The 121,896-nt window shown below is 43.8% G+C and overlaps 3 protein-coding genes across 5 annotated transcripts in view; 1 reads left to right on the top strand and 2 right to left on the bottom strand.

Annotated features, from left to right (window-relative positions):
• Nucleotides 1–279: 279 nt before the first annotated feature.
• Nucleotides 280–32,994, top strand: ZC3H8 (zinc finger CCCH-type containing 8). The gene is made up of 10 exons (XM_081795232.1): nt 280–456; nt 4,622–4,718; nt 12,975–13,206; nt 15,252–15,385; nt 17,013–17,099; nt 17,740–17,853; nt 19,244–19,351; nt 20,471–20,519; nt 26,561–30,042; nt 30,322–32,994. The coding sequence occupies exons 1-8, from the start codon at nt 380–382 to the stop codon at nt 20,498–20,500; spliced, it is 879 nt and encodes a 292-aa protein (XP_081651358.1). The 5' UTR covers nt 280–379; the 3' UTR covers nt 20,501–20,519; nt 26,561–30,042; nt 30,322–32,994.
• Nucleotides 32,995–44,275: 11,281 nt separating this feature from the next.
• FBLN7 (fibulin 7) lies at nt 44,276–94,293 on the bottom strand. Its single transcript, XM_060654823.3, has 8 exons — nt 93,540–94,293; nt 69,282–69,441; nt 63,959–64,129; nt 51,907–52,032; nt 48,947–49,087; nt 47,835–47,972; nt 46,763–46,901; nt 44,276–45,356 (listed from the first exon to the last, which is right to left on the bottom strand). The coding sequence occupies exons 1-8, from the start codon at nt 94,233–94,235 to the stop codon at nt 44,984–44,986; spliced, it is 1,944 nt and encodes a 647-aa protein (XP_060510806.2). The 5' UTR covers nt 94,236–94,293; the 3' UTR covers nt 44,276–44,983.
• Nucleotides 94,294–103,106: 8,813 nt separating this feature from the next.
• Nucleotides 103,107–121,896, bottom strand: part of TMEM87B (transmembrane protein 87B) — a 50,440-nt gene continuing 31,650 nt past the window's right edge. The window contains exons 12-19 of one of the 3 annotated variants that reach the window (XM_081795230.1): nt 120,415–120,523; nt 120,268–120,326; nt 117,882–117,985; nt 116,450–116,523; nt 112,140–112,213; nt 110,403–110,455; nt 107,528–107,558; nt 103,107–106,371 (exon numbers count right to left, since the gene is read on the bottom strand). In XM_081795230.1, coding sequence (XP_081651356.1) covers nt 106,312–106,371; nt 107,528–107,558; nt 110,403–110,455; nt 112,140–112,213; nt 116,450–116,523; nt 117,882–117,985; nt 120,268–120,326; nt 120,415–120,523 — 564 coding nt within the window. In that variant the 3' untranslated portion in view covers nt 103,107–106,311. Of the gene's footprint in view, nt 106,372–107,527; nt 107,559–110,402; nt 110,456–112,139; nt 112,214–116,449; nt 116,524–117,881; nt 117,986–120,267; nt 120,327–120,414; nt 120,525–121,896 lie in introns of those variants that run through there. The other 2 variants (XM_081795229.1, XM_081795231.1) reach the window with 2 other exon arrangements.

The following is a 121,896-nucleotide window of genomic DNA, read 5'->3' as shown; positions in this document are numbered from 1 at the left end:
TCGCCACTCTTCCCCCGGCGTTGTAGTAAGCAAAACTGAACAATTCTGTTTCCCATATATATGCTCTATTTTCTTGCCTTGACACAATTCTCTCCACCTTGGGATGCCCACTTACCCCCAATGAAAGTGAAAGAAAGAATCCAAGGACTCAGTTTAAAAATTCTAGTAAACATTTTGGATAACAGATCAAAAAGGGAACGGAAAAAGAATACACCTAAACTGGCGCGTGCGCAGAACCGCGAATGAGCAGGAGACAGCGGGCTTGCGCGGGGACGGGGCGGCGCATGCGCGGGGCGACCTGTGGCCAGTGCGCCGCACTGGGTCCCTTTTCCTCACGCGGTGGCTGTTACTTTATAGCTGCCGGGTCCTTGTGAGGGTGATGGATTTTGAGAATCTTTTCTCCAAGCCCCCCAACCCGGCCCTGGGTAAAAATCCGACCACGGACTCTGATGAAAGGTGATTCCTCATCTTTTTCTACTTTGGTCGCAGGGGCTCAGCTGTGTTCCGCCTTTTGGTTCCATTCGGAGGCCGCTGGGGCTGCGCGTGGGCCACGCCGCGGGGTCGCGCGGGGAGTGCGTGAGCGAGCGCGTGGGGTTGGCCTGGCACACGCGAGGGTCGGACGTGGAGAGGTCGTTCCGGAGCCGCGGGGACGGACGCGGGAGGTGGGGATCCGTTCGTAAGCCGCCACGGCTCTGGCCGGGACCCTGCTTGAGGTTGAGGGGACCGGCGGGGTCCAGGCGGTGACCGAGGGGGGTCGAGGGAGGCCCCAGGATGCTCCCCTTTCCTTGCGCTCCTGACCCTGTGAACCAGGTTAGAAACCCAGTGGGTTCCCAAAGTACTACTACTTCCACCGGACCATCAGCTCCTAGGGGACAGATTGTCATTTCTCACTGACACATGCTAACCGCTTTTTTTTTTTTTTTTTTTTCTTGTAGAAAAAACCGAAACCCTAAGTTCATTAAGCAGTGAAGGGTGAATAGTTTGCCTTTAGTGCATTGATTTGCCTCAAAAGACCCTGAAGACCATAATAAATCAGCAAACACCTTTGAGATGTAACATCTCCTTTAGGTTGAGAAAGTCGGGGGCACTGCTGGCCAGACGGTGCTAGTTTATTGATCTCATTCTTAGAGACGTGTATAGTGTAGTTTCTTTACACGCAGATACTAATTTACTTTTTTTTTTTTTTTTTTACTGAGTTTGAAATGCAAAAACCAACTTCTAAGCTTTTAATGTATTTTTTCCAATTTCCCTAAGCTGAAACTGTGACACACAGTCCTTTGTTCCTTTATTTCTCTCGTTGTCAATATATCTCTTATTCTGGTTGATTTTACCTTCTGATATCACTCAAATCTGTTCTCGTCTCTCTCAAATACCTTAATTAAAACTATTACCTTAATTCAGGCTACCATCAAGAGTTTTATTTAGTGCTTTACAGGAAATACGTCATTTGATCTTAACCTTGAAGAAAAGAACTATCCTTGTTTTTGCAGATGAGAAAATTGCAGAGAAAGGATAAATAACTTGTCAAGATTGCACAGTGTAAGTGGCAAAACTAGGATTAAGTTACCCAGTCTTACTTCAGGAGCCATGATTTGATTTCATTGCTGCGTTTCTAAGGCAAAGTGACTAAAATAAGATCTATAAATATTGAAAAGAGACAAAGACACTAGTTAATTGCAGATGGGTGATCATCTACAAAGGAAAACAAGAGGAACCAGTTAGTAGACTATTGAAATACGTAAGAGAATTCGGCAAGGTGAATCATCACAAAAACAATAGCTGCATGTAAGAAAACAATAGGGTCTGTCGGTTTGAAGATGTGTTGGATAAAAGATTCTATTCACAAGAGCTTTACTGAACTACATACTACACTTGATATTAGCCAAAAGGCGGAGAAGCGATTTTACTGAACTACATAAAAGACACTTCTGGATTTCTGCCAAAGTATTAGGTGGAGAATGGTATTGAAGTATGGAGAGCATCTGTGAACTGTTCCTTGTTCATACATATCCTTTGCCTGTTTTTGTTGGTCTTTCTTTTTAAAATTTTAGGATCTCTGGTCTGCAGATAGTTTACTTCCAATTTGTTGTCTTTTGACTTTGCTTATGGCTTTATTTTCATTGCATAAAGGTTTTTGTGTTTGCTTTAAGTAAGGTCAAATGAATTAATCTTTAATGGTTTCTGGGTTTTTTGCTAGTAATTTTATGATGGGATTACTCGTGTATTGAGCACCTGCCACGTGTGAGACATCCTAGGCCCTGGGGCTATAGCAATAAATAAACAAGAGATAAAAATCTCCATATTCATGAGATTTATATGCTTCGTTCACAGTACATAAATAGATAGTGTTTTAGGTGATGATAAATGCCTGGGAGAAAACGAAAATGATAGGAAGTGAGGATGGGATGGTCGGGAGAATGTATATGTTTTAAAGAAGATAGTTAAAGCCTCAGTGATATCATCGATAAGTAATATTTGAGTAGGGACTTGGAGGTGAGGAAGATTGATTTCTAGCAGAGAGAACATAAAAGCGCGTATAAAAGTCCTGAAGTGGAGTGAACATGGTGTGATTGGGTCATTGGAGCAGAGGGGCCAGGAGTAGCAGGAGTTGAAGAGAAGTAATACTCTAGAGGTACGCATGATAGGGTCAGGGAGGCAGATCATGTAGGGACTTGTAGATGCCATAAGAATGACTTTGCCTTTTACCCTGAATGAGATGAAAGGCTATTGGAAGGTTTTCAACAGGGTGACATTTTAGCAGAGTCATTCTGGTTGTGTTGAGAGTAGACTGTAACAAGTCAAGAGAAGCTTGGATCATAGTATTTAGTAGCAAGAAGTGGCCAAATATGGGTATATTTTGAAGATAAACTGGATTTTCTCACAGATTGGATGGGGATAGGAGAGAGGAGTCTATGTTGACTTCAAGGTTTTTGGTCGGTATCATTAGAAGGGTAGAGTTGGTGTTGAAAATAGCAAGAGGAGTAGATCAAGAGTTCAGTTTTGGCTCTATTAAAAATATGTCAGGTAGCAATCCAGGGGGATATGTTGAATAGGTACTTGGCTCTACCTGCCTGGGCTCCAGTCTCAACTCTTCCAGTTAACTAGGTCTGTGGGAAGTTTTATAAACATTCTGTAATTCAGTTTTCTCGTCTGTGAAATGGTCTGTGTGTCTTAAGGTTGTTATGATGTGGGTAATATGCATGGAATAGCTTCTGGCAGAGGGAAAACATAATGCCAAGTGTTAGCTGCTGCTGTTGTTAATGCTATTGTAGTCATTACTGTCGTTATTGCTTTGCCTCAGGGGAGGTTGCCTCCTACTCCATGAAATATTTCATTACTGTAACTGGAGCAATGAAGGCTCACAGTATGTGGCTTATTGGCTCTTGTAATAATGGCTTCTGTAGAAGGCTCAAACTTGGTGTCTTATCTGAAGAAATTTTGAGGCTCTAACTGGGGATAGATCAGTGGTAAACTGTTGAATTGGATTAAGTTGTGAAGCCTGAGCTCCTCCTAAGTTTGAAAGAAGCTCAGAGCCACTCTTCACATTCTTGCGCATTCCATTTGTAACACGTTTTTTTGAGAATGTACACATTGCCTAGTCCTTACCTTTACCTGGCACGTAACTCCTATCTTAAGCTTTTATTCAGTAGTCACTACTTGTCCAGACACAATTACTTTCAGTCTCTTGTATTTATAGTATAAGCCATTATTTAGCTTTACCCATAAATTTCATTGGCATCTTTGTTCACCAGCTTCTTATATTTCCCATCTTCATCTTTCATTTTTAGCTTTGCCAGAATATTCTCAAGTAATTGTCTCAGATGACGTCTCTGCATGTTCAGCTTCTCAGTCCTTGCGAGTCTGGAAACAACTTTTTTATCTTCCCACTTGCTTATAAGTTAGGCTCTCTCCTGACCTTGAAGGACACCCTGCATTTTACCTGAAATACTTTTCTCCCTTACATTCCTCCTTGTTTGCTAACTTTTTAAAAAGTTTACGTGTTTATTTATTTTAAGTAATCTCTACACCCAATGTGGGGCTCAAACTCATGACCCCAAGATCAAGAGTTGCATGCTCTTACAGCTGAGTCAGCCTGGCACCCTTGTTAGCTAATTCTTATATACCTTTGAGGCTTAGAAAACCCTTGGCTCCCAAATGTAAGTTAAGTGTTCTTCATATATGTACCAATGCTTATCAGACTATATTGAAATTGCTTTATTTTTTTTCTCCAAGAATATAGGAAGTTCTCACAAGGCAGGGACAAAGTCTTTTTCATTGTTGTGTTCCAGGATTTAAGGCCTACAGCCTGGTATATGGTGGATACTCAGTATTTGTTGAATGAATGGAATGATGGATGAATGAATGGGTGGTTTCTATAGCTGCTAATACTAGAACATGAAGGTTATGCATTAAATTTCAGGTTTGTACTTTACTTACAAACACATGTTGACATTTACTGCTTCTGTAATTTTGTTCTTGGAGTATTTGGAGTAGAATTTGAATTTGGAATTCCTTTGAGGGCAAGTAGAAGATAAGCCAAAGCAGTGAATTTTAATGGTGTGGTATGAACCATTTCCAGGTTGAAAAACCCTTCTTGTATTATTTGATATTTTTGCTACAGAATCGATGATGAAATAGATGATACAGAAGTTGAAGAAACACAAGAAGAGAAAATAAAATGGGAAGTAAAACTGGAGTGTGAGCAAATACCCAAAAAAGTAAGATTAAGTTGGCATATCAAAAAACCAGACAGGAGTGGGTGTGAGAAATTTATCAGGGGTCCTATTTGTCTCAGTATAGTCAGCATTTGAGATCTAGTTGCTTATATCAAGGAAACCTTGGTTACACGGTCAAAAAACATATTAAAAAACTTTAGTCATTTAACGTGAACTGTTTTAGTGTATTGCTTTTATTTTGGTTGTCTCTATTTCTGAAATGGGTTGTAGTCTATTTCAAAACCTTTTCAAATTAGGTCACAATTTTTAAGGGTTTTGATTTGCTGACTCAACTAACCTTAGTGATTTACAGCTAACTCAACTAACCTTAATGATTTACAGCTAACTCAACTAACCTTAGTAATTTACAGCTTAAAGCTTAGATGAATTTGCTAGGACTGCCCTAAACAAAGTACCACAAAGTGGGTGACTTAAATAACAGAAGGTTATTGTCTTGTGTCTCTGGAGGCTGGAAATCTGAGATCAAGGTGCTGGCAAGGTTGGTTCCTTCTGAGGGCTGTGAGGGGGAGTCTGTTTCATGCCCCTCACATAGTTTCTGGTGGTTTGTTGCCAGTCTTTGGTGTTCCTTGGCATGGCTTCCAGAAGCATCACCTTGATCTTTACCTTCATATTTGAATTGTGTTCTCCCTGTGTGCATATTTCTGTATCTAAAATCCTTTTATTTATTTTTCTATTTTTAATGTTTATTTTTGAGAGAGAGAGAGAGACAGAGCACGAGCGGGGGAGGAGCAGAGAGAGAGGGAGACACAGAATCCGAAACAGGCTCCAGGCTCTGTCAGCACAGAGCCCGACGCAGGGCTCGAACTCACAAACCACGAGATCATGACCTGAGCCGAAGCCAGACGCTCAACTGCTCAACTGACTGAGCCACCCAGGCACCCCAAAATTAATCCTTTTATAAGGACACCAGTCATATTGGATTAGAACCTACCCTAGGAACCTCATCTTAACCAATTATACATGTAATGGCCCTATTTCCAAATAAGCCCACATTCTAAGGTTAGGACTTCATCAAGAGAATGTTGAGGGGGCGGACACAGTCAACCCATAACAGCTAGTATCTATGCCTCTCTTGCCTCTTTCTCTCTTTGAAATTTTTTTTTCTAAATTTTTTTAATGTTTTTTTGTGAGAGAGAGACTGAGAGAGAGCAGGGGAGGGGCAAAGAGAGCAGGAGACACAGAAGCTGAGGCAGGCTCCAGGCTCTGAGCTGTCCACACAGAGTCCCATGAGGGGCTCAAACTCAACTGAAATCATGACCTGAGCTGAAGTCAGACATTTAACCGACTGAGCCACCCAGGCGCCCGTGAAATTTTTTTTAATTGTGAATTTTAACACATTACCAAGAGATGGGTTTGAGTGGGGAGTGAGACTCACAAGACACAAATAGGCTTTAATGTGATACTTTGCAGGCTCTGCATTGCCGGTGCGGAGCTGGATGTGGGCCTGGAGCCCACGAACCACAAGATCATGACGTGAACCAAAATCAAAAGTTGGGCGCTTAGCGTCCTGAGCCACCCAGGCATCATTTAATGTGCTACTTTTATACTTGGCTTTATAAAAGGATACAGACAGATAATGCAGCAGGTACATCATCTTCAGCTTCTCAGCTACCCAAGTATATAACTTCTTTTGCCCTTTGGGGCATGTGTGGCTGCTGTGGACAAGAACCAAGGTCTTGACACTAAGAAACTGTAGCCTGGATTTCCCCCCAATTTTTAATACTCTTTTAGTCATACAGACCCCAGTTCTTCATACCCACTTAAGGTTCCCTAATCCATGTATAATCCTATACATGAATTAGGCAGATAGAACATTCTACAGTTAATCTTTTTTTTCCAAAAAAAAATTTTTTTTTAACGTTTATTTATTTTTGAGACAGAGAGAGACAGAGCATGAACGGGGGAGGGTCAGAGAGAGAGGGAGACACAGAATCTGAAACAGGCTCCAGGCTCTGAGCAGTCAGCACAGAGCCCTACGCGGGGCTCGAACTCACATACCGCGAGATCGTGACCTGAGCCGAAGTCGGACGCTCAACCGACTGAGCCACCCAGGCGCCCCTCTACAGTTAATCTTAAGTAGATTCCAAGAAACAGTACTGTGAGAAGATGGACACCTGCATTATTCCTAAGTAGGCTTGCTACAGCCCGACTCTTTACTCACAAGTGCATGAAACATAAATGTACAATATCACAGCTGATTAAAAATAGAACACCCCAGCCAACAATTTGCAAGTCTAGAAAGAACATTACGCGCAAAGTCTCTGATGCCTCCTTTCTCAGTCATAACCCCTTGTTTCCTCCTAGAGGTAACTAGAGACCTAACTTGCATGCTAATAATCACTTCCTTGCTCTTCTTTACAGGTTTAGTTTTACTGCTGATGCTGTCATCCTTAAAGAACACAGTTTTTTCTTGCCTGTTTTTACATTTTATAGAAATAAGATAGTGATTGTATTTTTTTCTTTTAAAGATGATTTTTAAGTTTATTTATTTAAAGAGAGAGAAAGAGAGAGTGTGTGTGTGTGTGCATGTGGGAGGAGGGGGAGGGACAGAGGGAGAGAGAGAATCCCAAGCAGGTTCCGTGCTGTCAGTGTGGATCCCGGCATGGTGTTCAAACTCAGGAACTGTGAGATCATGGCCTGAGCCAAAATCAAGAGTCAGATGCCTAATGACTGAGCCACTCAGGCACCCCTTATGTGTTCTTTTCTGTCTTCTTTGTCTCAACATTATATTTACAAGATTCATAGATGTTGTGGTGTATACTTGTTTATTTTCTTAGCTGCATGGTATTCCATTATTGAATATACTAGATTTCATTGTTGGTAGAGGTTATAGGTTATAGGAGATTATAGGCAGTGCTGCTACATTCTTTAACTTGTGTCCTGTTGCACGTGTGTTCTGTATTTACCTAGGAGTAGAACTTCTGGGTCTTAGAGTATAAGCATCTATACCTTTACCTTAATGCCAAACTGTATTCCAAAGTGGTTTTACCAATTTTTATTCCCAGAGGTGTATATGAAAGACTGTATTTCTGCTACTCCACATGTGATATTATTATCCATCTTATTTTTTATCACCTGGTGAAGTTTCTCATTGTAATTTAGTTTATATATTTTTTTATTAAAAAAATTTTTTTTAACATTTATTTATTATTGAGAGACAGACAGGGCATGAGCAGGGGAGGGGCAGAGAGAGGAGGAGACACAGACTCTGAAGCAGGCTCCAGGCTCTGAGCTGTCAGCGCAGAGCCCGACACGGGGCTCGAATTCACAAACCGTGAGATCATGACCTGAGCCGAAGTCGGACGCTCAACCAACTGAGCCACCCACGCACCCCATTTATATTTTCTTAATTGCTATTGGGATTGAGCACCTTTTTGTGTTTGTCCATTTGGATTTCCTCTTTTTTTTTTTTTTTTTTTTGGTGCTTGTTCAGGTCTTTTTGTCTTAGTATTACTGGTTTGTCTGTGATTTTTTTTTTTTCCCTTGATTTGTAGTTCTTTATTTTGGATTATAAGGGTTCCCTCCTGCCCTTCATTGAGTATTATCTGTTGCAGATATCTGCTTATTTTGTGGCTTTACAGGATGGCATTTTTTGATTAAAAGTTTATATTTTAATGTATTCAGATTTATTCTTCTTTATAGTTAGTGTTCTATGTGTTTTATCTAAATATCCTGAGATAATAAAAATATTTTTCTGTAGTGTCTTCTAAAAGATTTATTGTTTTGCTTTTCACAAAGGCTTATAGTCACCATAACTAATTTTTGTATCTGTATACTGTGAGGTAGAGGTAATAAATTTTTTTTACCTTTTTTTTTTTTTTCCCCTGTTATCATACCCAGTTGTTCCAGCACCATTCACTGAAGGAAAAGAATGGTCTTTTCCTCCACTGGTCTGCAATGTCACCATTTTCAAAAATCAAATGTTTGTGTTTGAGTGGGTTTGTTTCTTGACTCTATTCTCTTCTGCTGGTTTATCTGTTTAGCCCTCCCCTAAGAGCTCACCATGTTAGTTACTGCAGCTTTATAGTGAGTTTAGATGTCAGATAAGCAAGTCCTCTCACCTCATTTTTCTTCTTTAAGTGTCTTGGCTTTTTCTTAGCCCTATATAAATTTTAAAATTAGTGTTTCCGTGGAAAATTCTGGTGGAATTTTCATTGGGAATACATTTAATCTGTAGATCATTTTGGAAAGAATTGACATCTTTAGAATATTGAATTGTCTAATATTTAGGTCCTCTATAATTTCTCTCAACAGTATATGATACTTTTCTTTGTAGGTATCTTACATACCTTCTGTTAGGTTTATTGCTAGATGTTTGATGAGGCTATTATAAATTACGTCTTTTTTAAGCATCCATTTTCTAACTCTTGGTTTCTCATAATTTTTCAAGAGTTCTTTCTTGTTCTTTGTTTTGATGTTATAGCTTTCTAGCATTTTTTAAATAGATAATGTCTTGAATGTCTCTTTTGCAACTATTTATGGTCTCTTTTGCAACTATTCAACTCTGCTGTTGCTCAGCTCTGCTATTGTAGTGTGAAAGCATCTAGTATAATATGTAAATGAATGAGTGTGGCTGTGTTCCATTAAACTTTATTTATGGGTGTTGAAATTTGAATTTTATATAATTTTCATTGTCATGAGATATTATTTTGATTTTTTTCTTCAAACGTTTAAAAATTCTAAAGACCATTTTTAGCTTGCTGTTACAGAAATAAGTGGCAAGATGGATTTGGCCCGGGAGCATAGTTTAATGACACCTGCTCTAGATTTCTGTCATGTGTTTTGTGCCTTCATTGTCCCTTGATTTAAGATAGGCCTGGAGTTGATGGACGGCCTAAACTGGTGTGTTGCCGGGTCTGTGTCTCTGTAGGCCTTTTGTCCAGATGGGAAGCTTGACTGGACATTCTCTGTACATGAGTGGGCTGTGTGGATAAGTGGGTTTCCTGCAGCCTGCTTTGTGCTATGCATCCCTTTCAGCGGTCTGGTGAAGCCCATGGGTCCCTTCTCAGAATAATGTTTTTAAGTGAATAAAATAGAATATGTTGGATTACAAAGGAAATTTATTTTATTGAAATATAGTAATCAAAATAAAATGGGAAAAGAGTAATATGTTCTTTATTAATGTACTAAATAATAAGGTCCAACAGGTCTAATTATTGTAGCTTTGATATAGTGATGAACATAAAAGATATTTTGAGATTTGCAACAACTATAAGGTGATATATGAAAGTAACTATGATTCTATTAGTGACAGTTGCTGGTACTGCTGATACTACTGCTGTTTGTTGGCCTGTGTTTCACAACAGGAAGATGCTAAATGTCAACTTAAGGGTTGATGATGCAAATAATGTGTGATTTTTATTGCCATTCAAGTTCATTGAATTCTGTCCATAGACCCCAGTGGGCGGATCTCTTCTGGATAGTGGGGTAGAACTCCTGTTGTAGGTTGAGTGGATGGAGTATATTTCTGGTGGGGGTTGCTCTCAAATGCCAGAATGTGGAGGACTTCATCCTGGGGTCTTAGTACCCAGGTAACAAGACTTGGCTTTTATCAGACATTTTATTCAATTTCTTTATTCTCTTTTTTGCCCAGGGTAAATTTTTGTTTGTATGTGTTCTGGTGAGGAGTAGGGTAGAGAGAATTTGTTAACAATAGCTTTGTCTGTTTTTATGTAGAATTTTAATTCATCCTCATTTACAGCCCCGTTTCTCACACACCAACGTAAGCCCAGCCTCCCAGTTATCATTTGCTTTTTGTTTTTCAAATGTTTGCCAATAATTTGTTAAACTTTTCTCAATTACTGATGAATGTACTTCATTTCCCCCCCACCCCCACTAATATGGAACTGTTTTTACATTTCTATACTTTTATTTCTGTGGACTTTCAGGAGGCCACACTAGTTCAATAAATCATCCTAAATTAAAAATCTTTTGCTTAAAAAAATTTTTATTTAGACTCCTTCACTGAAGGGAAAAAAGTTATATGGTGTATTTATATGCTTTCTAAATTACATAGAGAACAACAAATATCAAAGCAAGGAGTTTATAGCTAGCTGCATGAAGAAAAGTATTAAAGCAATCATTTGTATTTTGTGTATATCATTGCTCTCTAAGAGTAATCATATCCATTAGGAGTGCTCATCTCTAATGTATAAAAAACAACATGATGATCTTCCTGGTTTTATTCATGTTGCCAAGTCGTCTCATCTTTTCATTTAATACAAATGAATCAGACATATTATTACCTGTTAAAAGGGGTCTGCTTTGGTACATATTTTGTGTGTGAGGGAGCACTTAATTATTCATTTGGATCATTGTGATATTTTGATTCAGTTACGTTGAATAGAATTTCCTGTGTGTTTGACTAAGCTTCGCGAAGCTGTTGCATAATTGGATGATTCTCCCTGTGCCCATTAAATAAAATTAAAGGCGAAAACCAAGGTAAACATAATTATCACAGAAATTGGCCAACTTTTTATAAAGGACCAGCTAGTGCATCATTTTGACTTTGTGAGCCATATTGTCTCTGTCACAACTAAGCCACAGGTAGCAGAGAAGTGAATGAATGGGTGTGATTGTGTTCCAGCAAAACGTTATTTCCAAAAACAAGAGGCCAGGCTGATACCTGCCAACCCCTGACTAGAAGAAGATACATTTACAAGTTCATTCTATGGCTTTAGTTTTAAAAGGTGCTCTTTCTTGAAAACTTGGAGACCAGGAACTTGGTGGCCTGATGATTGTTGGATTGGTGGTAGTCTTGTCTGGTGTAATGAAGATGAGGTGTACATTAAGGCCACTGTCAGGTTAGGAAACTTTCTCCACTTGTTTGGATTCTTCAGGCAGGGAGCAAAGTCCTTTTGTAAGCCTACGATAAATCCTCTGGTGGTACGACTCCTAGCTTTGAAGTTAACCATCAAAGGTAAACCATTAAATTGGGCCACTTAGTATATTTTATAATAGTCTTCTGGTTTGTTTGAGTCTGCTGCCTTGATCAGTTATAAGAAAGTAGGTAAGAGACCAGGCCCCAAAGCATGCTCTGGAGCAGGATCATTGGCCAATTTAATGGTAGACATGTCATCTCTTCTTGATATCAAAACAGGAGCCCTTTGACACTTGGACTTTTTAAAATAAACCTTAATTAAAATGTATCATATATACTAACTATAATTATACAACTTGATCCACCTGGGTTATCAAGTATAAATACCTATATAACCAATACTAGGGAATTCTGGTACTTTATTTATTTTTTTTTTTTTTTTAATTTTTTTTTTTTTTTCAACGTTTTTTATTTATTTTTGGGACAGAGAGAGACAGAGCATGAACGGGGGAGGGGCAGAGAGAGAGGGAGACACAGAATCGGAAACAGGCTCCAGGCTCCGAGCCATCAGCCCAGAGCCTGACGCGGGGCTCGAACTCACGGACCGCGAGATCGTGACCTGGCTGAAGTCGGACGCTTAACCGACTGCGCCACCCAGGCGCCCCTCTGGTACTTTAATTCAGAGTACTTTAAGTTGTCTGCTGTGATCATCTCAGGCTGACCCAGGGTCAGTTGCCTTACCTGGCTTGCTCTTCCAGTGTGGGTGCCAGTGTTTGCATCTGTCGCCTTGGGGCAGCTGCAACAACAGTGTTAGAAAACTATTTCTGAAAGTAAAATTAACTTGATTATAGAGAACGGGGCAGTTCTTTCTTCCTTGTTTTCAGTGCTGCCACCTTCTCTGCCACCAATGCTGTGAGTTACAGGAAAAATAATGGACTTCGCTAGCTGTGATATATCTTAGTGTAGTATAGATTTTCACTTGGGCCATTACAGTTTACTTGTTCTTTTATGAAATGATGAGTTATTGAATTAAACCATTTAAAGTATGCAAAGGGATGCAAAGGGAGAAATAAAATGTGAATTGTAATACTATAATTCAATCAAATAAAATTATATCAAATAATTAAGATTTGGGGGTTTCGTCTTTAATTCAGTAGAGTACATCTAGTGTACAAATTCAGAATCTTGTGTTAAGTTTTCTTCAAGGACAATATGTTGTGTTTTTTGTTTATGTTTTTTTTTTAATTCTGGAAAATTTTAAGTATGTAAGAGTGGAAAGAAAAGTATATGAACCCCTGTATACCCATCACCCAACTTCAACAATGATCAGTTCATGGCTGGTCTTTATTTCTTCTTTATAACCAGATTGCGTTGAATTATGCTAGGTTTTTAAAATTGAAAATTTAATTTTTACTTAGTTTAGGCACTTGGGGAACTCTACAGCATCACCGAAGAAATTGCTACATAGAAAATCAAGAAGTAAGGACTATGATGTATATAGTGATAATGATACCTGCAGTCAGGAATCAGAAGATACTTTTGCTAAAGAGCTTCAGCAGTATATACAAGCTAAAGAAATGGCAAATGCTGCTCAATCCTTACCATTTCCTGAAGAATTGAAGAAAGAGGGAGTGAAGGACACCCAGAAAGGTAAGGGTGAGACTGTTTTGTCATTTTGTGTTTATCTAGAGAAGCATCACAGTTGTCCATATACAGATTGGGGTTTGGGGAGGGGGGGAGTTTTCTCTTGCATTTTATTTCATAGGAAGATCTGCTTTCCATGGATCTTATTTATTTATTTATTTATTTATTTATTTTTGTTTATTTACTTTGCGAGGGGGAGGGACAGAGAGGGGAGAGAGAATGCCAAGCATGCTCTGTGCTGTGAGCACAGAGCCTGACTTGGGGCTCGATCTCATGAACTGTGAGATCATGACCTGAACCAAAATCAAGAGTTAAATGCTTAACTGACTGAGCTACCCTGGTGCCCCTCCATGGAGCTATACACCAGATGTGAGCTTGCATGGCCGGAGACCCCCCCTGAGACCTGGCCATTTGGTGTACAAATGCTTAGTTTATAGGAGGAAAGTACAGCAGGGTTATCAAAGGCCATGACTGCTTTGAAAGGGAGAATGCTAAATCCTTTGCCTCTGTATATATGAAGGACAAGATGTGCCTGTTTGTATTGCTGTGTTCTAGGGAGGGATTGATTTCATATCTGTTATAGCGGTATGCCAGACCAAACTCAGAAATAATATTCTTTTAGATTAATCAGATAAAGTTTAGTCATAGATATGAGGACAAATGACCATGGTAAACAAAATTAGTCCTCTTATTTTACTGCTTTTTTTCTCTTGAAATGTTTTTTTGTTTAAAATCGGTCTATAGATAAATTTAATCTATATAAAATGTTTTCTTTTTCTTTTTTTTAATCTGTTTTTATTTTTATTTTAAATTAAACACTCTGCCCAGTGTGGGGCTCAAACTCACATCCCCAAGATCTAGAGTTGCATCCTTTACCAACTAAGCCAGCCAGGCACTCATATATAAAATGTTTTCAGTGAAAACTCTGACAGTAGTGTAAGAGGTCATTTTAAACATTTGAAGGTTTTGCTTTTATAGTGCTATGGCAGTTCCTAATTAGCTCCATTATACTCTGAACACTTCAAAAGGATCTGGCTGGTGGCAAGCAAGATTGATTTCATTAATTATCTTGCTTTTCTTTCTTCCTGACTATACCTTATCTATTAAAAAAAATTTTTTTTAAGTTTGTTTATTTATTTTGAGAGAGACAGAGGCAGCATGAGTAGGGGAGAGGCAGAGAGAGAGGGAAAGAGAGAGAGAGAATCCCAAGCAGGCTCCGCACCATCAGCACACAGCCTGATGTGAGGCTTGAACTCATGAAACTGCCAGATCATGATCTGAGCCGAAACTGATAGTTGGACACTTAACCGACTGAGCCACCCAGGCCTCCTTACCTTATCTATTTTCATAAGGAGTGAATTGGGGATCCAGAATATATTAATTCTCCTTTTGGTCTCTTAATCCCAGAGCTTCCAGAAAGGTCAGCATCGTACCACTTTTCACTCAGTGAGCAGTGGAGAACTCCTCCTGGATTATTATAGAATGTACTTTTTTTTTTTAGGTGTTTATTTTATTAATTTTTAAGAGCAAGAGAGAGCACGCAAGCGAGCAGGGGAGGAGGAGAGAGAGAGAGACAGAGGATCTGAAGCAGGCTCTGAGCTGCCAAAGCACAACCCAATGTGAGGCTTGAACTCATGAATCATGAGATCATAATCCATGCTAAAGTCAGATGCTCAACTGACTGAGCCACCCAAGCGCCCCAGAATGCACTTAAGAGTAAACTGCCGGGGTGCCTGGGTAGTTCAGTCAGTTAAGTATCTGACTTTGGGTCAGGTCATGATCTCCTGGTTGATGAGTTTGAGCCCCACGTTGGGCTCTGTGCTGACAGCTCAGAGCCTGGAGTCTGCTTTGGATTCTGTGACTCCCTCTCTCTCTGCCCCTCCCCCACTCACACTCTGTCTCTCTCTCTCCCTCTCAAAAAGAAACAAACGTTAAAAAAATTTTAAAGTAAACTGCCATTGTACTTTTATGTCATCATAAATTAAAATTAAGCATTTTAAGATTTAATTTAATGTTTAAGATTTAAACAGAATTAACTTTTTTGTTTTTAGTTGTTAAACAAAAAAATAAAAACCTTAAAGCTGTACAGAAAAATGGTAAACAGAAGAAAATGAAGCGAAAATGGCCTGGCGCCGGACACAAAGGATCCAACGCTTCACTGAGGAACAGTGGCTCACAGGAACAGGTACAAGAGTATGGGCACGTAGGAGAACGCCTACATGCTGCAGGATATTCATCTTGCACCTACCTCAGTGGCAAGCCATAAAACGAGGGTTCTCTGACGGTGAAAAATCTCCTCTCACCATCAGTTGGCTCTCCACATTCTTCCTTGTCACTATTGCAGCTCCTTCCCTCTCCCTCATGAGCTGCCAGCACCTGTGTTAAGCCTTAACGTTGAACCTGTTTACCTGAATACGTGCACACAAGTCCCTTGATTTTGCAGTGTTGTACTGTCAGAGACTGGAAAAGCAGGAGGAGCAGGGAGAAGGTAAAGTAGCCCAGAGAACACTTCAAAGGTCACAGAGTCTTACAGAGTTGCTATGATTGCGGTTCCTGGTCTATCAGTATTTGTCTCCCCTCTGGAAATTAAAAATGAATATTTCTGAGCATTGGCTTACAAAACACCCCCTATCCGCTTGGTGTTTTGATTTTGCTTTGTAGAAGTTCCTCTTCCTTGGTCTGCAGATGTAATCAGGGTAGAATAGTAAGTGACTCCTCTGGACTCTGCTTTTCTGAGGTGTTTTAAACAAACTTTTTTGTTAGGCTGGGTCCAGAAGACAAGAGTCAGGGGTGGTAAAATATTAGAAATACCAAATATTATGGATTGAAACATATTTATATATGTTTCCATATTTTACAAATGAGGACTCTGAAGCCCTGGGGGTTCAGGTGTCTGCTCAGTCACACAGGGCCAGGCCACAGCCTGTATCTCCTGACCCTGTTGGTATTCCCTTCATTTGGTTTACATGGACTCAAATGATTATTCAGCTAAAGTTGACAGCCCTTCTACATGAGTAGCAAATTGTAAACCTGTGTTAGAATTTAATAACATAGTCAAATAAAACCAAAGATTTAAACTGGCACATATTGGACACATAATTTTGATGGTGTTAAGTAGAAATTTAACGTCATTACAAAGCAGATCACGTAAATGTAGTCAGGTCTCTTCTTTGCACATATTTAATTCCTAAACATGTTCAGAAGTTTGGGATGAAGACATTGTATGTAAATTGTACCACAGGTTAAGGTGCTAAAATGGTTTAGGTTTCTAAAGAGCTAAAATGTATTATGAGATTCCCCTTTTGTTTTTATATAAAGGTCACCTTTTGTTTTTATATCTCTGTTGCCATCTTTGAGGTTATATTTGTTTACTAGATAGAGCTGGTTATTATTCTCCGCTCTCACCCAGTGAGCATCTCATTGAACTTAAAGAGTATACCGCTTTCGGTTTACCTTACAGTCTCCAGTTTTGTCTCCGTCGTTCTCAAGAGCCTTATTCCCGGATTTCATTTTTTATCACAAGTAGCAGCATTTTCATTTTAAAAAATTGCTTATTCAATTTTTAAAAATAAGGGCAAAGTATAGTAAAATAATACAAATTGACCAAACACGTTCAGTGCTGGAATTCTGTTGTAATTGGCAGAACATTTATTTTTCAACTGATGTGCAAAAGTCCAAATCTTACACATGTAGGCCAGTTTAGAAGAGTCACTTTTTAATGTTTTAAAGGTGGTCAAAATAATTTTGTGCAGTGGAATAAAATATTTAAATTTATATTTCTCACATTTACTTCTTTGTTTTTGTTTTCAAAGGATGGTAAACCGAAAGAGAAGCAGCAGCATGTGAGAATGAGTCAGGGATTCATCAACCAACATACAGTGGAACGCAAGGGGAAACAAGTTTGTAAATATTTTCTTGAAAGGAAATGTATTAAGGTATAAAAAACTGCGTAAGCAAAAATATACTAAAATGTAAGGTATAGCAAAAATGTACAAAAGCCAACTACTGTCTCCATTGGATACTCTAAAAGCATACCTGTACATTTTATAACTCTTTCCTTCTGGAAAAGGTTCAGTTAGAAAGCTTTACTGAAGTATTATTTTATGTTTAAAAAAGATACTTTTTAGGGGCACCTGGGTGTCTCAGTCAGTTAAACTGCTGACTCTTGATCTCAGCTCAGCTCATGATCTCACAGTTCGTGGGATTGAGCCCTGGTGGCAGGCTCTGTGCTGGCACTGTGGAGCCTGATTGGGATTCTCTCTCTCCCTCTCTTTCTGCCCCTCCCCTGCTCATGTTCAGGCTCTCTCTATCAAATAAATAAGCATTTTTTAAAAAAAATACTTTGTGTTAAAAAGGTTTAGGATGTAACAAGATTTTAAGCAGATACATGTGGAGTGGTTATACGATAGCTCGTTAAGAATTAGACTGTAGGGCTTCTCAGATTTTTTTCTGGAACCATTTGCTTGTTTTAAGATTAGTAGGAACTGCATGACTTAACTGAGAAATAATGGCTTGTCCTTGTTCTTTCCTTTCGCCCAGGGAGACCAGTGTAAATTTGATCATGATGCAGAGATAGAGAAGAAAAAGGAAATGTGCAAGTTTTATGTACAAGGATATTGTACCAGAGGTGAAAATTGTCTGTATTTGCATAATATCCTTTATCACAAGATATAATTTTACTTTTTATAAATATTTACATGAACATTTTAAGTATGTATAATTTTGAATAAAACCCGTGTTTTAGCTATGGCAAAATTATGTTACCCAAGCCCAAATCCATATCAAAGTGGTTAAATTGTGTGATTTTTTTTTTCCCCAAGAAAGAAAAGATGGATTCTCTAATAATTCTCTCAAATGAAGATCCTTCACTTGGATAGCATAGCAGCAGGTTCATGAGACCTATTCAACCCACAGAAAGACTCAGAATTTCTGCTGTGACATTAACTAATTATATCTATGTTCATAGAGATATAGCTATGTATGTGTATATACATATATACAACTACTTTGTTGTTATTAATGATTTTCTATTTAAGTAATCTGTACCCCCAGCGTGGGACTTGAATTTACAACCCTGAGATTAAGAGTAATATGATCTACCAACTAAGCCAGCTAGGCACCCTCATATGAGTTACTTTGTTTAAAAAAAAAAAAAAAAAAAAAAAAAAGGCGTCATTTGGGAGTACTTGTTTTCTGTATAGTCTGTACTGAATTGTCCTTTAATTTGGAGAATAACCTTAACTCTTTAATGCAAATGGTACAGACAGGTTGTAAAAACATAGAACATAAAAATTTTATGGTAATAGCACCTTTGGGTACCACAAAAGTTGTTTTCCTTCAGTCATGCAGTATAGGGAATCTCAAACTCTAACTTGAGAGTTTTTTTTCTAGAAAACAATGTTGAAGTTGTTTAAGTTCATTCTATTTTAAATAAACCTAATATATAAAGGATCCAGATTTGTAAAACCTATCATCGTCATTGGCTTTATTGCCTCTACCCCAAAAGAATGCCTTAAAAATAATCACATTTCTGGGGTGCCTGGGTGGCTCAGTTGGTTAAGCATCCAACTTCAGCTCAGATCATGATCTCATGGTTTGAGCCCCACATTGGGGCTCTCTGCTGAGCCCACTTCAGATCCTCTGTCCCCTTCTCTCACTGCCCCTCCCCTGCTCATGCTCTCTCTCTTTCTTTCTCAAAATAAATAAATAAACTTAAAAAAATTATAAAAAAATAATAATCACATATCTTAAAGTATTTAAAACACACAAACTTTCCTTACGTCGTTGAAACAGACCTATAATTTATTATAAAAATGAATATGAAGGGAAAGTTTCATGTGATAGCCAATAAACTTGATTTATTATAATTATCCTAAAATTAGATGTTTCATATAGTTCAATTCATAATTTATCATATTTTAAATAGAGAATTTAGTGTTTCTACTAGGAGGAAAGGCCTTTATACAGGGAACATAAAGTTAATAAATTATAAATTATTTTAGTTGGATTAAAATTGTTCTCTTCCTTAACACTTGGGTTACATGAATATCCTTGCAAGTTTTACCATACAGGAACAAAATGTTATCAGGGTGACTATTGCAAGTTTTCACATGCTCCACTGACTCCTGAAACACAAGAATTGTTGGCCAAAGTAAGTAGAATTTTAATTTTTGTTTTTCTTTTTTAAAGAATATGTTTGAACTAAGGGCAAGAATTTGGAAACATACTATTCTTTAAGGAGAATGCCTCATAGGTTACCATTTGGGATATGTTAGGATTGACAATCTTAGAATTTAATTCTGTTTAGAAAATTATTCATTTGTATATATATTTTTTGTAGCTTAAAGGAAAATATATACTTATTGCTGGTAAGAACGTTATACTTATGCAAGCAATAAGTATAAATTGGAATGTTCTTAAAACTTTCAAAGTAGTTAGTAACCTTAGTAGCCAAGCTAACCAAAGGAAAACAAAGCAAATAGGAGAACTAGTACTCCTGTTATACTCTTAGAAGGAAAGCTAAGAATCATTGTGTGATGAATGTTTTAAAGTTATGTCATAGCATCCTTAAATAGTTATTTCAAAGTTTTCTTCAAATGTTCTTCCAGTCAGTGAGGAAAGATAATTGAAAAAATAGTAATTTATATTCTTTCATCTCCCATATGTTAGTTAGAGTCTGTGCCTTTAAAATTAAATTGAAATTTAAGCGAAAATGAAAGATTCTTCTAGAACCAAGCCATATCATCTTGTGGCAGAAGTTCTCTTGAGTGTGTGCAAATATGAGAAAGTCAGAGGTGCTTATTTATGGATATTTTTATGTTGTAAAATATGAAGGCTTACCCTGGAATTAAAAGTCATACCAAGGGGCACCTGGGTGGCTCAGTCAATTAAGTATCCGACTCTTGATTTTGGCTCAGGACATGATCTCACAGTTTCTGAGTTCGAGCCCCATGTCAGGATTGGTGCTGATGGCTCAGAGTCTGCTTGGGATTCTGTCTCTCCCTCTCTCTCTGCCCTGCTCACATGTGCGCGTTCTCTCTCTCTCTCAAAATAAATAAACTTAAAAAAAAAAAAGTCATACCAAGTATTTTGTTATTAGTATGAAATATATATGGAAAAAAGAGATGTAAAAGTTATGTTTCAGTTGTTCTTACGGTATTATAATTACTAGGATAAATAGTATTGGAATCATTAGAAAATTACAAGACCATTATGATATACCTGAATTTGATATTGATGCATAAAAATGTGTGGTTTTTTTTCATATTAGGTTTTGGATACTGAGAAGAAGTCATCATGAAAATAAAGGTATGAAAAAGGTAAAATTAGAATTTAGCACATTTCCTTTTATTTCTCTGAAACACCTCTAGAAATTGGCATGGAAACATAGGGCTTTTCCATTTTCTAAAATAGAAATCTTTTTCTTTCTCCTCCCCTGCTAAAAAATTATAAAATATCTGATACATATACATAGATATATATCTCCCGTCTCCTTGGACCTGCTTCCCTCTGTTTGTCACTATCTTTTGTATTTTTATTCTCCTCTTGTTTCTATGTAGATTCGCCAATGTATGCGATTCACTAAATACTGTATTTAGTTTTGCTTGTGTTTGGATTTTATTTAAACAGTTTGGATTTTTTTTTAAATGTTATTTATTTTGAGAGAGAGAGAGTGAACGAGCGAGCATTGGGGGAGGGGCAAAGAGAGGGGAGAGAGAATCCCAAGCAGGCTCAGCACAGAGCCCAATGGGGCTCAATCTCATGAACTGTGAGATCATGACCTGAGCCGAAATCAAGTCAGATGCTTAACCTGCTGAGCCACCCAGGATCCCCACCAGTTTGGATTTTTTTTTAAACAAGTATTCTGTGTATTTATTGGTGACTTGGTATTTTCACTCAACATTATGTTTCTAAGATTCGTTCATGTAGACCCACAAAGCTCTTATTCATTAATTTATACTTTTACATAGCATTTCATTCTGTAAATATGTTAACATTTACTTAAACATTCTACTAATGATGGACATTTAGGTTATTTTCAATATTTTAAATATAAAGTATTGCTAATAATGTGTAATTAATATATCTAATAACATACATGTCTTTTGACGTAAATGTGTGTAAGTTATCTTGGTTATAAACCAAGGAGTAGAATTGTATCTTAAAATTTTAAAACAATACTAATCTTTTCGAAAGTAGTTAGAATGGTTTGTATTCCCGTCAACTGTGTAAAATAAATCCTTTTACTCTATACTTGCCAATACTTTGTATTGTCAAGTCTTTAATTTTTTTTTCTACCAGTTTATTGGGCATAAAAGTGATGTCACATAGCTTTATTTTCATAAAGCTCAGCGTCTTTTCTTATGCTTGCTAGCTTTTGAGTTTCATCTTTGGTGAAATGTCTGTTAGTGTTTTTTGCTTACATTTCTATTGGGCTGGACTGTCCTTAAATTGATTTTACATATTCCTGATATAATCCTTTGTGAGGTATGTGTGGCAGGTCTCCCCATTTTGTAAACTGTCTTTTCACTTTTTCTGAGGTGCCTCTGGGAGCAGAATTGCTTATTTTGGCAATCTGTTTAAGTTTTGGGGTTTTGCTTTTTACATTTATTTTTTACTCCTTTGAAAAAAGTACCTGGTGGGGTGCCTGGGTGGCTCAGTCGTTTAAGTGGCCCACCTCAGATCATGATCTCGCGGTCCGTGAGTTCGAGCCCCGCGTCGGGCTCTGTGCTGACAGCTCAGAGCCTGGAGCCTGCTTCAGATTCTGTGTCTCCCTCTCTCTGACCCTCCCCTATTCATGCTCTGTCTCTCCCTGTCTCAACAATAAATAAAACTTAAAAAAATTAAAAAAAAAAAAAAAAAAGTACCTGGTAATAGTTGCTAATTTAATGGTGTTAACAACCACAAACTTCTCAGCATGTAAAAATAAACATTTCTTTTTTCTGTGCATCTGCAGATTGGCTGGGAATAGCCTGATCTGGGCTGGCCTTGGCTAGGTTGGCTCTGCTTCTTAAAGCAGGTTGACCAGGATGGTTCTGGCCCACGTTTGTCTCAGTCTCCTCCTGGCATCAGTGGGCTAGCTGGGATGTGTTCTTCTCACAGCATTGGCAGAAGCTCAAGGCTGTTTGTATCATCACATTTACACACAACCCATTGGCCAAAGTAAGATACATAGCCAAGTCCAAAGTCGGAAAGTAGGGAAGTACACTCTTGTAGTTTCCATGTAGGAGGAGCCGCTAAATTACATGAAAAAGAGAGTGGCTGTGGCTAGTGGGAGATGAGAAGAATTAAAACTAACTGATTTCTTTTTTAACACCTTATTTTCCCTCTCTTTCTTTATATGGATAAGCATTCTCTCCATACCATTCAACTGAAAACACTGCCCTTTCCCCACTGATCTGTAATGCCTGGTCCCTCTGGTATAGATAAGTTTCCTTCAGACAAAGATCTATTTCTGGGGTATCTGTTCTGCTTCATTTGTTTTTTTTCTTTAATACTCTGTCTTAATTACTGTAGTTTTACTGGATTTTATATACTTTGATAGTTTTTCTAATGCTGTTCTCCATGAATGGCTTGGCTATTTTGGGCCCTTTTACTTACTTTGATATAGTTTTCACTTGTTTTTAGTGTAAAATTTAATACTTTTTGGTAAATTTAAAAGTTGTGTGACATCACCAAATCCAGTTTTAGAATGTTTTTGACATCCCCCAAAAGATCCCTTAGACCCATTTTAAGTCATTCCCCAGTCCCATATCCAGTTGTAGGTAACCACTGATCTTACTATTTCTAGATTTGCCTTTTCTGGGCATCTCGTATAAACTTTAATATGTGGTCTTTTGCTTCTAATTCTTTTCACATTGTATGATGTTTTTGAGATTCATTCATGCCTTAGCATAGATCACTTTTTGTTTTAAAGAAACTTTGTTATTTTTTTAAAGATTTATATATTTTTTATTTTTAGAGAGAGAGTGTGTATGTGAGTGGGGGAGAGGGGCAGAGAGAGTGAGAGAGAGAGAATCCCAAGCAGGCTCCATGCAGGGCTTGTTCTCACGACTCTGGGATCATGACCCGAGGCAAAATCAAGAAAGAGTTGGATGCTCAACCAACTGAGCCACTCAGGCACCCCGATCTCACGTGTGTGTGTGTGTGTGTGTGTGTGTGTGTGTGTACACATATAAAATTGCCCCCATTATTCCATTGTATGTTTTGGAGATTCTGGGTCTTACAGTAAATGTATTTTTAACTTTTTAAGAACTGCCACATTGTTTTCCAAAGTGGCTGCATCATTTTGCATCCCAGATAGCAATGTAAGAAGATTCTAGTCTCTTCACATGCTCACCCACATTTGTTACTGTCAGTTGTTTTGATTGTGGCTGTTCTAGTGAGGTGGTATCTCATTATGGTTGTAATTTGCATTTTTCTAATGATTACTGGTGTTAAGCATCTTTTCATGTGCCATTGGTCAATTCAGATCTTTACCCATTCTTTAATCGGATCATTTTCATACTGTTGAGTTGTAAGAGTTCTTATATGTTGGATACAAGTCCTTTATCACATATATAATTTGGAAATATTTTGTCCCAATATGTGACTTTGTCTTTTTGTCCAAGTTTGTGCTTATATTTTTAAAATAGTGTCTATTAAAGCATGAACATTTTAATTTTGATGCCCTAAGTGTATTTTTTTTTTTTTTATGGATCATGGTTTTGAGGTTCTATCTAAAAATTCTAACGTAAGATCACAAGATTCACCTATGTTTTCTTCTAAAAATTTTTATAGTTTTAGCTCTTTCATTTATGTCTATAATTCATTTTGAATTCTTGAGAAAAGTGTGGTCTAAGGATCTAAATTTTTCTTTTTGCATATAGATATCCCATTGTCCCAGCCGCATTTCAAAAAAAAAGACTGCCCTTTCCCCAGTGAGTTGCCTTGGCATCTTTGTCAGAAATCAATTGACTATAAATGTAAAAATTTCTTTCTGGACTTTCAGTTGTGTTCTGTTGTTGTATATGTGTATCTTTATATGTTATATGTTAGGCTCTATATGTTTATCTGTTGCTCTGTATGTTTACCCTTATATGTTATCACACTGTCTTGTGATAGTGTCTTGTGATTCTATAGCTTTATACTATGTGTTAAAATAAGGAAATAGAAGCTGTCTGGTTTTGTTCACCTTTTCAAGGATTGTTTTGGCTAATTTAGTGTCTTGTGCTTTTCCATATAAATTTCAAGATCAGCTTGTAAATTTCTGCAAAAAACCTGTGTTGGAATTTTGACAAACATTACGTTGATCTGTGGAAAATTACAGTGTTAATTGAATCTTCTGGTCTGTGAATATGGAATGTATCTCAATTTAGATCCTTAATTTCTCTCAGTTTTGTACTTTTCAGTGTACAAGTGTGTTGTTTACACTTTTGTTAAATTTATTTACATGTATTTTTCCTTTGATGGTGTTGATGAGAGGAATTAAACTTCATTTTTGGGTCATACATTCATGGTAAAGAGAAATAGAATTAATTTTTGTATTTTTTTAAGTTTATTTATTTTTGAGAGAGAAAGCATGAGTAGAGGAGGGGCAGAGAGAGGGAGGGAGGGAGGGAGAATCCCAATCAGGCTCCATACTGTCAGCACAGAGCCTGATGTAGGGCTCAAACCCACAAACTGTGAGATCATGACCTGAGCCAAAGTTGGACACCTAGCCAACTGAGCCACTTGGGAGCCCCTAATTTTTGTATTTTGATCCTGTTTGCTGAGACTTAGCTGAACTCATTTATTAGCTGTAGAGTGTGTGTGTGTGTGTGTGTGTGTGTGTGTGGGTGTGTTCCTTAGGAATTTCAACATATTATATGAGAATAAAGACAGTTTTACTTCTTGCTTTCTAATCTGGTTGCCTTTTATTTCTTTTTCTTGACTGATCTCACTGACTAAAACGTCCTGTGCAATGTTAAATAGAAGGGACAGCAGATAGCATTGCCTTTTTCCTGATATTAGGCAATAAGCATTCAGTCCTTCACCATCATATATGATTTTAGTTGTAGGTTTTTCAGAGATACTCTTCATTGGTTTGAGGAAGTTCCTTTCTATTCCTGTTTTATAGAGAGCTTTTATCACGGATGGGTGTTGGATTTCATCAAGTGTGTTCCCCCCCCCGCTTTTTAAGTTTTTATTTATTTATTTATTTTAAGAGAAAGAGAGCCCGTGTGTGTGAGTGGGGAAGGGGCAGAGAGAGAGGGAGAGACAGAATCCTAAGTCTTCGCGCTGTCAGCACAGAGCCTGAAATGGGCCTCTATTTAACCACTGTGAGATCATGACCTGTGCCACAATCAAGAGTCGGATGCCTAACCAACTAAGCCACCTAGGCACCCCATCAAGTGTGTTTTCTATGTCTACTGAGATATTCTGTTTCCCTCTTTCAGCTCCTCCCCTGCTTCTGCTCTCTCTCTCTCAAAATAATTAAATAAACTTTAAAAAAAAAGAATGTCCTCAATGAAACAGTAAAAATGTTTAATGTTGTTAAACACCAATTCTTGAGTATATGTTATGTCAGTAATCCATAGAGTGGATTGGAAGATGGAAGATGGAAGATGTATAAAGTATGGGTTAAACATCCATCCTACCTACAGTATAGACTAATAGGTTTTAATGTAGAAGTACAAAACGTTCCTTCTAATTGTTTCAGATTTTACATTGCAACTGGAAATTTGGTTACATTTGCTTTTAGTATTTATTTGCCCACCACTTTGTTTTTTAGCTTTTCTGAGTTAAGTTCTAGCCTTTCTTATATAGCATGTATAGTTTGGGTTTTGTTATTTGAGCCAAACCAAAAATCCTTTACTTCTTTTGATAAGTGGATTGAGCCCATTCACATTTATTGAAATGACTGAACGTTTGGGTTAGCTTCTGTCATTTTTTATTATAGTTACTGTGTAAATTGTTATATTTATGTGTTTTCCCTCTCTATGATGAATTTTCTTTTTTTATTCTTTTATAAATTTTGCTTTCTTCATCTCATTTTTATTCTTTGTTCTTTTTCCACTTTTATCCAGTAACCCTTATTGTTTCCATTCAAATCTGTCTTATAATATAGGCTATATTTTTGACATGATCTCTTTTTTGTATCATTTCTGAGATCAGTCAGCTCTTGTTTCATTACTTCTGTTTTTTTGGTTCAGTGTTTGTTTTAGTTTTTGAATTTCGATTCAGATTGTTTTTTCATATTCTTAAACAGGGATATGTAATTCAGTTTGGATTTTTGTGTTACAGTTTGCTGCTGCTGCTGATTTTTGGGGGGAAGGGAGTAGGGGTGTCTAAAATTGGTAATTTTCAGCAGCTGATGTATTTTTGTTATTTTCTTCCATAGTTTTGTATGGATGAAGAGTACTTATGTCTACGCCTGTTCAAGACTGTTGATTTGGAGTGGTTTACAAGAGTCCTCATTTAAAGCGCCCTCTTGTGTCATTATGATGTTGTGCATCTTCTCTAATCGATGGTGGGAGGGGCAGAATCTAGTGTATAAGTGAGGGGATTGGTCTTCACCAAGCTGTTCCAACCAGTGGAACAGGAAAGGAACATATACGGCAGAGATGCTGCTGGCTGGTAGGCAAATGTTGTGGTAGTAAATTGCAGAAGTCTTTTCTGATGGAGTTTTGTCAGTAAAATAGGAAGGAAGATTAGGCTGAATGCAGATGCATGAAGAGATACAGGAGATTGAAGAGAAAACTGTTAGGTTTCTCTAGGAACACATTGGGATAGCAGGTGGATGATGACTATACAGTTAGATCTTTTCATGTCATTAAATACATTTGCAACATATTTTTAATGGTTGCTCACAATTTTGTTTTATGGCTTAAATTACAGTTTTGTGATTTTTTAAAACCACTTTCCTGTTGTTTCCAATTTCTTAGTGTTGTAAATAAAATGGAACAATGTTTCTTGCTATACCATTCCTAAACTTGGAGTTTTTAACTTTTTTGTTAAGCTATAAGAATGGTTATCTTTCTCATTGGTGCATAAACTGTAGTGAGACTGTACATTTGTGTAAAATGTAAATTTTAGAAATGTGATGGCATCTCTAACATAATCGTCAAATAGAAAGTTCTCCAAGCACAGATAATGAAATTCTAAATATGCACTTTTATATAGTGGTACTGATTATTATTAGAACAATACTATGAGCCTGAAACTGTCATTATCATATTGTTATATTGCTGGGAAGAATAATAGCATCTCTAGCTTGCTGGATACATAGAGTACACCAAAGGTAATGACAATTCTTAACAAAGTCCTGTTTGAAAACATGAGTCAGTTATTTTGCTTATAACCTAATCCTGCTAACATAAGAAATGGAGTTGCGCATATTTCAAGCAAAGGTTTATCAGACAAGACCTAGGAAAACAAGAAACCAGGATAGTTCCTGGGCCCTTAGCATAGGCGTCTCTGAGCTAAGAGTGTCATCTCTTCATGGCCCATTGCTATCTGCCAGGTTGATTGGTTTATTCCCTGGATGTGGCTAGGGAGGAGGGCAAGACAATGCACTAGTGGCTGCCAGAGGAAGTCACAGAGGAGAGAGGTTGAGTTGATACTTCAAAAGGATCCTTTGCAAAAGCCTTCGATAATTTAATGAAATTGTGCAAAGAAGTGGTTATATCACCTGTAGAATTGATACTTTGTATCTTTAAACATCATATACAATTCAAAGGATTTCCACATCTGTCATAGCTCACAATTGCAGAAGGTCAATTTCGTGGCAAATTTATATGTTAGTTAACATTGGTGGACAGTAAGCTAACATTTATGCACACTTACCATCCATGTGCTGTATGCTATTTCATTTAATACTGTTTAACGTTCTTATTTAAGCCTTATAACTCTATGAGGTGGATATGGGATCAACTGCATAGAAAAGGGAATAAATAGGAACATTTACCTTCTACTTTCCTATTTCTAAGAACCTTGATAGTACTTAACATTTAATTTTCTATGACAGTTTAACAATTTATTTCCTTATAATGTTAATTCACATACAGTTTATTTCTGATGAGGCACAAATGTTTACATATATGTAAAGTTCATTTTAAGAAAAAAATTTTATACTTCAAGTGGCAGTATCCATCCCACTTGTAAACTTAAAAGACCGAGCAGAGTTTTCAGGGACTGAGAAGTCAGAGAAATTTAAAAAGCTCTTATTTTATAGGCGCCTGGGGGGCTCGGTCAGTTGAGCATCCACCTCTTGATTTCAGCTCAGGTCATTATCTCACGGTTCATGGGTTCAAGCCCCGTGTCGGGATCTGCGCTGACAGCACCGAGCCTGCTTGGGAATCTCTCCCTCTCTCTCTTTCTCTGCCCCTCCCCCATATGTATGTGTATGTGCATGCACTCTCAAATGAACATTTTTTAAGCTCTTATTTAACAGCCATTGTTTTGGAGAGGCAGACGTATTTGTGTCCATGAAATCTCTTCACTTCTGTTAAATCAGGTTGAGGAGAGCCAGTTCTCTCTGATGTGCCCTTTGTACCTAAAGGAGTCATTAGGCTGTGAGTCTCTTCTATCTGAGTTATTATAGCACCTTCCAGCGAAATCTCCTGCCTCCATTTTCTACTACTACTCTCTAGTTACTCTCTTTTCCTCAGTTAGAGCCCATTTCCCAGTGTCCTGCTTCAGCCATCCCTGCCCACGTGTAGTCTGAATCAAGATCCATTCGTCTTCCAGGTCTTCAATGCTTTGTCGTATGGCCATCTCAGCCATACCACGTTTAGTTGCTGCTGCCTTCTCCTCACTGCTCCTCTTGGTTTTCTTCTGTGAAGTAAACGTCAGTGAACCTTGATGCAGCTCCAAGCAGATACATGAATACTAAAACCATAGTTTGGAGTGACTTGACTGGACCAGTCAGTAGAGCATGCAGCTCTTGATGTCAGGATTGTGAGTTCAAGCCCCACATTGGGCATGGAGCCTACTTAAAATAAAAATTAAAAAAAATTTTAAGCCATCATCAGTTAAAAATATGGACCAGAAGAAATGTACATAAGAGAGTTGTAATAGGAAAGTCTGTACATGGATTTCTGTATCATTTGGCCATCATGATTCACATGGCTATATTAAATTTATCTCTGATCTTTTTTGGAGCCAAAACAGAAAAGATAAAGTGGTTACCTGTTTGACCTCTTTTGATCAGAAAGGAGGTGATATGTAAAAACCTCACCTCTTCTAATAATTCATGTAAACAGTTCTTATGTGAGTCCTCATTGTGGAAATCACTAAGTAAAGTGAACAAAATTTTTATTTCTAAGATTCTGTGTAACAGGTTTCATATAACTTTTTTTTTTGTGGTCAGTTACTAAAAGCCACAAGACTGTAAAACTCAATTTTTTTCAGATGGTAAGACACTAGAAGTTGAGTGTGTAGTCTTTTGGTGTTTTGACTTAATACAATTTTAGGATTTAAGGAATTAGGACTCACAGATGTTAAATGACTTGTCCCTGTCTATTAAGAACCTATTAAGGTTTCCTGACTTCTAGCACAAGTGTCTCAGTTCACTGACTGGTTTTGATAAGTGTAACCATTGGGGGAGGGGGGGTTGCATTCAAAGATTTCTTCTGAGCTGTTGCTTGTTGAGGTCAGAATACCATGTGATTTGGTGATCTGGCCTAAGGAATATGGGGCTTATACTGCCAATTAGAAGCACAAATGACACATTTGGAGTTTACGGAGATCAGAATATCTCAGGTTAAACACCTGCTGAATGTTAGGATTATATATATGAAATCCTTTTCAGTACCCATTACAACCCTATAATAGGGATTATTATAGCAATGGTAGCTGAGGAAACCATGTCTGTAAGAAGGCGTTACCTGCCTTGAGTATCCATAGCTTATATACTTAGTTGCATACCATTACATGTGTTTTCTCCCCTTCTTTTTTTTTAAACTTTTTTTTTTTAACGTTTATTTATTTTTGAGACAGAGAGAGACAGAGCATGAACGGGGGAGGGTCAGAGAGAGGGAGACACAGAATCCGAAACAGGCTCCGGGCTCTGAGCTGTCAGCACAGAGCCCGACTCGGGGCTTGAACTCACGGACCGCGAGATCATGACCCGAGCCGAAGTCGGCCGCTTAACCGACTGAGCCACCCAGGCGCCCCTCCCCTTCTTAACAGAATTTTAGTTTTGCTTGGGTGTCGTTCCTTCCTCCATAACATCATCTGTGGTTTGTAGATGGTGGGCTCTGACTTCAACCCTTCGAGTTGTATCAACAAGAATCTGAAGTTGTGGTTCTCAACCTTGGCTTCTCATTGAATTCTTTTTAAAAGGAAAACTTAAAAAACAAAACAAAAAAACAACTAACTGATGCCTGGGGACTACTCCCAGAAATTCTGAATTTTTTTGGCAGGGGATAGGGTTACAGGGAGGCCTGGGGTATGAACGTGAGAATTTCAGTAGCTCCCAGGTGATTCTAAAGTATAGCCAAGGTTGAAAAACACTAATGGAAATGCCATTTTTGCCAGTAGTTGGTTTAGGCTTGAAATATGATAACATGTCCTCTGGTACACTTCTGGGAAAGTTATCATTTGTTGAGGTACACAAGAAGGAGGTTCGACATTGCCATGTCTAAATATGACACCCGGGGGGCGCCTGGGTGGCGCAGTCGGTTAAGCGTCCCGACTTCAGCCAGGTCACGATCTCGCGGTCCGTGAGTTCGAGCCCCGCGTCAGGCTCTGGGCTGATGGCTCGGAGCCTGGAGCCTGCTTCCAATTCTGTGTCTCCCTCTCTCTCTGCCCCTCCCCCGTTCATGCTCTGTCTCTCTCTCTGTCCCAAAAATAAATAAAAAACGTTGAAAAAATAAATAAATAAATAAATATGACACCCGGAACTGATGCTGCCACCTTATGACCTCAAGGGGAGCTAGCTAACCAGCTGAAGGTGACACAGAAGGAAGTTGGGAAGAAGCTGGGTTCTTGATAGCAGCTGAAGCATGGAATCTACCAGCCTTAGGAGATCCCAACCTTCAGATTTTGTGTTATGCCACATGAGTAATTCAACATATGTTCTTTTCCTTTTTTTAAAGTTTGAGAGAGCACGCGAGCAGGAAAGGGGCAGACAGAATCCCAAGCAGGCGGCTCAGCACTGTCAGTGCAGAACCCAGTGTGGGGTTCGAACTCATGAATTGTGAGGCCATGACCTGAACCGTAATCAAGAGTCGGCTGCTTAACCGACTGGGCCACCCGGGCGCCCCTCAACATATTTTCTTTACTCTTTTAAGCCATTTTGATTTGGGTTCTCTGTTACCTACAGTCAAGGGCAAGCTAATAAATGTGAGCCAAGAATCAAACCTCCATTTGTCTGTCCAAAGTTCGTGTTTCTCTCCAATCACCTTCTTCCTTGAAGACTGTGTTTCCTGTCTCTGTTCCTGCAGACAGGAGAGAGTAAGAAATGGGTGTGAGAAAGGAGGAAACAGGACAGTAGGGAGTGCTCTGTTCCCAGCATGGAGCAGAAACTGGGAAGGAAAAGATCTATTTAAAGCAAAGGAGAGAATGTATATGTTGAGTTGGGAAGGGTAAGATTCCCAGCTCAGCTCAAAGTGATACTGATTCCTGTGAAATTTGCAACACTCTTCACATTACTTAAAAATAAAATAAGAAAAAATAGCCATATCTTTAGTTGCTGTGTGTCATTCTGGGATATGCATTTTCATAGTTAACATCTCTGAAATTGGAATGTATTTTACAGCTGGTGGAATATCACATTTTACTCGGCAGGTTATTTTTTCTTACTGGTACATAAAAAATGGTGGATCTTATTAGTGACATTCGTGTATGATTGAATGTAATTTTTTAATTGAACTTATATGTGCGTATAGTCAAAAGTTTATTGTGACATAAGTTGTTAGGAAATTTATTTTGGATTAATAAATTATGAAAACATAAAAAGTTTTTTGTGTGAAAAAGAGTGGTTCCATGTCTCCCAACTTCCCCTGCCCCCTTAGTGGTAGGCAGAATTCAGATGGCTCCCAAGATCCTTTGCCCTTGGTGCACACCACCCGTTTAATCACTTCCCTCTGTGGGCATTACTATACGATGGATTTTACTCCCATGCTTATCTTTTATTATATGTCAAAGATGAAGTGGTTTTATCTTTGGTATAATTGGGGTCTTAAGTCAGTTGGTTTGGAATTTAATCAAGAGGGAGATGATTCCCAAGTAGGCCTAAGGTATAATCAGATGAACCCATAAAAGAGACTGGGGCCTTCCTAAGGCCAAAGATTGGAACGGAACTTCTCTTACTGGCTTTGAAGAAATGAGTTGCCATGTTATGAGAGGGCCATGTATCTAGAACTGAGAACAACCTTCAAATGACATGGAAGAAATGAGAACTTCAGTCTTAAAACCACAAGTTATTGAATTCTGCCAACCACTTGGATGAACTTGGAACAGGTGGTCCAGGCTCATTTTGTATGTTCCCACCTGAGCCCTCACATCAGCCATTTCTCAAAGGGGCCCAGATTCCTTCTAATAGAATAGTATTCATAATCTGAGATGTAGGTGCTGAATGTGCTTACTGCTATTGTGCCTGGTCAGATGAAAACAGGCCCTGAGAATATAGTGTGAACTGTCCTGCAGATCAAAAAGTGACAGTCTGGGGATGCCTGGGTGGCTCAGTTGGTTAAGCATCCGACTTCAGCCTAGGTCATGATCTTGCCATTCCTGAGTTCAAGCCCCGCATCAGGCTCTGTGCTGACATCTCAGAGCCTGGAGTCTGCTTCAGATTCTATATTTCCCTCTCTCTGCCCCTCTCTTTGTCTCTGTCTCTCTCTCAAAAATAAACTCAAAAAAAGTTACAAAAATGTGATAGTCTGGGGGGAATGGGGCTTTTGAGGAGCTCTGAATCTGTCCTCCCCTCTCGGAAGACCACTATGGTTAGGATACCGGTTTTCACAGTTACTATAGTTGTGGGCTGTTGATCTTCAAGGCTACTCTGGAGCTGGGGAGAGGAGAATGAGATTAGGGCAAGTCATTGCCACAAGTCATTTTAACAAGATTCATCTGTCTTTCTTGAGTAAATTCTCTGTCGTAAGCCTTTAATTTCCAGATACCTGAAAAAATTGGTTTTGACTGTCTTTGCCATTTCTCTCATGCCTTTTATGGGGTGGTGGATTTTCAGAGATCCTTGGTCTGCCATTCCGGAAGTAGAAACGCTGGTTCACTTTTAAGTATTGTTTGACATCATAATACATTTTTTCCCCCCTCACATCTGCACTTCAGAAATACTTACTTGTGACTGGTATAAAGACTGAATGTGTGCCAGCTTATAGTCCTTTTATTTCAGAATTCCCCCTTTCCTGCCTCCCTGTCCAGGGACTCGTCTTTCTGGCAGGATGCTCCTTGTTTCTGAGTATTCAGGCCCTTCACTCCAGTTCCAAAAACTTAACTGCCTGTTTTAGGAGTTCCACAGAAGTGGTCTTATTTGCCATTCGCATAAGTCTAAGATAAATACTAGTTCTATATCCCAGCTGTGTCCTATGCAAAAATACTTCAAATTTATTTGCCTGCATGTGTTGCTTGGCAGGTATATTTGTTACATAATAATATAAACTGGGCTTTAATCTTGGACTTCCTGAACAAATTTGTGATTCAGCCCCATATCTGCTGACACACCAGCTCTTTTCAAGCTTTTCTGTATGCCCACGGACTGCAGGCCAATTTAAACTTCCTCGTGTAGCTGAACTCAGTGAGGTGAACCCGGAATCAACAGAAATGCTCCTTATTTCAGCCAAATGCCCATAAAACAGTCATTTCGGTCCACAAAGAAGGAAAACCTGGTCCCAGTGAATTCCTGATTGTCTCGGAGTCTGAATGCCTGTCCTTGTGCCGCTGTGAAGGGTTCTGTGTTCTCCCCGAGCCGGGGGGAGATGATGTGCAAGGCCCCGCAGGAAGCAGAAACCTGGCCAGCCTGCCCTGGCCCCTGCTGCCCCAGCCTGCCAGCAGTTCTGCGGGGCTGTGTTCTTTGGGATGCACCTCCGGCTAAATCCGTACCAGGAGAAAGCAAAAGGAAAAGAATGACCCTGACTTTCTCAATGGGATGTGCAGGCCCCTCTGTCTGGGAGCCGAGAGGCAAGACAGAGAAGAGATTGCCCTGTAACAAATGAGGAGACACCGCTGGTGCCCATGGGGCCTCTGTTTTGTCAAATCTCCACCGGGCTGTAACAAGGCCGTGGTGTGGGAGCTGCATGAAGCATCGTGACAGGCCTCCTGGGCCTGCCCTGGAATCGGCAAGGCTCCTTTGTTCAACGCCCCAGGTCAGAATCCAGGATTGGAAGATGGGGGTTCACCACCTCAGTAGCACCTGCAGGTGTCAGTCGCCTTGTTGGCCTGCTTTCCTCTGAGGCCTCGCCCACATCTCCTCTGTCACCAGGGGACAGCTTTAGTGAACATCAGGCAAGGTGCCCTTCACCCTCCACCCTCTTCTAGGTCTAGCAGCCCTCGAACCCCTTGTCTTAAATTGCCTTCTCTATTCTGGAAGCAACACAAGGGTATTCAATGTCTCTGTCTTGTTCAAGGTGGTATTCCCTGAAGGATCAGGCACACAGAAGACCCTCACTCAGTGTTCGTTAAATTATTAAAATATTCAAACCTTAAAGGGGCACTGCTTTTTGTTCCCCAACTGTATGAAAACAGACCTTTAGGTGAAAGAATAAAAAGGAATTTCTAAATGTCAAGCCTTGAAGTGGTAGAGGTCAAACCATGGAACAACATTGATGGGGTTGGTGTGTCCTTCTCAGGTAATTCAAGAAAGCCCCAGGCAGAGGCAGAAATGGAGGAAGGCAGCTGAGAGAGGACGGGGGGGGGGGGGGGGGGGGGGGGGGGGGGGGGGAGTGCACACATGCCTCCCGGCATAGATGGTCCTGACTTTACAGTGGTTCGACTTCACGTTTTTGCGACTTTATCATGGTGCAGAAGTGGTACTCAGTAGAAACTGTACCTAGAATTTTGGACTTTGATCGTTTCCCAGGCTAACAATATGCAGTATGATCCTCTCTTGGTCCTTTTGGGCAGCGCCGCCAGCCACAGCTCCCAGTCCCAGCCCCGCGATCACCAAGGTGAACAACAAATACACTCATGGCCATGCTGTACCCGTATAGCCCTTCCATTTTTTATGTTCAGTACCGTGTTCAAAGAGGTTTAACACTTGGTTATCAAATAGGCTTTGTGTTAGATGATTTTGCCCAACTGTAGGCTAAAGTGTGCTGAGCTCATATAAGGTAGGCTGGGCTAAGCCATGATGTTCTAGTTAGGTGCATTAGATGCATTTTGATTCACCATATTGTCAACTTACGATGGGCTTACAGGGACATGACCCCATCGTAATGGAAGATCTGTGTGTGACATTCACATGCACGTGTGAGGTGTCTTCGAGCCTTTACACAGTTCCTCCTGAGCAGCCCATCCTCCTCCTCATTTCCAGCCTCTGGGCTCTTCTTAAAACAAAAAAATTTTAATGTTTATTCATTTTTGAGAGGGACAGAGCATGAGCAGGGGAGGAGCAGAGAGAGAGGGAGACACGGAATGCAAAGCAGGCTCCTGGATTCGAGTTGTCAGCACAGAGCCTGATGCGGGACTCGAACTCATGAATCGTTAAGATCATGACCTGAACTGATGTCAGATGCTTAACTGACTGAGCCACCCAGGAGCCCCCCAGACTTGAGACTCTTAATGAGTGCCACCCCCAACCACCTAGTACGCGTTCAACGTTGGGCACCGCACACCAGTAGGTCCAGGGACCACAGGGGAGACCACTGGTTGCTCAAGTTGAGAGCTGATGCCTGTCAGTCAAAGACCACCCGGAACCCACTTAGAGTCAACGATGCCAGGTTTATGATTTGCCACAAGAGAGGGATTGCATTTCAGGGGGCTGGGGGCCACGTCAACAGGAGGGAGTTAGGGAAAGATAATCTGTTCTGGAGACCGGGGTGAGTCATGGGATGGTCTTGGCAAGGGTGGGTCAGATTTTCTCAACTAGAGAGTTGCTTCCAGGGTGTTATCTGTGAGGGAGCGAGTGTTAGGAGTTTACACCGGGACACTCTGTGGCGTGCATGCTCTGGATGGATGCAGTAAAAGGGTTATGTGAGTCGTAGGGCACTGCATTTTGGGAAGTTGTGGTTTCTGTTTCAGTTCCTGGTTCTCCCCCACAGCCTGGCTGGTGGCAGAGCAGTTTTTCACTTTTTTTTTTTTTAATTTTAAAAAAATATTTTATTTTTGAAGGAGAGAGAGACTGAGCATGAGGAGGGAGGGGCAGAGAGAGAGAGAGAGACACACACACACACAGAATCCGAAGCAGGCTCCAGGCTCCGAGCTGTCAGCATAGAGCCCGACGCGGAGCTTGAACTCAATAACCGGTGAGATCATGACCTGAGCGGAAGTCGGACGCTTAACTGACTGAGCCACTCAGGCGCCCCGTCAGTTTTTTACTCTTTATCAAGGAGAGAGCGGGGCAAGAGAGAGAGATGGGGGAATGCTAGGCTGTGTCCCCCGCCAGCCGTGAGAGGGGGAGCTGTGTGTTGTAGTGCCGGTGGAGACTGCCAGGGACGTGTCTCCGATTCAGGGCCTCCTGCCTGGCCTCGGACAAATTTCTGTGGAATTCCCATCTGTGTGTGTTTTGCCTCACTTTTGATCTAGATTAGAAGTCATACTCTTCTGTTTGTATAAGAGGAAAAGGAAATGCAGGCCATGCGTCTGGTTCTTAGGGCACGACTGGCCTGTAATCAAGTCCCCCACTTGCTCTGCAGGGTCACCTGATGTTAACGAAAACAGAGACTGTCACAGGAGTGCTTGAACGCTGGCAGAGCCAGCCGAATTCTGTGGGAATCCTGGGGGGACAGGGGAGGGGGGGGGGGAGGGCAGGGAGGGGCACACCCCGAGGGGAGAGTGGCTTTGATTTTGTTTCCAGTCCTCTAGGCTAATCCAGGGTTAGGATTAAGAGTCCAAATTCCTTCCTTATTCTTGGAGTCAATGACTCTCTTTATGAAATATGCTGATTGAGCCCTTTGTTTCGGCTGGTACTGCGGAAAGAAGTAGAATTATGTCATTACTAGTTAGAACCTTAGCCAATTTCTCTTGCAAAAAAAAAAAAAAAAAAAAAGAAGAAAGAAAAGAAAGGGAAAAAGTTTGAAAATCAATCTCCAGAATGTCTCCAGTGTGACTTTGTACTCCTTGCAAGAGACCTTCTTCTGGGACTCTAAGTTTAGCAATTACAGTAATAAAGTGATGATCTTTATCACTCTTAAGTGAGTCAAGATTATTGACCCAAGAAGAGAATGGCTGGGTCAGGATGTGGTGAAGAGAAGTATATGCTTGCTGGATAGTGGCTGTCCATGTTCTCCAGGCTGGAGATGACCCCTCCCTCAGCAGGTGAGAGGACTGACCCTCGGCAGCTGACAGGGTCTTATGTGTGAGTGAGCGAGTGTTAGGAGTTTACACTGGGGTGTCACTAGTGTAAACTGGAGGGGAGACTGTAGAGTATAAGGTATAGTTGTTTCCTGGGGCTGCTGTGACGGAGCACCACAGACTGGGTGACTTACAACAGCAGAAATGTATCCTTTCACAGTTCTGGAAGCTGGATGCCCGAAAGGTGCGTGCTGAAAAGATGCCCGCTCTCATGGAGCTGGGAGTCAAGCCAGTTAGAGCCAAACAACAAGAACTCCATCTCCACCCCATTTACACCACAACCACATGATCTCATATAACAGGGAGTCCAGATGGGGAGGAAAGGTTCAGACCGATTTCACTGGGACCCCAACTCCATTTCCCTTGGCTCTGCTTGTAGCCAGGAGGCTTTTCCCTTATACTCTCTTCTCTCATTGTCAAAAACATGGCTCCCAGCAGCAACTGTGATGACGTATTTCCTCCCATTCAGTGCAAAAGAGAGACCTTTCCAACCATATCCTAAGAAAGCCCTTCCCTCCACCCTGCCTCAGACAATCCCTGGATATGTAGCCCTCGCCTGGGGAATGCTGTGCATGGCTGGCTCTAGTCTGGGTCTCTGACACTCAAGGACCAAGTATGATTCACTGTGTTGCCTTGGAGCCTGGAGGGTGGGTGGTGGGTGGCCACCTTCCCCTAAGACACAGGCTGGAATAAGAATTGTATTTATTGGCTAGGGCTGCCATAACAGAGTAGCGAAGACCACGTGATGCAACAACAAAACGTTATTTTCTCACAATTCTGGAGGCTAGAGGTCTGAGATCAAGGTGTCAGCAAGGTTGATTTCTTCTCAGGCCTCGTTCCTTGACTTGTAGATGTCTGTCTTCTCCCTCTGTTCTCATATGGTCTTCCCTGTACGTGTGTCTCTTTCCTAATCTCTTTGTATAAAGACACCAGTCATACTGGATTAGAGCCTACCCTCATGGCCTCATTTTAACTTAATTACCTCTTTAAAGACCCGATCTCCAAATACAGTCACATTCGGAGGTACTAGGCATTGGCACTTCAACATAAGAATTTGGGGGGTGGGGGGAGAGGGTAACAGAGTTCAGGCCATAACAACGAGGGAAGGTGGTCTGAACAAAACAGGCTCCTTTTGGAAGGTGGAAAAGGAAAATGGATAGTGGGTGGGCAGCCAACAGGGTCTGCGCTGTGGGAAGAGACAGAAAAAAACGGGTAACAAACAGTGATTTCAGATAGTAGCTTTTCAAGAAAATACAACAGAGTAAGATAATCAAGAGGGACTGCAGGGGGTGAGCAGCACCGGCAGGGGGGGCTGGGACAGCCTCTCTGAGGGGACATTTGAGGCATGCCACACAGAGGACTGAACAAGGAGCACTGCAGGAAGGAAGCAGCAAATCCAAGGCCCCCAGGCAAGAGTGAGCTTGGCAGAGTCAAGGGGCAGAAAGGAGGCCAGGTGCGTTTGGGAGTATCACGAGCAGTGGTCCAGGAGGTCGGCAGGGGCCAGACCACTCAAGACTCTAGGGATTTGGAGTTACATTCTAAGATCCAGCTGCCTTAAGAACACCATGACTGTTATTGAACATGGAGTGTGTTGAATTTCCACATGGCCAAGTAACCGCAGAGATATGTCCTGTGGACAGACTCCAAACCACCTAAAACCAGCACTGGAGTGAGAAAGACCCCCTTAGAGGGCAGTGTTCTCACCTCCAGCATTCAAGACCCAGCCCTCAAGCCAAGTCTGCCACCCCCTACTGGCCAAAGGCGGGAATGAAGGAAATAGTACGGTAACTGATCTTGACCCATAGGACTTGGTAGGGGTGAGGAACAAACTTTCTGTGATAGAACTTGGCAGCTTGGGTATGGAGGACAGATGCATCTGAGATGCAGAGATCTTTGTCTTCAGAAACATGTCTGACGACTCAGCCAGCTAGAAGGGGAAGGAAGGTGGACCATTGTGCAAGTGTCACAGTGTGACTGTTGTGAATCCTCACGTAAGTAAGCAAGTGGACATACCATACAGCCTGTTTTCACCCTAAAAAATATGTCTAATGGATAAAGAAGATGTGGGACATACACACAATGGAATACTACTCGGCGATGAAAAAGAATGAAATCTTGCCATTTCCAACAGCGCGGATGGAACTAGAGGGTATTATGCTAAGTGAAGTAAGTCAGTCAGAGAAAGACCGATATCATATAATTTCACTCATATGTGGAATTTGGGAAACTCAACACATGAACATAGAGCAGGAAGGGAAGGAAAAACAAGATAAAAACAGAGAGAGGCAAATCATAAGAGACTCAAATACAGAGAAGAAACAGGGCTGCTGGAGACGTGTTGGGTTGGGGAATGGGCTAAATGGATGACGGGCATTAAGGAGGACACTTTGGGGGATGATCTAGGTGTTGTATGTAAGAGATGAATCACTGGGTTCTACTTCTGAAGCCAAGACTACACTGTATGTTAACTAACTTGAATTTAAGTTAAAAAAAAAAAAAGTCTAAAGAGCTTCCTGGAGATAACCAGATTGCTAAAAAGTAATCATTTGAAGGTGTTCAGATTCAGAAAATTCCACCAGCCCAAACCCAATTTTCACCAAGTCATATTGTCTCGTTTGTAAGTCAGCAGACATTTCCGTGGCTTTGCCGATGCTGGATTTTGTGGGGGATCCTCCTGGTGACAGTGTATACGGCAGGACGTGGCCTACATTTCCCACTAGAACTCCTCTGCTAAGAACCACTTTAAGTGCTAACTTCACGAACTGGTCCTGACCCTTCCACTGGTCTCTCTCCCCCCACCTCTGACCTTGGCAAGCATGCAGTGCCATGCTCGTTGGACTTCAATGCTGTTTCTACCATTGTCGAAGGTACCCCCTTGTGATATAAGTGAAGATCTTAGTATGAGTTGTGTCTTAGGCTGGGATCACCTGTTTGAAAATGACACCCAAAAGAGGTTGAGCAAAGGAGGACTGAAGGGACACAGGGCGGTCTGATAATACCCACAGACTGGAAGCCAGATCCCGTGAGGCACCAGAATCCTAAACAGGAAACTAGAAATGGCAGTTTTAAAAACATGGCCATGAAATCCTTTAAAACTTCTCAATTTGCCGCAGCTCGACTCAGTGAGGACTCACTGGCCCATGTGCGCTTCCCTTGACCCAATGGCTGCTTGTGACTACTTCAACCAACAGAGTATGGCAGAGGTGACCCTATGTGACTTGTGAGGCTGGGTCATAATGGCCATGCACACTTTGTTTTCTGGAACACTGAAACCAGGAACTCTGAGCCACGATGTCAGAAGTCTGATTATTCTGAGGCCACCGTACTCTGAGGAAGTTGAGCCACACGAAGAGCCCAAGGATGGCTGTTCTGGTCATCATCAGTCTTCGTTTCCCAGCCCGGGCCAGACATGTGAGTGAGTGAATGACCCTTCAGGTAACTGGAGCCCTGGCCCTGGCGGCCTCCTGACTGAGGGAGGTTGCAGACATTGTGGAGCAAATATAAACCGTCCCCCTGTGCTCTGAATTCCTGACCCACAGAATCCATGAGCATAATACCACAATGGGATATTTTATACAACAGTAATAACCAGAACACAGAATTAGGCTCCCCCTGGAGTGCCCATGGTCTTTCGTTTCCTCTCTTTCCATGTCAGCATCATTGTTCTCTCTGTAGATGCCTCTCCTTTGTGCTCATAAGCCAATGTGGTCATCCTACGTCTTGCTTTACATCACTCCTTCATTCAGACACTCAAGATTCTGGGTCATAATTCCAAACACTGAGAAATGGGATCCCCCTGTCGCCACACATGATTACAGTGTTTGCAACATCTAGGCTCTATGGATCACCTGTCTCTGTGGATTTGTGCATACATTTGCTATATACTGACATCCTCTTCTGCTGCTTTTATTTTCAGAGCATGCATCCCTCTTTGAAATGATGTACTTTCCTTGTTTTCATGTGCATTATCTTCTCACTTGCTGAAACGGAAGCTTCATGAAGCCAGGATCTCTGTCAATCTTGTCAACCATTGTATCCTAAGCAACTAAAACAGTGCGTGCAACAGAATAGATGTTCAGGAATATTATGCTGCTTATAAAAACCTGTAGATTTTCATAGGTACGTGGTAAAAGTCATGAAAGTCCACCTTTCCATCCCTGCAGTGTGAGCTTGGTAAAAGCTGAGGCAGTGGCTGGTGGAAAGTGACCCAATCAAGTCTGGCTTCTTCATGGCCCTTCTTGGGGCACATACTTAGATTCCCAGTAAACCCATCAAGTTTATTATGAACTCTGCAGTGATATTTTGTTTTAGGGGCACCTGGGTGGCTCAGTCAGTTAAGTGTCCGACCCTTGGTTTTGGCTCAGGTCATGATCTCACAATTCGTGGGTTTGAGCCCCGCATCAGGATTCTCAATGATGGTGTGGAGCCTGCCTAGGATTTTCTCTCTCCCTCTCTCTCTCTCTGCCCCTCCCCTGCGCGCACGCTCTCTCTTACTCTCAGAATGAATAAACTTAAAAAAAAAATGAAAGTAAGATGACTTTTAAAAGTTATCCAAAAACTTAGCTAACTTTCCATCCCTCCTGAGTCAGTGATCCAGCTGGCTGGTCTTTCATCTCTTGCTGGTGGCTGTTGACTGCTAGAAGTCCAAGACAGGTAGGTGGGCTACTTGTGGCATAGCTCTACATTCAGGCCTCTATCTCCTTCCAAACGAGGGTCTGGTGGGTGTGCAGATGTGAGGACTAGGGGCCTTCTTTGATTCAGGAATAGGAACTCTCATACACTGTTGCAGACAGAAAGCAGTATAATCTCTATGGAGGAAAAATTGGCATCAGAGATACAAAGGGAAAAATACAAAAGACAAATGCATATGGCTGCAATACTTTTAATAGCAAAGGATCGGAAACAACCCAAATCTCAATCAAGGGTGACTAGTTGAATAAACAACGGTATGTATGACTTCATAATGGAGCATTGGATAGGAGAACATTCTATCTGGTTCTATGGAATGATATTCAATATATTGTTAAGGGAGGGGGGAAGCAAGACCAAGGAAAGTGTGAAATAGTGTGCTATCATTTATCATTTGTATGTGTGTATAATTTTTTTTAATGCAAGGGTGAAATGGGAAAAAAACTACTATCCAAGGGAGAAGGAAGAAATAGGTGGAGGGCAATGGGTTGGAATACAGACTTCTCTCACTGTAGCTCATTCTGTGGATTTGGCTTTGGAGCCATATAAATAATTTACATAATTATAAAAAAATTAAAATGAAAATAGCAATCTCTAAAAATTTAAGCAAAACAAAGTGAATACTCATAACCCTGATTCAGGTTTAGGACATAACTACTATTCTAAGTTATTTTAAAATAGTAATTTGAACATGTCTAATGGCATAAACCCTACGGACAAAAAGAATTGCAAAAGAAAATTTTTAACTTTTCCACAATTATTTTTTATAACTTGTCACTGTTATTCTGAAGATTTAAAACAATATGTAATTATTTTGGTGGTTTTGAGAAAGAGGTTTTCAGAATGAGTCAAAGAAGAACAGATGTGAGATCAGGAAGGCTCCAGTAAAAACCCTGTAGTCCTGAGTTGGATTGGAAGTGTCATTATAAACTCGTGTAGTTAAAAAAACAAATGAACCCAAAACTCATAGTAACATATTTCCTAGTTCTGTCCACTAACACCAAGCCACTATCAATGAGCACTCCTAACACCCAGATTTTGGTCTCTAATTATTATTTCCCACTAAGAGGAACCGGGGATCTCTGGGAACCACTGGATGACTTCAGGGCTAAGGCATAAAATACACAAGATGAGCTTGAAATATCTTGTCATATGAGATAACTACGAAACTATCGGAGACACTGGGGTCGTCTTGATATATGGCTGGATCACTAAACTGGCAACACACTTCCTCTGGCTCCATCTCATACCAAGGCAAATACAAAGATATTTAAAATAAATGTCTGATGAAACGTCACCTAGATTAATGTGTATTTGGATACTGAAATCTCCTCACAGTTCAGCTGGCTTTTAAGTTTTAAGTTGAATTGTCTCCTCCACCCCATCCCATGCTCCAGCCAGTGTTTTCTTTCTTCAGTTACCTGGAGGGCACTGCCCCTTGGCTCTTACATCAGAAGTACAAGGCCCTGCGGGGTGCCTGGGTGGCTTAGTTGGTGAAGCGTCCAACTCTTGGTTTCTGCTCAGGTCATGATCTCAAACTTGTGGGATTGAGCCCCACGTCGGGTTCCATGCCGACAGCGCCAAGCCTGCTTGGCATTCTCTCTCCCTCCCTCCCTCTCTCTCTCTCTCTCTCTCTGCCCCTCCCCCACACATACACTCTCTCAAATAATAAATAACTTTTTAAAAATTAAAAAACAAGAAGAAGAAACAGAAGGCCCTGGGATCAAAGTAAATGCAAACATTTTCTTAAACTCACCATGGCCAGATGTTGCCTTACCAGTCTCTCATCTGGCCAAGCAAAATTTCTATTGGTGGAGCAATCCCAAGGTCACCTCCATGTTTTCTTTCTTCTTCATTCATCCCAGTGGGTCTAGCCTAGACAAGAAGAGAGCCAGGTATCCCTTCCTAGAAGGAACTGGGCTAACTCGTGTTCAGGAACAGCCAGGTGGGCACGTAGGAGCAACAGACTTTATTTCTTCTGTTATAATACCAGGTTATGTTCTGAGATACGAGTTCTCAAAAGGGAATTACTTCAGGCAGAACTTATGCTTTAATGTTGGTTCCTTGGTCTAGGAGAATCTGCACAGGGGTTCCAGGCCCTGCCACGGGTTTCTGATGAGAAGCCCGGCAGGCATGTCACAGAAGGGAATGCAGACAAGAACAATACGCCGGGCTGTGGCAGGAGACCCAGTCCCTATGCCCACACGTGCAGGGGCATGATCCGGCCCTCAGCATGCTAGAGGCTTGACTACAACAATGCAGAGGGCTGACAGTCATCTCAGACACATATCATAAGCTTTTCCCTCCCCAGCTGGTTCAAACTCACAAAGCCATTCACCCAGCATTTTGAAAAACCGCCCATTTCCCTGTAAAAAAGACTTGAGAAGGTTAGTGCATAATCTACAGGAAGAGCTTAAAGCAGAAAGAAAACGGTGATGGCAGCAGTCTGGGTCCTGTGGCTGCCCTTCTGTGCCACTCCAGGGAGGAGTGTGCGCGGTGCCCTAGAAACCTGGGGGCACAGGCAGGTGGGCAGGTGGGCAGGGACAGGGCAGGGGCAGGGCAGGGTGGGGAGAGAGGTCTGTCGCAGTCAGGGCCCACAGCTGAATCTCTGAGGAAGAGAGATGAGCCCAGATCTCTGCACCGCAGTGATCCCACAGCTGCCTTAGAAGTCATAAGGGGACACAAAGATGGTGACCTTGGACACATGGTTGGCCTGGAAGGAGCGGTCCAGGTATTCTGACATGTCGACGTCCACCTCTAGCGTCTGAGGCCCCTCCAGGGTCTGGACGAGGATCAGCTCCCCCGTCTGCCGGTCTGAGCGCTGCATCACAAAGTGACCTCGGCTGTTCCCACCCACGATCCCAAACCGCAGGCTGTTGGGTCCGGGTCGGCCGGGGGCTGAGGCCGTAGCCATGCGGAAGAGCGTGATGGGCGTCTTCAGGTTGGAGGGCAGAGAAAGGTAATGGAAGGAGATGGTCTTGGGCAAGTGACGGCACGGTCTGCTCTCCATGGGGCAGGGGTTTCGCTCACACTGGCTGGAACGGAGAGGCAAAGTGGAGGGAGTCAGCCTTGGCGAAACTCAGGAAGGGCTGCCCTGACCTGGCTCGCCTGCCCCACTGCCTTCTGGCGGAGGCCAGCAGAATGACCTTCCCCAGCCACCAGCTCCTCACCACAGGTGCACAGAGCCACAGGCAAAGGAGCATGGGTGGTGTCAGGTGTGGCCAGGGCACAGGTGCTCCCCTGACCCACTTGTGTGTGGATGTGCATGTATATTTATATATGCTGTTACTATAGTTTTCACAGAAAACTAAAGCTGGGGAAGATTAACTAGTGATGGTCCTGGTATTCAAACCAGGTGCCCCTTCTACATGTGCCGAGACCTCTCTCAGTAATGGTGGGACCCCGGCAGGTAGCTGCCAACACTGGAATGTGGCGCTCTATATGGGGCGAACTTTCCAAACACCCAGTGTTTACTCTTAAAGAGGGAACCCTGTCTCTCTTAACAATTTGGAATCAGGATCTTGTGGAAGTGCTTCTGAAATTTCTCTACCTTACCCAACATAAAAGACAGATGCAATTCAGTGACCCATATAATCACAGTTATGCAGGTTGAATACGGTATCTGGCTGTTAAGCAGGGCTGTCCCCGAAGGCTACGACATACAGTCCCTTCACTACGTGACTTCTGAGGAAGATCGTGATGCCTTCGGGCTCAGGAAGTAACTGCCACTCTTTAGTGCCACTGACTTTCTCAATGCTTCTATTCTGTCTGCTACAGTGCAAAAAGCAATTCAGGCATCTGAGCTTGTGAAGTCAATTCACTCTAAAGACAATGCTAAGGCTCTTGTGATCTCCGTTTCAGAAGAAAATACATGCACTCTGTGATAGTTGTAGTTATTCTCCTGAAAGGCCTGTCTCTCACCTTTTGAAAACAAAAACTACTACGTGCTGAGATTCCTGAAAATCAAAGCTCCTAATCTCAGAGGAAGAGCAGATTAATATAATGCAGAGTGACTGGAACCTACCAGTTACCAGTCATGTGAACACGAGAAAACGATCTTCTCCCAAATCTGTGTAATATGTCTCTGCCTCCTGGTAATGTGACCACAGTGGTCTTCCCTCCAGCGGCCCCCACCCCCAAAAGTGCTGCAGCAGGGTGGCTAGAATTCAGTCATCCTCCGTGTCAGCAGGGAGCACTTGGAACTGTATCCCTATCAGGGCAAATTGGGTTCTTGCTGCACAGAGCAGCAAGGCACTAAATGCAACCACCGAAGGGAAACGGAAGCTCAGAGAAGCCAGACTCCCAGCTCCCGCCTTCCATCTTTCCTTGGATATAACTGTACCTTTTCCTAAGAACTGAGGCAGAATCTGGCCCACCCACCCTGGGAGGCCTGGCTGAGGGACGTATGCGCCCGGCCGTGGGTGGCCCTGGCTATACTCACAACGGAGACGTCTTCACGTAGCTCACGTTGCCGCTGCCCTCGGGGCACTCCGGGCTGACGCACTGGAAGCCTCCACCGGTGTTGATGCACATGGTTCCCCGGGGACACACGTGCTGGGGGCTCACACACTCATCAACGTCTGAAATAAGGGACACCCCAGGGAGGGTGAAAATCCCGATGTCCCTTCTGTCACAAGACCACATGAAAAACCTCAACAGGCACTGGAATGTGGTGAGCTTTCTAAATACCTAAAACTTATTTTTCAAATTAGGAAACCGTGTCATCCTTAGCTATTTGAAATCCAGCCCCCGTGGAAGTGCTGGAGAACCCTGCTGGGGAGCTCGCCTCCCCAGGATCCTGTCCTTCCACAGGGTAGACCCGTCACAGACGTGCTAGAAGCACAAGAGCATTACCAGTCACAGGTCACAACACTTCTCTCAGATCTGCCTCCTCCTCAGCCTGAGCGCCCCAGAGTCTCCCCTCGATGGCTATTATCAGGCCCTTTAGGAGCCAAATCTTCCGGAAAGCCTTTCTACTCCGCTCACCTCACCCCAAATGCAGATGTCCTCACTCTCCTTACAGGAAGTCTCTGCTGTTGCCTTCACCCCAGCTGGAAGCTGTTTCTTCCCAATCTGCACAATCCTACCTGGGCCTGCCTTCTTGAGTACTTGTGGGATGGATGGATGGATGGATGGATGGATGGAGGGAAGGAGGGATGGATGAACGGGGGATGGATAGAGGGAGGGAGGGATGGATGAACAGATGGAGGGATAGATGGCTGGAGGGAGGGAGGGATGGATGGTTGGTTGGGGGATGGATGGATGGAGGTGTCTTCTCCTTCCCCAGTCCCAGGTTACTTACTCCTCTGATCCCTGCAGAGCCCCTAGTGGGGCTCCCACCAGGATGTCACTGGAGAGCCACCTCTTCTCTCACATTGCACTTCAGGCCATGGAGACGCCCTCTGCCTTCTCTCCTGCTCCTTCTCCCCCAGTGGCTAAGAGCTGCTGTTCAAGACCAGCCAGGCTCTCTCTTGAGCCCTGCAGCCACCTGCCTCTGTAGCAGCATCACTCACCCTCACAGCTCTTCCCGTCGGCCATGGTCCGGTACCCGCTGGGGCAGGCACAGCGGTAGGAACCCGGGGTGTTCACACAGGTGTGCATGCAGAGCCGGGGGCGTCCCTCCTGCCCGTAGAGCTCGCATTCATTCACATCTGGGGACAGAAGTGCCCAGTATGAGCAGGAGCCATGTGGTGAACACCCACCAACCATGACCCAGGATGGCCGCACCTCAATTCCTGGAGGGGATGGCCACTGTGGCTAAGTGGCTGGGCCTGGTGGGGTAGGGAAAGCCCGTCCCCAGCAGAGCATCCAGAAGAAGAGCAGGTGTGCTCCCCTTCCTCCCCAGCCAAGGGCCCACAGGGCCGAAGGGAGGGGTGAGAGGGACCTACGTGGTAGACCCTAGATGGGTTCCTCTAAGGCTGAAGACTAACAGAAAGGACCCTGCAGAGGCTGGCAGATCGGGCCGGCAGCCCAGACTATTGGCTTGGATCACAGCCCCACCTCAACTGGCCTCATCTTTGGGCATGGAGTAAGAGAGGCTCTCATTTCTGCTGCTGTAAAATGAGGTAGTTGGCACAACCGGCCAATTCTCAGGTTTGGGCCTGCTTAGTTTGAGTGGTTCTTAGAAGGCACTTTGGTATTAGGAGAGGTTAGCTGCAGTGCCTGGGTCTGTAAAGCTAAGTGGAGAGGGGACCAGGGAATTGGGTCCCAGACCCTTGCACAGCTCAGGGGGCCTGTCTCGCCAGCACAAGGACTCAAGCTCCTCTCTGCCACCTGCCCGTGTCACTGCAGCTGGATGGAGGGGACAAGGGGCCTCAAGGCCCTTCTAGAGGAGTGTCCGTGGTTTGGATGGCACCGTGCTCGAGTTCTGGCATGGGAGCAAGTGTGGGCACCCATGGCTGCTTTCTCCAGTCTTGATTCTCACGATGGCCCCTAACGTCTAGTCTCAGCAGCCATCAGGTCGACACTTACCTAAAACGCAAAGCGGGTCGGGCTTTCTGAGACTTTGCCCGTCCCCTGCGCTGGGTCGGGCAGCAGGAGGGCAGGGCGGCGGGTGGGAGCCCCGTCCTCGCTCCCCCACCCCCCCCCCAGTCCCGCCCGCTTCCGGGCCAGAGCTCCCGCCTACCCTGGCAGACGCTGTCGCCCGCGGCGGCGCCGCTCAGGTGGAATCCGGCCTCGCAGCTGCAGTGCTGCGCCCGCTCCACCTGCGCACAGCGCGGCGCGCGGCTGAAGGCGGGGTCGCCGGCCACGCTGCCGTCCGGGGCGGCTGCGGGGACAAGACACCCTCAGCGCCCGGCCCTGGCGCACCCGCCGCGCGCCCAACCTCGGGCAGGGGCCGGGAGGAGGGCCGGGCCGGGGGCGCGCCCCCTCGTCAGGGCTTACGCTGGAGTCGGGAAGGAAAGGCAAGTCGTTAACCAGAAACCCGCAGCCGGCCGCAGCCGGCCGCAAATCCCAGGGCAGGAAGCGCAGGCCACGCGGCTGCGCCCAGAAGGACCGCAGCGGGGTCAAATCTCCGTTTTCTCTGCAGAAGGCTTAACACACCAGCATGCTAACAGTGATGCCTGGAGTTTGAAACTAGGGAATTTATTTATTATTTTTATTTTGAGAGAGACGGAGAGCGCGAGCAGGGGAGGCGAGGAGGGAGAGGGAGAGGGAGAGAGAGAGAGAGGGGAAGAGAAGAGAGAAGAGAGAAGAGAAGAGAAGAGAAGAGAAAGGAAGAGGAAGAGAAGGAAAAGACCCCAAGGAGGCTCATTCAAAGGCGGGGCTCCATCCCCACAAATGGCGAGATCATTACGCCAAAAACAAGAGTCAGAGCCTCACTGACTAAGCCACCTAGATGCCCCTAAAACTATGAAATATAAAACACTACTTTTGGGGGGTTCTTTGTTGTTGTTGTAATTTTTATACCTTTCTAAGGAATCTAAGCTTTTCATTTTTAAACCAAGGACATCAATTTTCCAATCAGAAAAAAAAAATCTTTTTAATTAGTTTTTGAAAGTTTTCAAAAGATTTACAGCTTTTTACGGTTAGGGGAGGTGGGAGAGGAACAGGTGGTGAAAGAAATGGCGCTGAACCTCTTCAGCGGGGACACAACACGGGGGGACTCCATTTATGCAAAGTCTTCAGAGTAGTCAGATTCATAGAGAGCATGTAGAGTGGTTGTGGGGGAGGCTGGGAGGGGAGGGAAAAGGGAAGTACTGTTTTAGGGGCAGAGTTTCAGTTCTGGAAGACGTGGTGAGGGCTGTCTAACTAATGTAAATGCACTTAATGCCTCTGGCCTGTACCCTTATAGTGGTGAAAATGGTACATTTTATGTTGTATATATTTTACTATAATAGGGAAAAAAGAGGGGAATGGATTTTTTCAATGTTTATTTTTGAGAGAGAGAGAGAGAGCACAAGAGGGGAAGGGGCAGAGAGAGAGTGAGACACAGAATCCAAAGCAGGCTCCAGGCTCTGAGCTGTCAGCACAGAATCTCCCATGGACTGGGAGATCATGACCTGAGCTGAAGTCGGAAGCTTAACCGACTGAGCCACCCAGGCACCCTGAGCTGAACGGATTTTAAAAAGTATTCAGAGAGGGGCGCCTGGGTGGCTCAGTCGGTTAAGCATTCGACTTCAGCTCAGGTCATGATCTCACGGTTTGTGAGTGTGAGCCCGGTGTTGGGCTCTGCGCTGACAGCTCAGGGTCTGGAACCTGCTCCACATTTTGTGTGTGTCTCTCCTCTTTGCCCCTCTCCTGCTTGTGTGCTCCCTCTCTCTCTCAAAAATAAACAAACATTTAAAAAAATGTTTAAAAGATATTCGGAGAGGGGCTCCCCCTCAGAGCTGGAAAGACACGGGCAGAAATGATGGGAAGGAAGGCTCCAGGTGAGCAAGAACCGGGCCTCTGCTGGGCTGTTCGTGGAGACCATGAGGACATCCACTGGCTTCAGACGCACCTGCCCACTCCCTCCTCCCCTTCCCTGGGGAGGTTCTTGTCGTGGGGAAATCTTTACATATAAAGTCGCACCTGAGGAGCAACTGCCTACAGGTCCTGACGGCACCAACCCTGACATGTGGGGTTTAGGACACTCAGGGTCTAGGGCCGGCACATTTGGCTTGAAAGAAGGCCCATTTCTTGTTCTTTCCTGTTTGTAAGTAGGAGGAGAGGCGATGGGACTGTTTCCACGGAGAGCAGCTCCCCGGATGGGAGCTGGAAGGAGGCCTCCGGGCTCTTGGGGAGGGCAGCTTCATTCCGAAAAAGCACCGGCGAGGCTGAGTCAGCTGAACAGAACCAAGACAATTAAGCGGCAGCTCTCTGGGGGCAAAATATTTAAAACTGGCCTTGGACGGAGTCTGATGCAAGAATATCAAGTACCGACAAAGCTCCTACTCTCTGGACACTAGCGCTAACCACCAGTTCCTCCTCCTCCCCACACCGAGATTCCGCACCGAAACCCAGACAACCGGACGGGACACTCCAGGGCTTTCTGGCAAAGAAAGAGGACGGCTTTAGGATTTGACTTTTTAATCTAAGAAACGTTGGCTACAGCACAGTGGGGGGACCCTCATAGATATCTTACTGGATTATCTTGCCATCTGTGAAAACAGCCACTATGTGGCCTCTAGACCTGCTAGCTAGGGACGTGTTGGGACTCAAGATGTGGATAATGAGCTTCCCACCAGTCAGATGTCTGGTGCACAGCTCTGAGGGTACTTTGGCCTGTATCAGTAACTGCTGATTTTGCTGGGAGCATCAGAAAGGAAGAGCCATTCTGTTGATCTGCAGAGGAAATGCTGACCGAGTGAAGGTGGAGCAGGGAAGCTTCTCAGGCCAAATTCCCAGTCTGGGGAGCTCTTACATTAGGGGTCAGTACCTCCACCTGCGTTTTCTTACATGAGAAGGATCAAAACTCCGGTTACACGGGAGACCTGCATTCCATCTCAGATAACCACAGCAGGAACTGGAGGGATCAGGGGACAGAAAGCTCACTCTCGGGTGGGGAACTGAGCTCCTGACACATCTGCGTGTGGTGACCCGTGACCAGGGTGCTCCTCGCTCTACAGTGGAACGTCCTCACCCAGCCCCACGGCGGCCACGTACCTGTCTGGGCCTGGTGCTGACAGTGGCTCCCCGTCTTCCCGGGAGGACAGATGCATTTGTACTGGTTGACTCCTTCTACACACGTGCCGCCATTCTGACAAGGCTGGCTGGAGCATTCGCTCATGTCTAGGAACAAATAATTTTCAAATAGAAGTAGTTGAGTTCTGATTCTAAAATGAACCCAAACCAAAGATGGGTTACTTTTCTTTACATGGCAGGAGGACTTCAGCTTCCACTCTCCCGCCATTCGGCAAGCCACATACCCTGCTACACACCAGGAGCTTGCCTGGGGCTCTGCCTGCAGGAGCTGGCCCGTCAGCCAGCCACTCTCCACCAGAGGCACCATTTTCTAATTTGCAGGGTGGACCACTGCATGAACCCACATTGCCTTTGAGTCAAGCTGTACTGTCCCCAACTCTGCCCTTAGCAGCCAGCACCCAGGAAGAACACCTTTTCAGGGGAGTTATAAGAGTGATAGATGGTCCATCAGTGTCCGGAGAAGGAGGAAACCAGCTCTCTCTAAATTCCCACCCGGAAGCTCTCCTGTACTCATTTCCTGTGCAACCAAGGAAGACTTTTTGACTCTCGACATTTCCTAAGTGGTGGAAAAGGGAAATGTTCCTTGCTCATACACACAGCAGTCCTGTGGGAAAGCAATATATAGAAAGAGATATAGATTTAAAAGTTTAATGGATTTCTCTCTGTGTGGTAGGATAACAGGCAATTTTTCTTCATTTACACTTTTTTTCTACTCTTTCATTTTCCCACAACGACCTTTCCCACAATACATTTTCTAATTAGAAAAAAAATAATTTTTTAAAAACCCTCAGGCCACATCTGCGTGTTATGAATCCTTAAGCCCAGTCTTTTTTTTTTTTAATGCTTATTTTTATTTTTGAGAGAGAGAGCTCGAGTGGGGTAGGCACAGAGAGGGAGAGAGACACAGAATCCAAAGCAGGCTCCAGGCTCTGAGCTGTTAGCACAGAGCCTGAGGCAGGGCTTGAACTCATGAACCATGAGATCATGTCCTGGGCCAAAGTCGGACGCTTAACCGACTGAGCCACCCAGGCACCCCTAAGCCCAGTCTTTTTTGTTTGTTAATTTTTTTAAACGTTATTTATTACTGAGAGACAGAGGGTGAGCATGGGAGGGGCAGAGAGAGGGGGAGACACAGAATCTGAAGCAGGCTCCAGGCTCTGAGCTCTCAGCACAGAGCCCGATGTGGGGCTCGAACCCACAAACTGTGAGATCATGACCTGAGCTGAAGTTGGACGCTTAACCGACAGAGCCACCCAGGTGCCCTACCCCTAAGCCCAGTCTTAAAGCACAGAGAGCACAGACCCTTTCTACCAAAGAGAGAGGTTTGTCAGTTCACTGAGTTGACCACAGCATCTCAGGAAAGGAAGCTGGAAACCTCTCCTTGTTGGCATATGAGCATCCTTTCCTGCTGTATCTATCAAGAGGAAGAAAGGGTGCTTTGCTCCTGATGAGAACAGCAGCCTTGCTGTGGGTGGGTTGGCTGGGATGCTGGCTTCCCTTCTGCCTCTTCAGAGCTGGGATGTTATACAGACTATTGTATGGTTTCTGTTAGTTGTGAAAGGACCCAGATCATCCAAATGCTGCTTATTCCTGGGGAAGGAGCTTTTTCAGCTTCTCAGTAACCTCAGCCTGCTTGTGTTCTCCCCATACGTTCTGTTCTCAGATGACTGGTCTCTAGGAATGTGTCTAGAGTGACACTGTACACAATATGCCACAGAGCTTGGAATTCCCGCTTCTGCCCATTGCCTGGCCCCAACACTGCTGTCTAGCAGAGTCTGAAAGCAAGCAGACCACTAGTCCGTGATGTTGTGGGCCGAGAGCCAAAGAGTGTGAACATGAGTAGCCTTCGATTTGGCCCCAGTGGGACGAGTGCCATTGTCTCTCCCCTCTGATCCTACAGTGGAAGGGACCGGGCCTGGCTGCACCTGGTGGGGCAGGGGTTTTGGGGGGGTGGGTGGTCATCAGCTCAACAGAGAAATGTACAGGTGGCCCAGGACTCTGTTCTCTGTCTCCCCGTCTGGATCTTGTTGCCCAGGGTTTTCGTTTCTAGACAGGCTCCATACAGATGTAATTTCTTATCTTGGTACATTGTGAGAAGCATTCCATAGCCCAGTGCCCAGTCCTGGTGCCCCATCTGTGTCCTGATCGAAGTATAGCTGTCATCACATTCACATCTGTCCCAGGCTGTGCAGGGTGGCTTCAGGGCCGTACAGAGGGCATGGGCAGAGGCTGAGGAGAGACTGTCTAGCCAAAAGCATGGCGGATGATCCTGTTGAACTCTGCTGTTTAGTGAGCACTTACTATTTCCCGGGAGCCGAGCCGCATGTTTTACGCACATGATCTGCTCTCTTCCCGTTTATTTATAATCCTTTCCTGTGTTCTGTCATCTCGTTTCAGATTTTCCATTTCTCCAATCACCTCATTTCTGAGGCTTGCTAGTTTTTATTTGTGCTGTCCTTTCACAGTTTTTATCTTTTTCAAATTTCTTTCAGCTTGTTTAGAAATACCAGGTAATAGTCTTCATCTATTTTATGGCCAGGTCTTTCTGGCACTTCCTCATTGTCTGTAGAGACTTTTTATTCTATCTTTTTTTTCCCTTATAACAGTTTGTATGGGATTTGACAAGAGTCCTTTTCTGTTACTCATGTTTAGAGGAAACACATTCTCCTATATGGCTGGTCCAGCCTCCTGACTGTCCACCTGGTGCTTCCGTGGCTGTTTTCAGTGTGGCTCATGCTTTCTCCGCGCTGCCCGCTTTGTGCTCCTCTTGCGCTCCCTGGGCCATCCCTTTCGTGTGCACTGACATTCTTTGTTGAGCCCCTTGGATCCTCCTCCCATTAGAGTCTCCTCAATATCAGGCTATGTCCTGGGAGGTTTCAGGACTTCCTAGGGGCCACTGTGCTCCAGCCACCGAGACTTCCTGTTGAAAAGCCAGCCCAGGAAAGCCAAGGACTGGGGTGGATCCTAAGAAGATGATTAGATTTCAAAGACCAAGAAAAAATCCTTTGGGCATCCAGGCGAGAAGACCAAGATACTTATGGCAGCAACAGCAAAATCAGCTACGACGGAAGACACAGAGGCATATTTAACACACTCAAGGAAAGAAGACGCAAGACAGGCAGGTGATGTCCAAACTGGCGCCCAGTGGGAGAGCTGCACTCTTTCTGAAAGAGCAAGAACTCGGGGGATTACCCTCAGCGCATCCTGAGGAATAGGCTGCAGAGCTGTCTGCACGAGGACAGCAGTAAGGCTCCCCAAGGCACAGCATCATGAAGGATGGCGGATGGCTCGGGCTTCCCCGCAACGGCATCTACCGCTGTCCGGCCCGCACAAAACAAAAGTCTTTCTTGGATCTCATCAGGCCTCTGGAGTTCACTGCCAGTTTTTAAGAAATCAAGAGGCAAGGGACGCCTGGGTGGCTCAGTCGGTTGAGCATCCGATTCAGCTCAGATCATGATCTGACAGTTCATGTGTTCGAGCCCCACGTCAGGCTCCATGCTGATCATGCAGGGCCTGCTTTGGATTCTCTGTCTCCCTCTCTCTCTGCCCCTCGCTGCCCCCCTCTCAAAAATAAATAAACATTAAAAAAATTTAAAAAAACAAGAAGAAATACAGAGACCAAAAATGTACAAACCTGTAGTTATGAGATAGATAATACTGAGGCTGTGATGTACAGCATGGTGACTGTAGCTAACACTGCTGTATCGATATACAGGGAAGTTGTTAAGAGAGTAGATTCTCACCACAAAGGCAAAACCATTTCTTTTCTTTTTGCGTGTGTATATGGGAGGATGGGTGCTAAGGAAACTTGGTGTGATGACCATTTCACAATGTATGTAAGTCAGGTGGTTATGCTGCACATCTTAAGCTTAACACAGTGCTGGATGTTAATAAAACTGAAAGGAAAAAAAAGGAAAGAAAGAAAGAAAGAAAGAAAGAACGAAAGAAAAAGAGACTGGAAAATCATGTTAAATGACCCCACAGGGATGCAGTTAACAAAATCAAGGCTGTGGGAAACAAACCAGTTTCTTCAACAAATAAACTGGAAGAGACTGAGGCAGGGTGGCAGGAGGAAGGAGGAGGAAGGGGAGGAGACTGTAGACTAAAAAGGAGTAAGAGGGGCGTCTGGGAGGCTCAGTAGGTTAAGTGTCTGACTCTTGACTTCGGTCCAGGTCATGATATCACAGTTCTGGGATTGAGCCCCGCATGAAACTCTGTGCTGACAGATCAACCAACTGTAATGTGTGGCTCTTATGTGGACCCCGGTTCAACCAAAGTGTTAAAAAAGCATGAGGCAACTGGAGAAATTTTTACCCTAACTAGGTATTTAAAGATATTAAGGAATTTGCTGTATTTGAGTGTGTGAGGATCGTTATACCATTCCTTCTACTTCTGTGCATTTAAAATTTTCCACAGCGATGGCACAAGAATAGACACTCAGATCAATGGAACAGAATAGAGAACCCAGAAATGGACCCACAAACATATGGCCAACTACTCTTTGACAAAACAGGAGAGAATATCCAATGGAATAAAGACAGTCTCTTTAGCAAGTGGTGCTGGGAAAACTGGACAGGATATGCAGAAGAATGAAGCTGGACCACTTTCTTACACCATACACAAAAATAAACTCAAAATGGATGAAAGACCTCAATGTAAGACAGGAAGCCATCAAAATCCTCGAAGAGAAAGCAGGCAAAAACCTCTTTGATCTTGACTGCAGCAACTTCTTACTCAACACGTCTCTGGAGGCAAGGGAAACAAAAGCAAAAATGAACTACTGGGACCTCATCAAAATAAAAACTTCTGCACAGAGAAGGAAACAATCAGCAAAACTAAAAGGCAACCGATGGAATGGGAGAAGATATTTGCAAATGACATATCAGATAAAGGGTTAGTATCCAGGTTCTGTAAAGAACTTATCAAACTCAACACCCAAAAAACAAAGAATCCAGTGAAGAAATGGGCAAAAGACATGAATAGACACTTCTCCAAAGAAGACATCCAGATGGCCAACCGACACATGAAAAAATGCTCAACATCACTCATCATCAGGGAAATGCAAATCAAAACCGCAATGAGATACCACCTCACACCTATCAGAATGGCTAACATTAACAATTCAGGCAACAACAGATGTTGGCGAGGATGCGGACAAAGAGGATCTCTTTTGCATTGTTGGTGGGAATGCAAGCTGGTGCAGCCACTCTGGAAAACAGTATGGAGGTTCCTCAAGAAATTAAAAATAGAACTACCCTACAACCCAGCAATTGTATAAATACTAGGTATTTATCCACGGGATACAGGTGTGCTGTTTCAAAGGGACATATGCACCCCAATGTTTATAGCTGCGCTATCAACAATAGCCAAAGTATGGAAAGAGCCCAAATGTCCATCAATGGATGAATGGATAAAGATGTGGTATATATATACAATGGAGTATTACTCGGCAATCAAAAAATAATGAAATCTTGCCATTTGCAACTACATGGATGGAACTGGAGGGTATTATGCTAAGTGAAATTAGTCAGAGAAAGACAAATATCATATGACTTCAGTCATATGAGGACTTTATGATACAAAACAGATGAACATAAGGGAAGGGAAACAAAAATAATACAAAAACAAGGAGGGGGACAAAACAGAAGAAACTCCTAAATATGGAGAACAAACAGAGGGTTACTGGAGGGGTTGTGGGAGAGGGGATGGGCTTAATGGGGAAGGGGCACTAAGGAATCTACTCCTGAAATCATTGTTGCACTATATGCTAATTAATTTGGATGTAAATTTAAAAAAATAAAATTAATTTTAAAAAAGATAAGTTCTATTTAAATATATATATATGTATGTAAAAGAACATAAACAGTCCTTTTGATTCAGTAAATTTGGCTTTATGGAAACAAAATTTTTTCCACTGCAAAAAATGTATTAAGATTGTTTGTCTTGGCATTATTTATGATTACAAAAACCAGGCACAAAAAAGGGATAGTTCAGTAGAACTAGAATAGTTCCCTTAGGGGGAAGTGCTTTGTAATCACTGAAGGTCATGTTTGGGAAGGAAGAGTTAATGAAGACTCACTTCTGTTAATATCTAACCACAAATGTTGTTGGATATGTAAAACTTGCATATATACACCTAGATAAAAGTCTGGAAGGAAGTTCTTAGTTTCTTGTTTTGTTTTTTTAACATAATCCCTCATTCATTCATTCGATCAGTCCGTAAATCAGCCAGCCAGTCACTCAGTAGCTAAGTGGCTACTGTATCAGAGGAAGCTCTTTCTCCTCAAATCCTTTTCTGAAGGCCTCTGAGGAAAGGACTTATACAGTGACCCGTGCTCTGCCCTGACTGCAACATAGCCTCCCAAGCACCCGATCTGGTGCCTCAGCCCTGCTTTTTCAGTCTCCTGAGGTTTGTCTACATGGGCTCCTCCTGTCTCCTGTGCCTTCGTCTCCCTCTGATGTCTCAGTGCCCTTCAGGCCCTGAGCCACTTCCTTTCTGTCTCTACCCTCTCCTCACTGGTGCCCTTACCACCGTCTGTAGATCTAAGTATGTCACCAGCTCCCTCCCTCCCACCCTCCACCTGACCTCTGTGTTGGGAAAGGCAGTCTCGGGCAGTCTTTGGAGCCCCACTTGGCCGAATAAGAACAGGCCTTGGGACTGGACCGCTTCCTTAACATGAGGCAAAGAGCCCACGGCCTGTGCAGGGCTTACCACCGCCTGGGGGAGACTTCTTTCCCTGTTTCGGGTTCCAAGAGTATTCTTTTTTCTGCTTACGTGTGTATGTCAATGGCCCTCAGCTCTCAATCTTTCAGACTCCGTGGGAAGGGGTTGGGGGTCCTTCCCCTGCAGCACGAGAGGGGTACACACCCGAGAACTGCCCCGTGTCAGCTGCTGAGAGAGACCCGCCAGCCACACTGGACCGGCGCCCACTACCGAGGCTGATCTCGCTCTGTCTCTTCCCTGTGAGAGCCAAGTGTGGCTCCATCTGGTGCCTGACCGTGCTGTGTGTTCCTGGGTAACTCTAATACTAAGATGCAGTGGGCAGAGGCCGAAGAGTCCCCGCTGGGAATGGTGATATGGTGTTCTGTTGATGGTAGCCATGGGTTCAATTAACGGTTCTCCACCAGGATGTCGTACAGACATTTTAGCTTAATGTGTCCAAAATGGAGCTCTGATCAATGACCGCCCCCCACCCCAAGCAGGGTGGTTAAGAACAAACCTACACTTGTCGCTCAGTGTTCAGTATCTCTGGTTTACAGGTTTTTTTTTTTAATGTTTATTTAATTTTGAGAGAGAGAGAGAGAAAGCACAAGCAGGGGAGAGGCAGAGAGAGAGGGAGACACAGAATCCAAAGGAGGCTCCAGGCTCCGAGCTGTCAGCACAGAGCCCGACGCGGGGCTCGAAATCACGAACTGTGAGATCATGACCTGAGCCGAAGTCGGACGCTTAACCAACTGAGCCACCCAGGTACCCGATCTTCAGTATCTCTGTAAATGACACCATGCACCCCGACCTTCAAGCGGAGTTGGGGAGCCTGGACTTCTCTTTCATGTAGACAACCCACATGGGTTTAATCATGGAAAGTTCCATCAGTTCTGTCTCTAGGTTTACTTTCAATCTCCTCTGCCGTATCTCACCCCTGGACTTCAGTAGCCCCCTAAGTGGTTCTCCGGCTCTATTCCTGTCACCTCCGGTCACTTTCTACACAGCAGCAACACACAAATCCAATTACCACACCTCTCTCTGTAAACCTGTTTATTGTGTCCAAACTAAAATCCAGCCTCTGCATGGCCTCCAAGGCTGCAAGAGCGGGCCTGTGCGTCTCTCTACCTCACCTTGCTCACTCTCAGCTCACACCTGTTCTGGGAGCAAGGTCGTGTACTTTCTTTATTCATTTCCTCAAACATACCAAATTCTTCCCTTCCTTAGGGCCTCTTTGTACCTGCTATTCCCTCTTCCTGGAACAGACTCTTCCCCACGCCACCCACCCACTCACCCGCTCATCACATGACTAGACCCCCCCCACACACACTTTCACATCTCTGCATCCCTGTGACTGCCTCAGAGAGGTCTGCCCCTACTCCTGCCCCCATCATATTTATTCTCAGCCCCTTCTTAGATCCCTTCAGGGCACTGACCGCACACCCCCATTTCTTTACCTTTGCATTTTCGTCTCTGTTTTGCTTGCTTCCACCTTAACAGGTAAGCCCCACGAGGTTGGGTAGTGTCTCTTAGACTCAGTGGGAATCCCTAGCACTTGTTGCAATCTTTTGTGCGTAGCTGATGTTCGATGAAAATTGGTTGAATGGATGAATAAAGGTTAAAAAGCGGTGTTTTTTGAAGCCTTGGTAGCTCAGTTGGTTAAGTGTCCGACTCTTGATTTTGGCTCAGGACATGACCTCGTCATGGTCACGAGATTGAGACAGAGCCCTGCGTTGGGATTCTCTCTCTGCCTCTCTCTCTGCTCCTCCCCCATTCTACCTTTTCTCTCTCTCAAAATAAACATTTTTTTTTTAAAAGGTGGAGGGGAGGGGATGACTACCAAAAACAATTCTTTTTTCCCAGCATAGGAATAAGAGAAAAAGTTATTTATTTCCCTCAAATTTTTTCTTTGGTTACCGATGTTGTCAAAGTAACAAAGCCCGTGGCTATGATTCTCCCAATTCAGAAAGTTTCAAATCTTAAAAACATACCCTTCCAAGAAAGAAAGGAAAAAAGGGAAATAATCCAGGAAGCTAAATGGCTGCTTTCCATTCTGGAGCTCCAGAGCCTACCTCTGCCCAAGGGGCTCTTTTAATGGCAGGATTATGTGTAATTTCCTTCTATGCCAAGTTGGGTTCATCACCTTCTCTCCAAGCAGCTGACTGTGGATGGGGTGAGGGGCAATTATTAAAGAGCTGCTAAATCTTTCACTGTCTCTGACATTTTGGGTCTTGAAATGAATCCCCTGTGATTAAGAAGATTCTTTTGCTTCTGTGGTCACAACACAATGACCACAGGACTGCGCATATGGAAAATGAAGCGGAGGCATGCGTCACGAAAATTCTAGGGCCACCGTGAGGGGTGTGTGTGTGGAGGTCACTGGATTTTTGAACCCCAGCCCAAGTCCTGCCCACACTGTTAACACTGTTACAAGAGGTCACCAAACAACAGATCGAGGTTCTATTTCTCCTTCTTGACAGGCTTGGGTGGAATCCCTCTGAGGCTCTTATTGGAGACAGCATCCATTAATCAAACAAATTCCTGCTGAGGACAGAAGTGTCCACACAGGCACCCTAACCCGAGTTGCACCCTGGGCGGTGACAGATCAGAGTTTTCTTTCCCACCACCAAAGGGTGAGCCCCCATACCTAGTTTACACTTAAACAGATGAGAAATCCATCTGAGATCTCCGTGGGGACTGGAGACAATCTTTCCCGGGCTTTAGATAGTAAATGTGGCCCCAGTAGAAGTCCAGGGTGGGCTGTGCCAAGCAGTCCTCAGCATGGAGGTCAGGGAAGGACAGATGGCCAGGAAGGAGGCTGAGGGAAAGGGGAGACAAAGAACACGCGGCAGATCTGGAATGAGCTCACGGGTGAGAGTCAGGAGGTGCACTACACTGGACAACGAGGAGGGCCAGGAGATTTGCTGGCCACACTTGGCATTGGTCCTCCACGGAAAGTCTGATCTCCACATCTCAGGAAAGGAGACTGCTCCGTGCGGCTGGTTGCCCTGGTCTTTGTAAGGAAGGGCTAGCCTGGCCTTCCCAAAATGTCAATGCAAGTGTAAGTGAGCAGGTACGGGAATGTCTTGCCTGGCCAGTGCTGACAGTCAGGACATAGCCCCACTGTCGGCTTATAGCAGGCAGCTACTCTGATTGGTGAGGGCCTAAAATGCATCAGCGCTTCAAAGTTTTCAAGATCTTTTCTGCTTCTGGCAGTGGCAAGAACCAGTAAAGTGGTGTTTCTCAAAACTTAATGTCAGAATCACATTGAAAATGTAGATTTCTAAAGTCCCATTTATAAAGGTCTCACCCGACTCAACGGGTCTTTTGAGGCCTCAGAGCCTGCCGTTTATAAGCTTTCTCAGCGATGTTGGAGCACCTGAAAGTTCGAGAACCACGACACACATGTCATGATTCACTAGGACGCTCTTTTCCACTGAGGGGTCCTGCTGCAGGAAGGCCGGACACTATTACGTAATTAGTACGTGCAAGCTCAAGAGGGAGCTGGCAGATGTGCCCAGGGTCCTCTGCGGAGGTGCCCAGTCAAGCTGCTAAGATGGAGCTGGGCTGCGGGGAACGTTTTGCATTCCAACCCTCATCAAGCCCCTATGCGGCCCTTTGCTCAAGCTATTCCTTGTGACTGTGTTCCTCTGATGTTCCTTACCCATTTGCCTACAAATGTATTCTGCCAGCTATCTCTTCTGATGAATGTGTCTTTTTATTTAAACCACATCGTGCTCGCTGTAAATGCACGTCACTACTGAGACCGACTACGTGGACGATACCCGAGCAAGACAGAAAACAGCACGTGGGCAAAACCTGTTTCTGCACCCAGCACTGCTGGGAGAGTGGGCTGGTGTGGCCCTTTTAAAGAGCAGCATGGTAGTGCTCGGTTCAAAGGAAGTGAGCACACAGCCAGCTGTCCCCTGACTGCAAACCCAAAGAGACAGCCTGGAGACAGAGGAGAGATCAGAAGACCTTGCCAGCACCATTTATGGCAGTGGGGACTTGACTGCCATCTGGGCCTCCATGGTCAGAGGCATGGTCAGGTAAGATGTAGGGGGCACCCCGCAGAGGATGATGTGGCCGTCGGAGGACCTGAGTGCCGCCAGAAAGAAATCAACTGGGGTCCGTCATTCAATCCGTAAGTTAAAAATACAGACACTCAAAGCAATGATAATGAGATGTCGTTGTGTTCTCACCTCCTCTGCTGCCATATTTATCATCCATAAGGTGCTTACCCTGGATGGAGACTTCTCAGGGTCAAGGGTAAATCCAGATACTGGCATTTTCCCTGGTGTGTTTGCCAGTGACATGGCTTGTATTTCTTGGCTGGTTCCCAGCTAGGTCTGAGAGCTGGTACCTGTAATCAACCTTAAAAGCATCTGTATTTCCCAAGAGATAGAAAATAGAAGTCTAAATCCACGAATGTGGTTCTGGTTGCCCTGGGCTCCGCAGGTCAATCCACACGATCTGTCTTTAGAGATGACATATTTTCTAATGTTCCTTTATGTTTTCAAGTTATTTATGCATTCAAAGTCCTCTCTACACTGCCCTTGACAACATACTTATTTATGTAATGTGCATTTCCCTTTCAACTCTTGGGCTAAAATCAGGGACATTCTGTCCCAGCAGATGTCCTATGAGACCTGCTTTAAAAACGACTGGTGTCCATGACTTTCTAACCATATTCTTTTGAAAAGCCCAGAGATCATGCATGCCAAGTCTGACTTTCCTCTACATCAAGAAAGTACTGCTGTTGAGCTGAGCACAGAGAGAAGAGAAACCTTTTCATGCCTGCTCTCCATCCTAGTAGTCTCTCCTGGAGCCAGTCTACACCAAGTCCCAAAGCAGACACAAAAGATACTTGAGAATTTCCCCAACCCTACAGGTCACCAACGGCCTTGCAAAATACAGCCCCAGAACATTGGTAAGAACCCATCACCAGTGTCCAGAACAGAGCAAGGTGTTGAGGAGCATAGACTCTGGGGTCAGAGTGTCTGGGAGTGAATCAGTTTAGCCTGCCCCCCAGCTGTGTGGTCTTGGGCAAGTTCCTCCACCTCTCCATGCCTCAATTTCCCCATATGCAAAACAAGACTAAATTGTTGAGAGGGTTTGGCAGAGCTCACGCAGGCCAGCCCAGGCCTGGTGTGGAGGTGAGTCATCGGGCATGTTGGCCACTATTCTGCAGAGGAGGAATGGTAGAGGAATCAGACAGAAAGTGTCCCAGGGGATGACCCTTTCTACCCAGCAGAGCCCTGCTGGGCTGCAACGGGTCCAGCCCACAGAGGTGGGAAGGAGGGGCTATACCTCTGCAGTGGGGCTGCTCCCCCGTCCAGGTGCCGTTGGGAAGGCACACCACGCTGCTGGGCCCAACCAGCCGGAAGCCAGGGTTGCAGGTAAAATGGACTTCGTGATCCACTAAGTACTTGCTTCCAAACTTTCTGCCATCCAGAGGGGCGTTCAGAGCAGGGCAGGAAACTGTGAGGACAAAAAGAAGGACCGTGGTCACTCAACCTCAGTTGAGTTACAACATCTCAGTTACAAGGCTTCTCATCTTCAAGTGCTCCTGTGCTGAGTGCCTCCTCCAGGCTGTGCACAGTGCTGGACATTTTTAATTCTGTGTCCGATCGAATCCTCAAAGCACTCACGGGCCTGGGTGATATGTGCCCACTCAGTGAAAGATGAGCTGGCACTTTAGAGACGTTGAGTGTTGTGTGCAGGGCTGCGAAGCGTGGGGGGGTGGGGTCAGAACTGGGACCCCCACCCCTCCCTAGGTGTGTCTGACCTGCCCACTCCTGCCTTCTCGGAACTCTAGCCTCACCGGGTTTCTTAGGCCTCCTGAACAGGCCCGGATTAAGCCCACCTCTAGGCGTTGGCTTTTGCTCTTTTCTCAGCCTGGAATGTTCTTTCCCCAGAACTTCTCCTCTCTGGCTCCTTCTCACTCTTCAGGTCTGAGCTCGAACGCCACCCCCTCCCAGAGTGTTCTCTGGCCACCTTGCTTAGCTAAACCACCCCCCAGGCACTCTCTACCCCATGAGCTCACTTTGCTTTCTTCTTAGCATATGTAATTGTTGGAGTTGACTTCTCCATGTATTTGTTTCCATGTTTGTTGTCAGTCTTCTCCCTCCAAATGCAGTTCGAGAGGGCTGGGACTTTGCCTGGCCTTGCATCCCTGATGTGGCCCCAGCATCAGCCTGGTGCCTGGCACACAGTAAGTGCCCAATAAATAATTCTTGAACAAATGAACCAATGAAAAATTATTTACTGAGTGCTTACCATGTGCCAGGCACTATATTAGGCACTTGGTATAACTAGTGAACAAACCAGACAAAACCCAGCTCTCAGGAAGTTCCCTTCTAACAGGGGCGACCACGGACAACCAAGGTCCTTAAGCAGCAGGCACAGTGTGAGAAGAAGTGGTAAGTGTCATGTAGAAGAAAAAAGTAGGGAGTAGTATTGGGGATGACAGGGGAGGGGACCAATTGTGAATGTGGTGGTCAGGGTAGGCCTCACGGGGGCAGAGGTGAAGAAAGGAAGGCATAACCATGCAGATATCCAGAAAGGACAGAGGGAACAAGTCGGTGCCCAGGCCCTGTGGTGGAAGTGTACCTGGCAGGTCTGAGGAATGTTAAGGAGAGCTGGAAAGCAGTTGGGGATGAAGTCAGAGAGGCAACAGGGAGCGAGAGAGGGTTTGAAGTGAGGGTTTGCGGTGAAGCACAAGGTGGCCGATTTACGCATTAACAGCACCAGTGGCTGCAGCCTGAGCGTGAAGGGCCGGGTGTGAGGGAGGATGGAGTGGAGGCACAACCTTGACATGACAGCGGTGTGACCAGGGCGGGAGCTGGGAGTGGAGAAAGGCGGCTTGAACGCCGGCTGTGCTGTGAAGGTGTGCTGAGGGGAGACAGAGCCCCTCCACCTTTTCCTCTGCCCGCGGCTGGTGCCTCCCGTGGTCAGCACTTGTGGAAAGAAAGTCGCCAAATTGGGACAGGTTGGATTTAGATTTTGTTTAGTTGGAAACTCAGAGCCACTTCTGAAATCCTTTAGAAGGAAATTCCAAGTGTCATTTGTGAAAATGCTCTTTGGTTTCAGACAGATGAAAAAGAAGCTGTTGCTTCGGCCGCTCAGGCTGCAGTGAGTGATAGAGAACCGCACAGCATCTGCCATGATGGGAACAGCTGCTCACACGTCCCCCCCACATCCTTCCTGGAGCAGCTGTGGCGGGCTGGGCCTGGGCAGACGGGCAGGAGCTGGCCCCCTCTGGTTACCGGGGGACCACTGCCACAGCACTCTCCTTTAGTAAGCCTTCAACTTGACACCCAGTGGTAATAACGTTGTGAGATGGAAGCGAGTGTGAGTTCACATCCCAAGGCTTGGGAGCTCCCAGGCTGCTGCCTCAGTCCCTGAAAATAAATGACTTTATAGTCCTTTTAAAATATCAACTACGTTATTGTGCTGAAAGTCATATCAAATGCCTTTGGGGAAAGGAGTAGGGTCTCTTTGGGGATAAAAAATCTTTAAAATCCTCAAAAACGAGGGGTGCCGGTGTGGCTCATTTGGTTAAGCATCCGACTCTTGATTTTGGCCTAGGTCATGATCTTACGGTTCGTGGGTTCAAGCCCCATGTCGGCTGACAGCAAGGAATCTGCTTGGGATTCTCTCTCTCCTCCTCTCTACCTCTCCCCTACTCGCACACACACATGCTCGTGCTCGCTCTCTCTCTCTCAAAATAAAGAAACACGCATTAAAACAAAACAAAAACACGAGACCTGTAAAGGACTCTGAAAACAAATCCTCAAAAAAGAAAAACTACCTGCTGGAGCAACTCACAGGTAAATCGTGCCTGAGTAGATGCAACAGTCTCTGGCACACAGTAGGTGCTCAATAAGTGTTAGTAGAATTAATAAGTGGGTACAGGTCAATTAAAAATCAATTTGCAGTCACTTCTCAAATTGGAGCCAAAGGCCTCTGTCCAGTGAAGGACGTGCCCCTCAGCTGGTTCATTATGAGCACGATGTGGTGAGTCTACAGGGCCACAGGGAAGCTCCCCGTGCTTTCTGGAATGAGGTTACTGTGTAAGGCATGAAATCAGCAGTGAAGCAATCCTAGAGACTGGGAGCACGAATCGAATGAGGCTGCCTGGTAAGCCCTGAAGCTGATGGGTTTTGATGTTCCCCAGAAAGGAAAGCTGGGAAAATAGGAGGGAGATTCTTAGAAGCCAGAAAGAGGAAGGCCAAGAAGTCTCCAGGCCTAGAAATCATTCTTCCTGACTCCCAGCAAATGCCCTTAGGGAAAAAAAAAAGTAAAAGACAGGGCACCTGGTTGACTCAGTTGGTTAAGTGTCCGACTCTTGATTTGGTCTCAGGTCATGAGCTCATGGTTTGTGAGTTTGAGCCTCACATGGGGCTCTGTGCTGAGAGTGTAGAGCCTGCTTGGGATTCTCTCTCTCTCTCTCTCTCTCTCTCTCTCTCTCCCTCTCTGCCCTTCCTCCCCCCCACCGCCAAATAAATATATTTTTTAAGTAAAAAAAAAAAAAAAAAAAAAAAAAAGTAACAGATAACTTCCCTACTACCTGCAGGCTCCAGGCCCAGGCTCAGCCTCCTAACCCCTACCCCGCAGTGGGGATCCTGACAACTGCCTGCTTCCATGTCTAACACATGGGAGAGACAGAATGCACTGTGGCAATATTTAAAAAGAGAATTGGCAGGAGCACTTTGTGGCTCAGTCGGCTAAGCATCTGACTCTTGATTTCAGCTCAGGTCATGATCTCACAGTTCCGTGAGTTCGAGCCCCACGTCGGGCTCTGTCCTGATCGTGCAGAGCTGGCTTGGGATTCTGTCTTCCTCTCTCTCTTCCCCTCCCCTGCACTCTCTCTTTCTCAAAAATAAATAAGTAAACTTAAAAAAAAGTCTTATAAAAAGCGAATTGGCCACTTAAACTTAAAAAAAATCTTACAAAAAGCGAATTGGCCACTTAATAAAATTTTCTCTGGTTCAAGGAAGAAAGACCCGGAATCCGGCAATAAGAAGATCAATAATTTAACAATAGACCTCTCTATCTACTCTAGTGGACAGAAGCCTCTAATATAGGCAAGGCAGTCTTATGAATTACCTCTTGCAGGTTCTTCTTGGAAACTCCCAAGGACCATGGGAGCTGTGATCCTATGAAAGCAGAAAGGAGCCGTGTAGTTGTGCAGCTAGCAGGAAAAAAAAAAAAAATCACATCTGGTACCTATTACTGCTAACTTACTCCTATTGGCCTCAGTTTCCTCATCTGTAGCACAAAGGAAGGATGCCCTGCCTGCCTCTCAGAGTCTGGCTGTGGGGAGCCCCACTGAAGGCTGGGCCTCACAGTGCCTTGGAGAGTGTGAGGAGTTTGGCATGTAGGTCTAACTCTGTACCGGTGGGGCCGAGGAGAACAGCAGCAACTCAGTGCTGGGAAGACTCTGGATTTGCTGCTGTAATCTCTGAAGAGGTAGGGAATCCAACGCCTTCCACAGGAAACTTCGTCTCACACAACAAAGGAGGCCCTTGATAAATTGTCTGACATAAGTCAATGACAGCAGATATTCCATAGGCTCATGACGTAGAACAAACATGGTGACTGGCCCCCTGACTCCCCTCACCCTGAGGAGAGGCCAGAGGAAATCCAGTCACCCATCCAATGGCCCCACAGTGAAAACTGTTTACTGGGACAACCTGGAAAACGCCCAGTGTCTGTCAGAGTCCTACCCTCGGGGGTTCCACCGTAACTCTCACCAAACGGGACTTGCCCTCAGCAGCACCCCCTCCCACTAATGGAGGACTCAGGTCAGAGGACTAACGTCATGCCTGAGAAACTGAAGCCAATGTTGGTTGGGGGAGTAGCAGGCATGCCACACTGGTGTGGGACGTTGTGGAGGGGAGGTGGTGTGTGTGTTCGGGGAGGGTGTATGTTCAGGGAGGGAGCTCTCTGTGCTTCCCATTCAGTTTTGTTGTAAACTTAAAATTGCTAAAAGAAAATAGCCGATAAAAATTTTTTTAAAGAATGGAACCAAATGGAGTCTTCCTGGGTGGGGACAGGGAAGGGAAAAGCAGCTCACGCTCTAAGAGTGGTGTCTTTTGACAATTCTGTGAGGATACTATGTAGACGAGAGCGTTAGCAAGCCTCAAATGAAAAGGGGAAATGGGTGACCTTCAGATGGGGGAGAGGAGAGCCAGCAGATGCTTTTTTTAACACACTCACCATACGCTCCCTACCAACCAGTATCTTATTTTATTTTTAAATTTATTATTTATTTTTTTCAATGTTTATTTATTTATTTTGAGAGAGAGAGAGCATGGGCAGGGGAGGGGTAGAGAGAGACAGACAGAATCCCAAGTAGGCTCCGAGCCATCCGTGCAGAGCCCGACGTGGGGCTTCAGATCATGACCAGAGCCAAAACCAAGAGCTGGATGCTCAACTGATTGAGCCACGCAGGCACCCCCCAACCAGGGTTTTAAAATGGGCCCCCAGCAGGAGGCGAGGTAGGGAAAGGCCCGGAATCCACTTCAGGACAGGGTGAGGCGTGGGCAGGTGGGGATGGGGACAGAACCCACAGGTGAAGGGCCTGAGTGTTGCGTGTGACCCTAGTGGTGCAGATGTGGGGACCCACCTGGGGGGGTGTCTGGGCCCACTCTGTTCACAGAGTTCTGCAGTGCAGCCAGCCGGTTCTTCATGTTGCGGATGCCCTCGGCGAAGCGCGTCTCCTGGCCCTTCAGCACCTGCTGCAGCTGGCGGATGGCCGTGAGGAGCTGCTGTTTGTTGAGACAGTTCTGCGGAGAGAAAAAGTCACCACCACCACCACCACCACCATGGCTGCTTCAGTGCCATGAGCTCGCTCTCAGCTTCCAGAAGCCACCCAGACCCCTGGGCCCCAAACGCCCTAGTGGCTTGCTAAGCACGATGGGAGAGTGGCCTCCCAAGGCGTCCCGACATCTGGTGCTGAGTTAGGTCACCAGACAAAGGTCCTGAGCACACATATCCTAGCGCCAGATCGCTTCTCAAGAAAAACAAAACTCCTGCTTTTCAGGGCAAAGGGCAGAACTGATGATTCTAAATGATTGGGAGGTTGAACAGCAAACCTAAGTGCCTTATGATCAGTAGTCTTACTTCAAAAGTACTTCCTAATTCTTCACTCTGAATTAATGCTCTGAAATCTGGGCTTCATGAACTTTTTCTTTCTTTCTCTCTTGAACAATTTTAAAAACAGATGGATGATAAAACATAAACCAGTCAAACCAGGGATGCTCGATGGTTCCTGTACTTTAAAAAATGTAACAAGGCAAATAAAGAAGAAATTCAGTAGAGTTAAAGAAGCATTCGATGAAAGTCAAAGTCCAGTTATAATGGTTTTTATAAAGCTTACAAAACAGGGGCGCCTGGGCAGCTCAGTTGGTTAAGCGTCTGGCTTTTGATTTCCGCTCAGGTCATGATCTCACAGTTTGTGAGTTTGAGCCCCACATTGGGCTCTGCTCTGACGGCGGAGAGCCCGTTTCGGGTCCTCTGTCTCCCTCTCTCTCTGACCTTCCTCCACTCGTGCTTTCTCTCTCAAAAATAAACAACTTTTTAAAATCCTAAAAAGCTTAAAAAACGGAAAAAGGTGGCATGTGCTTATCATGATAAAGACTATCTAACTCAGCATCACACTTAGTGATAGAAACTCAATGTTTCCAGTCTCAATTGCCCTTTAGAGCCAGAACATGAAAAGGAGTAAAGAAGGGACCTTCCTTACAGTAGGACCTTGGCCTTGGGGGGAGTCCCATGGGGTCTGTGCGTTCCCTCAGCCTGGCCTTATCTAACCTGACTCATATTACCCACACGGAACAAAGAAGAGCAGCAAGAAGACAGTGAGAGTTATCTCTCGGGATAGGCTTATGGATCATTTTTAATTTTATTTTTTATACCTAATTCTTTTCTACAATGAGTACTGGTTTTATAATTTTACATAATTTTCTCAAAGGGTGCAGGGCGGCTGGGAGTCACGTGGCCTCCGCAGCCTGGGTGGCTTCCAGCCTTGCCAATGGCGTGCTGCCACCACGGTGGAAACAGAGCCGCTGCCGTTCTCCCAGGGCGGCTGCCAGGCCAAGGCACCTTGGGGATTTCACCAAACAGATGACTCACTGGCCCGCTTCAATGGATGCTTTTGACAAAGCTGAATCCCCAGTTGCCCCTGGAACTCGTTAACCCATGGGGGCTCCTTGGTCTCCACCCTAACTGGGGCCTGACTGGGCCTAGCCCCAAATGCAATTGCTGGGAAGAGAGGTTTTGTTTGTTTTCCTCCCTTCTCCCCCATTGTGGTCATTCCCACGCAGGTTCTGGGGCACCGGGGCAGCAAGTGACCTCCTGCAATCCCTTACCTGCTCAGCATCACCCGCCATCCTACCCAGACTGGGTTTCCCACACCCACTTCTCCTCCCATAAAGAAAAAAAGAAGAAGCTGCTTACACACTGGATCTTAGCCAAAAGGCCAAGATGTGATTAGAGGCTGCTTTTATAGATGGCTTCCTGACTGGGGTGCCTGGGTGGCTCAGTTGGTTGGGCGCCTGACTTTGGCTCAGGTCATGATCTCATGGTTCGTGAGTTCAAGCCCAGTGTCGGGCTCTGTGCTGACAGCTCAGATTCTGATTCTGTCTGTCTGTCTCTCTCTCTCTGCCCCTCCCCGCTCACACTCTATCTCTCAAAAATGAATAAACGTTAAAAAAAATTTTTTTAATTAAAAAAAAAAGATGGCTTCATGACTTATGTGTTACACTTGTGAAGTTCGTCACAGTTGACAAGGCCATTTCTACTTCAAAGAGTACTGCTGGCTGGTAGCAAGCCCGTGAAGGGCTGGGATTGTCTCTGTATCACAGATGAAAATACATGGGCTGAAACTCAAGCAGCGGTCCCTGAATCATGCAGCTTAGGAGTGGTAAGGCCAAAATGGGAACACAGATGACGTCCATCCCAGAGCTACCACCCCCAGACCCCAAACCCTCGGCTGCACGTGCCCCAGTGGAGTGCCTTACGCCCTGTCTCATTTGTTCTTCACACATCCCTCTGTGGTGAATGATCTTACCGATTAATTTGCACTAGCAGCTGATAACTCTATGACCTGAGCAACATAACCAACAGGAGTGGAGTTCTGGCTCCTGTGCAAGTTTCAGGTCAGGGAGCACGGGCAGTGGGGACAGGAAGCAGGGCCAGAGTGGAAGAAACATCCCTGACCACACTGAGCCCGGTGAGCAGCTGCCTCCCTCTTGCACAAGGTGGCCAGGGCCCTGACATCTGGAGAGGGCTCACTGGGCCACAGCTGCCCCAGAGGACACGGAAAGGCTACATTCTGAAGTGGGGAAGAGGAGATTAGTGCCACGGCCTCTGTCAGGGGCCTGGGTTGGTGCCATGGGGCTCCTAGAGGTAGAGAAAGGAGAACAGAGCATGTGGAGGAAAAGAGGCCCGGGTTCCACTCGGCCACTGGGCAGCCAAGGGTGTCTAACTGGCTCCTGGGTCCAGGCACAGCTGTCCTCTGCTTCTAGTGCACTTTCCGGAGCCCTTCCCAACACCCACACAGTGGACAATAGGCACCAACCTCCTAAGTGCTCACCTCACCAGTCACAATGGAAAAACCTTCAAGACCAAGCACAGAAAGACCTCATCCTAGGAGGGGAGGCCGATGGAAGGGTTTCAGGCAGACTTGCTAAGGGAAGATCTCAGAACCCTGGCCCATCCCTGCCTCCATCCTCACCGGGGTGATGCTAACAGAACAAATTGGTGTAACAAGGAACTCTGTGAGCCCAGAAATAAACCCATGTGCTTATGGCCGATTAATTTATTTCTTTATTAAAAAAATGTTTTTAATGTTTTTATTTATTTTTGAGACAGAGAGAGACAGAGCGTGAGCAGGGGAGAGGCAGAGAGAGAGGGACACACAGAATCTGAAGCAGGCTTCAGGCTCCGAGCTGTCAGCACAGAGCCGGACATGGGACTCAAACTCACAGACCGTGAGCTCATGACCTGAGCTGAAGTCGGACGCTTAACCGACTGAGCCACCCAGGCACCCCACGGCCAATTAATTTATGACAAAGGAGGTAAGAACACACAACGGGGAAGGGACAGTCTCTTCAATAAATGGTGCTGGGAAAACTGGACTGCCACATGCAAAAGAATGAAACTGGATCCCTATCTTACACCACACACAAAAACTAACTCAAACTGGGTTAAAGGCTTGAACTTAAGACCTAAAACCATAAAACTCCTAAAAGATAACGTAGAGGGTAAGCTCCCTGGCATTGGTCTTGGCAATGATTTTTTGGGGCTTTAACACCAAAAGCAAAGGCAACAAAAGCAAAGATAAACAAATGGAGCTACATCAAACTAAAAAAGCTCCAGCACAGCAAAGAAAACCATCAACAAGATGAAAAGGCAACATAGAGAGTGGGAGAAAATATTTGCAAATCATATATCTGATTAGGTGTTAGTATCCAAAATATATAAAGAACTCATATAATTCAATAGCAAAAAAAAAACAAACAAAACAAACCCTATCTAATTAAAAATGGGCAGAGGAACTGAATAGACATTTTTCTTTTTCTTTTTTATTTTGAGAGAGAGAAAGGGCACACACACACGCATGGCAGAGGGGCAGGAAAAGAGGGTGAGAGAATCCCAAGCAGGCTCTGCACTGTCAGCACAGAGCCTGATGCAGGGCCTGAACTCACGAACTTTGAGATCGTGACCTGAGCCCAAATCTAGAGTTGGACACTTAACCGACTGAGCCGCCCAGATGCCTCTGAATGGACATTTTTTTTTAAAAGAAGATATCCAGATGGCCAACAGGTACAAGAAAAGATGCTCAATATCATTTATCATCAAGGAAATGCAAATCAATACCACAGTGAGATCACCTCACACCTCTCTGGATGGCTAGGATCAAAAGGATAAGAAATAACAAGTGTCGGCAAGGTAGTGGAGAAAAGGGACTGCTTACTCGTGCGCTGTTGGCGGGAATGTAAATTGGTGCAGGCGCTGTGGAAAAGAGTATGGAGGTTCCTCAAAAAATTAAAAATGGAACTGCCATATGATCCAGCAATTCTATATCCACTGTATCCAAAGGAAACAAGATCACTCTCTCAGAAAGACATCTGCAGCCCCATGTTTGTTGCACCATTATTCACTCTAGCCAACATATGGAAGCAAACTCAGTGCCCACCGATGGGGGAAAAGATTTAAAAATGTGGTGTGTATATATGTGTGTACATATATACATATATATGTATATGTGTGTGTACACACACACACACACACACACACACACACACACACAGTGGAATATTACTCAGCCATAAAAAAGAAGAACATTTCGCTATTTGAGACAATATGGATACACCTTGAGGACATTATGCTAAGTGAAATAAGTCAGACAGAGAAAGACAAATACTACATGAAGTCACTTATATGTGAGATCTAAGACATCAAACAGATTGGTGGTTGCTTGAGTTGAAGGGTTGGGGGGAGCGGAGGAAATGCATGAAGGGGGGTCAAAAGGTACAAACTTCCAGTTCTAAGATAAATAAGTTCTGGGGATGTGAGGTACAGCATAATGACTACCGTGAACAGTACTGTACTGTATATTTGAAAGTGGCTAAGAGAGGAGGTGTTCAAAGTTCTCATCACAAGAGAAAAACAACTTGTAGCTCTGGAAGGTGATGTTTACTAAACTTACTGTGGTGATTATTTCACTATATATATATATATATATATATGATATAATATATAATATATAATATATAATAATACACAATATACAGAAATATATATAGTGAAATACATATATATATAGAGAGAGAGAGTAAAAAAAATAAAGTCCCTAATATTAAAAATAAAATAATAAATAAAAATAATAAAAAATAAAGCCCAATATTAAAAATAATACTATTTATTATATTAAATACTATATTAAAAATAAAGTCCCTAATACTAAAAATAAAATAAAAAATAAAAATAATAAAATAAAATAAAGTCCCTAATACTAAAAAAAAAAAAAAAAAGAAAGAAAGAAAGAAAAGAAAGATCCTTGAGCCAGCAGGCCGGGTAGGGGCCAGGGTGCCAGGGAACAGAGAGAATGACTGTCTTTTGACATGAGGTTTGATGGGTCTGTATGGCAGTTGCTACTAACAGGGGAATTCCTTGATCCCAAAGTGCTAGAAATGGATCCCTTGAAAGCCACCCTCAAATCTGTTGCCTGGAGTGGGACTTTGGCACAAGCATGACTGGGTTCATCTGTAGGGCTGGGCCATGAGGTTGGAATCCTTACAGACCAAGTCAAGGGCTCAGGAGGTCTGCATTATGGGAACAAAAGAACACAGGAGGGGGGCTGAAGAGCTAAGTGTTTTCCCTTTCCAAACCGAGAAAGAATGATTTATCATTTTGCATGATCATAGAAAGCATACTTCCTGCAAAACAATTCAAAATACTGAAAACACATCGAAACAAAGAATAAGCAAGTCCCATGATCAGAGACAACCACTGTTGACTTTCTGTCTGTTTTGAACTTGGATTAGACGCACATGCACACATATACCAGGGTCATCTTGCACAGGCTGGACCACAGGATGCAGGTTCTGTATCAGCTCCCTCTTCTTGGCACTGGCTTGTGGCATTGCATGGACGTCAGAAAGCAGTTATCATCAAGGGACCCTGGCCCTCGATTTCACTTCTGACCCCAGTGCTCTCTTCAGTCTGGGGAAGGGGCTCCACTTGTCAGCCAGCTTCCCCCCCACACCCACTGCCATCTCCTGCTCTGGGCTGAGAGGGGCGGAAGCATGGAAACAAGTCCTTTCCTCTTTGCAAATGTAGCCGTTGGCAAGGTCGGGTCGAGGGGGCTGTGAGGGCCTCCGGGGCCGGGGTCAGGAAAGAGGCCAAACCCTCAGGAGTCCGCCACCTGCATGGCAGCCTGGCACTGCCACAGCAAAGCCTGGCTTTGGGCAGACCCTTCCCATCTCAAGGTCTCAGACCCCAACTGCAAAAAACAACCACAGGCTCCACATGCCTTTTTATAGCCTTCCTCCCACTCAGGTGGGAAGGCTCACCAAAGCCATGACCGGGCAAAGGTCAAATCCAGATGGGGCTGGCAAGGGGAGGGCTCCACACAGGGAAGGGAGGGCATACCCCAGTGGCTGAGGAAGTCACCACGTCAGGGCCCCCACTTTCAAAGGTCTCTTCCAGAGCCCTCAAGGGGCCCTCATTTTTAATGTTTTTCTTTAAATTTTTTGATGTTATTTATTTTTGATAGAGAGAGACAGTAAGCAGAGGAGGAGCACAGAGAGGGGAACAGAGGATCCTAAGTGGGCTCTGTGCTGACGGCAGTGAGCCCGATGTGGGGCTCGAACTCATGAACCTCAAGATCATGACCTGAGCTGAAGTCGGACTCTCAACCGACTGAGCCACCCAGGTGCCCCATTGTTAATATTTTTCTTGAGGAGATCCCCTCAAATGGTTTAAGTTTCCATCCCTTTGAAAGCTTGGCTCCACGCCTGGCTTATGCCGTTGACAATAAATAACGAAAAATAGTTTCCATTTCTTTGAGTTAATAATTTCTTTGAAATGGTACCAAGAAGAGACATGCAGAGAAACTCTTCCATCTTTGAGGAGAAAAGACCAGGATTTACGGTGTCCGTGTTCAAACTCTTCAAATGGGTGGGCACTTCATGTCACTCCATGCCAATGGCAGTATTTGCAGGGAAAGACATGAGCCAGTGAAAGAAGTAGCAACAGAAGTCACCCCACCTGGCTGTTCCCAATCTGGCGTGGAGGTGGCATAGATGGTTCTGGAACACACAGGCCAGTGCTGAGAGCCAGGAGGGTGGGGGTGCTGGTCCGAAGGTTCTTGGAAGTAATGCAGCCATCAAACCATATTCCACCCTCCCTGCTACCCCCCGGGGGAATCTTGCCCACCTTCTTCCCAACCCATTCTCTCATAATATTTATTCTGGAGGATCTAATGGACATTCATCAGAGCTTACAACACTCCCTTTCTCTGAAACTAACCAGTGCCCCAGTAGAGGTGGGCTTCCAGAGCCATTTTATACCTCAACACTCTACCTGCTGGGCTAGGTATGGACAAAGACAAAGGCTATATGCATCCCCCACGCCAGCTCACCCCATCACTATGCCAGAACCCAGAAGACCTGACCCCTGCCACTACATCCATGCCTTCTGGCCATTTGGGTTCAATTTATAAATGAAATTCAAGACCCAGCGCCTGCTCTCAAGGCACCTAAGGGCATGGGTGCAGTTCCAGGGGTGTGCGTGGTTGGGGGGGGGGTGGTCTTTGAGGCTTTTGTTCTCACATGACCTGGCTCAATGGCCTTTCTTACGGTGACAGTCTTGAGACAGTGACAATCCCCGAGAGCCACCTCGCTGACAGTAGAACCCCGAGACCCCTTCAGGTGGCCACGGATGACCCCTCAGACCTCAGAGAGGCCGTCTCTTGAGCTGGTTTCTTCTAAGCCACAGCTATGTGTCATGTCAGCATTTTGTTAATGGGAACACAGATGTTTTGATGCCATTAGGTCTATGAAAGGACAGAGCACACTTGCCAAATGTGTGCCTGCTAGCCAAGGCTTGAAGCCCTCCGCGTCTGAGTCATGTCGGATTTGTGCATGTTTTTTTCTCCAGAAGTTATTTTAATTTTAGAGCAAGTCAGAGGCGGGTTATAACTCCTTCGCCTTCCCTCATCTCAGTGACCTCTACCCAGCACCCCAGAAGAGGAGAGAAAGTGAATGCTTCTGGGGGAAGTGAGTGAATTTTGCTTGGGGGGTTGGCCAAGGCCCTTGTCAGGCTTCTCTAGAGAAACAGAACCAACAGAATGCACACTGTGTATGCACACAACCTATTGAGAGAGACAGAGGATGAGAGGCAGATTTATTTTAAGAAACTGGCTCATGCAGTTGTGGGGGCTGAGAAGTCAAAATCTGCAAAGCACGTGACAGGCTGAAGACCCAGGGAACAGTTGATGTAGCTTGAATCCAAAGGCAGTTTAGAGACAGAATTCCTTCCATCTTGGTGGCTCTTGGTCTTTTGATGGGGGCCCACCCACATCATGAAAGGCATCTGTTTTACTTAAAGTCTCCTGGTTTGATGCTAATCACATCTAAAAACTACCTTCACAGCAACATCTAGATCCTAAGCGTTCGATCAAATATTCAGGTATTTTGGTCTAGCCAAGTGGACACGTAAAATTAGCCACCACAGTCTTCCAGCTGAGACTCCTTTTGGAGCTCCGGACCCCTGGGTGCTCAGGGCATTTGGGGGTTTATGCTGGCTGTCCATAATTCTACATTTACACTCCAATCCCCCATCTTGTATAGTTTTTAAAATGACCACAGAAGCGATGACAACAGAGGGAATCCAGAGCCAGCACCGTCACCACACTTTACACAAGTAACTCGTTAAATGCTCACGACAATGCCAGGCTGTGGGCACATTATTACGCCTACTTTATAGGTGAGGAAGCCAAGTGGTCGCTTGGCCACGGTGACACATCCAGGATTTAAACCCCAGCATGCCTTCTCCAGATCCTGATGTAATAGGATGACTGGGTCTACTTTAGAGACGGGTCCATGGAGAACCACCAAGAGCCCTGCCTCCATCCGCCTCCTGACTCCTCTCGTTTTACCACAGCCCCTGCCGGCCTTGATGGCCCCCTTATGGACACCCTCTCAGCCCACCGCTCCCCTGGCTGCTTTGCATGCTTGAGAGCAGAAAACCAGTTATAGACAGCTGGGTATCCTCCTCACTGAGCAGAGGCTCTGAGCTCAAACTAGATGAATCAACAAAGGAATGAATGAATGAGGGGTGAAGGAATGAAGTGTGAGGCCAGGACAATCATATTCATCTCATCACCCAAACCTGCCTTATTCTTTCACCTGCCTGCTAATAACTGCTTGCTGCCCAGCTAACTTTTGTCTGTAGACCTGCTTGTGCCTTACTGGCACCGGCATTATCTTTAGCAAACATGACGCCCAGCCCAGCGGAGAACTCAGCTCACACACACATGCACACACACACACACACAGAGCTGTGCCACACAACCAGCCACAGTCTCCTACTGGAGCCCACCTGTCAGGCCTTCCCCTCACCTCTCTCCACAACCGGAGGACCTCAGAGCCTCAGAAATGGGGCATGTTATGCAAAATTTAATATAGTGTTTCTTTTCATTCATTCATTCATTCATTCATTCATTCAGGATTCCACAGATATTTACCAAGTACCCTACTTCACATCAGGCACTGCTGTAGAAAACATAGCCATCTTGTTTGTTTGTTTGTTTTTTTAACATTTATTTATTTTTGAGACAGAGAGAGACAGAGCATGAATGGGGGAGGGTCAGAGAGAGGGAGACACAGAATCTGAAACAGGCTCCAGGCTCTGAGCTGTCAGCACAGAGCCCGACGTGGTGCTTGAACTCACGGACTGCAAGATCATGACCTGAGCTGAAGTTGGCCGCTTAACCGACTGAGCCACCCAGGCGCCCCAAAAAAACCACAGCCATCTTTATCTCAGTCAGTCCTCCATGCAGCCCTATTAGGTGGGCACCATTATCTCCATTTTACAGCTAGAGAAACTGAGGCTAAGGGACACCCAGTCGGAGGATGGCTTGGCTACCTTATGCACCACATTGTGTCTAGCCCATCCACTCGGAAAGCAGGTTCTGTCTCTTTCTTCAGCTTACGAGAACGAGAATGAGGGTCTCAGAGAAGGCCCCCTGTCTGCTGGTGGCCCCTCTCAGTTCCCCTGGTTGTCCCCCTGCCACATACATAGACCCTTCAGGAAGGTTCTTGCTGGTTGTTGGTTGCTTCAGTATGTGGTATACATGTGTACTCATGTTCACACAGGACCCCAGAGTTCTGTGACTCATGCAAATCAACATCTGGGTTTTACCAGAAAACCAAGTCTCCTGTGGTTGACTCCTTTGAAGAGGGGGAAGAGAGAGGATGGAGCGGACAAAAAGCCTGGTCCCCACAGGCAGCATGGGCAAAGCTAACGGGACAGATAAAATGGCTGCTTTGAGCTTGGGCATGGTGGGAGATTCGGGGTCTTGGGATTCGTTATTCTTAGAGTAACAATTAGCCTGGGTGGCTATGAAGGCTAATGCTTCCAGTTAGAAGGCGCTACACTTCCAGTTCTTCCTACCCTCACTAGTCAACAAGCCCAAGTGTTTCTGGGTGGCCAGGCAATAGCAAGACTGGAATGATCCTCTCCGGACCACCACAAGTGTGTCCTACCTGCTCTTCCCATGTCCTCACCTTCCCTAGGATCCATGCTTTCCAAAGACAGAGGTCAGAGGCCAGACCGCATCACATACTCACCTAACCCCCAACAATGGCTCCCTACACATGGGAATAAGGCCAGCTCCCTTACCGTGGAGCTGGGTGTATTTGTTTCCTATTGCTGCTACAAAAAAACATAAACTTGGCAGCTTAAACCAACATAAATTTATTATCTTATAGTTCTGGAGGTCAGAAGTCTGACATGGGTCTCACTGAGCTAAAATCAAGGTCAGATTCACAGGTTCTGGGAATAAGAATATAGACATGTTGGGGGGGGGGTCATTATTCTGCCTACAGAGCCCTGTGTGATCAAGTTCAGCCACTGCCAACTGTGCCCAGATCGAGTGCCTTCTTCTGTCTGCTGAACTCCAGGGTTTGGACCTCATCTGTGTTTCTCCACACACCTCAGCAAGCTTATTTCCATCTCAGGGCCTTTGCACGGGCTGTTTCTTCTGTCCAGAAATTCTGCCCCTGGTCCTCAGAAGTCAGGCTCTGTATTTCCACTTTCACTTAGAAGCTCCGTTATCCGAGAGTACCTGCCTACTAAGGGTACAGTAGCCTCCTGGCCTCCCTTCAAAACAGTACCCCATTCCAGTTACCTGCCTTCTGATACTTCTCACGTTTCTCTTGTTTTTCTCTTCCTGCTTGGTTACATGACACTACATGACAGCAGGGCCTGTGTCTGCCTCAGCTTCCCCTCCCCTACGACAAACTGAGCACTTATTATGAAACTGTTCTTTGAATCCCATTCATTTTCTCCTTACTACAATCCTGTGAGACATATATGTCTGTTATCCTCACTTGTTCATGGGAGGCAACTGAGTCATCAGAGGCAAGACCTTTCCCTAGGGTGCTCATTCAGGAAGAGTGGGAGCCAAGACATGGACCCTGTGCTATGAGTCTTTTCCACTTGCTAAACTGCCTTGGGTCATGCCGCCTCCTCAGGCCCAGAAGAGTGACTGGCCTCCAGCAGGACTGGCACTCAGGACAAAGTTGTTGAATGAGTACATTATCTTACCGGTTAGTAAGGGTAACTTCTAAAAGGGTAAAATCTTGAATCATGCAATCAGACAAAAGGCCTAAATCACAGGACCCCCTGAGGTGATACTGACACGTTCAACTGATGCTAACTTGTGTGTATGTTTTCTCACTACAGTGTAAATGACTGACTGGTGTCTGATGCTTCTCTGGAAGCAGCTTTTCTTTGTTTCTTTTTGCCTCTGACACTACGGACACCCCTCCCTACCTTGGAACTCTGTGGTGCTTTCCCTTTCTTCAAGTAAGCTGGAAGCATCGACTCTCTCAGCTTCCTGGGCAGTGCACCCAGTTGTAGGTCATGTTCTCTGACCCCAGCCCCTCCTGCAGAGTTAGGAAACACAGCCCAGGGGAGCAGAGGAAAGGGCTCCTCTCGGGCTTGCAGTGTGCCCTCCCCTTCTGTGGAGGTTCTAGGGGCACTATAATCTCTAGCATAAAGAGAAATGTCTGAGTCATTGGCCAAACCAGAGGGCAACAGTGGGGCTAACGAGCAGCTTGGGGGGACTTCTGGGTGCCTTGAGTTGCCACCAACCTCTCCCCGGCCCTCCAGTTCTCAGACACGAACAATTGTCATATCTCGATGTTACTTGGAAATCCATCACCAGAATGAGTTCCTTGGGCCTTTCTTTGCATTTAGCTGCCTCCCTAGGGAGATTCTCGTACCCAGACTGCCACGGGGGCACATGTTTTCTTATATGCAGGGAAAATAAATGATTGCTTCCTTGAGGTATAGAGTCTACTTACTGAAATGGGTAGACTTGAGTCTTGTCCAAGTATAGGCACTTTTTTTTTCTTTCATGAAAATGTACGTGATGGACTAATTTTAGGTCCTGGGCAGTTACTAAGAAGCATGAAAGACTCTGGTGGAGGGTTTGAAAGGATGTAGAAAGTTCTACCCACCCAGAGAGTCTGCCCTGATGTTGTCCCAGGGCCCCAGGGCTGCACAAACCCTGAGAAGCCTGGCGGCAGCCCAGCAGCCCCACCGTTGTCCCTCTGGATCAAGGGAGTGACCAGCACCATCAGGCTTCTGTCAACAGGAGACAGACATTCATCCCGGGACACGTGGAGCACGGACCGCTGGCTGGGAAGCACGCCTGGGCAGGCATGGAGGGAGGGCTGGTGGCCCGATGGTGAGGCCAGCAGCTTCACAGACCAAGATGGTTTGGTCCTACCTGGAATCAAATGTGGTGTCAAACAGGATTGATCCTCTAGGGTGAGCAGGCCTGGCAGGGCGTTGGCTCCCAAATGAAAGACTCCAGGCTGCCCCAAGAAGGCACTGTGCTGCCCTGTCACACTGTCCTTCCCTAGCAGGCCACACCTCGGCTCTCACCGTTCACACTGTCAATACCCACCTCCCAAAGCTGGGGCCAGAAACGACCCTAAGAGAGCAAAGGGGCCACCATTCCTCTCTGTAATCAGGGGTGTCCTTGACAGGACTTGAGTCCCGTTCCTGAAGGTGCCAGGGGAAGGAGGGGATCTCTGGAGAAAGCCCAAGATGCCAGGAAGGCCTGTCTGCCACGCCTCCTCACTCTGACTGCACACGTGTGTCTAAAGATAAGTGACTGTGCAGAGTAAATCTCTGGGTCACTATGATGGAAAGTTTGCAGAAACAGCCACAATCCAAACCCCTTCCCCCCCCCTCCCCACCCCCCAGCCATCTACATCATTTACAAGGAGACTGTGCCGCTTTTCTCATAAAGATGGAAATCTCTTTTCCCACCTCTCGGATCTAGGCTGGCCTTGTGACTTGCTTGTGACTTGCTTTGGCCAAGAGAATGTAGTGGAAGCGATATACCAGTTCCAAGGCTGGATCTAGATGAACCATGTTGTGTAGTTTCTGTATCTGATATTTTGACATCTGGGGCCCTGCTGACTCGGGACAGACTGCCCCTCTCAGGGCTAGCAAATTCCTAGAGGTAGCAAACAACTCAACACCCTGCACACCCCCGCTGCACACCTTTGATATGCAAACCGACCAAGCCAAGAACCATCCCCCCCCTTATCTGACTCTTGCACTAGTGAGACAGTAACACCCCCTCCCACCCCAGCCCCCCTCTCTCCATAGCCCCAGGATCAGGCATCAGGCAACTATGGGGGCAACCCTGCTAAGATTAGTCAAACTAGCCAATCTCAACTTGGTTAGCCCCCTTACCCTGTCTCACCCATTCCTTCCCTCAGAAACCCCAATAAAGGCAGGAAGTTTCCTGCCCTATCTCTCTGCCTGGTCTCTCCTGAGGCCTCATGAGGCATGGTGTGCCCCATCTTCTTGGGAACTGTAAATAACAAACTATCTTTTCAATGGCTGTTGTATCCTGATCTGCTGGCATCAGGATCCGTACCCGGATCAACCCCAAATCCCAGGTTCATTTTTGAACAGGGTCTCAAGAAGTCTTGTGCTTCATGCTCAGTCTCGGCCCACAGCCACTACTGCCATGTGAAAAGGCCCGGTTAGCCTGCTGAAGGATGACGAGCCGTGTGCGGCCCTCGGAGACCAGCCCGCCTCGGCTAACCTGGCAGCCGTCCACAGATGAATGAGGCTGGCAGTCCAGAGGGGCTGAATCTGGAGCAGATCAGCAGAACAGCCCAGCTGAGCCCAGCTCAAATTGTCACCAGGTCTGCCAAATTCAGTTCCAGGGCAGCTCTTTTGAAACCAAAAGCGGGGTCCTTGTCTGTCTTGATCCTGGCACCTGGGCCATTGGAGGCACCAAATATTTGTTTTGTGAAATACAGGTCTGTTCACGCCCACCCCTCCACCCCCCAGCTATCTGAGAGTGAAGGGTTCCTATGAAACCCTTTGTAAGCCAAAGTGGCCTCAAGCGAAGATGCAATTACCGTTAATTTATATGGAAATTTTGTTGAGCTTCCCCAGAGGAAGCTCGGATGCTCACGGACGTGGCTCAAAGCTCTAGAGGCTGGGTGCTGAGATGCTGAGTGTGGTTCCCAGGGAAGGAGCTTGGTGGCGCCACCCTCGCTGCTCCGGCTGCCGCAGCCTCTACAACAGCTCGCTGCTAAACCAACGCGGACCGCTGTTTTTGCTTTTTGCCTTTTTTCATAAAAGCGAAAATCCTCCCCGATTTCTTTTGGACAGTGAAAACAGGTCCTTATGTAGGGCTTTTGCAGAAGCCAAGCGGCGCAATGCAAACTCTCAGAGTGGAGAATCCCTGTACCCCTATTTTAGATCTGGATGCTTCCCGTGTCCCTGTCGCTTCAGCCCATACCCATGGATTTGTGTAGACAGCCCTGGTCAATTGTAGTGTCCTTCCACTCTGAGTTCTAAAGCGACCAACAAGCCATCTCAGCCTAGACTCCGGGCACGCATGCCTTCTCCACCTCATTCATCACAGATAAAGGAATAGTCTGGAATCCTCTCCTCCACCTCCCTCCCCTGACACGGTCAGGAGGGGACAGTGGATGGGCCAGCTGCCCTCCTCTTACCTCTTCCTCTGGCCTCGTTCCGCACGAGGGCTCCTCGGCCCCACATGAGGGCTTTCCCCACAGACAGCCTGGGCATAATGTGTACTGCTGACTGCTTTAAGGGGTCGGTGTAGAAAAAGGGTACTATCTACAGTAGGACAGTGACTTGGGAACACCTCACGAGAACAGATTAAAACATCATTTTCCTGAGGATGCGTTCAGAAAAACAAGGGAGTGAGCCAAGAAAGAGGAAGACGTATGATCTATAAAACATAGACTCCAGCTCCGAAGAGCAGGCAGCCAAAGTCAGGGTCAGCCGGACTGGCAAGTACAGGCTCCGAGGGAAAGCAGCCCTGACAGAACGTGGAATAGGAAAGAGCTTCTGGAAACCACTGTGCTTATGTATTTGACCGAGGGGAAAGGGGGAAAAATTTCAGGACGACAGAAGAATTACTTACATAAGAAAGGAAGTTAATCATAGTAGACTATTTGGCTCTGCGGTGAACAATGGCACAAAGTATCTGTCATTACAGGAGATCAATTGTTTAGAAATGTGGACTAATCTTCAGGGCATTTAAAAGCAGTTGACTACATTTAAAAGAGAGGACTACAGACCAAATTTTTTGAAAGCCACAAACTACCAAAATTCGCCCAAAGGAGAAACCTAACCTAAATAGTTCTGTATCTGTCAAAGAAATTGAATTCATAGTTAAAAACCTTCCAGAAGCGGGGGAGGCGCCTGGGTGGCTCAGTCGGTTAAGTGTCTGACTTCAGCTCGGGTCATGATCTCGCGGTTTGTTGGCCCCAGCCCCACGTCGGGCTCTGTGCTGACAACTGACAGCTCGGAGCCTGGAGCCTGGAGCCTGCTTCGGACCCTGTGTCTCCCTATCTCTCTGCCCCTCCCCTTGCTCACACTCTGTCTGTCTCTCTCTCTCTCAAAAATATATAAACATTAAAAACATATTTTTAAACAGAACAAAACAAAAAAACTTTCCAGAAAAGAAATCTCCAGGTTCACATGATTTCATTGGTAAATTCTACCAAACATTTCAAGAACTGACACAAATCCTACACAAGCTCTTTCAGAAAACAGAAGAGAAGGGAACACTTCACTTATTTTATGAAGCCAACATGACCCTGGTAACAAAACCAGGCAAAGACAGTAGAAGAAAACTATAAACCAGGGTCAGCAAATGTTACCTATAGAGGGCCAGGGCGTAAACATTTTCTTTTTTGAAGCCCATATGGTCTCTGTTGCAACCTCTCAACTCTGCAACTGTAGGGCAAAAAGCAGCTCCAGAAATATGTAAATGAATAGGTGTGGCCAGATTTGACCAGCAGTGGGCTGCATGTGGCCCAGGGGCCATAGTTTGCTGACCCCTACTATACACCAATACCCCTCATGAACACAGACAAAAATACTCACGAAATATTAGCAAGTGGAATCCAGAAATACAGAGGAATATAGAGAAACATATATAAAAACAGAAATAAGACCAATTAAGATTATCTGGGACAGGAAGGCTGGTTTCAAAATTAGCAAATCAATCAAGGTCATCCACTTTTTTAACAGACTGGATCATAGAAATTGAAGCAGAAATAGCATGTGACAAAATTCAACATCCATTCATAATAAATACTCTGTCAAACTATGACTCAAAGGAAATCTTAACTTGACAAATGGCATCTACCAAAAAAACCCTATAGCTATCATCACAATGTTAAAAAAAAAAAACTAAATACTTTCTTCCTAAGTTCTAGAACAAGGCAAGGATGTCCACATCCCTATCCAACATGGTACTAGAGGTTTTAGTCAGTGTAATAAAGCTAAATAAATAAACCAATGGCACATAAATTGGAAAGAAGAAATAAAACTGCCCGTATTCACAGATGACATAATCAGTTATATAAAAAATCCGAGAGAATCTACAAAAAAACTTCCCAATAAGGGAGTTCCACAATGCCACAGGATAACAGGTCAACACGGAAAAATCCATTAGATTTCCATATACTAGGAATATACCACTGGAAATGAAAATTTAATAGAATAATGCCATTTAAAGGAGTTCCAAAAATGAAATACTTAGGTATAAATCTAACAAAGTATATTTATGTTGAAAATTTTTAAATGCTGATGAAACAAATCAAAGATCTAGATAAATGGACAGACATATTATGTTCATAGATTGGAAGACTCGATATTGTTAAACATGTCAATTCACCCCAATTGATCAATAGATTTAATTTAATCTCAATAAAAATTCCGATAGGATTTCTTGTTTCTAAGAAATAAAGAAGCTAATTCTAAAATTTTATTTTTTTAATGTTTTATTTTTTTGTTTTTGAGAGAAAGAGAGTGCATGAGTGCATGTGTGGGGGAAGGGCAACGGGAGAGAGAGAGAGAGAGAGAGAGAGAGAGAGAGAATCCCAAGTGTGTTCCACAGAGCCTAACATAGGACTCAGCTCCCCGTGAGCCAAAATCAAGAGTTACATGCTTAACTGACTGAGCTACCCAGGCGCTCCTAATCCTAAAATTTTAATGGAAAGGCAAAGAAACTAGAATAGTCAAAACAATTTTGGAAAAATATAACAAAATCTTAAAATCTACCCGGTTTTAAATCTTACTAGAGAGTTATAGTAATCAAGATAGTGTGTTGCAGGCAGAAGTACTCACATATGTGTGCAATGAACTGATTTTTGTCAAAGCTGCTGAAATAATTCAATGGCAAATGAATCATCTTCTCAACAAATGATGTTGGAACAAATGGGAATCTATATGCAAAAAGTGATCCCAATGTACAACTCACACTTTACACAAGAATAAACTCCAAATGGATCACAGACCTAAATGTAAAAATGCAAAACCATAAAAAAAAAATCTGCAGAAAACACAGAAGAAAAATTTCAGGGCCTGGGGTTGGGCAAAGAGTTCTCAGACCTGACACCAAAGGCATGATCCATAAAAATAAAAAATTGATCAATTTAGATTCATCAAAGTTTAAAACCTTTAAAACTCTTTGACCTTGGCCTCAGCAACCTCTTAGTCAACATGTCTCCAGAGGCAAAGGAAACCAAAGCAAAAATAAACTATTGGGACCTCATCAAAATGAAAAGCTTCTGCACAATGAAAGAAACAATCAGCAAAACTAAAGGGCAACTGACGGACTGGGAGAAGACATTTTCAAACGACATATCATATAAAGGGTTAGTATCCAAAATCTATAAAGAACTTACCAACTCAACACCCAAAAAACAAATATTCCAGTGAAGAAACGGCAAAAGACATGAATAGACACTTTTCCAAAGAAGGCATCCAGATGGCCAACTGACACATGAAAAAATGCAAATCAAAACCACAATGAGATACCACCTCACACCTGTCAGAATGGCTAACATTAACAACTCAGGCAACAACAGATGTTGGCAAGGATGCGGAGAAAGAGGATCTCTTTTGCAATGCTGGTGGGAATGCAAACTAGTGAAGCCACTCTGGAAAACAGTATGGAGGCTCCTCAAAAAACTAAAAATAGAACTACCCTATGACCCAGCAATTGCACTACTAGGTATGTATCCAAGGGATACAGGTGTGCTGTTTCAGAAGGGCACGTGCACCCCAAAGTTTATAGCAGTGCTATTGACAATAGCCAAAGTATGGAAAGAGCCCAAATGTCCATCGATGGGTGAATGGATAAAGAAGACGTGGCATATATATATACAATGGAGTATTACTTGGCAATCAAAAAGAATGAAATCTTGCCATTTGCAACTACGTGGATGGAACCGGAGGGTATTATGCTAAGTGAAATTAGAGAACGACAAATATCATATGACTTCAGTCATATGAGGACTTTACGATACAAAACAGATGAACATAAGGGAAGGGAAACAAAAATAATATAAAAACAAGGAGGGGGACAAAACAGAAGAAACTCATAAATATGGAGAACAAACAGAGGGTTACTGGAGGGGTTGTGGGAGAGGGGATGGGCTTAATGGGGAAGGGGCATTAAGGAATCTACTCCTGAAATCACTGTTGTACTATATGATAACTAACTTGGATGTAAATTTAAAAAATAAATTAAATTAAAAAAATAAAACATTTGCTCTGGGATAGGTGTTCTTAAAACAAGCTACAGACTGAGAGAAAATATTTGCAGTTCACATATCTGAAAAAGACTTGTAATTAGAATACATAAAGGACACTCAAAACTGAACAATAAGAAATTATGCATTTTTTAATGTTTACTTATTTTTGAGAGAGAGAGGGAGGGAGGGAGGGAGGGAGAGGGAGGGAGACACAGAGCAGCTTCCAGGCTCTGAGCTTCAGCACAGAGCTTGATGCGAGGCTCGAACTCACAAGCCGTGAGATCATGATCTGAGCTAAAGTCAGACCTTAACCGACTGAGCCATCCAGGCACCCCAGAAATTAATCCAGTTTTTAGATGGACAGAACTTTACCCAGTAGAGTCCTCATGGCAAATAAGCACATGAAGAGATTCTCAATATTATTAGTCATTAGAGAAATGGAAATAAAAACCACAATAAGACCTCACTGCCTACTTATCGGAATGACTTGTTAACAAACAAACAAACCTGACAATATTAAGTGGTGAGGATGTAGCGTAACACAGTCTTTTATACATTGCTGGTGGGAGGGAATGTAAAATGATACAACTAATATGGAATACAGTTTGGCAGTTTCTTACAAAGTTAAGTATGCATTTGCCATAGGACCCAGCAATCTCACTTCTACATATCTGCACAAGAGAAAAGAATATTTATATTTATATTCACACACACACACACACACACACACACACACACACACACACACAAAGCTGTATGGGAAAGCTTATAGCAGTTCCACTCATAATCACCAAAAACTGGAGATGACATTCTAAGTATCATTCAGTTCAGTGAACGATATGCACAAACTGTGAACCAATGTACAAACTGTGGTACACTGGGGCGCCTGGGTGGCTCAGTTCGTTAAGCATTTGACTTCAGCTCAGGTCATGATCTCATGGTTTGTGGGGTCAAGTCCTGCGTCAGGCTCTGTGCTGACAGCTCAGGGCCTGGAGTCTGCTTCGGATTCCATATCTCCCTCTGTCTCTGCCCTACCCCACTCACTCTGTCTCTCTGTTTCTCTCTCAAAAATAAATAAACATAAAAAAAAAATTTTAAACCTGTGGTACACCTACACCATGAAATATGACTGTTACAGTATTAGTAAAACAACTATGCAGACTAGAATAACATGGAAGAATCTTAAATGCATTATGCTAAATTTAAAATGCCAGGCTCAAAAGGCTATGCGCTTGTTGATTCCATTTATATGACACTGTGGAGAAGACAGAACCACAGTGATGAAGGACAGATCAGTTCAGAGGTGACAGAACGGTATCCTGACTGTGGTGGTAGTTACCACATATAGAATATATAGCTCTATGGGAAAAATCATGGAAATGTATACCAAAAACATTTTTTTTTGTCATTAAACTGTAAAAAGCAGATGGGAGAAGGTAACCAAAAGAACCTTCACAAAGAGAAATTTAGGGGAAGGGGAAGCCTTCTGAACCACCCCACGGGCAAGGAGGATGCTGAGACCCTGCCCTCCTTACTCACTTAGGGCTACCATGGGGAGGAGAGGTGAGGCGTTTGTTACATGTTTCCCTTTCTTGTCTCCCCAGTGAGGCTGTTTCTCTTCTAGTGGGAAGGCCACTAGAATGGGCAGCAGTTTTAAGAAGGGGCCCCCACCCATGGGATCCCCACACTGCTCAACCTGCCCTCCTTCCCCTTGACCACCTGCTCCCATCCAGCTAATCACAAAAACCCTGCAAAGTAACTCAGGACAGATGTGCTGACAAGAGGGACACAATTGGAAAGCCATGGAGGACTTCAGGAGAGGGGACAATACTGTCCATCCCCATGAGATCAGTGCTCCAGACCCTTGCAGAAAGCAGCCTCCCCCTACCCTGTAACACACACACACACACACACACACACACACACACACACACTCTCTCTCTCTCTCTCTCTCTCTCTCTCTCTCTCTCTCTCTCTCTGTCTCTCTCTCTCATGAAGATACATCACAGGTACACCTGCACATACACACACCATCTCAAATACAATCACTCGTTCACGCAGACACAGTTGCAATCACAGGCACCGGCACACAGGCATGTGCACATGCACTCACAAACACACACCCATCATAACCTAACATAACCAAGTGAGCACATTTCCTGGTAAACAGAGGAAGCCCAGACAGGGCTGTGCATTGCTGCTGTGAGAATTCCTGCTGCCTCTAGCTAGACGTCCGTGGGTTGCCGGGCACCCCACCTGTCTCCTCTGTGGCAGGAGACAGTCCCATGGGTGCCATTCATTCTCCAAACACCAGCCAAGTCTCCACCAGCCAGCAGGTCATACTGCTGGGTTCAGGAGCCCCAGGCTCATAATGTGTTCAGATCAGGTCAACTCCAGGTATGCCATGTCACCTCAGGTCCTCTTGAGTCCGATCCTTTGTGCACTCTGAATTCCCCTGCTTTTGGCCCTTTCCAAGGTCTGCAGCTTTTTAACTCTGAAGGATGGCTCCACTGGGTCTCAGGCACTTGCTTGATTAAAATCACTAGGGACAATTTTAAAAAATACTAATGCCTGAGCCCTAACCCAGGCCATTGGAGTCAGATTCTCTGAAATGAGGCTGGCACTGAGATTTCTAGAAGCTTCCCAGGTGATGTGATGCTCAGCCAAGGTTTACCCAGAGACTGCCTGGCTTGGTCCTGCTCAGACCAGCACCCGCATGACCACACTCCATTCATTTTGCTGAGCTCCTGCTAGCTGCCTGCTATGTGTGGTCCCTGGGTAAAAATCCCAGATATGGTCTGGGGCCCTGTAGTGGAGAAGATAGACAATAAAGTCAAAATCTACCGAGAAACCCCATTACAAACGTGATCGGTCCTATTCCAGAGCCCTTCACAGGGCCGTAACAGAACACGCAAGGGCAGGGAGGAGACCTCTTTAGCGTGGGGTTGGGAAGGCCTCCGCAAAGGGATGCTTATTTGAGCAGGGACCCAAAAGATGAGAAGAAGCCCCGTAAAGAGTGTTCCTGGGACCTTCTTCATAGTTTACCTGTCAGACTCCCCCAGGCGGGGGCTGGGAGGGGAGACCTCTCAAACACCTAAGACTTTGGGTGAAGGGCAGTTTCACTGGAATTTTTTAAACCAACCTCTGTGGACGATCCTTTTTGCTCCCTTTCCCTCTCACAAAGCCCAGTGAGGCAAGGATCAGAACCACACCTCCCAGGAACAGAGCCCAGAGAGCTCACTTTTCTGCCCCTGCAGCAACCACAGACATGTGAGAACTGTCAGGGTCTCACCTGTTTTCCAGGTAACCTGGAGAGACAGCAATAGGCCCCATAAGATGAGACAGGGGCAGGGCAGGCGCCCCAGCATCTCCTTGCACATCCTGTCCATCCCTCCCCTCTGAGGGCTCCCACTGGATGCACCTGCCCTGTGCTTCTGGCCCTCAGCTCTGAGCCTGATCTGTTTTGCTTTGTACTCTGCAAAGTAGGTGGGAGATCCATTGCTCTGCTGGTGGGTCCACTGTGGCCTCAACCGAGCCTCTGCTGCCTGGTGGCTCAGTGGCTTCCTGCGGTGCCCATTGAGCACGTCTGCACTGACCCCACCCACCTCTGGTCTGAACTGAGTTCTCCCTGCCTGGAGTCCCTTCCTGCACCCCAGGGGCTTCTCCGTGACCCTGAGTGTGCCTGCCTGGTTCAGGAATTTAGACACTGAGTGTCTGTGGGGAAGGGGAAAGGTCTGGAACTCAAGGAGAGGGACTGAATTTTCTCCACTCCTTCCTGGCTGTGTGACCTCGAGTAAGTCACAATCTCCCTGGGTGAGGCCCTCCTCCCCCAAATGGGGATGACAGTGGTCCCCACGTCACGGGGCTGCTCGGAGAATTAAGAGCCTGGAGGATGCTCAGCAAAGAACCTGGCAGTCATCAGGCTTTCGGTAAGCACATGCTCTCCTTCCGCCTTGGGTTACTGCTACTGCTGTGGCGGGTATCGTTGGGGTGGCCGCCCCGCTGCCCACGGGCCACGCCCATCACAGGGGGAGGGGTCCCCGTCGGCCAGAGCCTGTCCAGTGGTTGCTGGCTCTGAATTCAGCAATTCCAGTTCCCCCTTCCGAAGACTCAATTTCATCTGCATTCTTTTAATTGTAATCATCGGTTCTTTTTTTTTTTAATTTTTTTTTTTTAACGTTTTATTTATTTCTGAGACAGAGAGAGACAGAGCATGAACGGGGGAGGGGCAGAGAGAGAGGGAGACACAGAATCGGAAGCAGGCTCCAGGCTCTGAGCCATCAGCCCAGAGCCTGACGCGGGGCTCGAACTCACGGACCGCGAGATCCTGACCTGAGCTGAAGTCGGCCGCTTAACCGACTGAGCCACCCAGGCGCCCCTGTAATCATCGGTTCTTTACTGGTTAATATAAAAGTGAAATCGAGTGAAGAATCCAGTGAGGCTCCAACAAATATAAAGGGCAAGGAGAGAAAAACGGAACAGCAAGCGGCCTGTCTGTGTGGGAAAGGAAATGTAGCCCCAAATCTAAGGCCCCACAGGCGCGGGGCGAGGAGGCTTCGGGAACCTCCGGGCCCCCCTCCGCCTGCGCAGCGCAAACGCCGCTCACACAGTCCGCGCGCGTTCAAAAGTCGGCAGCGGTGGGAATGAGATTTCAGTTGGAAATTTGAATGCTGGGAGCTGGAGGGCGGGGACAGCCTCTAACCTAACGGGGTGACCGGGAGCCCCCTTGGGGACCCCCCCCCGAAGCCCAACGTCTCCTACACCCCGAGGAAACCTTCCCCCCAGCCCACGAGTCCCCCGCGGCCCGAGGCTGTCGCGCAGAACGCGCGGCGGAACCAGCCCGGGTCTTCCCAGGCGCCCGGCCCCGCGGTGCGTCTCAGGTGACAGACGGGGGGGTCCCCGAGAACCGCTCGGAGCCCCCAACGCAAGCCCCCAAGCGGTAAGCCCAGGTGGTCCGGCCTTGGCTTCGCGTCCCGGGCGAGCGGGACCGGTGGGAGGCGGGAGGCGGGAGGCGGGAGGGCACTGACCTGGGAAGCCCGCGACGCGGGGCCGGCGAGCAGCAGCAGCAGCAGCAGGAGCGCGCGGGGACAGCGGGGCACCATCTTGCCAGTGGGAACCGCTGGGCTGGGGATGGGGGGACGCCGCCTCGGTCCGGCCCACGCCGCGGCCGCCCCGCGGGGTGCAGGGCGCCGCGCGGCCCCGGAGCGGCTCGCGCAGGGAGGGCGGCGGGAGCCCCGAAGCGCGGCCGGCGCCGTCTCGGGTCCAGGTGCGTCGCGCGCGGGCCACGAGCGTCCGCAGCCGCCCGCACGAGACAGCCCCGGCGAGGCGGGGAGGCGCCAGCCCCGGGGCCGAGGCCGAGGAGGAGGGGCTGCCCGGCCAGGAATGCGCCTGGGAGCGCGCCCAACCCGCGCGGCTCCCCGAGGAGGCCGGGCGCGACGCCGAGGACGAGCGCGGGCATCCGGAGGGCCTCGCGGGCAAGGGCGGCCGAGGCCGCGCGGCCGGTGTGTCCCGCACGCGCGCCCGGCCGTGAGCCCACCCCGGGCGGAGCCCCCGCCCTGGCCGCCCCCTTGCCCGGCTGGGGAGACTGAGGCGCGCGTCGGCGGCCGCTGGCGGCAGCGTGGCGATCCCCATCCAGCTCTGCTCCACTTCGCAGCCCGCTCACGGACACCTTCCTCCACCGCCTTCAGAGAACAGGACGGGCTGGGCCGGGAGGTGGGCTTCATAAACTAAGTTCTCCCTCCGAGTAGACGGGTGTCCTTCTAAATCGTGCTAGTGGGGAACAAGAACACACATGCACGGTGACCGAGAATCTAAAGTCCGCCTAACTGATAGTCCGCCCCACCCCAAACCGAAGGAGAAACTCCTTAAAACGGAGGCCAGGTTATCAGAACATTGGATGCTTTGCTGAGGTCCGTGGGAAATCCCCCCCGGGAAGGGCAGGCATTCGTGGTCTCAAGTCCCCTGCATCCAGGGGCTGTGGGGGGAACCAGATGGCCTCAGCCCCAGGCTCCTGGAAAACATTATTTAAGTTCTTCCTGGAAGAATGTTTTCGGAAGGCAACGCTGCAGATGTCGTGGTGCACACCAAGTCTGGCCAAGCCTCAGATCCATTTTTCCTTTCCGCATTTCACTTAGCAGAACCCACTCACCTCCCGAGGAGTGGAGCTAAGAAGACTGCAGTGGGAGCAAGAGCTGTGTTCCATTGGAAGGCACAAAGGAAAGTTGGAGCCCCCTGGAAAGCGAGGGCAAGGTGTGGGCTGGCCACCTGAGCATTCCTTATCCGGGAAATCCTACTGGGCTTCCCCCTCTACCTATCTGCTGCAGGAAGTAGAGCAGGGCCCCTGTGATCTTATTTTGCATTCCTGCTTAAATCTTGGAGAGCAGTGCAATACATCGCTTCTCCTGTCCAGGTAGAGGGGCCAGGCAGCAGCGGTCCGATCCCAGGAAGCCTGTGGAAATTGTGGTTTTCTGCCCCAATCCCTCATGTGTTTGTTTGCTGTTGATGCCAAAAGATGCCAAAGCCTGTGTGTTCCCTGGGCCCCCTTTCACTCACCCCTTCCTCCCCACTAATGAAACATTTGGTTCTGGTCGCTGTGGCCATGTTTAATATGTGTTTTATCCCACCTCATGTTTATATGGTGACCTCCCCTGGCAGGCCGGGACTTGTTGGCCCTCTTCTGGCTGTGCAGTGGGAACCAGACGTTCACAGAGGTAAGCGGGCATTCTTTTTTCTTCTCTTGCCCTCTCTGTGGCTTCATAAAGCTGAATCTGGGCATGGTTGAGTGACTCACCCAAGGTATGCAATCTCCAGACTCAGGCCGCTCCCAGAGCTGTGCTGTTTCCAGCACAGACTGCCTTCTTCCACCTTTTCACTTAAATATAAGAGCATAGGGTTTCAGGAATTTTAGTTGTGGTAACAGAATTTTGTTTTGTTTTGTTTTTCCTTTTTTCTTTTTTTAAATTTTCAAGCATTTATAAGTTTTAACAGGGATATTTTCCCCCTATCTACTGATTTCTGTTTGTTGCCCTTGTCCTATGGCCACTTTTCATTTAGTGCTCTGGTGTCTGGTGTGAATTCACCTTTTAAGGTCCCACTGTACTAACAGTACTGCTCCTTCTCTCTCTGTCCCCAACTGCCCTTGACCTGCAGTGATCAAGGCAGACCCAAACTGTCAGGGCTCTCTGAAAGCAGACCATGAAAATAAGCCACGCGTCCTATATTCGGGGCTACAAAAAACCAACCCTTGGCTTGAACAAGATGAGTCTATCCTCTATTTTACCTCTTGTCTTTCCTCTATATTTAGTTTTCAAGAGAATATTCCAGAATGTCAGGGATGGGGCGGGGGGGGGGGGGTCTACACATATAAAGAAAATATTTGTAAAGCTTTTTTTTTTAAGTTTATTTTTTGAGAGAGAGAGAGCATGAGCAGGGGAGGGACAGAGAGGGGGACAGAGGATCCGAAGCAAGCTCCATGCTGACAGCAGCAAGCCCAATGCAAGGCTCAAACTCACGAAGCACGAGATCATGACCTGAGCTGAAGTCAGATGCTTGACTGACTGAGCCACCCAGGCGCCCCAATATTTGTAAAGTTTTTTGACAGAATCGATTGCCATCTCCTGGGATCAGTGCTTTTGCTGAAACACTTGTGTTCCCTGCGTGGGAATGCAAAACAAGAGAGGAAAATGTGCTATAGAGGTCTGTTTGACACCCAGTCAGAAGCAACAGCTCGTCTGAAACAGCCATTCCAAAGCTGTCCTGTAGGGTTCTCTGGGTCCCCATGGAGTGGTGCCCCACTCCATGTTGCATACCCTGTGGGGTTTCATGTGCTTATTCTGCCTGTTGGCTTGCTCGGTGCTGCTTCTTTCCCTTTCCCACCTTCACCCCACATCTGTGATTCTAAATGTCATCAGCCCCCACTAAATACCTACAAAGGGTCTTAGGAACAAAACCCAGCTTGTTAGCCTGACCCAGGACAACAGGGGAGGAACAGGGGTGGGGGGTGATCTAGAAGGAACACAGTGATGGTCAAATTCACTCTACACAGATTCTTACCTGAGTGCCAACTCAGGGCACAGCCCTGTGTGAGGCGCTACATCATGCTTTCACACTACATCAAAGACGTGAACCAAAAGTTTGTTCTTTGAAATGATAATACAGAAAGGGGTTACAAACAAAAAATACATGGATACTGTCTTTTGTAGTTACCTACACACTTACCTTTACTGGTAATATTTATTGCTTCACGTGGATTCAAGTTACTGTTTAGTATTATTTCATTTCACCCTGAAGGACTCCCGTTAGTATTTCTTGTAGGGTGATATTGCTAGCAAATAATTCTGGTTTTGTTTATCTGGGACTGTCTTTCTTTTTCCTTCATTTTTGATGGATAGTTTGCCTGGATACTGAATTCTTGGTTGACAGGTGTTTTTTTGTTTTTTTTTTTTTTTCCTTTCAGTCCTTTGGGTATCATCCCATTGCCTTCTAGCCCCCATGTTTTCTGATGAAAAATCAGTTTTTAATCTTACTGAGTATCCCTTGTATGTGATGAGTCACTTCTCCCTTGTTGCTTTCAAAATTCCTTGTCTTTTGACAGTTTGATTATGATGTATTTCAGTGTGGATCTCTGAGTTCATACCACTTGGAGTTTGTTGATCGTTCTGATTGTGTAGATTAATGCTTTTCATCAAATTTGGGAGTTTTCAGCTGTCATTTCTTCAAATGTTCCTTCTGCCTCTTTCCTACTTTCCTCTCTTTCAGATTTTCCCACTATGCATATATTGATATGTTTGATCCATGGATCTCTGAAGCTCTGTTCATTTCTTTTTTTTCTGTTTACTTTTTATTCCCCAGACTGAATAATCTCAATTGACCTATATTCAATTTCACTGATTCTTTATTCTGTCTGCTTAAAACTGCTATTGACCCTCTCTAATAAATTTTTCATGTCAGTTATTGTACTTTTTAAAAAAATTTTTGTTTAAAGTTTTTATTTATTTTTGAGAGAGAGAGAGAGAGAGAGTGCAAGCGAGGGAGGGACAAAGAGAGGGAGACACAGAATCCGAAGCAGGCTTCAGGCTCTGAGCTGTCAACACAGAGCAACGTGGGGCTCGAACTCACAGACTGTGAGATGGTGACCTGAGCAGAAGTCGGCACTTAACCGACTGAGCCACCCAGGTGCCCCTGTATTTTTCAACAGAAAAGTATTTCTATTTATACTCTATTTGGCTCATTTTTTATAATTGCCATCTCTTTACTGATATTCTCTATTTGGTGAGATATTGTTCTCATACTTTATTTAGTTCTTTTGAATGGTTTCCTTTAGGTCATTGAACATATGTAAAATAGCTGATTTAAAGTTCTTGTCTACCAAGTACAACATCTGGACTTTCTCAAGAATATTTTATTTTTATGCATTTTTTTTTTTTTAAATTTTTATTTATTTTTGGGACAGAGAGAGACAGAGCATGAACGGGGGAGGGGCAGAGAGAGAGGGAGACACAGAATCGGAAACAGGCTCCAGGCTCCGAGCCATCAGCCCAGAGCCCGACGCGGGGCTCGAACTCACGGACCGTGAGATCGTGACCTGGCTGAAGTCGGACGCTTAACCGACTGCACCACCCAGGCGCCCCTATGCATTTATTTTTAACTTTTAAAATGTTTATTTTTGAGAGAGACAGAGACAGAGAGAGACAGAACGCGAGCAGGGGAGGCAGAGAGAGAGGGAGACGCAGGATCCAAAGCAGGCTCCAGGCTCTGAGCTGTCAGCACAGTGGAGCTTGAACCCACAAACTGTGAGATCATGACCTGGGCCAAGGTAGGACACTTAACTGACTGAGCCACCCAGGTGCCCCTCAAGAACATTTTATATTGATTGCTTTTTTCCCCTTATTTCTTTGTGTCATAATTTTTTTGGTGAAAGCTGGACATTTTAAGTAATGGGATAACTCTGGAAATCATATTTTATCCTCTCCCCAGGATTGGTTGTTGCTGCTTGTTTTAATGTTTGTTTGTTTAGTGACTTCTCTAAACTAATTCTGTAACATTTGTAGTTTTTGTAATACAGGGCCACTAAAATCTCTCAGTCATCTGGCAGTCAGCTAATTATTAGACATAATCTTCTTTAAATTCTTGGAGCCAGGAAATCTCCCAGTCTTTGTCAAGGTGCTTGTGTGTGTGGTAAGATACATCTTCAACGCTCATCCAGCCAATTTACCACTCTGCCTTAGCCTTCGCTTCCTGCTTGCAGTCTTTGCTGAGCAGAGCCCTACATATGCACATGGCCTTGAGGATTAGAAATACAGAAATGCATTGGAGCTTTTCCCTTTGGTTTTACTTTTGAGGTTTTCAGTTAGTCTGTTTTTGCTTCATTGTTATTTACTGCCTCAGGCAGCTACATTAAAACACTTGACTGCAAGTGCTTTTTAACAAACATTCCCAAGGAAGAGGCTTTTAACACTGGGCAAACTCTGGCCCAGGTCAGATAAAGGAAAGCCTTCTAGCCATGAATTCCAAGGAACCACTAGACCAATCAAAGAATAATATTCTTTGAAAATGAGATTTTGAAAGGTCTCCAGCTCCATTCTGTTCCCTACAGTACTAGGAATGTGGGCCCTGAATTTTGAAGGCAACTGCTGAGCTGGGGAACAGAGTAGAAGAGTGGGGCAGATGAAAGGAAACCTTGTGTTCTTACTGAAATTCAGGCATTATTCTGTAGTAAATGCTTCTTAGGTTGCTGCAAGACTGGTTAGTTTCCAGAGTTCTGAAAGTTAATTTTGAAAGTTGTTTTGTTTTTTTTTTTAAGTTTTTCATTGTTTCTATGAAGGGACAAACTTTCAGAGGTCCTTAGTCCCTCACTATCTCTGATGTCACCCACACATCATTTTCTTAAGCAGATGGTTTTACTTAGCTGGACACAAGTCAAACTTGGTGGTAGCAGAAATCTCAATTCCACTTTCTTAGCCTTGGCTGGGCTGCATGGAGTCTGTCCCACACATGCAGAGTACAGGGTGAGCCAGTGATTTGGGGGTTTATACACAGAACATGGTCACCTTCTTTCTCTCTTTCGGTAATTCTTTGCTTTCCAGCTGCTACGCTTCTAATCTTTGTCTTCTTCCAATACAGCACGTAAAAGCGCACGTTTATACCTGGGTTTACTCTGGCAAGAACTATGGCCTGCTCTCAGTGTAAAAGGCATAAAAAGTGGGGAAATCACCCAGTGCACTTCCCTCATCCAAGTGTCGAGTCCCTTCCTACGTCTCCCTGCTTTGTGTCTGTCTCCAATGTCTTCAAGTAGTTCTTAGTTAAATTTTGTCTAGAATTGTTATTTGTGGGGAAGTTTGGCCCAATAGAAGGTACTTCTCCATGATCAGAACTTGAAATCCACAAGTATAATAATATGAATTATAATACGATTCATTATTTAAAAAGCAATTTCATAGTGAAAAGGCTAGCTTGCTCATTCCCCTAATAGAAATGTCTAACAATAATCCTTTGGAAGCAGATGCACTAATGGGCAAACTTTTTTTTTTTAAAGAAGGGAAGATAAAGTTTATGGAGTATTTTATTTTTAGTAGTGCTGAAACTAAAATAGACACTGTCACTAATTCTCTGTCACTAATTCTCTCCCCAAATTAAGAAGCAGAGAATCAGAATTACAACTATTTATTGTAGAGACAGAATTTGGAGGCTGGAATGAAAGACAACTGTCATACAAAATGATGTAGCAAGCAATAACCAAAACACAGAAAGTGTATTTCAAGTTTTGATATGCAGTTCAACCCTCCCAGGGCATTAACCTCCCTCTGATGCCAAGGATCCATAAGTGAGAAAAGCAAATGAGGATACAGGCTTCAGTTCTAGCCTGAGGGATCTATGAAGGTTTCCTGGTTCCCCATTTTCTCACCTGTAAAATAATCTCAGAGGCCCCTTCCAGCTGCCAAGTTCTAATTCTTTTTTTTTTTTTTTTTTTGAGTGAGCGTGCAAGAGTGAGTGAGTGAGTGGTGAAGGGGCAGAGATAGAGGGAGAGAGAGAATCCATGCTGTCAGCACAGAGCCTGATGCAGGGCTCGATCTCACAAACCATGAGATCATGACCTGAGTCGAAATCAAGAGTTGGATGCTGAACCGACTGAGCCACCCAGACACCTCCCAAGTTCTAATTCTGAGAGAACTGGAAATATTCCAAAAGGATAACTGTTTTCCTGGAATGGTGGTGCTCTTTGTGTACTTTTTTTTTTTTTTTAAAAGGAAGAACTTCATTAATAGCTAAGTGGTGGGGTTTTTGTTGTTGTTGTTGTTGTTGTTGTTTTGTTTGTTTGTTTGTTTTTTACAGATCCCAGAGGTTTTTAGTAGCAGATCAGTCATGCTCCTTGGGGTGATCAGACAGATTGAACACACTGATAAAGTGAGTAACTTTATCAAGGTCCCGAAGGTGAGTGTCCAGAGGTGCTGGGGAAGACACATCACAGGTAAGAAATGCAAAACCTACTTTAGCATTTCTGAAAGTCACAATCTATGGAAGGGAAACCCTTACTGGGTTTTTTAAAAGTTTCTTATTTCATCTCTAAATTTGTTTAACGGCATTTGGTAAGTTAATCAAAGAAAATAATTGTAAAGGCAAGAATTCCAGACCAGAACTCTTCAGAGATATTACTTTGGCACCATCTGCTGGGTAGCTTTTAAAAGTTCCTCTGTACATAGACTTCCATTGCAGTTTACTACTTTTCCACAATGACTTAAAGGAAGTGTCAAAATTATTTGTGTGTGAATTGAGTACCATACGAGCTTATGTTAATGGGAATTTAGCTGCAAATCCACTATCACTGAAGGGGCATAACTTGCCCTGGGAAACTTGAACACACGCAAACTCATCTTAGAATTTCAATTTCATGTGGGGGGGTTTATTTCAGCTGGGTCTCTCTCAGTAGGCCTCTGTCAGTGGGCCTCTGACAACCTCTGATGCATTCTGTGTAACTTCGCTGTATTGTGAAGCTCTCTCTTTGCGGAGACAGAGAGAGAGAGAGAGAGAGAGAGAGAGAGAGAGAAGGCCTGAGCACCAGGCACTTTAGATTCCGGACCTCAATCCCCTAACAAGCAAACATGTACCTCCTTCCTGCCCAGGACTTTGTGGAAACCCTTCGAGGATGCTTCCCACCAGTGTTAATACTAGCCTTCCATTTGCGAGCAGGGTGACTTTGGGCAAGTTATTTGGCCGTGCTGAGTCTGATTTTGCCTCTGTAAACTCACTGGCTAGACCTACCTCATGGCTACTGAGACCACACGGTTAACAGAACGTGCCACTGCCACTGCGTGAGCATTCCCGGCCCTCCCTAAACCGTCAGCACTGTTATTACAACAGGCCTGCTTTTCCTTGGGGGGTGGGGGGATACTCATCTTGGCCACCCCCAAGGCTGGGAGAATTTCCAAGAATATTCTCCATGTTCCATTTACTTGGGGCAGGATGGATTTTATTTATTAATGGATTAAGCTATGATCTGAGACCATGCTTGCTTCTAGATTTTTTGACATCGTATAACCTACTTGTGGACCACCGTTTTTTACATATCTCTCCATGTGTTTCCATTAGAAAATAGAAAGGCAGCTTTTGTCTTCCCTCTCCACTGCTCCCAAATAATCTGTGGCAGAAGCCATTAGCTGTCCACCCAAAGCCATCCTCTCCTTCACAGAGTAGTGGGCAGGCAGTTTGTGTGGCCATGTGACTGTTCGCCAAAGTGACGAGCAACACTTCTGGGTTTCGCCCCCCAAAACTTCCCAGGCTGTCCTTTTTCCTGCTGGCTGCATACAGATGACAGGACCTAGGAGCTGGAGGGCTCACAAGGCAGAAATAAACTTTGGGTCCCTGAGGGGATGTGTGGAGGAAGGTTACCCCGCCCACCTCTAGGCCCATGTTGCATGGCCAAGAAATAAACTTCTTTTTGTCTTAACCTTCTGAAATGTTGAATAAAAAAAATAATGCTATAATAAACATTTTTGTGCAGAAGCCTTATTCTATAATTTGAATTTTTATTTTTATTAAACATTTTTTTTTATTTATTCATTTTTGAGAGACAGAATGTGAGCAGGAGAGGGGCAGAGAGACAGGAACACACAGAATCCAAAGTGGGCTCCAGACTCTGAGCTGTCAGCACAGAGCCCGACGCGGGGCTTGAACTCAATGAATTGTGAGATCATGACCTGAGCCGAAGTCGGATGCTCAACTGACTGAGCCACCCAGGCACCCCTATAATTTGAATTTTTAAAAATATCACCAGAATTGGCAGCATTCAAAGGTTATACCCTTCTCTTCACAAAGGCTGAATCAATTACATTACTATCATTAATGAGTGTGTTCATCACACTTTGAAAGCTGAAACAGGTTTTATAAATACATTAGTACAGACTTGTTAATTTAAAAATTTACCCTTTCACTTTGTATTTCTCTGATCACTTCTGAGGCTGAACGGTTTTCCATGTTTGTTAATTAGTTGTATCTCCTTTTTTTAAGACTTTGTTTATGCCCTGCCATCTGTTTGGGTCTATATTTCCTGAAGATTTATATATATAATCTGGCAGTAATAAATATTAGAATCAATCATCTAGAATTTCAGAAAGCATTTTATTAGAAGTCAGAACAAATATTAAGGCACAAAAATACATCAACTTTTTAAAACAAAAATCTTTGAAACGGTTTTGTCCTACATTCAAAGCAACTTCTTCCAAATTATACAATAATTTAACCCTTTTAAATAGAAAAATATAACTTTTCAAACCCCTAAGTTTTCTCCTCAAATACACGTTTCCCTAGTTTCTTAACGAAGTACTGAGCTTCTGTATATACTGTACATTTCCTTAAAATCCTATTTTTGTCACTTATATACATTTGATATGTTTAGAACTTTACCTAGTATGTTAAACTTCTCTTTGTAAGTATAAGGCTTGGTGTGCTCTATTGCTTGGTGCACGCTGTTGACCATACAGGGACACAAGTACCGAAAAAACTAGTGATTTTTAAATCTAGCACAACAGCTCTCCCCTTTAAGTTAGTCATGTGTAGCTTGTAAAGCTTAGTGCAATAGACTCAAACCCCTTTTATTTATTTTTAAAAGAAACTCTGCCCCCAACGTGGGGCTCGAACTCACGACCCCAAGATAAAGAGCCGCATGTTTACTGACTGAGCCAGTTGGGCACCTGAAACCCCCTTTTAAAAAAAGATACAAAAATCAGTCTTATGTGTACATTTTTCATACTCTCAGTCCTGACATTATGGTAGTGCAAACATAATGTACTGTATCACAGAGGAAAAGTTGGTTTTCTCTATAGGATACGAAAGATTTAAAAATTATTTTCTTTACAGGAAAAGTAAGGGAACATCGTCTCTCAGGCTTAAAAAATTCATACATTCATTTATTTTTCCTTATTTTTGAAATAAATATACTGTCCTTTAAAGCAGATAATTAAATCCTAATCTAACTCAAATCATGAAAATTCCCTTTGACACAGATTTCACACATCGTATAAATCTAACACGAGTTGCATTAGAACACGTAAGCATTTTGTCTAGAAACACATAAAACTAGACTCACCCTCAGATCCTTTCATCTGGTTGGCTCCCCAAGAATAAACTGGTCTGATAGCCTCAAAAGCTTTGATGACCAGTTCCTGACCACTTGTTGCAGAAGCGGGGTGACGAGCTGTACGATAGCCCTGGTTGTAACTTCTCCCCGGTGCCCTTCGTACGAACCACAGCTGTAGCCTGAGGACACCCCCTTCTGTTTATGGGGTTTGGGGGGGCTAAGAGGGCCCTCCATAGGAATACTCAATTCAGGTCATCATAAACACCAACTGATGCCACAATTGTCACTGAAAGTGACAGAGAATATGCCCTTTGAAAAACATTTCTGATAAGGTTGTCAGGAGGGAATCCTGCTTTCTCTAGAAGATGAAAAAAGTTTGCATTTCAGCCTATAGCTGAAAGCAGTGTTTTCGTACGCACTACTGAGGTTATGCCAGAGGCAGTCTCCCTTATTAACACACTTCACATCGATGCCCCACTCCTGCTCCGCTACATTTGTAGCTCCTACTGGCTGGAAGCCCAGGACTCTGCATTTCAAAATTCACCTGGAGCTGAGGAGTTGGGGGTCTGCCTCCTAACTCTGGGAGTGGTAGATAAAAGCAGGACCTAGAAGGCAGGGTCGCCTCCAGCCCTGCAACAACTGGGCCCGGGGTAAAACACAGCAAAACCAGAATGGACACAAATGCTGGGAAATGTAGTAGGTAGGGGCCCATTATCGTGTCAAAAACAGAAAAAAGGAATGGAACTCACACTGTTAGCCACTCTTTTCCTAGGAAGCATGTCCCAAACTGTTCAGTGTTCCCTATGGAAAATAAATCTGAAAGTATCTTACTACTAGCGATCTTTCTTACTAATCCCTATGAAATGAATAAATGAGAAGTAAATTGAAAAAGTAGGCTTTTGAAAGGACAATTTTGTGGCTTCATAATGAAAAAAATAATAAAGGTTATATTTAAGTGTTTGTACTGGTTAAGACTTTAAGTGCTTCTCAAACTTTTCTGAAGCCATTCTCAATTCCCAAGGTTAGAACTCCTTCAAAGAAAGATATGCAAAATTCTAACTTTAATTCCTATCCTATATGTCCGCGAGCCCTGTATCTTTGGTCATGACAGCAGCAAAACATTCACATTTCCATCATACTACATTCAACTACCTTTCAAGTTTAGAATGTTCTGCATTAAAAAAATATTAAAACAAAAAAATTTCAAATCATACATTACATATATAATATGTAACAAAATGATGTATAAAACATGGTCGAAGGTCAAGAAATTAATTACAAGATTAATAGTGATGTACTGTACAGACAAATACATGTTTTATTATAAAATCAAATAAACCAAGATTATGTAAAGGATGTTCTAGGGTCTATAAGGCTCACTGGTAACGAATCTGCCAGCTTGCCGGGGAGAAAGTGTCCCCATCTGGCCACGTGTCTACCACCTGCCCCACACAGATTCAGCAGCAGCACGTGAACACGTGGCCTGAATGAGGGGATAGTGGGAGAGCAAATCCTTGGAAGTGACCTTCAAGACCTTATTCCTGTGTACTTCTGTTCCCCTGAGCTTAGAGAGGACCTAACTCTGTGATTTGATGTGCATGGTGATATTTACAAACGAGGACCTTGTGCAGACCCATATGTGTGTACACACACAGACACACACACACACACACCCCAAAACTAACCCTATAAACATGCTTATGTTCTACGGTTAATCAAGTTTTACTTGATATCAAATCACTTCCATATAAAAGTCAAAGAATATTATTATTGCATCTAGTAACTAGAAACCTAAGACATGGAGATGCTGCTTTACCACACTTCAGAAGAATCACATCCTCTACCTCAAAGGTTAGTGAGTGGAAGAATAGAAGTGTTTACGTAAAAAATATTTTTAAATCTGGAATTGTCATATTTTCCAGAGAAAAGAGAAAGCCCAAATCCACATCCCTGCCTCCTTTTAGCTAAGAGCATCCGGGCATATTTCTTTATCATAATACTTCTCTTAGATTATTTCCAAATCCAGGCAATTTGGTGGACATTAAGCTGACATTTAAAGTAGCTTAAAAGGGGTGCAGAAACCTCCTACCACCTGAATTCTTCATTTTAATACACAGATTTCCAAGACAATGCAATAAAAACTTGTTGCACTAGATCAAAACAAAGCTCTCTTTCAGTCTTGAGGAAGTCCTTCACCGTTAACTGGGTTTCATTTATATGGGTTCCAATCACATTATCTTTTCTGAAGAGAACATTTTTTCTGCCATTTCAGATCTGGTCATGATTTCCTTAAAAAAAAAAAAAAAAAAAAAGATGACATACTTCCAAATGTTGATGCTCCTTCCAGAACATAACAAAATTCTCTAATCTTTCACAGTCACAATTTTGTGGGGAACTGCGTATATTTCATGATATACATAGAAACAGTAGGTTCAGAAAATAAACACTGGATAATCTACACTTCTAGTGATGTCTGGCCAATATCTGTTGACAAGTTTGGAAAACTTTAACATCCTGCTAGCTGGAAAATGTTTCAAGTTCAGAGTTACCAGTGAGAGGCAGAGATGGGGCTCACGTGTTTTTCTCAGGCATGGTTCATCCACGGATGGATTTGCCTTGCTTTACACAGTTCACGTATTTTGAAATTATACAACTATTTACCAAATGATTACTCTAAGTGCCCTTTACAAAGTAATTCTCCATCATGTCTCTTTCTGTAGAATTCTAAATCCCGAAGTTCAATTGCTTTGCAGCCAGGTGCATGTCTATGGCAGCCCCCTCAAAACTTCCCGCTACTGCCAGATCAACGTGCCACGGCCAAAGTCATTTCCCTTCAGTGAACAGAGCAGCAGCTGCTCTCCTGCTCTATAGCCACCACCTGAATTACGCCTCAGTTACCACTAACTTCCTCCCCTACTGTTCCTGCCCATAAGCTAGAGTTCCCAATATCCATCCTCTAATTCCTACTACTCAGACTTCTTCCTGTCTTGGGCCACCCTTCAATGTCCAGACGATCTAGAACTCAATTTTCTCCTCCAAACCTTCCCAAATCCACAACCTCGATTCAAATTTCCTGCTTAGTAAATGAGAATGAGTAGAAACTCTAATACCTTAGCAAAATATCCCAAGTAGAAGAAATTAATTTAGACAAACTGCCACCTTAAAGTATTCTAAACTCTTACCCACATAGAAGATGTTAGAAAATCACAGACTCAAAATCTCATGAAACAATTCTCCCTCCCTTTATACCAACAAGCATTTATCTTGCTCCTGTTTTAAATGAGGATCTAGCTCCTTTAGGTTTCATTGACAAATCAGTGCAGTCTTCCAGGCTGCTCGATTTGTAATTGTTTTACAAAGTAACTTTCAGAATTTCTTTCTGAAATATATTTCTACTTTGTGAAAATAACAGCACCAAGAAAATAAGCAAAAAATGTATTTTACCTCATCTGAATCCACTAACACTGGAAGAGCTCTGAAACAAAAACAGGTAACAATGTTATTAACAGGCTAGTGTATGTATGAAGGCTGAGTACAGGCATATATCCCTGTGATCTGTAAATTCTCATTCCTGGATGGACACAGCTGACAGAAGTAAACACCGAAGCTCACCAACGCACACAAAGAGGAATTCTCATACTGTTCTTAATAGCCCCCAACCTGAAAATAACCAAATGGGTAAACTTGTGTGTATCCACACAATGGAATACTACACAGCAAAGAAGCTGAACGGATTACTGAGGGATGAATTTTTTAAATCTGACACAAAAAATTGACAGTTACAGACACCAGGACAGCAGCACCTTTCAAAAAGTGGGATTGTGATTTAGGAGGAAAATAAAGGGGTTTTTAGGACACTAGTGATGTTTTATTTATTTTTTATCTGGGTTACATGAGTGTGTTCATATTGCAGATTTATTGAGCTTAGGATTCTGTACTTTCCAGAATGTGTGCTATACTTCAAAAAATTTCAGTTAAGGGGCACCTGGGTGGCTCAGTCGGTTAAGCATCTGACTTTGCTTAGGTCATGATCTCACAGTTCGTGAGTTCAAGCCCCGCATCGGGCTCTGTCCTGTGAGAACTTAAGAGGGATGAGTAAGCTTGACTATAGTAATCATTTCAGTGTCCATATGTATATCAAATCATCATGTACACCTTAAATATATACAGTATATTAAAATAAAGAGAATCCTACGACCCAGCAATTGCACTACTAGCCATTTATCCATGGGAGACAGGTGTGCTGTTTCGAAGGGACACATGCACCCCCATGTTTATGGCAGCACTATCCACAATAGCCAAAGTATGGAAAGAGCCCAAATGTCCATCGACGGATGAATGCATAAAGAAGATGTGGTATATATATATACAATAGAGTATTACTCAGCAATCAAAAAGAATGAAACCTTGCTATTTACAACTACATGGATGGAACTGGAGGGTATTATGCTAAGTGAAATTAGTCAGTCAGAGAAAGACAAAAATCACATGACTTCACTCCTAAGAGGACTTTAAGATACAAAACAGATGAACATAAGGGGTGGGAAACAAAAATAATATAAAAACAGGAAGGGGGACAAGACAGAAGAGACTCATAAATACAGAGAACAAACAGAGGCTTACTGGAGGGGTTGTGGGAGGGGGGATGGGCTAAATGGGTAAGGGGCACTGAGGAATCTACTCCTGAAATCACTGTTGTACTATATGCTAATTTGGACGTAAATTTAACAAAATTAAAAATTAAATTAAAAAACCCCAAACTAACTAACTAACTAACTAAATAAATAAATACAATAAAGAGAGGGGCACCTAGGTGGATCAGTCGGTTAAGCATCCAACTTTGGCTCAGGTCATGAACTCACAGATCTTGAGTTCAAGCACCGCGTCGGGCTCTGTGCTGACAGCTCAGAGCCTGGAACCTGTTTCAGAGTCTGTGTCTCTGTCTTTCTCTGTTCCTCCCCTGCTCTCATTCTTGTCTGTCTCTCTCTCAAAAACAAATAAAGATTAAAAATTTTTTTTAAATAGAGGGACACGGAAACGTATTAGGAAAGGTATTTATGGAATCAAGTACTTGCTTAATTCCCATACCATCATTACCACTGATGGGTGTCTACTGGGGGTGGGGGGCGCTAGAGAGAGTTCTACAATACAGCCTTTGCTTGGGAAAGAAAACACAGATAAAAAAGAAAAGCCGAGAGTAGAGCCCCACCGTGTGGTAGATCTCCCTCACAGACAGAGAGCGAGCCTGAAGGGAAAGTCTATACGCCAGAGCTACCACACGCAAGTCCCCTCACTGTGAGACTCCAGAGAACGCCACTTACAGAGCAGTCTACGGTGAAGGCAGAAGAAAGAGAAGCAAGAGACTAACTAGGTGTGAGAAAGGGGCCACGTTAGACTGTCTGGAATACTACTATCAAGGAAAATCCAGGGGAGAGGACTGCTTTCGGGGAAACTTGAACCAGAACCTGAGAGACCCAGAAGACCGTCGTTGGATGCTCAGCACTGTTTGGAGGTAAACACTAGCAATCTCAAAAATGCTTCCTCCGTGAGGTTAATGATTGTTGAAAACTTAGTAAGATGTATTCAGTGCATTGAAGAGGGAGGTGAACTCCGCTAAGCCGTCCTTTATGGCTGATCAGAGATAAGGAAAAGTGATAATCTGTTCAAATTGTCCTAAGACAGGCAAACAGAATTTCATACTAAACAGAAACTGTCTACATGGAAGTAAATGGGAGCAGGGAAAGGAAAGAACAGTATATGAAAATGTTATCCTCTCTGCCTATCCTGCTGGTTTCTGTTGTGGAAACAGCTACGTGGAATTCTTGCTTCACATTATCAAACAGAACATTGCGTCAAACAGAACATTGATCCCGATCAGCTCAAAGTTCCCGAGGGACTTGGTCTATACTTTGCCGAAGCTCATGTTTTTCCTCCAAAAGCTTCCCCACCATACATGGTATTGGGGTTCCATGTGTTTTAAAAAAAAAGTTTTACATATGTTTGAACTTTTCCATAATAGAAAGTTGAAACAAGATAAAGTGATTCTAATCCTGAAAAACTTAGATCAGAAAGGGCTGGAGTTGGTTATAGGCCACAAGCATTCACATGGTTGTTGTACAGTGAAAAATGAAGAAGGAAAGACCAAGGCAGGGCCGTGTTCTCCTTGTAGCCTGACATGACACTAGCCATTCACTAGTGATGGGGGCCTATCAAAACATATGGAGGTACGAGGTTCGAAAAGCACATGACAGAACATGAAAGTTATCTCTTTATACGATATACTAAATTTTAGACTCAAACTTTAACAAAAGATATTTACACATCTGTGAATGAAGAGGGAATATTTTCTTCCACCCACTTCAAATCTTCATCCTGTAGAAATAAATATTTATATATCAGCATTTGCTTAGTATGACCTGAAAGAATTGTAAAATATAATGTATATAAAATGTAAGCATTTAAATTCAAATGCATGATTCTTTTCATTTCTACATATCCTAAGAACTTGGCACTTATGCCACACAGAAATTATGCCAGTATGCTCTTAAACAGGCAAACAAACAAAAATTTGGATTTCAGAATTTTTTACTTCTTGGTTTTCTTTACATTAGATGCACAGGTGTGGGTTTTGGTTTTTTTTGTTACCCTGAAAAAACAGAGTAGAAACACAGAGTCGATTAATGAGAAAATAGCAAGAATATTGATTTGTATTGGTTTTTTGCTCCCAGCATTCATTATGCCTCCTAATTTGTTCAAGTTTTTATATCATGAGTTTATAATTTTTCAACCGAAAAAGATGACAGTGCAAATACTCTAATTTTACAAAAGCCTATTTATTTCTATCGCTTGTATTTACACTCATCTCTCTGCAGGAGACAAGAGAAGGAAAACAGGTCAGTTGGGGAATCTGTTTTTTAATAGATGCTTGCTTATAGTTATCTCATTGGGAGAAAGAAAAAGAAAAGGTATACTGAATATTTTGATTTATACTATAAAATAAATAAAAATGTTTCTTTGTGATCTACCTGGCTACATGGAATACTCAAGTGTCAATCACATCTTGCTCACCTAGACAGACAAAGCAGCTGAGCCAGTATTAACAGGAACCCCAATTCTCATGAGATAAGGCTTCTGATCAAGAGCTGACTGCACTTAATTTTGGGAAATGAAAAAGTATTCCTTTGATGTTTTGGTAAGCATTGAGTTTTAAAATAAAGTGGGATATACTGTATATCCCTAAAATAAAAGGAAAATATCTTTAAAAATTTGAAGTTTAATAGCTCTAACACCAGATAATTAAAACTGTTGTAATTTTTCTAAAGTTTAAATCACCATAAAACTACTCAAAGAACACATTTTACAGAATTATTGATTAACAAAAAATGAAAAGATTTACTGAACAGATTAACCTATTCTCATATATCATCTGTTCTGTCAGAACTTACAAGCACACATAAATTTTTATATTCTATTAATCACAACATATACAATTATAAGAAAGCAGAATAGAAAACTGTGAGAGGCATTTCCACTTTGCTTAATATGCATAAAATATTCAAAAACTCATCTCTACCCTCTATTTAACCATTTTATTCAAGCTTCCAGTTTTATATAAAAAATGCTAATTTTGTCAACTACACAGGCAACACATAAAATCCTTTCCTAATAGATACCAAATGTTATCTGAGATGGCTTCAAAAACCACTTAAAAATGCTGAAAAATTAACAAGCTTCTACTATAACAAAGCTTCTCGATCTTTAATGTACATATGAGTCATCTATGGGATCCTGTTAAAAAGTAGATTCAGATTCAGTGGGTCTGAGGTGGGCCTGAGACTACATTTCTAGCAAGTTCCCAGGTGACGCTCATGCTTCTGGTCCAAGAACAGCACTTGAGAAGCAAAGATCTACAGTAGTTACAATCATCAGACTTAACTACTATCACTAATTGGTAAAACTGATTTTCATACAAAAAGCTTTCATACTAAGGTAGAAAATGTTTTCCTGACGGTCAATGAATGTGACACAGACTCTATTAAATATATACTATACTCACAAAATTATCAGAAGTAGCAGGTTTAGCTGTTCCATTGGAAACCGTTTTTGAGACTCTTAATTTTATTCCTTCAGCTACGAGAAACATTATAGAGATAAATATCTAAAATTATAAAATATTATTTTCCTTCATGTTTAATAACTCAACAAAGATTTATATCTACACATATATATCTATATAGATTTATAAATATTAATTATATATTTACTATATATATTTATTCTTATTTTTTTAATGTTTATTTTTGAGAGAGAGAGAGACAGAGACAGAGACAGAGTGTAAGCAGGAAGGGGCAGAGAGAGAGGGAGACACAGAATCCATAGCAGGCTCTAGGCTCCAAGCAGTCAGCACAGAGCCCAACATGGGGCTCGAACTCACAAGCCATGAGATTATGACCCGAGCCAAAGTTGGACGCTTAACCAACTGAGCCACCCAGGCGTTCCTTAAAGGAGAGGTAACAGTGGAAGCTTCGGGCAGGGGGCTGGCTTTAACATACCACTTGGAAATGTAGGAGAGATGGCAAAAATCAATAGATTTCACAAATGTTTGCAATAACAACCAGGTTTTTAAGATGCTAGTTTGAATTCCCATTTTAGAGGAGTTTAAACAAAGAAGCAAACATACAAACATATACACGTATTTCCTTAGTTTCAATATATTTTAAAGTTTATGGATTTAAAAATCTATGATTTGCAGTATCATATTTAGGAATAAATCACATCTTTGTCTATGCCTTTTCCTCACTGACACATACATTTTGGAATGTGCCTATGGTATAAAATAGGAAAGAGAAGGGTTTTCTCCTTTCCTATTGGACCAAGGCTCTCCTTTCTGTGAGCAGTTTCAGCACAGCAGAGGTTGAAAGTATGAGTCCTGGAAGCAGACTGCCTCACCCAGGATTCTGGCTCTCCCTGGACAACCCTGGGCAAAGCAATCGCTTTTCTGCAACTCAGTGTCCCCAGCAACACAATGGGATAATACTGATAGCTACTTCATAGGGTTCTCACGAGCATGAAACAAGTTAGCATATATAAGGTGCCTGACACTTAATCTATGTCCCATAAGTATTCACTTTGTAATATTGTATAATTACAATATTGTAATATTGCTATTATAATAATTTGCAAATAGTGCTTCTCCATAAACATGGACAATTGATATGACATATATGATATATTAAGTTGATATAATGAGTGAAAATAAGGTTCCTTGATCAAAAAATATTTCCATGGGGCATTTAAAATCCTAACATTTGAGATCTATTCTTTTAAAGGGGCAAACACTGATTTTTAAAACTTAAGTTCAATATATATAATACACAAATTTAATGTTTATTTATTTTTGAGGGTGTGAGCAGGGAAAGGGCAGAGAGAGAGAGGGAGACACAGAATCCAAAGCAGGCTCCAGCCTCTGAGCTGTCAGCACAGAGCCCAACGCGGGGCTTGAACCCATGGACCACGAGATCATGACCCGAGCTGAAGTCGGACACTTAACCAACTGAGCCACCCAGGTACCCCTATATAATACACAAATTTTAAGTGTATAGTCTAAATCGAGACACTTAACATTTCCATCATCACAGAAGGTTCTTTAAATCCCTTTCTGGTCAATCCTACTCCCACCAGAAGCAACCATTGTTCTGACTGACATAATCACCATAGCTTAGTACTGCCTGTTCTAGAACTTCATACATAGAACCATAATCCATGGAGTCTATCATCTTTTGGATTTGATTACTTTCACTCAACATAAAGGTTTTGAAATTTATTTATGTTGTAGAGTGTTGGTTACTTTTGATTACTGAACAGTAGTTGGCTGTGTGGGTATACCACAAATACTTTGTTCATCTGTTGACAGACTTTAGGTTACATCCAGTTTTAAACTATTAAGAATAAAGCCGCTGGGGTGCTTGGGTGGCTCAGTAAAATGTCTGATTCTTGGTTTTGGCTCAAGTCATGATCTAACGGTTTGTGAGTTTGAGCCCGACATTGGGCTCTGCACTGACAGTGTGGAGCCTGCTTGGGATTCTCCCTCCCTCTCTCTCTCTCTTTCTCTCTCTCTCTCTCTGCCCCTGCCCTGCTCACACACTCTCTCTCCAAATAAATAAATAAACTTAAAAAAAATAAAGTTGCTGAAAATAATAATGTACATTAGTGTCTTTTTGTGAACATCTGCTTTCATTTCTATCATCTCTTCTGGGTAAATACCTTGGTGTGGAATGGCTGGGTTGGACGGCAGGTATGGTTTTAACTTTTTAAGAACTAATTTTTTTTTTTAATGTTTACTTATTTATTTGGAGAGAGAGAGAGAGAGAATGCGCGCATGTGTGTGTGAGTAGGGGAGGGGCAGAGAGAGGGGGACAGAGGATCCAAAGTGGGCTCTGCACTGACAGCAGGGAGCCCAATGTGGGGCTCGAACTCAGGAACCGTGAGATTATGACCTGAGGTGAGATCAAGAGTTGGAGGCTTACCCGACTAAGCCACTCAGGCACCCCATGGAGTTTTTATGTCTTGAAATTAGCGTAAGCCCATTAATTTTATTTTATTGAGATATAATTCCCACACTATAAAATGCACCGCTTTGAAGCGTAGAACTCAGTGAATTCCAGTATAGCCACGGAACTGTACAACCATCACCACTAATTTCAAATTTTCATCCCCCTAAAAAGAAACCCCATACCTATCAGTAGTCGCTCCCTACTGATGCCTTCCACCAACCCCTGGCAATCACCAATATATTTTCTGTCTCTGTGGACTTGCCTTTTGTGGATTTTTCATATAAATTTTTTTTTAATTTAAAGTTTATTTATTTATTTTGACAGAGAGAGGGAGAGAAAAAAATTCAAAATCAAAGAACCTGGGATTTGAACATCAGATTTCTTTTTTTTTAATTTATTTTTAAAATTTATTTATTTATTTATTTATTTATTTATTTATTTATTTATTTATTTATTTCAATACATGAAGTTTATTGTCAAACTGGTTTCCATACAACACCCAGTGCTCATCCCAAAAGGTGCTCTCCTCAATACTCATCACCCACCCATAATTTTTTTTTAATGTTTGTTTATTTTTGAGAGAGAGAAAGAGTGCAAGTGGGTTAGGGGCAGAGAGAGAGGGAGACGCAGAATCCAAAGCAGGCTCCAGGCTATGAGCTGTCAGCACAGAGCCCGACACGGGGCTCGAACTCACAAGCTGTGAGATCATGACCTGAGCCGAAGTCAGACGCTTAACCGACTGAGCCACCCAGGAGCCCCTTGTAGATTTTTCATACAAATGGAATCATAAAATTTGTGATGTTTATGACTGGCTTCTTTCACTTAGCATAATGTTTTCCAGATTTGTCCATGTTTAACTACAAGAATGTTTTGACTCTTCTAGGTCCTATGCTTTTTCCATATACATTATAAAATCATTTTAACCATTTGTATTTTCTTTTTTTTTTAGGTCAGTTAGAATTATGATTGGGATTGTACAGATTCTATTGATCAATTTGTAGAACTGACTGCTTCATAATATTGAGAGTTATAATTCGTGAACGTTACATCTCTATACTTATTCTCAGCAACTGAATTATGTGTTGATGTTGCCTCAACAAATGATTAAAGTATTATGGTAAAATTAATAAAATGATAAAATGCTATGGAGAAATTAATTGAAAGATGAAAGTAGCACTAAAACTATAACTAGAAATGCTTTGGGCATGACCAGGAATTAACAGATCTGTATATTTCTCAAGAGCAAGAAGAGATGATTGAAGGAAATTTAGCAATTATCATTAAGAAGATTATTAGGAGCTAAGCACAATATAAACTAAATTACTAGTGTGAAAAAGTTTACTTACTTTAATACTTAAGGCCTTAAGAGCAAACAAGTAACAAAAGCTCACACTGCACTAACAATCTTGAAAATTTCACTACTGGGGTGCCTTGGTGGCTTAGTCGGTTAAGCGTCTGACTTCGGCTCAGGTCATTACCTTGTGGTTCGTGGGTTTGAGCCCCGAATTGGGCTCTGTGCCAACAGCTCAGAGCCTGGAGCCTGCTTCAGATTCTGTGTCTCCCTCTCTCTTTGCCCCTACCCTGCTCATGCTCTGTCTCTTAAAAATAAATAAACATTAAAAAAATTAAAAAAAAAAAAAAAAAAGAAAAATTCATTTTCATTACTGACTTTTCTTTTGTGGTTATCTACCATAATAGAAGTTTTTGCAGATATAGTTTGAAAATTATTTTAATAGAAAACAGTGTATGTGATTTTGCCTCACAGGTAAAGGTACAATACAATGGTCATTTAATAAGAAAACATATCACTCACTTAAATTCTCAGATGTTACCATGAATTCTTCAATTTCATCATCAGAATCATCTATTAATGGCATGAAGGCATATCTACACCAAAACCAAGAAGGAATAGTGTTATCAGTGCATTTAAATCTGTTCAGTTTTCAGTTTATAGCTAACAGTGTCATTGCATACAGAGATATCTACATTTTTACAATTTCTCATAAATTCACATAACAAAAATTTAATTATTTTACTCTCAAATTAGGAAAGATTACTACCAATCAAACAGTGAAACTGGAACACCCAAACCCTGCTGACAAAAGCATAACTGGATAAGATCTTGCTGGAAAGCAGTTCTGCAACATACAATGTTCGGGGAAGGGAATTTTCTGTACATTTTTTTCCATGTCAGGTTACCCTCCTTGCCCACTACGTGTTAATTCCTCCCCTAACAAAAGATAAACTGCTAATCTGACTGGTGAAAACAAAGCATACTGACTGAGCCACATTAACTAGGTCCAACAGCATTCAGAAAGCATTGGTGATAATAACAATAATCCTAGAAACAAAGAGCCTAAAAACTAGGGACTGCTTCCATAAATTATGCTACATTCATATTATGAAATGCCACAGAGTCATTAAAAATAATGTGGTAGATCTTGGGGTGCCTCGCTGGCTCAGTCAGTAGAGCATGTGACTTTCAATCCAGGGTCGTGAGTTCAAGCCCCACACTGGGCATGGAGCCTACTTAAAAAAAAAAATGTGGTAGACCTATACAGGTTGATATGGAAAGACAGATCTCAGACAAGAAGGTGCAGAACAGTGAATACATGTATATAAGTACCTATGTATAATTATTATCGTACGCTTTTAAAAACAGAGGAAGAAACACACACATGGGTAATATAGTTTTTCATTTTTCCCTGGAAGGGCATACAAAAAACCTCATAGTACTTTCCCTGGGGAAGAGGAGGGGGCAAGGGAAGGGGGGGCTTCCCATCACACGCAGTCAACGGTGCAACCCGAACTTACCATTTAAGCTCCTTATGATTTTGGTCCCATCCTTCCTTTCCAGCTTTATTCCCTTCCAGTGTAAGTAGTATTCACCAAAACGCATGCCTCAGTGACCTCCAAAGTACACCATGTTTGTCTCCACTACCTCAGAAAATGTACATTCTTTCCCGGCTCAGTCTTTCACTGTTCTGCTCCTTTCCTTAAGGCGTAACATAAGTGCTGCCTTTTCATGGAGTTTTCCTCATCCATCTTCAGTCTTACCCCTGGACTTCTAGTTTACACATCTCTTATTTCACTTTCTTGCATTACGTCTGTCTCCCTACTTGACTGTATTCTCCTTTAAAAGCAAGGACTACCTCTCCAGTGTCTATATAAATGTGTTTCTATTTGAACACAGTAGCAGTTATCAACAAATGCTTGCCAAACTTGAATTTTCCTACGTTAGGTACCTCTGGTTGTTTGCTGATGGTCTCCACAAAAACATTATCACAATAAGGATAAGCGAAAAAAGGAAGCTCCAGAATGCATCATCAACCCAACGTTCCATCCAATCCTGTAACAAGGACAATTCAAACACGAAATGTCAATCTTCTGATAAACAACATAGGTTTTTCCCGAATGGCGTACAATGGCAAACACTAATGAAGTCTTTCCGAGCAGTGAATCTTCCAAATAAGCACGTATTTTTTTTAAGAAAATAAAAATAAGAAATGCTATATCTTGAATTTGAATTTAAAGGGGTTTCAGAGGTCATTTCATCTATTTTCTAGATGAGAACAGTCATGAGGCAGGTTAACAGGAGAGTTAGAAGCAAGTTGACAATGGGTACTTTTTTTTTTTTTTAATTTTCTTTTAACATTTATTTATTTTTGAAACAGAGAGAGACAGAGCATGAACGGGGGAGGGTCAGAGAGAGAGGGAGACACAGAATCCGAAACAAGCTCCAGGCTCCGAGCTGTCAGCACAGAGCCCGACGCGGGGCTCGAACTCACGGACCGCGAGATCATGACCCGAGCTGAAGTCGGACCCTTAACCGACTGAGCCACCCGGGCGCCCCGACAATGGGTACTTTTGATGTTGATGACATTAGAATTTCTGATGCAAAGATCTCAATGTAGGATTTTTCCCAGTAGGTTATTTTCCTTTTAGTAAGACAGGAGATTTTATTACATATTGTTTGAAACATTTCTAAATGGCTGTTTAACATCATAAATACTCCTTTCCATAAAATCTTAGGGTCAACAGAAAGATTTAGAAAACAAAAACAAAAATCCCAAAGATAAACTTAGAACTCTCAAGTGAAAACACTAAGGTAAGAGGAGGAGAAAAAAGAAATTCCAGAAAGTTCAGTTTCTTCTCTCACTAAATTATCCCTGAGGCAGAAGTCCAGGATATTCAGAGGGTTGTTTATAATTGTTTGTTTAGAACATCGAGACTAGCTCTAGATCAAGAAGCTCCCAAGAGGGCCTTTAAAATTTTTTAAGTCTAAGAAATGTATCTTCTGCCTACAGAACCCACCCAAAGTACCTCCTGAATATTCATAATACCATCCTAGAAACCTGTCAGACTCAAGGTTTACAGTCCCATTTAGATACAAAATAACCCAATTTCATGGTATGCAAGACAAAAAAGATTTCCTGCTACCTGAAATTACAAGGAAGATAATTATTTTTCAACATATATAAAGGGGGGGTGGCTGAGTGGCTCAGTGTGTTAAGTGTCTGAGTCTTGATTTTGGCTTAGGTCATGATCTCACGGTTTGTGGGATTGAGCTCCGGGTCAGGCTGTGCTGACAGTGCAGAGCCTGCTTACGATTTTCTCTGTCCCCCTTTGTCTGCTCCTCCCCTGCTCATGCTTGCACAATCTCTCGCTCTCAAAATAAATAAACATTTAAAAATATATACAGTATATATGAAGGGAAGTTGAGAAAAGAGCTTAACTGGAAAAGTGGATTTAGGAGGAACTTTTCCAGATTCATTTAAAGGAAGCAAAAGTTCACATAATTCTAGTAAAATAATTAAAACTAAATTGACAAAATGGGAATGCAAACTGGTGCAGCCACTCTGGAAAACAGTATGCAGGTTCCTCAAAAAACTAAAAATAGCACTACCCTATGACCCAGCAATTGCACTAGTAGGTATTTATTCAAGGGATACAGGTGTGCTGTTTCGAAGGGACACGTTGCACCCCCATGTTTATAGCAGCACTATCAACAATAGCCAAAGTATGGAAACAGCCCAAATGTCCATTGATGGATGAATGGATAAAGAAGATGTGGTATATATATATATATATATATATATATATATATATATATATATATATATAATGGAGTATTACTCGGCAATCAAAAAGAATGAAATCTTGCCATTTGCAACTACGTGGATGGAACCGGAGGGTATTATACTAAGTGAAATTAGTCAGTCAGAGAAAGACAAAAATCATATGACTTCACTCATATGAGGACTTTAAGAGACAAAACAGATGAACATAAGGGAAGGGAAACAAAAATAATATAAAAACAGCGAGGGGGATAAAACAGAAGAGACTCATAAATATGGAGAACAAACAGAGGGTTACTGGAGGGAGTGTGGGAGGGGGGATGGGCTAAATGGGGAAGGGGCACTAAGGAATGTACTCCTGAAATCATTGTTGCACTCTATGCTAACTAATTTGGATGTAAATTAAAAAAAATTAAAAAAGAAAAAAAAAAAACTAAACTGACAATCTCCACTAAAGTTACCTTTATTTACAAACACAAACTAAAGTACTCAAAATTACCCAAAATAGTATAATTAAAAATGAAAACTGTTTACATAGGAAGATTATACTTACGGATTGACATTTTGCAATTCTAAATGTCTTAGTTGTCCACACCATAAATACTACAGAAGCTGAAACACACCAAAAAAAAAGTCACCTTTGAAGGAACACGCAATACTGAAATAATTTATTGTTAACAAGAAAAATCAAATAGCTTACCCAGTACGGCAAAGATCAGAGTATTTGTAAAGTGCCTGTATAAAGAAAATTTCACCGTGTTCTTTCTTAGCCTTAGAGTCTTCATAGTTTGGGCCAAACTTATAAATATGTGAAAAAAAGTTAAGGAAAACCATTTTAAACAGTAACAAGCAGTTAAGATAAAAACCAAAATAATAATCCTCTACTACATTTCTAAAATTAGTACTGCTAAATATAGTTCCTATAATTTAAAGCTAATAAAAACACAGAAAATATTACTTTAGCCAATACTGTATGATCATGATACTGATTTTATCACGGATTTTGCTTTACAATTTACCATTGTCTGAACTAAACAAACTTTGAGGAAGACAATAAGCAAGAAGTCCTGTGATGTTCTCCTTCAAGGCCAAGCTCCCAGAACAGGAAAGACCAGTATATACAGGAAAGGAGTCCCCCTTAGGCCAGATACTCTTACAGATCACATTATGACATGCCCTTTGGCTTGTGCTTTTGTCTCTGTTTCTTTCTTATTTTGTTCTTTCTAGTCTCCTCTTGTTTTATCCTCTGAATGACCATATTAGGTCATCTATCAATTCCACTTATAAATTAAAAAATTTAAATGTCAAATAAAACAAATCTGGACTTAAGTCTGGGGAGACTTCATTCAAAAGATTACTGAGACAAGCAGAGGAGGCTCACTGCAATGGGGAGAATGTTCCAAGTCTAAGATCTGCAAGAGTCCCACAGGTCAGGCTGGACAGGGCTTTGCCTTTGTGGGGAGAGGTAAACAAGACTGGAAAGCCGGTGTGGGGAAGTGGGTGGCGCGACTGGTCAGCTGATCGGGGAAAGACTTTCCCTGAGGTGTGCAGATTCTCAGAAGAGGTCACCAAGGAGGGCTGCAGTGGACGAAAGCTCAGGGCCCTGGGGAGGGAGACCGCTTCGTCTGATCCAGGCTGGCGTTCTGCCCAGACTGGTCAGGAGGTCTGTGCCTGGCCTGGTCATGGGTGACAAGGGGGCATCCGGGAGTCTCAGGTGAGTCCTATGGAGAAAGGAGGTGTTTTGTAGTAAGGCTTTTCCCGAACACGAAAGGGTGGGGGTTTTGTTAACCGTGGCCGTCTTCCAGGAGTCCAGGGATCAGGTGAAGCTCAATACTGACAATTTGGAAGAAGTAAAAAGAGGCTTCTCCACTGAGCTCCGCGGCAGCTCTCTTCGTAAGAGGAAGGTGCTTCCTCTGGAGCACACCAGCAAGCTTTGTTTTATGAACCGTATGCTGAAAATTACAGAGTGAAGCCCAAGAATGGAAGTGGCACGTTTTGTATTTTTGCCTATTTTAAATTCCCAATTCTTCATTAATCAGAAACTTCAGTGTAGTACTCAAAACTGCAACTCAATCTTCCTAAATGACCAAGGAGTAGTCGCAAGAAGATCCATTTCTAAAATAACACAATTCAACGAATGAAGGCTATTGTTAGAATTTACAAAAATGCAAATATGCTGTAT

The sequence above is a fragment of the Panthera onca genome, chromosome A3 (assembly GCF_046562875.1).
Source record: "Panthera onca isolate mPanOnc1 chromosome A3, mPanOnc1 haplotype 2, whole genome shotgun sequence".
Taxonomy (NCBI): Eukaryota; Metazoa; Chordata; class Mammalia; order Carnivora; family Felidae; genus Panthera; species Panthera onca.
The sequence above is the reverse complement of the archived record's forward strand: the minus strand, read 5'-3'. Positions and strand labels throughout refer to the sequence as shown.

What these genes read in the sequence shown, in the direction of transcription:
- ZC3H8 (XM_081795232.1), top strand. Translation starts at nt 380, where the DNA reads ATGGATTTTGAGAATCTTTTCTCCAAGCCCCCCAACCCGGCCCTGGGT. An exon ending in TGGAACGCAAGGGGAAACAA is followed by an intron (nt 17,100 to 17,739) that starts GTTTGTAAATAT and finishes CCTTTCGCCCAG; the next exon opens with GGAGACCAGTGTAAATTTGA. An exon ending in ATTGTCTGTATTTGCATAAT is followed by an intron (nt 17,854 to 19,243) that starts ATCCTTTATCAC and finishes CTTGGGTTACAT; the next exon opens with GAATATCCTTGCAAGTTTTA.
- FBLN7 (XM_060654823.3), bottom strand. Translation starts at nt 94,235, where the DNA reads ATGAAGCCCACCTCCCGGCCCAGCCCGTCCTGTTCTCTGAAGGCGGTG. An exon ending in CCGCGTCGCGGGCTTCCCAG is followed by an intron (nt 69,442 to 93,539) that starts GTCAGTGCCCTC and finishes TTCTCTCCGCAG; the next exon opens with AACTGTCTCAACAAACAGCA. An exon ending in GGAGCAGCCCCACTGCAGAG is followed by an intron (nt 52,033 to 63,958) that starts GTATAGCCCCTC and finishes ATTTGTTCCTAG; the next exon opens with ACATGAGCGAATGCTCCAGC.